General features: G+C 37.2%; 1 pseudogene; it reads left to right on the top strand.

The window, feature by feature from the left end:
* Nucleotides 1-28,603: 28,603 nt before the first annotated feature.
* LOC131508588 (tubulin alpha-1A chain-like) lies at nucleotides 28,604-114,911 on the top strand (annotated as a pseudogene).
* The last annotated feature ends 29,268 nt before the right edge of the window (nucleotides 114,912-144,179 follow it).

Raw genomic sequence — 144,179 nt, 5'->3', positions numbered from 1 at the left:
TGATATATTTTTTTGCCAGGTCTATTGAGCTTTTTACTTAATTGATGGGTTTTTATCTTAATTCCAAAAGAGCAGATTATTAATGTGCTTATTCAGTATGGAATCGAAATAAAATTTAAAGCACTCTTTTATTTAAGTGATGGTTTACCTTTTTATTAAACCTACCTGTGTCAGGCCTGGCCCTGGGATCTGTGTATTTAGAAGTGCATAACTGTGCCTCCCGGGAGTCTAGGTTCTAGAAGAGCCATCTGCCAAGGCCAGTTGTCGTGTAATGGGGTAGGTTCTCTTAAAGAGATATAGACAGAGTTCTGAGTAAGCAATTCCTTTTTACCTAGAATTAGAGAAGTTAGAAGATTTTTTTTGGCAGTGGGCAGCGAGCTTCAAAAATAAGTAGGTTTTTGCCATATGATGAAGTGTGAGGCAGGCATCTCAAGTAGCTATTAACAACCTATGGTTTATATCAGTCACCCAATATGTCTGTTGCCTGTATGTGCTATAACTTTTGCATGCCTTTCATTCATTTGGTCACTCATTTATCTATTAATTTATGGATCATCAGAATTATTGTATTTATTACATACCCTGTGTTAGCATTTTGCTAAGCAATGCTAGAAAGAGTAAGCAAGGCAGATGCTGTACTTACCTTCATTTTAGATGTCAGCATCAATGGCTAGACTTACACATAACTGTTTCAATCCAGAGGCTACTGAATTGCAAAATATTTGAGTTATTATATTTGAATGGGTAACATGACTTGGTTTGAACAAAAGTACTTAGTCCTATTTTAAAGTGTTATGCTAGGTGAAATAAGTCATACAGAGAAAGACAGATACCATATGTTTTCACTCTTATGTGGATCCTGAGAAACTTAACAGAAGACCATGGGGGAAGGGAAGGAAAAACAAAAAAAGGTTAGAGAGGGAGGGAGCCAAAACATAAGAGACTCTTAAAAACTGAGAACAAACTGAGGGTTGATGGGGGTGGGAGGGAGGGGAAGGTAGGTGATGGGTATTGAGGAAGGCACCTGTTGGGATGAGCACTGGGTGTTGTATGGAAACCAATTTGACAATAAATTTCATATTAAAAAAATAAAGTGATCGGGAGCACTTGGAGGTTATTTAAGTCATTGGATCATGATATATATAAAACCTGGTTAGAAAAATAAAGCAAAATTCTTTTGGAGCTTGATTTACATACTTGTTTCCACACCATCTAAATAATTCTCTTTAACTACAATTTTGGATGAGCATAACACTATAAAAAACACTTTTATATATGGTATCTTGTTTGATCCCAAGAGCATTCCTGTGAATCATGAATATACACTCCATGACTTTCCTAAACACAGCAATAGTATGTGGTAGAATCTCACATTCATTGCACCATGCCCTAATGCACCTTGAGAAAGCTCTGGAATTCCTGGATGCCTCCCAGACTTTTTTTTATTTTTTTATTTTTTTATTTTTAATTTTTTTGTTTTTCTGATAAATGTTTTTATTATTTTAAAACAACTTTTTCTTATTTGGCTTTTCTTTAACTAGAAGGCAAAGGTTTTCTTTCTTTTTTTTTCAGTAATATAAGTAAAACAGTGGAATAATGTCACTATCAAAATAAAACGGTTTATGCAGGGCACCTGGGTGGCTCGGTTGAGCATCTAACTCTTGATTTTGGCTCATGTCATGATCCCAGGGTCATGGGATCAAGTGCTGTGTTAGGCTCTGAGCTGAGCATGGAGCCTACTTTCAGATTCTCTTTCTTTGCCTGTCTTTAACTCTCCCCTGCTTGCACTTGCTCTCTCTCTCTCTCTCTCTCTCTCTCAAAAAAAAAAAATTATGCCTCCTAAATAAGTTAGATTTAGGCAACTCTAAGTGTAGCCTTTTTTTTTGGGGGGTGGTGGCCCTGGAGACATAGCTTCAATAAATAAGATGTAGTAACAAATGTAAAATTATATTTTTAAAAATTGATATTTCACTTCACCATATGATATGAACAGGTTTTGAAAATGAAAACAAACTTGGGATTTTAAAGACTTACAAAACTATAATCAATCAGTGGTGTGAATGAAGCTTTCTTCTTGATGAATCCCTCCCTTTTAGGATATTTGCTTTTGCTAAAATACCTGGACTTAAGACATATCAATGCAAAACATAAGTGAAGAATTTAGAGAAACTTACTGTCACCAGTGGAAGAGATGAGGAATGGAGATTAAGGAAGCAAAGAAGTCTTTGACAAAGTTAGGCAGAGCTAGGGAGGGGCTTAATGTAGGTTGAGGGTGATGGGCTTTTAAGAAAGGTCTGAGGTTTCCCTTTCTCCGCATCTTTGCCAACATCTCTTGTTTCCTGCGTTGTTAATGTCAGCTATTCTGACAGGTGTGAGGTGGTATCTCGTTGTGGTTTTGATTTGTATTTCCCTGATGATGAGCGATGTTGAGCATTTTTTTCATGTGTCTTTTAGCCATCTGTCTTCTTTAGAAAAATGTCTCCTCATGGCTGCTGCCCATTTCTTTGCTGGATTATTTGTTTTTTGGGTGTTGAGTTTGATAAGTTCTTTATAGATTTTGGATACTAACCCTTTATCAGATATGCTGTTTGCAAATATCTTCTCCCATCCCTTCAGCTGCTTTTGGTTTTGTTCATTATGTCCTTTGCCGTGCAGCAGCCTTTGATCTTGATGAACTTTGATGAGTGGAAACAAAACATTTTACAAGAACTGTGAGGAAGGGTCAGCCATTACTTATTAAACTGTGTTCTTGCAAGAACCAGTGCTTGGTCTCATTAACTAGTAGAGGGAGTTCTCAGGAATCTTGAGGTTTGGAAGAACATGATTGCATTGTATAGGGAGATATGATGAGCTAGGAGGTAGAAAAGAGACCCTGACAGGTGGGGTAGAAACTTGAGATTCAGAACTGTTACTGTTAATGTCGGATTATGGGAAAACTTGTGAGGCTTATTAGGGCGAAAATAAACTTTTTAGCTTTTTAATAAAAATTACTATAAAGGAAAAAATAACTGACCGTAAACTGAGACCCAAGCGTAACTCTTGGTGTGCTATCCTCTTATCAGAACGTAGATTGCAGAGAGGGGAGAGCAATGAAGCTACTCTTGTCAACTTCAAAATGCCACAGAGCTGGCAATCAGTGATAGTGCCATGTATCAATATTTTACGAAAACCATCTTAACTGTTTTACCAGTATAATCCCAGGATTTTCACTTTAAGGCAGCGTTAATTCTTTGCCCTAGCAGGAGATCACACAAAGCGTTTATTTCTTCTTGATTTAAAAACAGTTGGGGCGCCTGGGTGGCTCAGTCGGTTGAGCGGCCGACTTCAGCTCAGGTCACGATCTCGTGGTCCGTGAGTTCGAGCCCCGCGTCAGGCTCTGGGCTGATGGCTCAGAGCCTGGAGCTTGCTTCCGATTCTGTGTCTCCCTGTCTCTCTGCCCCTCCCCCGTTCATGCTCTGTCTTTCTCTGTCTCAAAAATAAATAAAATGTTAAAAAAACTTTTTTTAGTTGAACATGTACTAAGTGAAAAAACAATATCTGGTCTGTCAATCCTAGAATTCTCCACACCGTAACCACTAGAGGCTGCTGTTTCAGTGTACCAACTAAGGCAGTCAATCTTGAGTAGCAAAATAATCCAGGGCAAAATGAATTAGTAAAAGATTTCTGGGACTAAGTTATTTTTTTTTTTATTGCTGTATAATTTGTACCCAATGAAATGTACCATTGAGTACCCTCTTAATGAGTTTTTTTTTTTCCCTTGAATTCCATGAAACCATATGTTGCTGGTCTTCCTTCTACGTCTCTGATCTTCCTTCTACATCTCTGTTGTTACTCCTATGTCATCTGCCTGGTAATTTCTTCTCTTTTCAGGTTGCATGTTCTCTTTGTATTATGTTGGCCTTCAGTTAGCATTTGTATGCTCGTTTATCACTACTTCCACATATCTAGACTCTTTCTCCCATCTGCCTCATTCCTACATATCCAATAAGCAATGGGACATTTTCACTTAGTGCTCCTATAAGAACTTTACATTTATCACGTGTACAACTGAACTTAATTGTCTTTTGCTACAAATATGCTTTTAATTATGTTTTCATTATTTTCACTAGTACAAGCTATTCAAAACAATTCAAGCAATTGAGCACCTTCATGTGACTAGAGATGTGCCAAACATTACAGATTGGGTAACCCTGCTTTTAAGGAGCTAATAGATTAGCCATATATTCAAGACAAACATGCACATCATTCTGGAGTTTTGTTTTTTCCTCATTGCACCCATCCCAAATCTCCCCAAAATGCTACCTCCCTCCAAATCATCATGGACCCTTTATTCTTCCTCTGGAATTTCCTGATTCTGTGCTTTGCTTCAATCACTATGTTGTAAAAATCTTTTTCCTTTATTTCCAGGATTCCTGTGCAGAAAGTAGTGTTATAATAGATTCAGACTCTGTACTTTGGCCATAGAGGTAAGGAAAATATGAATTCTGATTGGAGGATCTTCGACTTTACTCATCAACCATGTATTGCTTTTTTACTAGGCATAAAGTAAATCTAATAAAGTAGCAGAACACAAATATAATTGAACAATAAAGTAGACAACTCATTATGGGAAAATCTTCTAAATAATGCCTATTTTTAATCCTTAGATTTTCCTTTTATCAGTTAATTCTCTGCTAATCTTCTAAATAGATTACTGTTTGAATACTCACTTCTGATTCACCTTGAATCCTGTCTCAGGCTTAGATTCTCCTGAGACTATTATTTTCTTGGTTTTAGGCTATTTTGGCAGAGACATTTTCTGGGCTGCCTTTTCCAGCTGCTATTGTCTTATCTCTGTCTTTCTGTCATGGTGTCTGCCTGCCCACAGGCCTAAATTGCTACACTTGAAAATCTGTTCACCCTATTTAGTTTAAATTAAAGGGATTGCTTTATTTATTGCTTTTCAAGCCCACTGCATCACAAAAATCTTAGTTAAAAGAAGGTTTGAGGACATCTAGTTAAATTTTCCAATCAGCACTGGAAATGCTCTGAGCTCTGAGTTGCTATCTTTCTGCTCACACGGCAAAAGAGGCAAAAATAGCTGAATGATACAGCTGAGAAACATGTGTACATCACCTAGCTATAAAAGGCACTCAGAATAAGCCTTATGCTTTCTCTGGCATTCTCTTTCCCTGTTTGTTCATTTCTGTTTCTCATCTCATATCACTGTGGGCAGTGATATGCCCAGAGCATCCATCCTTGCATTTTCATGGAAAGGATAGAATTTTCACTCTTTCCCATTGGAGAGAAGACATCTGTCTCATCCCTGAATTCTACTCCTCATAATTCTTTCCCTGTTGAAAGAGGAATGGATAATACTGCTACAGAACCATTCAGTGGTCTCTCTGAAGATACTTTCATTGGTTTCCTCTGTCTCTTGCCTTCACTCGTCTTGGTACCAAAGTACCTAAAGGTAGACTTGATTCAGCCTCATGTCTGTCTTCTAGCAGCCTTTAGATCCACTTCTCCACAAAGGAATACCAGGATTCTGGGTTTGAGGGTAAAGAAAAAGGATCAAGTTCAATTTAAATTCTCCAAGGATTCTCAAATCCAGCTTTACAAGTAATGAAGTTCCTGTTTTGGCAATGGGGCACTCTCTCTCCATAACTCATTGTTTCAGTAGTTTGGGATTTCATAAGCAAGTCAGCAAATGGGAGAGAAAGAGAGAAAGAGAGAAGCAATTAATCAAGGTAAACATCCCTACATGCAACATCCTATCAAACACATTAACCAATTCCCAGTTTGGAGGCATGGATGACCTGTCGTCAATGGTTTATATTGATTTAGTATGCATTTACCTGAGCCATAACTCTATGACAAGCATTGTGCTAGGCACCAGAGTTTCGACAGTGAACACAGGAATACATTCCTTAGTTTCATGGGACTTACACATTTACAAACTAAAAGGAAAGACAAATATAAAGCTTATTCCATATTACTTAAACATCCAGACCTGAAATCAAATTCTGATAGTATAAAGTATTAACTGTGGTAAAATACCTTTGGTTGGTTATTTTCTTAACTATTTATTATAATAGGTAGCCATGGGTATTTTGTAAGTATCACTTCCTATTAGAGAGTCAGACAAGAAGTCGTAAGAAGAGAACTGGATTAGGACTCAAAAGACATGAGTGTTGGTGCACTTGGCTAGCTCAGTTGGTAGAGTGTGGGACTCTTGATCTCAGGGTCATAAGGTTGAACCTCATGTTGGGTGTAGAAATCATTTAAAAATAAAATCTTTAAAAAATCCTTAAAAAAATATTTGAGTGCCAATTCAGGCCTATGAACTACTTGTCTTTGCCCCTGCAAAAGTCATTAATTTTTCTGAAGCTCTCTTCCTTTGTCTGCATTGTAGAGAAATTCACAGTATTCTGGTGAAAACTACAGGAGATTGTGAAGTTAAGAACGAAACCGTGGTATACCCTAGGTGTGTAGTAATTGTCAGCTCCAGCTTGTACTGTTTAGGCATCTCCATTCTTACACAACTAGCCCTGGGACTTTTCAGGAGGTAGGAGTCAGCATAGAGATGTGATGCTTTGAAGTTTTATTATTTATTTTATTTTATTGTATTGTATTGTATTTAAAAAATTTAACATTTATTTATTTTTGAGAGACAGAGAGAGACAGAGCTTAAAGAGGAGAGGGAGGTACAGAATCCAAAGCAGGCTCTAGGCTCCAAGCTGTCAGCAGAGAGCCTGACGGAGGGCTTGAACTTAGAAATTGTGAGGTCATGACCTGAACCAAAATTGGTCACCCAACTGACTGAGCCACCTGGGCACCCCTGATGTTTTTTTAATTTTTAAATTTTTAATGTCTTTTATATAAGTTGCCACTAGAGAGGAAAATGAAACCATTCTTCCAGAGGGAAATGGATCTCATGACATCTTCTACTTGTATCCATATGCCTGACCATGTTTTCACATACACAGCTTCTACGGTTGAAAATATAAGCTTTCCCTAGATTATTTGGGTACTTTGCAAACTGTAATTTATATTTAAACTAAATATACCAAGTCTTTATAGAATGTGGGGACTATAATTTCATAACCAAACTATTTGATATTCTAAATAAGAGAAGATATTTCTAACATGCAAATTGCTGGCATTTGCCAATATATTTGCAAAATACCAGGGTAGCCAGAGGGAATTTGTCTATAAATGTTCCACACGCTGTTCAAGTAATGGATTCCTTGTTTTAAGCAAGTCTAAAACATAGTTAGTTCCTAGTTCTAGGATCCCAAAGTTTTGCCTATCTGTTTTAACAAATACTTCTTGATCCCCAATGTGGAAAGAGGAAAGAATCTATTTCAGTTGGAATTATTCATGATGCTTACCCAATTCATAATTCCAAAAACCTATTGAGAAGCCTAAACTTTTGGATATAATAGAACATTATCCTAAGGTGTTTCATAGATTAAGTTATAAAGATATATATATTTGTTCAGATCATCCCTAGCACTCTTAAAATCATACTTACTGAGAATATATTCCAGACCTTGTTGTAGGGTCTGTAAAATAATTTAGTCCTTCCAAAAATCATATGTGTATAAAATAGCAAGCTCTTTCGGCCCACCATATCTTGTTGTTAGGTATTTACGGTAGTGGACCCCTGAGGTAAGTCAGTCCTAGAGGGCGGTTTAAGTGTAAAATTTCAATTTACCGAAACTATATATTATTATAATGGTCTCTTCTCTCCACTTTCCAGATGCTCACTGATATATTCTGAGAATTCTGTCAGTGCCCACTATGTGCCAGGGAGACAAAGAGTCCACTTGAGACAGAGGTAAGTAATACTCTGTGTGACCTTCAGCATTCATCATTCTTGTTCAAATTATTGGATGAACAAATATTCCAACAACACATCATATAGTATTAGTAAAAATAAGGAGACTATCTTTTCTTGTTTTAAATCACATTTTTGTTGATTTCAGAGGGTTATTTTAGGAAAATTTCTTATAGTGAAGAATATTTACAATGCAGTAATTACTTCCTCCTTTCTTCAACATCCTCTTCATCTGTCAAATGCAAGCAATAGTAAATTTATTCTGAAACCTCCAAAATCATGTGGAATGACCCCATTTTTTTCTGATTATCTGTTTTTGTCTTCCTTTTCTTCATCTGTCCATCACACATTTATCCACTTACCACTTATCCATACATAAATACATGTAATACATACATTGGTTTATTTACAAATGTCCCTGACTTAAAATAGTTAAACTTGGGATTTTTCAACTTTATGGTGGTGTGAAAGTAAATGTATTTAGTAGAACCAGAATTTGAATTTTTGACCTTTTCCTAGCCTAGTGATATACAACAGGATCCTCTGTCCTAATGCTGGACAGTGGCAATGAGCCACAGTTCCATCAGCCCTGCAGTCACTAGGGTAAACAACTGATGTACTTAGAACTATTATATATCCCCAGAACATTATTTTCACTTTCAGTACAAGCAGTAAATAAATTACATGAGATATTCAACACTTTATTATAATATAGGTTTGTTAGATGATTTTTCCCAACTGTAGGCTAAAAAGAACATGTTTAAGGTAGCATAGGCTAAGCTATGGTGTTTCATAAGTTAAGTGTATTAAATGCATTTCCACCTTAGGGCATTTTCATCTTACGATGGGTTTATTGAGATGTAACCCCATTGTAAGATAAAGGAAGATCTGTATTTTCTTATATGCATAAGCAAGGTCTGAAATGTATGAACAATATTAGTAATTTTTTAAATAGAGGGTTTTTTTTTACTTTTTTGTATTTTTGTGATTATGATTTTTTCCTTTAGTATTTTTACAAAATAAAGGTTTTTTAAAAAATACATAAAAATAAAGCTATATTTAAAAAAAGTAATGGTTCCAAAGTATATAGATGAACACTTCAAAGATAAAAAAAAATCAATTTAAGGGCTCCATGCTAAAAATTAACTTAAGAGCCCACGCTGATAGCACGGAGCCTGCTTGTGGTCCTCTCTCTCCCTCCCTCTCTCCCCTTCCCCACTCATTCTCTCTCTTTCTCTTTCTCAGAATAAATAAATAATCTTAAAAAATCAACTTAAAATGATTTCGAATCATTTAAAACTTTTAAAATTTAAAACTTTTTTGAATTAATGAAATGTATAGAATATGCATTTCAGATATAAGAAAAAATAATTCTCAAGACCTGAATGGATTACAAACCAGACTACATATAGATAGCATGTGTAAAATAAGAACAAATAAATGCAAAATATACAGTATAACTCATCCCAAGTAACACTACAGGCTTAGAATTTCTGTGTTGAGACACTATATGTTATAATGAGAAAGTTTGTACCTAGTGGATCAAAATGAGGTTTTAATAAGTTAACAAAACTAAGCCAGTACTCTATTAATGAGCAAGGCTTTTGCTTAAGAAAGAAATCCTAAATAATTCCAGACGACATTTTCCTCACTCAGAGCAACACATTATATAGATGTCAAAATGGTTATTATCAAGTAGAAAGATGTCTACATATTTGTTCTTAATAATTTCTACTATTTATTGAGCATTTACTATTAGGCACAATGCCTCACTCTTTCATAAGAACTTTTTTCAGGTAATCTGTTCATCAACTGTTGCCATTTTCACTGGAGGAAAACAAGTTTTAAAAGTTGCAAGAGGGGCGCCTGGGTGGCGCAGTCGGTTAAGCGTCCGACTTCAGCCAGGTCACGATCTCGCGGTCCGTGAGTTCGAGCCCCGCGTCAGGCTCTGGGCTGATGGCTCAGAGCCTGGAGCCTGTTTCGGATTCTGTGTCTCCCTCTCTCTCTGCCCCTCCCCCGTTCATGCTCTGTCTCTCTCTGTCCCAAAAATAAATAAAAAACGTTGAAAAAAAAAAAAATTAAAAAAAAAAATAAATAAAAGTTGCAAGAAATTTATTCAAGTTTATACAAATTTGAAAATTGAAGAAGAGTGGTCTGAAGCCAGTGTTTGTCCTCTCTCTAATCTATTCCTGTTTCAAAAAATTATAATACCATCCTAAGGATATGTGTTGGTTACATTTTATGTGTCAACTTGCCTAGGCTATAGTGCTCAGTTGTTTGGTCAAGCAAGAGTCTAGATGTTGTCAAGATATTTTGTAGATTTGATTGACATCTACAGTCATTTGTCTTTAAGTAAACAGATTACCTTTTAGAATGTGAGTGGGCCTCATTCAATCAGTCAAAGGCCGTAGGAACAAAAACTGAGGTTTCCAGAGAAAAAATTGTGTTTTAAGATTGTAACAGAAATCCTCACTGAATATCTTGCCAGCCAGCCCTACAGCCTTCAAACTCAAGACTATAATAGCAACTTCTCTCTGAGTATCTAGCCTGTTGGCTTGCTCTATGTATTTTAGACTTGCCAGCTCCCACAATTGAATGAGCCAATTCCTTAAAATTTATAGTGTACACACACACACACACACACACACACACACACACACACCCTATTTGTTCTGTTTCTCTGGGAACCCCTAACTGTCATAGAGTGTATACATATCTTTTTATTAAGATAGCTTACTTTAACTTCCTCAAGGTATTATTTTACTAATTATTATTTATTTATTGATTTATTACAAAATTAATTATAACGTTACTTTTACTTTATGTTATAATGTTATAACATATGTTATAATTAAATGTTATAATTACTTTTGTAATAAGTACATACAATCACTTGTAATTAACAAATAGAAGTATAAGAAACCTTACTCTCCCTCATCCAAAATATAAATATTCTGTTTATTTTGGGTGTATAGTTGAAGCTAGCTTCTGAACAGTTTTTCACTTCTATTTTGTTGCTAACTGACTTGTGTTACGTATTATTTACATTGGAAATTGTTAAGACTGGGGCCAATATAAATGTTTCTTACCCGCCCCCAAAACCTGTAGAATACTATACTACACTTGGAGCTATTTGATTTCAGAATAAGCTAATCTACTTATAATCTACTTCAACATTTTCCAAACTTCACTATTTGAATACTACTTTATATTTTTTCTATAACTGTTGCCACTGTACTCTCATTTACTTAATATTTTTAAGTCATTTCACATTTTATGCACATAAACTTATTTAAACAGTAAACTTTATATCCTATCATAAATGAAAATTTAAAATGATTTCCATAAATAAAAGGTAACAATGAAAATGAATATGAAGGTAACAAAACAACAAACAGGTACACCTTGTTTTGTTGTGCTTTGTAGAATATAGTGTTTTTTACAAATGGAAGCTTTGTGGCAACCCTGTATCAAGCAAGTATATTGGTGCCATTTTTCTAACAGCATTTACTCACTTCATATCTCTGTGTCACATTTTGGTAATTCTTGCAATATTTCAAACTGTTTTCATTATTATTATGTTCTGTTCTGTGTTCATTGATATGACTTGCTGAAAGCTCAGATGATTATCAGCATTTTTAGCAGTATTTTTAAATTAAGGTATGTACATTGCTTTTTAGACCTAATGCTTTGGCACACTTAACGGATGACCATATAGAGTAAACATAAGTTTTATATGCACTAAGAAATCAAAATATTTATTTGTCTCACTTTATTGCCACATTTGCTTTCTTGCAGTACTCTAGAACCGAACCATAGTAACTCTGAAGTATGCCTGTAATTATGTCCTAGTGAATTATAATTATCCCTTAAATACTCTGAGTCTGAGGCCTGCATTCTTCCAGTTAAAAATATTATGAATTGTTGGAGTCATACTAGCCCTAAATGGAATTTTTCTCTCCTTGGGACCTAGGAAGAGTGAAAAATAATTTTGTTATATAGTTAAAGTTCTTAATGCTACCAACTAAAATTATCTCATATTGTCTTCCCCATTGCTGACTTTCACTTGAACATACTTGATAAGTGGCTACCTATTCTAAGAACTTGATATTTCCAGAGTCAAAGGTTTCGTGAGACATCACATTCCCTTTTACTAAATTAGTTTAGTTGTGAGAACACTTCTGCTCGCGAACTAACATCTTTTCCTTTATCTATCAGTCTTAGATCAGCCATCTGTATCCAGAGCAAAGAGACTAATCTCTTATTCATAAAAGATTTTTTTCTTCATTATCACCTCCATTTTCTACCTTATAATTTCTCACATGCCGTGATGTCCCTCTTACTGAACTCATATGCACATGTACCACAGCATTCAAAATGGTTAAGAGGGCAGCTTCCTTGGCAAAGAGAAATTCTTTCAGGAGGTAAAAGTTAAAGAAGTTTCGTTGTTGTTGTTGTTGTTGTTGTTGTTACTTTCCCCTAGAAGAGATACCATGTTTACTGTTTCATAGCATTATTTTTAAGGTTTTAATTTTAAGAAGATGCAAAATAATAAACACAAAAAGGTAAAAAATACATATTTATGCTACAAGTAAAGGTAAGATAGGCCAGCAGGTGATATGATGGTATTTGTTATTCTGGAGTAGACATATCTTTGCTGTGGTGAGTAAAGTAGGCAAGATTTAGTGTTTAATCCTTGCCACATTGCTTAGTATAGAAAACATGCTCAGTAAATTATGCTCCAAAACACTCATCAAATGAGTTTTCTTTTAATTTTTTTTAACGTTTATTTATTTTTGAGACAGAGAGAGACAGAGCATGAACAGGGAGGGGCAGAGAGAAAGGGAGACACAGAATCTGAAACAGGCTCCAGGCTCTGAGTGGTCAGCACAGAGCCCGACGCGGGGCTCGAACTCACGGACTGTGAGATGATGACCCGAGCCGAAGTTGGACACTTAACCGACCGAGCCACCCAGGCGCCCCTAAATGAGTTTTGTTTTATTTAATGAAGAATTTTACAATTTCCTTGTGTGAAATACTCTTAAATTTATCCTGTTAAACCCAAAGTCTAAGGTAAGTCATATATAGTTTTTTACTGTAGAAAACATGGCAACAGTGGACAGGTTTTCTCATGGATATAAGAAAAAAAAATTCACTGTGGAATCATTAGTCAAGAATTCTTGTAGTCTTATTAAGAGAGGAAGGAAAGAATGAAGGAACGGCCTTAATATTAGTGGACACTAGGGAGTTGATACAGACGAACTTGAATATCTATTTGAAGATAATTTCTGAAACAAATCTCTAAGGTACAATTTGTTTATGTTTTCAAATGCCCTTGTCAAAATATGTAACTAATATAATTAGAATTATGGTGATGATTTTTAGATACAACACCAAAGGTGCAGTACAAAAAAGAAATAATTGATGAGCTAGACTTCATTAAAAAACAAAAACAAGGACACCTTGGTGGCTCAGTGGGTTAAGCTTCTGACTTTGGCTCAGGTCATGATGTGGTTTGTGGGTTCAGCCCCATGTTGGGCTCTGTGCTGACAGCTCAGAGCCTGGAGTCTGCTTTGGATTCTGTGTTTCTCTCTCTCTCTGCCCCTCCCTCACTCATGCTCTGTCTCTTCTCTCTCTCTCTCTCTCTCAAAAATAAACTTAAAAGAAACAAAAACAATAACACCAAACTTCTGCTCTGCAAAAGACAATGTCAAGGAAGGAGAAGCCACTTATTAACAGGAGAGAATGTTTGCAAAAGACACAAAAAGGTGCTCCTATCATATGTCATCAGGGAAATGCAAATTAAAACAATAGTGAGATACTACTATACATCTGTTACAATGGCCAAAATCCAGAACACTGAAAACACAAAATGCTGATTAAGATGTGGAGCAATAAGAATTTTCATTCAGTGCTGGTGGGAATGCAAAATATCCTTCAGTAGGTGAATATGTAAGCTGTGATACATCTAGACAATGGAATATAATTCAGTGCTAAAAAGAAATAAACTATCAAGCCATGAAAAGACATGGAAGAACCTAAAATGCATATTACTAAATTACTAAATGAAAGAAGCCAATCTGAAAGGCTACAAATTTTATGATATTCTGGAAAGTTTAAAACAGTCAAAAGAGACACTGAAATGATCAGTGGGTGCCAAGGGTGAGGGTGGGGAGAGGGATGAACAATTGGAGCACAGAGAATTTTTAGGGCAGTGGATATACTCTTTATGACCCTATAATGATGATGCATGTCAATGTATATTTCTCCAAACCCAAAGAAATTACAACACCCAAGTGAACTGTAATGTGGACGTGGAGGTGACAATGATATGTCAATATAGGTTCATCAGTTCCAACAATTGTACTACCCTATGAGAGGTTATTAATGGAGGATGCTGTGCCTTTGTGGAGGCAGATGTCAAAAGGATAATAAATTTTTCTCTCAATTTTTCTGTGAACCTAAGAATGCTCTAAATTTTTTTTCTTTAAAAAAATATAAGGGACCCTTACAATTTGAGTTACAACCTAATAGTGTTGTCTTGGTTTCAAGCTAATTATTTGGGTCAAATAAAAACTTGGTTTGTTGATCTATTTGTACCTAGTGAATACAGCAGTACTGACTTGAAGCAAAGTGTTTTGTCCTGGAATAGAGGATGTTAATCACTTACTCTGTGATCCCTTTGGGTCCTACAAGTGTGAAATCAACAAAAGGAGTCTTGAAAAGTGCAGTTGGTAGATGTAGCTTAAACAAGGCCTCTTACAACTCTTTTTGAGTTGGAGATGTCCAGGGCCCCAGGGAGCTCTCTGTACCACTCTATACAGGCACAAATAGTGACTAGCTGTGCTTTAAGACAGTCTCTAACACAGACCACTTTACTTCCCATTGGACAGGGGGCTCTTTCAATTGGACATGAGACCTCTTGTCTTAGTTTTTGTTAGTCACATTTCTAATGTCATGAAACCCCTCTTGTTTAATACCTATGCTCATGCACTATCACCCTGTCTTTGATGTGAAATACAAACCCTGACCATAATAATTTACATAGTGTTTGTGATGTAGACATACAGGGAAAAAGTAGTGTTCTTAATAGCAAGGCTGGTTTCTTTCAAGGATACAAATTTTCCTTGATCAATGCCAAAGATTTTTCTAAAGGGTTTCTTATTTCTGTGACACCTTTAAAGAATCTTAGTAGGGCTTCACACGGGGAAGGTCAGCAGCAAATTTTGAAGGTTTTGATGTCTAGGTGCAAATAGTATAACACAAGTGTTTTAACGTGGGAAACTAATTAGGACAGGACAAAGTTCCTAATATAGTAGTTTATCATGGGTGATCACAGCAAAGTGAGAGCCTTGAAGTGAATTTGACAAATGAGCTGTTTGCCCACATGAACAGTCTAATGTCCCAATAGGAAGTCTATTTGCCCAGGTGAGCAAAGTGTTTGTTCAAGTATATTGGTTTATATGAATTTACAGAAGCAAACAAGGAAGGTATCTCTTGATTTACAGTCTTATCTTTCTGGGCAACATTGCCCTGGAACAAATAGTTATGCTGATGGAGGTCTCCTCATTTCTCAGGTTTGTTTGGTTAAACTATGTAGATGCAGGTGGCCCCAGTTCTGTTACCTCTGCAATTTCTTCTCTGTCACTGCTCCCCATTCCAACAAAACATTTCTGCTGTTGGGCAGTGACTTTTTTTTTTTTTAGTAACAAGTTTCTTATCTTCTCTTACAGTTTGCTTATGTGTCAAGCATTAGGTACACTTAGATTGTGTCTTCTTAGAGGATAGGGATAACGATTATTATTATTTTTTTGATCTCCACCTTTTAGATCAAAGTTCAACCTAATTCACAGAAGATTCTTCAAAAATTTCCTATTGTATTTAAACTTGGTTACTTTTTTACTTCCTTATCAGTCCTTATCTTATGGTTGTCTCATATTCTTTTTTTTTTTTTCCTTTTTATATACAGCAGTTTATTATTTTTTTTTAATTTATTTTTTAATATATGAGATTTACTGTCAAATTGGTTTCCATACAACACCCAGTGCTCATCCCAAAAGGTGCCCTCCTCAATACCCATCACCCACCCTGCCCTCCCTCCCACCCCCCATCAACTCTCAGTTTGTTCTCAGTTTTTAACAGTCTCTTATGCTTTGGCTCTCTCCCACTCTAACCTCTTTTCTTTTTTTTTTTTTTTTTTTTCCCTTCCCCTCCCCCATGGGTTTCTGTTACGTTTCTCAGGATCCACATAAGAGTGAAACCATATGGTATCTGTCTTTCTCTGTATGGCTTATTTCACTTAGCATCACACTCTCCAGTTCCATCAACGTTGCTACAAAAGGCCATATTTCATTTTTTCTCATTGCCACGTAGTATTCCATTGTGTATATAAACCACAATTTCTTTATCCATTCATCAGTTGATGGACATTTAGGCTCTTTCCATAATTTGGCTATTGTTGAGAGTGCTGCTATAAACATTGGGGTACAAGTGCCCCTATGCATCAGTACTCCTGTATCCCTTGGATAAATTCCTAGCAGTGCTATTGCTGGGTCATAGGGTAGGTCTATTTTTAATTTTCTGAGGAACCTCCACACTGCTTTCCAGAGCGGCTGCACCAGTTTGCATTCCCACCAACAGTGCAAGAGGGTTCCCGTCTCTCCACATCCTCTCCAGCATCTATAGTCTCCTGATTTCTTCATTTTGGCCACTCTGACTGGCGTGAGGTGGTATCTGAGTGTGGTTTTGATTTGTATTTCCCTGATGAGGAGCGACGTTGAACATCTTTTCATGTGCCTGTTGGCCATCCGGATGTCTTCTTTAGAGAAGTGTCTATTCATGTTTTCTGCCCATTTCTTCACTGGGTTATTTGTTTTTCGGGTGTGGAGTTTGATGAGCTCTTTATAGATTTTGGATACTAGCCCTTTGTCCGATGTGTCATTTGCAAATATCTTTTCCCATTCCGTTGGTTGCCTTTTAGTTTTGTTGGTTGTTTCCTTTGCTGTGCAGAAGCTTTTTATCTTCATAAGGTCCCAGTAATTCACTTTTGCTTTTAATTCCCTTGCCTTTGGGGATGTGCCGAGTAAGAGATTGCTACGGCTGAGGTCAGAGAGGTCTTTTCCTGCTTTCTCCTCTAAGGTTTTGATGGTTTCCTGTCTCACATTCAGGTCCTTTATCCATTTTGAGTTTATTTTTGTGAATGGTGTGAGAAAGTGGTCTAGTTTCAACCTTCTGCATGTTACTGTCCAGTTCTCCCAGCACCATTTGTTAAAGAGACTGTCTTTTTTCCATTGGATGTTCTATCCTGCTTTGTCAAAAATGAGTTGGCCATACGTTTGTGGGTCTAGTTCTGGGGTTTCTATTCGATTCCATTGGTCTATGTGTCTGTTTTTATGCCAATACCATGCTGTCTTGATGATGACAGCTTTGTAGTAGAGGCTAAAGTCTGGGATTGTGATGCCTCCTGCTTTGGTCTTCTTCTTCAAAATTACTTTGGCTATTCGGGGCCTTTTGTGGTTCCATATGAATTTTAGGATTGCTTGTTCTAGTTTTGGGAAGAATGCTGGTGCAATTTTGATTGGGATTGCATTGAATGTGTAGATAGCTTTGGGTAGTATTGACATTTTGACAATATTTATTCTTCCAATCCATGAGCAGGGAATGTCTTTCCATTTCTTTATATCTTCTTCAATTACCTGCATAAGCTTTCTATAGTTTTCAGCATACAGATCTTTTACATCTTTGGTTAGATTTATTCCTAGGTATTTTATGCTTCTTGGTGCAATTGTGAATGGGATCAGTTTCTTTATTTGTCTTTCTGTTGCTTCATTGTTAGTGTATAAGAATGCAACTGATTTCTGTACATTGATTTTGTATCCTGCAACTTTGCTGAATTCATGTATCAGTTCTAGCAGACTTTTGGTGGAGTCTATCGGATTTTCCATGTATAATATCATGTCATCTGCAAAAAGCGAAAGCTTGACTTCATCTTTGCCAATTTGGATGCCTTTGATTTCCTTTTGTTGTCTGATTGCTGATGCTAGAACTTCCAGCACTATATTAAACAACAGCGGTGAGAGTGGGCATCCCTGTCGTGTTCCTGACCTCAGGGAAAAAGCTCTCAGTTTTTCCCCATTGAGGATGATGTTAGCTGTGGGCTTTTCATAAATGGCTTTTATGATCTTTAAGTATGTTCCTTCTATCCCGACTTTCTCAAGGGTTTTTATTAAGAAAGGGTGCTGGATTTTGTCAAAGGCCTTTTCTGCATCGATTGACAGGATCATATGGTTCTTCTCTTTTTTTTTGTTAATGTGATGTATCACGTTGATCGATTTGCGAATGTTGAACCAGCCCTGCATCCCAGGAATGAATCCCACTTGATCATGGTGAATAATTCTTTTTATATGCTGTTGAATTCGATTTGCTAGTATCTTATTGAGAATTTTTGCATCCATATTCATCAGGGATATTGGCCTGTAGTTCTCTTTTTTTACTGGGTCTCTGTCTGGTTTAGGAATCAAAGTAATACTGGCTTCATAGAATGAGTCTGGAAGTTTTCCTTCCCTTTCTATTTCTTGGAATAGCTTGAGAAGGATAGGTATTATCTCTGCTTTAAACGTCTGGTAGTGCACTCGAGAAGAAAGTATATTCTGTTGCTTTGGGATGCAGAGTTCTAAATAGATCTGTCAAGTCCATCTGATCCAATGTATCATTCAGGGCCCTTGTTTCTTTATTGACTGTGTGTCTAGATGATCTATCCATTTCTGTAAGTGGGGTGTTAAAGTCCCCTGCAATGACCACATTCTTATCAATAAGGTTGCTTATGTTTATGAGTAATTGTTTTATATATCTGGGGGCTCCGGTATTTGGCGCATAGACATTTATAATTGTTAGCTCTTCCTGATGGATAGACCCTGTAATTATTATATAATGCCCTTCTTCATCTCTTGTTACAGCCTTTAATTTAAAGTCTAGTTTGTCTGATATAAGTATGGCTACTCCAGCTTTCTTTTGGCTTCCAGTAACATGATAAATAGTTCTCCATCCCCTCACTCTCAATCTAAAGGTGTCCTCAGATCTCAAATGAGTCTCTTGTATACAGCAAATAGATGGGTCTTGTTTTTTTATCCATTCTGATACCCTATGTCTTTTGGTTGGCGCATTTAATCCATTTACATTCAGTGTTATTATAGAAAGATACGGGTTTAGAGTCATTGTGATGTCTGTATGTTTTATGCTTGTAGTGATGTCTCTGGTACTTTGTCTCACAGGATCCCCCTTAGGATCTCCTGTAGGGCTGGTTTCGTGGTGACAAATTCCTTCAGTTTTTGTTTGTTTGGGAAGACCTTTATCTCTCCTTCTATTCTAAATGACAGACTTGCTGGATAAAGGATTCTCGGCTGCATATTTTTTCTGTTTAGCACACTGAAGATATCGTGCCAAGCCTTTCTGGCCTGCCAAGTTTCAAAGGAGAGATCAGTCACGAGTCTTATAGGTCTCCCTTTATATGTGAGGGCACGTTTATCCCTTGCTGCTTTCAGAATTTTCTCTTTATCCTTGTATTTTGCCAGTTTCACTATGATATGTCGTGCAGAAGATCGATTCAAGGTACGTCTGAAGGGAGTTCTCTGTGCCTCTTGGATTTCAATGCCTTTTTCCTTCCCCAGTTCAGGGATGTTCTCAGCTATAATTTCTTCAAGTACCCCTTCAGCACCTTTCCCTCTCTCTTCCTCCTCTGGGATACCAATTATGCGTATATTATTTCTTTTTAGTGTATTACTTAGTTCTCTAATTTTCCCCTCATACTCCTGGATTTTTTTTATCTCTCTTTCTTTCAGCTTCCTCTTTCTCCATAACTTTATCTTCTAGTTCACCTATTCTCTCCTCTGCCTCTTCAATCCGAGCCGTCGTGGTTTCCATTTTGTTTTGCATTTCCTTTAAAGCGTTTTTCAGCTCCTCGTGACTGTTCCTTAGTCCCTTGATCTCTGTAGCAAGAGATTCTCTGCTGTCCTGTATACTGTTTTCAAGCCCAGCGATTAATTTTATGACTATTATTCTAAATTCACTTTCTGTTATATTATTTAAATCCTTTTTGATCAGTTCATTAGCTGTTGTTATTTCCTGGAGATTCTTCTGAGGGGAATTCTTCCGTTTGGTCATTTTGGATAGTCCCTGGAGTGGTGAGGACCCGCAGGGCACTTCCCCCGTGCTGTGGTGTATAACTGGAGTTGGTGGGCGGGGCCGCAGTCCGACCTGATGTCTGCCCCCAGCCCACCGCTGGGGCCACAGTCAGACTGGTGTGTGCCTTCTCTTCCCCTCTCCTAGGGGCGGGATTCACTGTGGGGTGGTGTGGCCCGTCTGGTCTACTTGCACACTGCCAGGCTTGTGGTGCTGGGGAGCTGGCGTATTAGCTGGGGTGGGTAGGCAAGGTGCATGGGGGCGGGAGGGGCAGGCTTAGCTCGCTTCTCCTTAGGTGATCCACTTCAGGAGGGGCCCTGTGGCAGCGGGAGGGAGTCAGATCCACTGCCGGAGGTTTGGCTCCGCAGAAGCACAGAGTTGGGTGTTTGCGCGGAGCGAGCAAGTTCCCTGGCAGGAACTGGTTCTCTTTGGGATTTTGGCTGGGGGATGGGCGGGGGAGATGGCGCTGGCGAGCGCCTTTGTTCCCCGCCAAGCTGAGCTCTGCCGTCCGTCCGGGGGCTCAGCAGCTCTCCCTCCCTTTGTCCTCCAGCCTTCCCGCGTTCTGAGCAGAGCTGTTAACTTATGACCTCCCAGACGCTAAGTCGCGCTTGCTGTCGGAACACAGTCCGTCCGGCCCCTCCACTTTTGCCAGCCGGACTCGGAGGCTCTGCTTGGCCGGCGAGCCGCCCCTCCGCCCCGGCTCCCTCCCGCCAGTCCGTGGAGCGCGCACCGCCTCGCCGCCCTTCCTACCCTCTTCCGTGGGCCTCTCGTCTGCGCTTGGCTCCGGAGACTCCGTTCTGCTAATCCTCTGGCGGTTTTCTGGGTTCTTTAGGCAGGTGTAGGTGGAATCTAAGTGATCAGCAGGACGCGCGGTGAGCCCAGCGTCCTCCTACGCCGCCATCTTCCGGAACTCGTTGTCTCATATTCTTAAGCTAGGCTTTCATTCATACAACAAATGCTTCTTGAGCATCTGTTTTATGCCAAATATTAGGTGAAGTCAGATTTTTTTCAACCTTGAATTCCATTTGAAATGTGCTAAAAGCTTTACAAATAAAATAGTAAGAAACTTTAAGTAAACGCAAAAACAAAAACAACCGATAGCCAGATCAGCACTCCGGGTTTCTGATTTATTTCATCCTGGGGCATGGCCCAGACACCAGGATTTTAAAAGTCTCTCCAGGTTATTTTAATTAGTAGCCAAGAGTAAGTACCATGTGATGAAAAACACACATGTGGGTTCAGGGAACTTGATGGAGGAAGAAACACATCACACAGATATTCACAGTTATAACTTTGAATAAAATTGTGGTAAGTGAGACGAAAGAAAACTTCAGAGTGCTATGAGAGCTTATAACATGGCTACCTGACTTGTTAGGGAAGTCAGAAGAGGATGCCCTGGAATAGAGACGTGTAGGGTAGACTTGAGGATGAGCTGGAATTAACTGGAAGACAAAGAAAAGGAAGGAACAACATGCTTTGAGACTGAAAAGGTCTTATGAGTTAAAGGATCACTATGAGTGAATACGGAGCTGGTTGTAGTATAATGATCATGATAAGACAAATCTTTCAGGGGATTGCAGTGCGGTGAATGGCTTTTGGTTTTATTCTAAGAGTAATGGGCAGCTGAAGGTGGATAGTTGATTCAGAATATACTTTATAAAACTCCCATAATCAATGAACGATGTAAGTGGTAGGTTTCAGTGAGGGGAGATGGAACAGGAGGGGCTATGGAGCTAGAATTTGAAGATTGGAGGCTATTACGGACCGTGTGGAAACTGCCAGATTTGGGTAGGAGTGGTAGAAGTGGTTATTGAGACAAATGGAAAGATTTGAGCTATTCTTTGGTGATGTAATCATTAGGACTTTTCAATGTCTTGAATATGGCTTTTGTTAATAATTGTGTTGATAATGTGAACACCACTAATTCTAGCACTCCTTTCTATAATTACATCATTTTAATTTAGTCAAAAAAAATTTGAGTCCAACATACTAAGGCATGTTGAGGTAGGTATTTAGAAGTTCTTGAGGGGTGCCTGGGTGTCTCAGTCCGTTAAGCCTCCATCTCTTGATTTCAGCTCAGGTCATGATCTTGCGCTTTGTGAGTTCAAGCCCTGTACTGGGCTCTGTATTGACAGTATGGAGCCTGCTTAGGATTCTTTATCTCTCTTTCTCTGTCTCTGTCTCAAAATAAATAAATGAACTTAAAAAAATTAAAAAGTTCTTGAGCATTCCATATATTCCAAGCACTGGGTGAGTAAGTCAGTACAATTTTTTAGATGTATTAGGGGAAAAAAAGGAGCTTGAGAAATTAAAACTCCTTATAAATATCTGATAAAATTCTAAACTGTTCTTTTTAAAGCAAGCCAGTATCAAGAAAGTTGTCTCTTTTGGTACATTCATATATTCAAAGTGAGCTCACCAGTGTGAGCTAGATTGCTTAGGTGCGTAAGTGGCATAGCACAAGAGATTTTAAAATAATAAAGATCATTTTGCTACAAATTAATCTCCTTAGTTGAATAATAAGAATGAAAAGGTCATTCTTCCATTTGGAATAAATACAAAATTTGATCTTTACCTTGCTACATTAATGTTCATAGGTCTGTAGTAAACAAGGTAATAATTACAAAAAAAATTAAAACTTAGCATAGAAACAATAGAAACAATTTAGACTCACTCTGGACTCCCATGAAAAATTCATTATTTATATGTTTAAGTATGTGTACTTAATACTGGAACATCATATACATTTCCTGAAGCAGATTTTAAGACAGTATTTAGAAATGTTGTGAAGGTTGTCAAAGCTACACTGTTGCCTTGTACCTACTGCTTTTATGCCTTTTTATGAATTCCTACTCAAACATTTCATTAACTGTATGGTGGCCCAAGATTTCTATAGCATGTGAAGATGCTTTGTTTTCTAAAACAAACTCTAGTTTGATTTGCAATTGCTATCAAAATCTGACTCCGAGTCAGATTTGCAATTGCTAACTCAGAATCTAGATGCAGGCAGTAACTATAATGATAGATATGTGCCATTATATATTTGTGAAAAGTCACAAAAATATATAATAACAGTGAGCTCTAATGAAAACTATGGACTTTGGGTGATAATGATGCGTCACTGTTGGCCCATCAGTCATAACATATGTACCATTCTGGTGGGGGATAGTAGGGGAGGCCGTGGGGGTGATAGGTTGAGTATACAGAAAATCTCTATACTCTCTGCTCAGTTTTGTCATGAACCTAAAACTTCTCTAAAAAGTAAAATCTATTAAAAATGCAGGAAATATTCAAATTCAAGTGCTCTATTGAAAAGAACAAACTGTATACAATGTATGTTACCTAACTTGATAATAAATTATATTAACAAAAAAAAAAAGAAAAGAAAAATTTGCTTAATGAAGCAGAAGTCAAGACTAGAAAACACGTAACAGAATGCATGTATCCCAGTCAAGAAGTTACAGGCTAACCTTGGTGTTATTTTATGGTATTGAAGCCTCATATAAATCTGTGTGAGAATGGTGCTCCTAGCCTATCCCTAGTTGTTTATTTTTTGTCTTTGCACTGGATTTGTATTTAAAACTCTGCAAATTAATAAAAAAGATGAATCTTGCCATTTGCAACATGGATGGGCTAGAGAGTATAACAGTAAGCGAAATAAGCTAGTCACAAAAAGACAAATACCATATGATTTAAATGTAGAACTTAAGAAACAAAACAAATGAGGAGAAAAGAGTGAAACAAATAAACAGACTCTTAACTATAGAGAACAAACTGATGGTTACCAGAAGGGAGATGAGTGGTGGGAATGTGTGAAATAGGTGAAGGAGATTAAGAGCACACTTATGATCAGAACTGAGTAATGTATAGAATTGTTGAATCACTGTATTGGACACCTTTCATACTGTTACAGAACGAGGCTGGAACGCTGGCAGAAAAACCAAGCGGCACTCGGAGATCTTGGTGGATTGGAGATTTATTTAACATCTGTGGGCTCAGAGGAGACCATTTCTCCAAATATCTGGGCCCCGAATGAAGCAGGGGGAGGGTAATTTATAGTTGTCAGCTTCCATATCTGTGGCAGGTTTTCGTGCGTGCGGCAAACAGGGCAAGAAGAACCTGGAGGAGGGGTCTCTAAGCTAGAGACCAGAGCTTGTTTTAGTCCTGTTGGCCATCTTTGGCACAGTACTTTGATGCCTTTTTTTTTTTAATTTTTTTTCAACGTTTTTTATTTATTTTTGGGACAGAGAGAGACAGAGCATGAATGGGGGAGGGGCAGAGAGAGAGGGAGACACAGAATCGGAAACAGGCTCCAGGCTCCGAGCCATCAGCCCAGAGCCTGACGCAGGGCTCGAACTCACAGACCGCGAGATCGTGACTTGGCTGAAGTCGGACGCTTAACCGACGGCGCCACCCAGGCGCCCCCCCTTTGATGCCTTTTAAAAAAACTTTTAGTAGGCATCACCTTTCAATTTTACAGGTTGGTACTCTCGGAGGGCTAATATATGTGCTCTAGTTTGGTGAGAAACAGTGTTTTCAATACAACGTACCAGGGTATTTAGTATACAGGGGCCAATGGTCACAAGTAAAATTATGGAAAGGAGGGCCCTGCCAGGTCAGGGAGCCAGGATGCCCAGTCTGTGAGATCCCATCCTCTCCATTGACTGATATTTTCCTGTTGTCTACGTTGAATTCTTTCCTTGAGTTCCTTAACCTTAGTCCTGACTATTCCTGATTGGTTTACAAAATAGTAACATTCCTCCCCCAGAAAGATACAAGTCCCTCCTTTTTCTGAAGTGAGGAGCTTGAGAGCTTGCCTATTTTGGAGGAACACTGCTGCCAGGGAGTTTATTTGGCTTTGTCAGGTTCCCAGGGAGTCTGCCATCCATTCCATGTCCTAGTTTGTTGGTGCAGTCTCTATTAGCCCAACAGCAAGAAGTGAGATCAGGGCTATGACACCAGTGAGGGGTAAGGGCTGGCAGAGTTGCATCTGAACCTCTAACTGAAGTTGATTCTTCATGTTGATTTCTCAAGCTTCTGCCATGCACAGGCCAGCCAACTTCCAGGTTCTGGCTGGAGCAGGTCTGGAGATCTCAGGGGCTACTGTCTTTTTGAGGGTCAGTTTAAGTGGGTTGACTGGATCTGGGTCACTTCGCCAGGTTGAGGGTTCCTCTGAGTTGGCCTTCTTAACTCTGGAGTGATGGACCCATAGGGTGATACCTGAAACTGAGTCCTCTATTTGGTTGTATATCTGTAAAGTCCACCTCCAAGTCTTCGAAAGGGGTGGGTTTCTGGTAACTGTCAGATTAGGTTTAGGGAAGACATGGTTTGCATATATGGAGATCCATCCTATTTTCCAGTTGTTTAAATAACCATATGCCCATGGGGTCTTAATATTATCCCCACAGAATAACAAGCACAGAAGATAGTCTATACATGAAATACTGTGACAATTTTTCTGAAGTTTACCTCAAGTTGTCTAGTTGAGGTAAACAAGAAACATTTAAAGACAATCATAACTAGAATTTAATATCCATCATGTTGGATTGTTGAAACATAGTTTTTTTTTTCCCTCTAAAAACCCTCCTTTCTTGAGATAGCCAAATTGAGACCAGTGCATTTGTAGAACAAGTCCAGGGTTAATAAACCTTGCCTAATTTACATAAGCTCAGCAAGAATCGTGATTGATCATGAGGATCTTTTAAAGTTTGCTTCGCTGGAACCTTTTATAAGGAATCTCCAGGTTGAACTTATAGTAGCCTTTCCAGGCCAGAAGCCAAGCCAAATACTTGCCATCAGACAGGCCTGCAATACCTGTAGAATTGGGCGAATTCCTCTTCATGAGGTCCCCAAGATATCCTGAGGTTCCTGCACCTGCCAGGAAGTGACCTTGTTTACTCACCTGGTGAGGCTGCTGGGAACTCTGTAAGCAAGACATCAGGCCAACATTTACCAGGGGCTTTATGGCTCCACATTTTATAAAGCCAACCCTAGTTCCTTAAAGCTGTCTGGTCATATCTGAGTCTATGAATATCACTCTCACATATGACATTCCAGTCAAAGCATTGGTAACATAACCAGTATTTCCAACAGGTGACCTGTTACAAGATGAACAGATTCTTATTGAACTTATGCAAACAATTATAATTGCCATGAAAGAAAGAATACTCACTGAGAGTTTTGGAATTTCAAGGGAGTTGTGTAGAGAAAAAAGATAAGTGCTTCAGTTTACAAATGAATACTTTGTGACATTTCTGTATATCATAGATGTCTTAAGAGAAAGTTTCCTTAATTTGGAAGAGCAAACATTAGAGAGCCAGCAATAGTTTCAATAAGAATCACAAAACTGTAATCTTCCTCGGTTCATTTAATCCCATGTTCCTAATTCTTGTTCAATTTGAATGCAGCTTTTTAGTACCAGAAATTCTTACCCATTTTAGTATTAATTTTAAAGATGTCGAATACCTGTATTTGTCCCCAAAGTCCTTTTTATAAATCTTCTTGAAGAAGAAACATGTTTTGTGAGAGAATAAGAACAATTATAAATGACAAAATCTCACAAATAGACATTGTTAAAGATCTGATGAGAGTTCATTATGATGCAATTGACAAAGAAATTCAGTTATTTCTGTGACACATAACACTTCAAGTAATCAGAATACTAAGTGATGACCTTATCCCAAAACATTAAAACTTCAGGAATTGCATATATATTTGGGCAGTTACAGCATTTACCTTTGCAGTACAACCTAAGGTTTACCACTGTACAACAATGCTTTTCTAAGTAACTTAGCATCCCAAATAAAAGGGCCTAATTGGTCAAAAAGACTTCATTTACCATTTAAATCCTGGGAAGTTTGTTAAAACCTGAGGAAGTTATAAGTACATCCTAAATAGGATTACAGATCATTACAAATCTTAAAACTTTATTTATTCAACCAAGGTGGCAATGAAAAATCCTAAAGGTGATTGTATAGGATTATATAGTTGTTACCAAAACCTAGCTCCTTTAACATTGAGAAGTTTTAACTAAGTAATCAAAGACCTGATAAACATGAAACCTAAGACTTTGGTTTTCCCGGAAGACAAAGCTTTGTTTGCATTGTTTTATCAAGAGCAGATCAACAGTCCAAGAAAACTTTGTCATTTGAGGGAGAAAAGCAGAATTTCAACCTTATACCAGTGTACTTTAAAATTCCATTCATCTCAACCTTAGTCCGTCCTGAGCACACATAAAATTCCTTTCCAAAGATTTCCCTTCATGAACCTTTTACAACTTTACTTTGCCTTCAAACTTTGTCCCCAAACCATTTCTCTCTAAATAACCAGTCTTGTTTAGTATAAAATTACTTTCTTCTACCCTCAACAAAAATGTATTTCCATTCCTTCTATCTTTCTTACATACCTCCTATTTTCCTACATACAGGGTTGCTTTCCTTATTTCCATCAGTCTTAAGTACACTTAACAGAATTTTAACTCTTAGGAAACCTTAGTCTCCAATTGAGGACCTAGTAACCAACTGAGAGGTGTTTACACCAGAATTTTTTAGATGGTAAATTCATGAACCAATTAAGTACAAATCATGTTTTCCAATAGGTCCATATTGCCTTAATTTATCTGCAATAAGAAGTTAAAAACACAAACTTATGTTCAGTAATCAAAGCTTTAGCAATTTATTCTATTTGGAAAAGACTTAGATGTCCAAGGGGGTGCACTTTACTCCTTGACCTTGAGGATGGGAGGAGGAGCCAATGGTGCCTGAGGCACTGAGGAAGGTAGAGGAACCAGTTATATAGACCACACCCAAGTTGGTGCAGAAACAGTAGGGGGAAGGGAAGGCAGAAGAGGCAAGGTGCCAGTAGAAGGCAGAGAAGGAAAACCTAATTCAAAACCTTAACTCAGACAGAAGAACAGACACCATGTTTTTTTCCTGCAAAGTGGAAATATGGAGTCCACATTATGCCAGAGAAGACCGGGAATTTCCCCAAAACAAATGAGTTTCAGCAACTGCTTGGGAGCATACCTTAAAATCCCCATCCTGAGGTAGACTAACCGCAGTTGGCTCCAATTATAGCTGTTAACCTGGGAAATGAGGGAGAATCCCTCACATCTATTAGGCAGAGGAACAGGGAGAGATAGTCAGTGTCCCCTTCAGTCTGATTCTATCTCGGCCAGACCAATAAGGTCCCCTTCTCGAGGTTCCTCCTGATATCAGCTGGGTTTCTGGGACTTTCCCTGGTTGGGATATTTATTCTTTTAATGTCCTTTTTCCTTGCAGTAGGCTCATTGACCCCTTGCTAAGGAGGTTCTGGGCCTCCTCCCTTTTGGTGGCTAGACCTTCCCTGTCCTTTTGTCATGGCTCTCTTATACCTCTGGAGCAAGTAGGGTGTAAGCCTTGCATCTCATAATAATCATCGGGGGTATCCCTTGCTGCTGGTCATATTCATGGGCTTCTCAGTCCCTGCTCTGATCCCCTGGAGGAGAGCCTCTTGGTATGGGCGGATGTGGACTGGCATCTGGAGAGTACCTGTGCCTGGCGAGGGTGCAATCTGGCTGCTGGTTCTTGTGGGGGAGGGTTCTCCGGGTCCAAGAGGGGAGGAGAGATGGCGGTGGTGGTGGCAGTAGTGGTGGAGGAGAAACAGACGGGGGAGGAGTTTCAAGCTCAGGGGCAGGGGTGAGGGAGCTCCGTGAGTCATAAAGTGGTAGAAAGAAGGGATCTTCCTCCGGGTCTGCTGCAAACACTAGGGGAGTGGTGGGTTGCTTCTTTGGCTCCCTGGGTGAGTCTCTGGATAAAGTGGCTAAATCCTTTGCCTAGCTCTGCTTGCTATGGATGAATTGCACCCAAGTCAGTGGGTTTCGGGCAATTTCAAGCCAGGAGTCGATGTATGAAAATTGATCAGGGTGACCTGGGTCTCTGGAGACAACATGCCAGATGCAGCAGACCATTGGGACATCCACGGTTCCCTCAGAGAGCTCTCCTACACCAAAAGTGGGTCATTCTGACTCACATAGGGTCCTTAACGTGCTGGGGGTTATCTTAATTCCATAGTCTCCCCCAAAACCCTTCTTTGCTCTGTCTTGACCCCATAATGTTCCCATGAGGCAGAGTTGCAAAGACAGACAGAAGGATAGGGATGCCCCCTCTCACGAGGAGACCAGTCAGATGCCCATCTGGCCGTGTCCTAAAGGAATATTGGTGATGCTTAGCCGTAGCAGTCTCAGCTTTGTGACTTACGATTGGAAACTATTCCAATGCCACCATAGACTGTGTGCCATTCACCTTGGAATCACAGATGGGCCCACTCAGACTCTGTAGGCTTTTGGGGACCTTAAGGGTGCCTGCCTGTGGAGCCACAGAACCGAACTTGGCAGGCAAGCTAGACCGAGTGGCACATTCACACTCACATACACACCAGAGGTTATTACATTCCCTCCCACAGAATTCCTATCTCTGAGACCTCTGAGGTCTCCAGGGAGTGATCAGGTCCATCTTCCACTTTTGCTAGTAGGCCTGACTAGATTGTGCCCTAGCCTTACTGGTTCCGATGTCAGGTCCAGGTCCTCACCTGCCAAGTCTTCTCGATTCCAGCAGGAACAGTGGAGCAGGGCTGGCCCAACGTAACTGCGAGAGATACTGCCAAAATTCAGTCAGGGCACACCTTCTCCCTTGCGATTCTTTGTTCTGTCACTGCTTTGCAATTCTCCCAAGCTGGTGGCAACAATGGGCCAGCGTAGTTGGGTTTCCCAGTCAGGGAACCAAATATGTTACAGAACTAGGCTGGAATGCTGGTGGAAAAATCAAGTGCTCGGAGATCTTGGTGAGTCTGAGATTTATTTAACACTGGGGGGCTCAGAGGAGACCATTTCTCCAAAGATCTGAGCCCCGAATGAAGGGTGGGAGGGTAATTTATAGTTGTCAGCTTCCATATCTGTGGCGGGTTTTCGCGTTTGTGAAACAGGGCAAGAAGAACCCGGAGAAGGGGTCTCCAAGCTAGAGACCAGAGCTTGTTTTAGTCCCATCAGCCATCTTTGGCACAGTACTTTATTCATTTCTCCAACAATACTGGAATTAAAATTTAAAAGCTTAAAAAAAATAATGCTCAACTGAAAAGAAATCCATAGTTCTTTTAACCCCTTCAGTGATACATTATGTAGTAGAACTATTTTATGTTCATGGAGAGTTTGATATCGGGTGTGTGTGTGGCGTATGCATGTGTACATGCATTACATGTGTGCATATGTTTCTGTGTGTATGGTATGTGTATGCATGTATGTGTGTGTATGTGTAAGACAGAGAGATTTTGAAAAAATTAAGAGATAATGGACTCAGAATTCAGAGAGTTTCATTTCAAATCATACCTGTGCTATTTTCTACTCTGCTTCCTCAAGCAAAATTAGTTCACTTCACTTAGACACTTCTCTTACATATAAGATTGTGATAATAACATGACCTACCGGGGTTATGTTGAGGAATTAGTGATAAGTGCTTTTATTTGACTAAGCACAGTGGGTGGTGCAGAATCAGTGTCATTCACTGTGTGACCTTTGATAAGCCCCCTAACTACTTGGGGTCTCCATTTCTACATCTGAAAAGAAGGTCATTGTATGAAATTATGGTTTGATCCCTTTCAGATGTAAAATGTCATGATTCTTTTCATTGCTAACTGGACCTTCAGGGAAACAATCCCGTGACCTACTTTCTCATTAATATCATTTGGTGAACAACAGGACTAAATATTCTACTAGGCTGGAAAAATCAAAACATCATTATTTTACGGGTAGGTTTTCATTCTCCTTCTGAAAGTCTGGCAGATATTGGAATACTGGGAATATAGAGAAGGCAATTTCTGTTACATTTCCTGTGTGGTAGTAGGAGAGCTTATTTTACTCTCAGATAATTGTGCAGGTATAGCTTCCCAAATCCCAAAACCAGACATGGTCCAAGACTTGGGCTTCTGGATTAAATTCAGTATGCTCAGTTAAATTTGAATTTCAGATAAACAACACATCATTTTTTAGTATAAATACTTTCCACATAGTGCATGGGATATAAGTTAAATTTATAATTTGCTTATCTGAAATGAAAATATAACTAGGAATTCTTATTTTTATTTGCTAAATCTGACAGCCTTATAACAAGAAAATTCACATGACTATTTTATTAAACTTCTGCCAGAAGTAAAAAATTTACAACTACCCTCAAATCTGTCCCCTTCTCAGTATCTCTACTATGCCTCCTGGTTGAGACTTTTTGGATTGAATGTTTGTACTCCATTCCCATTCATATGTTGAAGCAATACCTGCCCCCACAGTTGTGATGGTATTTAGAGATGGGGCCTTTTAGAGATAATTAGGGTTAGATTAGGTCACGAAGTTGGGCTCTTCAGATGAAATTAGTACTTTAGAAAAAGAGTCCAAAGAGCTAGCTCTCTCTCTTTCCTGTTTGTGAAGCTCCAAGAAAGGAGGTTACTGCAAAACAGAAGGAGGGTACTCACCAGGAACTTAATCAACTGGCATACTGATCTTGGACTTCCAGCTTTCAGAACCATGAAAAATAAATGTCTGTTGTCGAAGCCACACAGTTATGGTATTTTGTTATAGCAGCCTGAGCAGACTAAAGCTCACAGTATCATCTCTGAGGCTAAAATAGCCAGTGGCTTCCTAATCTCTTTACTTTCATTTTGTCTTCTGTTTGCTTTGATGGAAGTTTCTAATAAAAAAATGCTAAGAGGATGAATTTTTTCACACCTCAGTAAAGTCATATGTTTTTGCAGTTTGGTATCCTCCAGTTCTTCATTGTCCTCCGAATTCATTAACATAGCCTAAAGGTAGTAAATGGTTATGGGAGACAATCACATTTTGCGGTTTTATAAGACAGTCTCTGAAATGACAAGGTTTTTTTCCAGGGTCTGCCACTTCCTACCTCTGGGGACTCTTTAATTTTTCTGAGCCTCAGTTTCCTTATTTGTAAAATAAAAACAACTGATACTGTCTGACATATATTCCTGTTACAGTGGTTGAATACATGAAATACATTGGTAGGTTGGAAATACTGAACACAGGGCTTGATAGAGAGTGAAGTGTTAGAAAATATTAGCTGTGATGTCATTTTCTTGATGCCCCTTCCTTTTCTCCCACCACATGACTGTACTCTCCAAGTTTATCTGTCATCTTATCTCCACTCCTGGAACAATTATACCTCTGCTATTCCTCTCATCCTTTTCACATGTTCTTCTTTCTGTCTGACATGCTCCTTCTTGTAGAATTCACTTTTCTAGGCTGGTAAAATATAATTTATTTGGGAGATCTTTCCTTGATCTTAATGAATATTAGTCTCTGTCTAGAAGTACACTACTCAAAATGTCTTATTGATCTCTAAAATCATACATGAGAGGAATAATTTGTTAAGTCTTTCCTCTAAAATGCTCATTCTGGCAAATCATCAGCAAGGTATAGCATCCTCATTTGAGTTCCTTAGGAGCAGAGCTAGAAGCAGCCAGAGGCTGAGATTTGGGTGCATTATTACTATTGAGGAAGTGCTTTCCAGGAAGTGAGGAGTGAAGGAAGCAGGACAGGGAAGAAGTAAATCCAAAAAATTATGTGGACTCAAAGTGTGGGTTTAGTGTGATACTGTGGGAGTGAGGGGGTATACTGGGACATAATTTGTACCACAGTTGTCCCTCCATCTGGTAAGAGGCTAGCTTGTTGTGTGCGACCATCACAGGCTGCCTCAATAGGTGAGGATCAGGACTTGTATACAATGGGACTTGTATAACCTCTCAAGGAGTGTCTCCCTTTCTTGGCCAAGGGTGATTTTCCAAAGAAGGTCACAGAATTACCTGCAGGTCATCTGGAGAATGAGTACATTGGTCTGAAAAGAGGATCTGGGCAAGGCACCAGACATCTACTAGAGTCTCTTAACTGGAGAGAACTTAAGACCCTCCAATTTAATACCTTTATTTTACTACCAAAGAAGTGAAAAACTAGAAAATGATTTGTCCAGGTCCATTGTATATTAAATCTGATCTGGGACTAGAATTTGGGTCCTCTGTTTTCTAAATTAGAGTTCTTTCCACTACAAAAAAGAACATTTATTTCTACAGTATTTTCTATTAATGAACGGGACTTCATATCCACTTACTTATTGCCATACATTTACCCAGACTCTAGGTCCCCAAGGCATGCTAGCTGACCTATTTGAAAGGTACAACCTTTGATCAAGGCAAGGAAACTAACCTGCCTGCCTTGAATGAGTCAAGTTCACAATGCTCATGGAGGATAGTTTCAACTTGTTGTTATTCCAAGGTTAATACCAACCAGGTTAATGAGGTCAAAATTGCATTTGTTGGGCCAGAGAATGAAGTGGTGTTTAGATGAAAAGAAAATTGTTAAAACTGACAAAGAGAGCTAGTGATAATGAGATGCTTAATGGTGTGATGGAGGAGGGAGACAGCTGTAACGCTCTCCTAATGGAAGTTCAACTGATTTTTGCTGAACTTTCTCTTAATTCCTTTGCTCTTGCATAATGTATGATTTATCACAACTAAAACTGAGCAAGTGGATAAGTCAGGATTTTGAGATATGCCTTCAGACAGTCTTTAATCAGTTTCAAGGTTTTGTGATGTATAAGCTCCCTTTCCTCTTGAAAGTACACTTAGGTAGTACTTATAAGCAAGTACTGAGGAAACGTATTTGTGGAAGATATAGTGGAAAATGACCAATCCTGATTGTGATTATTAGATTCGTTGAAAAAAATTACTTTTCTAAATTATTGCATTGGTGGGCAGAAGTATCCAAAACCAAACAATATAATATTTATTGGGAATTAATTTGTCTTACAGTGTCTCCTTTCTTCATAAAATGGCACAAACTGTCACTTATTTCCATTCATTACCACCTCAGTCTTATAAATTTATTCTTCTGTGTGCTTTCTAGGAAGCCAGCATCTTAATGCATTTAAGTACTCCAGAATTAAAGGTAGGCTATGTTCATGGCTCTGCCCCATTGCTGCTTAATAGCTCTTTGACCTTATAGCAGTTACTTACCTTCTCTGACCCTCAATTTCCATTTTTACAATGAACATATATATAATCTGCACCTTGGTATTGTACTGAGGACTAAATGGGTTGTTCACATACAGTTCTTTGTACATAGTAAATTTGCATTATCATGCAAGAACATAATTGTTAGTATTGGTTTAAATGTGAAATATAAAATAATACTAGTATTAGGAAAAATGGGTAAATTCTACTATAATCTTGGAGGGGGAAAATTGTCTAACTGTGATCCAAAATCAAAAATAAGAAAAAGAAGGGGCACCTGGGTCGCTTAGTTGGTTAGGCATCTAACTCTTCATCTCAGCCCAGGTCTTGGTCTCAGGTTGTGAGTTCAAGTTCTGTGTAGGATTCTGTGCTGAGCCTGTAGCCCACTTAAACAAAACAACACCACCACCAACAACAACAAAACAAAAACAGCAAGAAGAGATAAGTTGAACTTAAAAAAAACAAACAAACTGGGGTGCCTGGGTGACTCAGTCAGTTAAGCATATGACTGGGTCTGATGATCTGGCTTGGTCAGATGAAAGCATCTGATAATTTCAGCTGTGGTCATGGTCTCACACTTCGAGAGTTCGAGCCCCTTGTAAGGCTCTTTGCTGACAGTGCAGAGCCTGCTTGGGATTCTTTCTCTTTCCCTCTCTCTCTCCTTCTCTCTCTGCCCCTCTCTTCCTTATACTCTCTTTCTCTCTCTCTCTCTAAAAATAAATAAATAAGCTCAAAAACAAACAAAACAAGCCAGCCTTTGCTTTGCTTAGCAATAATCAGCATAACTAAAGTTAAAACAAACAAACACCAATATCCCTGATGAGTATGGATGCAAAAATTCTCAATAAGATACTAGCAAATCAAGGGGCGCCTGGGTGGCGCAGTCGGTTAAGCGTCCGACTTCAGCCAGGTCACGATCTCGCGGTCCGTGAGTTCGAGCCCCGCGTCAGGCTCTGGGCTGATGGCTCGGAGCCTGGAGCCTGTTTCCGATTCTGTGTCTCCCTCTCTCTCTGCCCCTCCCCCGTTCATGCTCTGTCTCTCTCTGTCCCAAAAATAAATAAAAAATGTTGAAAAAAAAAAAAAAAAAAAAGATACTAGCAAATCAAATTCAACAGCATATAAAAAGAACTATTCACCATGATCAAGTGGGATTCATTCCTGGGCTGCAGGGCTGGTTCAACATTCACATATCAATCAATGTGATACATCACATTAATAAAAGAAAAGATAAGAACCTGATATGATCCTGTCAATTGATGCAGAAAAAGCATTTGACAAAATTCAGCATCCTTAATAAAAACCCTCGAGAAAGTTGGGATAGAAGGAACATACTTAAACATCCTAAAAGCCATTTATGAAAAGCCCACAGCTAACATCATCCTCAATGGGGAAAAACAGAGCTTTTTCCCTGAGATCAGGAACACGACAGGGATGTCCACTCTTACCGCTGTTGTTTAACATAGTGCTGGAAGTTCTAGCATCAGCAATCAGACAGCAAAAGGAAATCAAAGGCATCCAAATTGGCAAAGATGAAGTCAAGCTTTCACTTTTTGCAGATGACATGATATTATACATGGAAAACCCAACAGACTCCACTAAAAGTCTGCTAGAACTGATACATGAATTCAGCAAAGTCGCAGGATACAAAATCAATGTACAGAAATCAGTTGCATTCTTATACACTAACAATGAAGCAACAGAAAGACAAAGAAACTGATCCCATTCACAATTGCACCAAGAAGCATAAAATACCTAGGGATAAATCTAACCAAAGATGTACAAGATCTGTATGCTGAAAACTATAGAAAGCTTATGAAGGTAATTGAAGGAGATACAAAGAAATGGAAAAACATTCCATGCCCATGGATTGGAAGAATAAATATTGTTAAAATGTCAGTACTACCCAAACCAATCTACACATTCAATGCAATCCCAATCAAAATTGCACCAACATTCTTCTCGAAGACGAAGCTTTAGAACAAGCAATCCTAAAATTTGTATGGAACCACAAGAGACCCCGAATAGTCAAAGTAATTTTGAAGAAGAAGACCAAAGCAGGAGGCATCACTGTCCCAGACTTTAGCCTCTACTACAAAGCTGTACTCATCAAGACAGCATGGTATTGGCACAAAAAGAGACACATAGACCAATGGAATAGAATAGAAACCCCAGAATTAGACCCACAAACGTATGGCCAACTAATCCTTGACAAAGCAGCAAAGAATATCCAATGGGAAAAAGACAGTCTCTTTAACAAATGGTGCTGGGAGAGCTGGACCACAACATGCAGAAGAATGAAACTAGACCACTTTCTTATACCATTCACAAAAATAAACTGAAAATGGATAAAGGACCTGAATGTGAGACAGGAAACCATCAAAACCCTAGAGGAGAAAGCAGGAAAAAACCTCTCTGACCTCAGCCGCAGCAGTTTCTTACTTGACACATCCTCAAAGGCAAGGGAGTTAAAAGCAAAAATGAACTATTGGGACCTCATGGAGGTAAAAAGCTTCTGCACTGTAAAGGAAACAGTCAACAAAACTAAAAGGCAATCAATGGAAAGGGAAAAAGATATTTGCAAATGACATATTGGAACAAGGGCTAGTATCCAAAATCTATAAAGAACTCACCAAACTCCACACCCAAAAAACAAATAATGCAGTGAAGAAATGGGCAGAAGACATGAATAGACACTTTTCCAAAGAAGACATCCACATGACCAACAGACACATGAAAAGATGCTCAGTGTCACTCGTCATCAGGGACATGCAAATCAAAACCACACTGAGATATTCCCTCACATCAGTCAGAGTGGCTAAAATGAACAAATTAGGAGACTATAGATGCTGGCGAGGATGTGGAGAAATAGGAACCCTCTTGCACTGTTGGTGGGAATGCAAATTGGTGCAACCACTCTGGAAAACAGTGTGGAGGTTCCTCAAAAAATTAAAAATAGATCTACCCTATGACCCAGCAATAGCACTGCTAGGAATTGACCAAAGAGATACAGGAGTGCTGATGCATAGGGGCACTTGTACCCCAATGTTTATAGCAGCACTTTCAACAATAGCCAAATTGTGGAAACAGCCTAAATGTCCATCAACTGATGAATGGATAAAGAAATTGTGGTTTAGATACACAATGGAATAGTACATGGCAATGAGAATGAAATATGGCCTTTTGTAGCAACGTGGATGGAACTGGAGAGTGTTGTGCTAAGTGAAATAAGTCATACAGAGAAAGACAGATACCATATGTTTTCACTCCTGTGTGGATTCTGAGAAACTTAACAGAAGACCATGGGGGAGGGGAAGGAGAAAAAAAAAAGTTAGAGGGAGGAAGCCAAACCATAAGAGACTCTTAAAAACTGAAAACAAACTGAGGGTTGTTAGGGAGTGGGAGGGAGGGGAGGGTGGGTGATGGGTATTGAGGAGGGTACGTGTTGGGATGAGCACTGGGTGTTGTATGGAAACCAATTTGACAATCAATTTCATATTAAAAAACAAACAAACAGGGGCGCCTGGGTGGCGCAGTCGGTTAAGCGTCCGACTTCAGCCAGGTCACGATCTCGCGCTCCGTGAGTTCGAGCCCCGCGTCAGGCTCTGGGCTGATGGCTCGGAGCCTGGAGCCTGCTTCCGATTCTGTGTCTCCCTCTCTCTCTGCCCCTCCTCTGTTCATGCTCTGTCTCTCTCTGTCCCAAAAATAAATAAAAAATGTTGAAAAAAAATTTTAAAAAACAAACAAACAAACAAACAAACAAACAAACAAATGAAAAACTGTCAAACTAGAAAAAATTTGAGTTCTGCTGAGGAAATACCTCTAGGTAGGCACATGCTTCACTTCCCTCTACTTCAGGCTTCTTCCTAACATCCGCATGATTCCCTCTTTCTTGTTCTGTCTACCTAGAACAGTCCTGTACATTATATCCTTCTCTTTCTAGAAGATACTTGTATCCACCCCTGCTTTTTCTCTTTCTAAACCCCACCAGAATGCCTCCCCCAGCTCCCCAAAAAAGAAAAACCTAAATGGGAGGTATGTATTTTATAAATAGCATACCCTTTGTCCTTGGCTCAGTAAATTTCCAAGAATATGACCACTCTGTGTCAGAACCTATTATCAGGGGTTGTGTGTCTTTCTTCTCATCCTGAGCATATTTACAGAGAAGTAAGAAAATGGTTAGAGGAAACGGGAGACAGACCCTAAGAATCCTCCTCCTTCCAGAAGTGGAATTTCCTGAAATGAAAGAGTAGTGAGCTCCCTGGGTGGATTCTAGCAACTATCTCCTTAATCTCAGTTGCTCATGGGTTGTCTTTCTGACTCACAGGATAATAAAAATTGGGGGCTCAGCTTAAATACTGATCAGATAGCATTTGTAGCTATCCCATTTTAACTTTTTGTAAGTTGACCTCCCCATTTAACACTTGGATTTACATTCATATTCCAGCATGACTATCCTGTGAAGTAATCGTGCTATTTCCAAGAACTAGTACCTACCTTTCACCCAGTCATGTGGGATTTTGTTTGCCCAAACATCAAAGATGGACAATGGTTTTAAATCATTTAGGTACATTCTCCATGTCACATGGCAAGAAAATAGAAAGATTGGAATTTAAATAAAAATTTCTTGACTCCCTAAAGGAAGCTCTTTCTACAAAGTTGAATCCTAAATATAATGTTACTCTTTTGTGTCAAGGAATTTGTTGATTCTAGGTTTGTGTTTGAGTGGGAAAAAGATGGAAATACTCTCACCAGACTGAACCTACCTTCAGATTCCTTGTATCTTGCTGCCACCCTCTCCTTTTCTCTGGCTTGATTCAAAGACAGGGCCATTGATATCTCTGGAGTTGCTTCTAAATGGATATAAAATTACACTGTAAGTGAGATCTTGAGTTCAATTATCTTAGTCTTTTCCATTTCAGTCTGTGCTTTGGATGGCTATCAAAAACTTCCCAACCTGGCTGTATGTAATTACAATTTATATTCAAGTATTGAACTTTCTATCAATTCAATTGATTTTGTGGAGCCAAATCTATAGATCATTCCCAATGAGAGAAAAGTGGTCTGACTGGTATCAAGGTCACTTCCTTTGTTGTTATCCTTAGTGTTATGAAAGAATTTAAAGAGAAATGTAAATGAAGCTCAGAGGAAAACATGGAACGTTTCAGCAGAACATCTCTAATTAAAGCATTAATTGTAATGAAGCTTTGACTCAATTCTACTATAGCTTAGATGTGGGAGTTTGCTAATAGGATATATTCAGTAGAAGAATTCACAGAACTCACAGGTGGATAACATAGTATATGGTTCTTAACCTCCTTGGTGACTCATGGGCCCATGGACCACAAATTAAGAACCAGTTCTAGGAGATCAGTCATGGAGAGATCATAAATGTCCTGTGAAGTTTGTTTATTACCTCCTTGAAATTATGTGAAAATTGCATACATGTGTATAGTCAGTATTTGGGGGGATAAGGTCCAAGGATTTTATCAGTTTCTTGACCTCGAAGCAAGTATCACAGATCAAATAGTTTCCTTAAACTCACAGTTTTATGAAAAATAGTATTTTAGATTTTGCAGTTTACAGTTTATTTAGAAAATAAATAAAGAGATATATTTATTTACCTCAGTGTTCAAAGAACCCTTTTCAGACACCATATGCATATTGTTTTGGAGTGGGATAAATTATGAGTAGTAGAGGAAAGCCATGCAATACATGGCTACTTAGAGGTTTTCTTGAGACTGAAATGTTTGTTACTATGCTTAGGCTTCCCAAAATAGAAAACCAGACTCAAAGTAGTTTTAAAAATGTAGAGAATTCGTTCATACAACTGAAAAGTACAGGGATAAGGTTTAACTGAGGTATAACGTTATCCAAAAGTTTATTTTGTGATTAGGGCTTTAGCTCAGCTACAATTAGTGGATCAGCTTTGTCCTCAAGCTGGCTTCTGTGTATGGACACAAATGGACATGGCAGGTCTATATATCATGTTGTGTCAGCACAGTGAAGAGAAAGAGACCTCTTGATTGTAGCATTCCCTGGATAGTCCCAAGACTGTCTCTTTTGGGCTAGCTCATTAGTTCACATCCCAACCACAGAACTCACTCATTATGGACAGAGGTACCAAATATGCTCATTGTTTTAGCTTAGTCTGGAGGAGCTGAGAGTAGAGTCATCCTCCCTGGGGCCTCCTGGACATCAAAATGGAAAACTGGTGGTCTTAGAAGAGGAAGGGAAATGTATGAATGGTAGAGAAGCAGGAAGGTGATCATGACACTGAGACCATAGGCACATGGAAGAGACAAAGGCGTTGACAACAAGAACAAGGAAAAAAATCTGGTGACATAAGTGGTAACAAGGCTATTTAAAATGAAGATGCAGAGGCTGAGAGTATTGGAATAGTAGCCAAAATGCATGCATCTGGTCAGTGGAGGATCTGGGGCTCAAACCCAGAACTTCTAACTCCAAATCTATTGTACTCTCTACCATATACTGTTACTTTTACAGAGAACCTTTGAGTAATAATTTGCAAAGCCACTTTGGCTGTACCACTGGCAATAAGGTGTGGAGTAATGTATTGTATAGACAAATGGCAGCTGCTAATTTTAGTTTCAGTTCCAAATCCAGAGAGTTCGGGGAGTGGCATGATTTTCACTTGCAGGGCACAGTAATGCTTTGCACTTCTCAGAGGCTTTTCAGCTGAGACTGTCAAAGGTCTCTGTAGAGATGAATCATCTCCTACTCGGTAATTGAGGAGCCAGAGGCAAAGGGTGGTGAATTAGCCAAGCCACCCCTCGAGCTACCCAGATGGCCTTGGTCTCCAATGAACGGTTTATGGTTGTTTTCTACTATAAATAAGTACACGCACTCAGGAGCCTTGAGAGTCCAAAGACCAAGGGTGACCCAGAGAACCTGTGATTAACTTTTCCCTGGCTGGAGAGAGAAAATGGAAAAATTAAGTAGGAAAGTATATCTTTGCTAACATGAAAGTGCCATGACTCAAGGCAGCAGATTGAATTCTGCTCCTGGCTCAGGAAGAACATAACCTTGGGCATTATTACTATTCCCCTCACTTTAAGTTGAGGTGGCTGGGCTAGACCACCAGGGAGGCCCATTTTAGCTTTAATAACCTCTGTTCTTCATTTTGGATCTCTTTTCCTATCTCAGCAGCTGGGGTATGGAACAAAGTATCATTCAAAGCAAAGCAGACAGTGCTTAGATCAGTGCTGCTCATACCTAATGTGAAAATGGATCACTCAGAAATCTTGTAAAAATGCAGACTCTGATTGATCAGGGTGCATAGGGAGCCCAAGAGTCTGCATTCCTAAGAAACTTCTGGTTGATACCACTGTGGCCCATTCCCAGCCCATATTTTGCACACTAGGAATAAAAAGACTTTAGAGTTTAGTATGCTTACAGCATATCCATCCAGAGAAAAAAACAGAAGATGAGAAAGGGGATAGAAGAAGTGGTGACTATCAACACAAAATTAAAGCATGTATAAGTCAAATAAGAGTTTGAGACCTATAGATGAAAAAACAAAACTATACTTTGATAAAAGTATTAATCCAAACCAAAAAACTCCATCGGAAGAAGTTAAATGAATTACTGTCTTCAGGGTTGCTTGTAGTGATAGCTGATGAGGAGAACTTCATTTAGTTCTCTCTTCTTTAATTGGCATGTCACTGAGAAATATGAAATAGGTTTTATTTTTTTTTATTTAAAAAAAAAATTTTTAATGTTTATTTTTGAGACAGAGACAGAGCATGAATGGGGGAGGGTCAGAGAGAGAGGGAGACACAGAATCCAAAGAAGGCTCCAGGCTCCGAGCTGTCAGCAAAGAGCCTGACGCGGGGCTCGAACTTACAGACCATGAGATCATGACCTGAGCCGAAGTCGGAAGCTCAACCGACTGAGCCACCCAGGTGCCCCTGAAATAGGTTTTAAAGGCTGCCTGCACTGAGCAGATGAGGGCATTCCCCATTATAGAGGTTTTATTTTATTTCTTAAGTGGCCTGGGGTTGTACTGCCAGGTAGACATGTATGGAAACTCCTACCAGGATCTCTAATTCCTGGTCCAGGATGATTCCTATTACATGGCACTGTTCCACAAGCCGAGTCATTTCCTCTATGCCCTACATTCTTTTTTTCTTTTTGTGTTAATGGAATTATTATATCCCTGCAATGAAATGCAAATCATTTTTTTTTAAGTAATGACCGTGGTGATCTTGAAGCTTTTTGTGTGGACACTCTTCATTTATCTTTCACTGTAATTTCACTAATGAGCAGAAAAGGATCTGGACAAAAATTTGTGTGAAAATACCCAACATAAGATCTCGCAGTGACTCATTTCACAAGCTATCTTTTATTTCTCCTATTCTTGCTCCCTGGGTCATTGATGATCTCACAATGAGCCTAGTTGCAGGCCTTGCTTCATATGCTCCCTCTTGCATGTCTTTCAATAATAATAATTAGAGCTTCAAATAAATGCATATCCTAGAATGAATGGACTGTCCTTTATTCACCAAACCAAATGTAATTCAAGATTCTCAATTTTTTCATCACCATTTTTATTCTGCACATCCTCTTTGTTCTCTGCAGTGCTTTATCGACCCCTGTCAGGTTGAAAAGAAGCAGATAAGACAGGCAGCCAATCAGGATTTGGGAAGCATGTGCTGTGTGAATGCCACCTGGCTCTGAAGGAGCAGTAGGCTGCAAGCCTGGGCATTGCTTTCTCCCTGGTTTCAGTAGATTGCACAAGTACATTAGGTTATGTATTTACTGATAATAATATCACACTCACACCCTTAATTTAGAAGGGCACTGGGAAGAACATCATTCTGTTGGCCATTTTCAGGTATCCTGGTTGCCTATTTCAAGTAAGTTTGATTCCAGGAGAATATTTTTGGTTATTAAAACCATAACATTTATAAGTCATAGGAAGATGGTTGGTAGTTCTCAAATACAACTCAACTCCTTAAGCATACACATGTTATTAAATCCAGTCCCTAACAATAAAAGTATTACCTCATTTAGTATTCTTGGTGAAAGTATAAAGCAGTTACTAATCATTCATCATCATATAATAATAGCAATAATAATTATTATTATTGTTATTATTATCAGCAGCAACAACAGCATCCCTTGTCTATAGGTGAAAAATTTATAGCCTGAGGAAGAGTAAGTAACTCATCAAAAAGTCAGGCACTTATTGGTTCTAAAGCCAGTACTGAAACTCAGCTCCAGAAATTTTGCTCTTAACTCCTATAGTTGGGCTTCCCTGGCTAAAGCCTAGTATTGCTTTTTCTGTTAAACGTTCTTCCTCATTAGAGGGACTCCCTGAGAACAGAGGTCCTGACTATCCTATTCCTGTAGTGATACCAGCAGTTAGAATTGTGCTTACCACATAGCAAGGACTTAATGACTAACTGGAGAGACTGAGTTAAGAGGGTGAGATGAAGAGGAGGAGAAGGAAGGGGAAGAAGAAGAAACCAAACAAGAAAACATGTGAAGCCTTGAAAGACTTCACTGTTTTCTGTTTAATCTGCATCTCTCAGGAAGCCACTGAAGGAAGGGCAGAAAGAGGACATGATAATGATGTTTGAGGAAAATTAAATCAACCTGGCAATACTGTAGGTAAAACTTTCTGCAATATTAGGTTTAATGCAAAATAGTATTTTATAAAATATTCATTTAAAATCTGTCACACAGGGGCACCTGAGTGTCTCAGTCAGTTGAGCGTCTGACTTGGGCTCAGGTCATGATCTCGCGGTCCATGAGTTTGAGCCCTGCATGGGGCTCTGTGCTGACAGCTCAGAGCCTGGAGCCTGCTTCAGATTCTGTCTCCTTCTCTCTGTGCCCCTCCCTGCTTGCCTTTCTCTCTCTCTCTCTCTCTCTCTCTCTCTCTCTCTCTCTCTTTCTCTAACATAAACCTCAAAAAAAAAATCTGTCACAAAAATTGGGAAGATACTTCAAAATGCTTTATGTGGTATAAATATATTTATAAGTAGTATAAATATATTTGCAGATATATGTATATACACACACACAGATATATATTATATACATATATATACAGATATATATGTATATACAGATATATATATAATATATATATATAATATATATATATATAATATATATATATATGTATCTCACCAAGAAATTTTGATTAATTGATATTTTAGAAGGGCAGATGAGTCAGTTTATGTCATCAGTAGTTGCAGTTGTTCTTTTAAAAATATAATTAAGGGGCACCTGGGTGGCTCAGTTGGTTAAGCATCCTATTTCAGCTCAGGTCATGAGCTCACTGGTTGTTAGCTCGAGCATCGCGTCGGGCTCTGTGCTGACAGCTCAGAGCCTGGAGCCTGCTTCGGGTTCTGTGTCTCCCTCTCTGTCCCCTCTCCCCTGCTCATGCTCTGTCTCTCTTTCTCTCAAAACTAAAATAAACATTAAAAAATTTTAAAAATAAAGATGGTAACTAAGTAAAGTTATTTTATGTGACATAAAAGTACTTTTATTATTTGATTATAATGGTTTATACAAATGTTTTTTTTTAACTTATTTTCTCTCACTCTCTCTTCGTAAATTTTAGTGTCAATATAAAAGATGCTGAAGAAAATATACCATTTGACAATACATATTGTATTTCATTAAGTTATAATTGCTTCTTACCTCCCTGTTCCTCTTCCCCTTTACCTCCAAAATTCCAATAACCAGTGTTGGCATAAAGATTTGGATTTATCATCACCTAAAGCAAAGTGCAGTGAGATTGCCTACAATGATCCAGGAGCTTAGAAAAAGGAAAGGGGGAGAAGCATGCATATTTATATATTAAACCCTTCCCTTCTTTATGCCATTAAAATGTAATCTTTTATGTTTGTAAATTCACCAGAGAGGGTGATATTAACTTAGCTCCTCTCCCTGGGAATGTGATATCCAGCTGTGTTTTCATGATGAACTTCCATCACAGTAAACACTCCAGATGCCCTAAAGGTTTAGATGTAATGGGATTTGATCCATATCAATTTTTCATAATGTATTCCATGTTGAATTTTTAATCCTTCCCTCTTCAAAAACATTGGGATGTACTCCACCCTATATGGCTCCCTTCTGAGCCACTCTTTTGATAATTATAGAAAAAATTACTCATCATGTTTTCATTAACATAAATCTATCTCTGTTTTCATTACCACAACCAAGTGAAATTTGTCAGCAGTAAGAATATAGGTAAATAGAAACTTTTAAAGTCCTCCCAAAACCATATGCATTGTAATTTTGAGTTAAAGCCACATACAAAGTCAGTTTGAGATAATTCGATATAAAAAATAAAGAACTAGATTTAGCTGGAGAGCTTGAACTCAAAAGACACCTAGTCCTGCTAACTCAGAATGAATATATTATAATAGTCTGTATTTTTATTCAATTTAACCTTTCATTGTTCAACAAATATTCATTGTTCCAAGTGCTGGGAACCTAGGAGTGAACAAGAAAAAAAAAACAAAAAACAAAAAACAAAAACAAAAGACAACTTGTTCCTGCATAGAACTTATATTAATATTTGATATTATCTAAGAAGGGTGTGTGTGCATATAGATGGTCAGTAATGTTTGCACTCACTCTGCCCATGCACACACACACAAATCCATTTGATGTAAAAATCTCCTTTGTATCTTCAGAGGATATTTAAAGTATAATTCATAGTAGAAATATGGTTTCCAAAATTAACTCCAGAAAATATATTTTTTTCCCTCATATTTGTCAGGCAGAAAAGCAATAGGGTTATAAGAAAGGGAATGAAAAGGAAGTTTTGATAAAATTGTATCAGTGAACATAATTTGAGGAAAACTTATTTGGAGGCTTTATTAGTTTTTTTATTAGTGCTACAACAAATTACCACAAATTTAGGGCTTGAAACAAGATAAATCTAGTAACTTAACATTTCTGGAGGTCAGATGTTTTAAAATCAAGGTGTTGGCAAGGCTGTGTTCCTCCTAGGGACTGTAGGGGAAAATCTATTTCTTTGCCTTTCCAGCTTCTAGAGGCTGCCTGCTTTCTTCGCTTGTGATCTCTCCCTCATATAACTCCAGTCCTACTTCTGTCATTATCTTTTGTGACCCTGCCTGAGAAGCTAGGCTAATTTCTATATTTTAAGATCTTTAACATAATAATGTGTACAAAGTCCCTTTTGCCATAAAATAATATACAGATTTGTGGGTGAGGATACAGACATCTTTTGGGACCCATCATTCAACCTGGTACAGAATCTGATGCATTCTATGAAATATTCAGGTTCTGGCTTGAATATTTGTTCCTATGGTGCAAGTTTCTGGGGTCATAGATGCTACCTCTGAATCCTCAGGCTCCCTGGTTGTTATATATCATCTTTTAAACCACCTTCTGTTTGCATTGCTGCAGATAACATGACAATCAGAATTTCCTTGTTTCATCATTAGCAGGAATGCCATGACATTCATCAGTTAAAATCAACAGATGCCTGCTATTCCTTTAAATTTACCATTGGAAGTTGTATCTCTATAAACACACACATGCACATGCACACATTTTATTTTCTTAAATTTTTTTTCTATATAGTCCTTTCTGGTAGTGCTCTCAAATGAAATTTCTTAGGTTGCTTAGCTATGGCTATCTTTTAGAGTTAGTTAGAATTGTCAGTAATATAGGAATTAGTTGCATTTTATTTTGTATGTCACATTAACTTGTTACACACATTCATGTGTTTTCTTTTATCTGAATTATTCTTTTAGCATCACTCATCTGAGACAATGCAATGCATATAGAGTTACATAATGACAGCGTTAAGTGCTTTTTGTAAAGAACTTAAAGATTCTGAATTGTGAAGTTAATTAAATAAATGGCCCTTTCTCTTGACAGCCCTAAATTATGATGGAAATGACTGAGAAAAATGATGCTATATAGTTTTTCCTATCCAACTTACATATCATGTATATTGACATTCAATTTTAAATACTGAGAACAGTTTTCAGACTGGAAAAAGTAGTTTTGAAAAACATATTATAGATTTGTTAAGGTCAGGACAAGATGGTATAGAACCATGTCTTTCTGCTCATCCCCTAAATTAAAGAAAAAATAGGTGCAACTAAATATAATTATCAACTCTCAATGTAGCACAAGGGACAACCATCAAAGACCTCTGAAATGTGGTAAGAAGGTAAACTAAAATTAGGGACCTTAGGACTAGAGAATAAACACAGCTGCAGAGTATTTTATGACCCCCATTCAACAGAAGAAGGGTACTTAGATTGAATGTTTCCTGACACCCAAACCAGGAACAGAAAGTAGCCCAGATAGCCCTATCCCCCATTCAAACTGAGCCAGAACCCCATGGAAAATACAGAACTTGCAGGATTGGAAAGAGGATCAATTTGGAGGTCCACTAACAATAAGCCAGAGAAACACTCTCCCTTTCATCAGACCCGAGGTGAGACTCACTCTTCCAAAGAGAGATGCTAAAGCTGCTGTTGGCATTTGAAAGAGAAACATAAGAGATTTTACTCGGAGAGGGACCAACATGGCAGAGAAGTAGGGGTATCTGTACTTCCTGCATCTCTCAAACAAAGAAGGGCTAAAGCCAAAGGACTTTGAACCCCAAGAGTCTGGGAGGAAAAGAGACTGAGTCTATCAGGGAGAAACTGGGACAACCTTAAGGGGCGTAGGGTTATTTCAAGGAACAAATCAAAGCACACCTGGTGGAGGGTCCAAAACATCACTAGGAGTAGGGAAATAAAATAACCAAAGTCACAACAAGAGAGAGCAAGTAACACTCTCCAAAAAAACACCTCCTGAAGGTGCAGGCCTTAGACAGTGTACGATCCCTCCTTTAATATAGCAGTGCTAGCAGGTTCAGAGTATACAACAAGTTTTTAAAACTCATAAAGGACAGAAAACTAGCCAAAATGACAAACGGAAGAATTCTCCTCAAAAGAAATTCCAGGAAAAAGTGACAGCTAAAATATTGATCAAAACAGATATAAGCAACATAACTGAACAAGAATTTAGAATAATAGTCACAAAATTAATCACTGGGCTTGAAAAAAGCATAGAAGACAGCAGATAATCAATTGCTACAGAGATCAAGGGGCTAAAAAATAGTCATGATGAATTAAAAAATGCTATAAATGACGTGCAACATAAAATGGAGGTGGCCACAGTGCAGATTGAAGAAGCAGAAGGGAGAGTAGGTGAATTAGAAGATAAAATAATGGAAACAGAGGAAGCTGAGAAAAATAAAGATAAAAAAATTCCAGGATCACGAGGGGAGAATTAGCGAACTAAGTAATTCAATCAAATGGAACAATTTCTGTATCATAGAAATTCCAGAAGAAGAGAGAGAGAAACGGGCTGAAGGTGTACTTGAACAAATCATAGCTGAGAACTTCCTCAATGTGGGGAAGGAAACAGGCATTGAAATCGAAGAGGCAGAGAGAACTCCTGCAGACATAACTTGAATTGATCTTATGCACAACATATCATAGTGAAACTGGCAAATACAAGGATAAGGAGAGAATTCTGAAAGCAACTAGGGATAAACAAGCATTAACACACAAAGGTAGACACATAAGGGTACTACAGACCTATCTATGGAAACTTGGCAGACCAGAAAGGAATGGCAGGAAATCTTTGATGTGATGAACAGGAAAAGTATGCAGCCAAGAGTCCTTCATCCAACAAGCCTGTCATTCAGAATAGAAGGAGAGATAAAGGTTTTCCCAAACAGAAAAACCGAAGGAATTCATCACCACTAAACCACCCCTACAAGACATCCTAAGGGGGAGTCTGTGAGTGAAACGTTGCAAGGACCACAAAGGACCAGAGACATCACTATAAGCATGAAACCTACAGACATCTCAATGACTCTAAACCCATATCTTTCAGTAATAACACTGAATGTAATGGACTAAACGCTCCAATCAGAGGACGTAGGGTATCAGAATGGATTAAAAAAAACAAGACCCATCTATTTGCTGTCTATGAGAGACTCATTTTAGACCTGAGGACATCTTCAGATTGAAAGTGAGGGGATGGAGAACTATCTATCATGCTACTGGAAGTTAAAAGAAAGCTGGAGTAGACATACTTATATCAGACAAACTAGACTTTAAAAACTGTAACAAGAAATGATTACAGGGTCTATTCATCATGAAGAGCTAACAATTATAAATGTCTATGCACCGAATTCGGAGCACCCAAATATATAAAACAATCACAAACATAAGCAGTCTTATTGATAAGAATGTGGTGATTGCAGGGGACTTTAATACTCCACGTACAACAATGGACAGATCATCTAGACAGAGAATCTGCAAAGAAAAAATGGCCCTGAACTATACATTGGACCAGATGAACTTGACAGATATATTTAGAACTCTACATCCCAAAGCAGCAGAATATACCTTCTTCTTGAGTACACACAGAACATTCTTCAAGATAGACCACATACGGGGCCACAAAACAGCCCTCAATAAATATAAAAGAATTGAGATCATACCATGCACACTTTCAGATCACAGTGCTATGAAACTTGAAATCAACCACAGAAAAAGTCTGGAAAACCTCAAAAAGCATGGAGGTTAAAGAAAATCCTGCTAAGGAGTGAACAGGTCAACCAAGCAATTAGAGAAGAAATTAAAAAAAAAATACGGAAACATACAGAAATGAAAATACAACAATTCAGACCCTTTGAGATGCAGCAAAGGCAGTCTTAAGTGGAAAATACATTGCAATCCAAGCCTATCTCAAAAAACAAGAAAAATCCGGGGCGCCTGGGTGGCGCAGTCGGTTAAGCGTCCGACTTCAGCCAGGTCACGATCTCGCGGTCCGTGAGTTCGAGCCCCGCGTCAGGCTCTGGGCTGATGGCTCAGAGCCTGGAGCCTGTTTCCGCTTCTGTGTCTCCCTCTCTCTCTGCCCCTCCCCCGTTCATGCTCTGTCTCTCTCTGTCCCAAAAATAAATAAAAACGTTGAAAAAAAAAAAATTTAAAAAAAAAAAATAAAAAAAAAAACAAGAAAAATCCAAAATGCAAAATCTAACAGTACATGTAAAGGAACTAGAAGCAGAACAGCAGAGACACCCCAAACCCAGCAGAAGAAGAGACATAATAATGATCAGAGCACTAATAAACAACATAGAATCCGAAAACAAAACAAAACAAAACAGAACGGATCAATGAGACCAAGAATTGGTTTTTTTTTTGAAAAAATAAACAAAATTGATAAACCTCTAGCCAGGCTTCTTGAAAATAAAAGAGAGAGAGGACCCACACAGATAAAATCATGAATTAAAATTGATTTATTACAACAAATCCCTCAGAAATACAAGCAATTATCAGGGAATCCTATGAAAAATTATATGCCAGCAAACTGGACAACCTCAAAGAAATGGACATATTCCTAAACCCACACAGTACCAAAACTCAAATGGGAAGAAATAGAAAAATTGAACATTCAGACCCATAACTAATGAAGAAATTGAATCAGTTATCAAAAATTTCCCCAAAAATAAGAGTCTTGGACCAGACCACATGGCTTCCCTGGGGAATTCTACCAGACATTTAAAGCAGAGTTAATACCTATCCTTCTCATGCTGTTCCAAGAAATAGAAATGGAAGGAAAACTCCTGGACTTATTCTTTGAATCCAGCATTACTTTGATTCCCAAACCAGACAGAGGCCCAGCAAAAAAAGAGAGCTACAGGCTAATATCCTGGATGAATATGCATGTAAAAATTCTGAACAAGATACTAGCAAATCGAATTCAACATCATATAAAAAGAATTACTCACCATGATCAAGTGGGATTCATTCCTGGGCTGCAGGGCTGGTTCAGTATTCACAAAGAAATCAATGTGATTCATCACATTAATAAAAGAAAAGATAAAAACCATATGATTCTGTCAATAGATACAGGAAAAGCATTTGACAAAATACAGCATCTTTCTTAATAAAAACCCCCAAGAAAGTCAGTATAGAAGGAACATACTTAAACATCATGAAAGCCATTTATGAAAAGCCCACAGCTGATATCATCCTCAATGGGGAAAAACTGAGAGCGTTTCCTGTGAGATCAGGAACACAACAGGGATGTCCACTCTCACTTCTGTTGCTTAACATAGTGTTGGAAGTCCTAGCATCAGTAATCAGACAAGAAAAGGAAATCGAAAGCATCAAAATTGGCAAAGATGAAGTCAAACTTTCACTTTTTGCAGACGACCTGATACTCTACATGGAAAACCTGACAGACTCCACCAAAAGTCTGCCAGAATTGATACATGATTTCAACAAAGTCACAGGGTACAAAATCAATGTACAGAAATCTGTTGCATTTGTGTGCACCAATACTGAAGCAACAGAAAGAGAAATAAAGAAACTGATCCCCTTCACAATTGCACCAAGAACCATAAAATACCTAGGAATAAACCTAGCCAAAGATGTAAAAAATCTGTATGCTATAGAAAGCTTATGAAGGAAATGGAAGAAGACACAAAGAAATGGAAAACATTCCATGCTCATGGATTGGAAGAATAATTATTGTTGAAATGTCAATACTACCCAAAGTAATCTACACATTCAATGCAATCCCAATCAAAATTGCACGAACATTCTTCTCGAAGCTAGAACAGACAATCCTAAAATTTGTATGGAACCACAAAAGACCCCAAATAGCCAAGGTAATATTGAAGAAGAAAACCAAAGCAGGAGACATCACAATCCCAGACTTTAGCCTCTACTTCAAAGCTTTCATCATCAAGACAGTATGGTATTGGCACAAAAACAGACACTTAGACCAATGGAATAGAATAGAGAACCCAGAATTGGACTTGCAAATGTATGGCCAAGTAATCTTTGACAAAGCAGGAAAGAATATCCAGTGGAAAAAAGACAGTCTCTTTAACAAATGGTGCTGTGAGAGCCAGACTGCAACATGCAGAAGAATGAAACTAGACCACTTTCTTACACTATTCACAAATATAAACTTAAAATGGATGAAGGACCTGAATGTGAGATAGGAAACCATCATAACCCTAGAGGAGAAATCAGAAAAAAACCTCTCTGACCGCAACCACAGCAATTTCTTACTTGACACATCTGCAAAGGCAAGGGAATTAAAAGCAAAAATGGACTATTGGGACCTCATGAAGATAAAAAGCTTCTGCACTGCAAAGGAAACAATCAACAAAACTAAAAGGCAACCGATGGAATGGGAAAAGATATTTACAAATGACATATCAGACAAAGGGCTAGTATCCAAAATCTATAAAGAACTCACCAAACTCCACACCTGAAAAATAATGCGGTGAAGAAATGGGTAGAAGACATGAATAGACACTTTTCCAAAGAAGACATCCACATGGCCAACAGACACACGAAAAGATGCTAAACGTCACTCATCATCAGGGAAATAAAAATCAAAACCACACTCAGATACCACCTCACGCCGGTAAGAGTGACTAAAATGAACATATCAGGAGACTGATATGGAGGATGTGGAGAAATAGGCACCCTCTTGCACTGTTGGTGGGAATGCAAATGGTGCAGCCGCTCTGGAAAACAGTGTGGAGGTTCCTCAAAAAATTAAAAATAGATCTACCCTATGACCCAGCAATAGCACTGCTAGGAATTGACCCAAGAGATACAGGAGTGCTGATGCATAGGGGCACTTGTACCCTAATGTTTATAGCAGCACTTTCAACAATAGCCAAATTATGGAAACAGCCTAAATGTCCTCAACTGACAAATGGATAAAGAAATTGTGGTTTATATATACAATGGAATATAACTTGGCAATAAGAAAGAATGAAGTCTGGCCATTTTGCAGCAACATGGATGGAACTGGAGGGTATTATGCTAAGTGAAATAAGTCAGTCAGAGAATGACAGATACCATATGTTTTCATTCATATGTGGATCTTGAGAAACTTAACAGAAGACCATGGGGGAGAGGAAGGGGGAAAAAAGCTACAGAGAAGGATGGAGGCAAACCCTGAGACTCTTGGATATTGAGAGCAAACTGAGAGTTGATGGGGGGTGGAGGAGAGCAGAAAGTGGGTGATGGGCATTGGAGGAGGGCACCTGTTGGGATGAGCACTGGGTGTTGCATGGAAACCAATTTGACAATAAATTATATTAAAGAAAATAGAAATATTGAGAGACATAACCAGCTCACTAGTTAGAAGAGCCTTCTTGTTACCATGGGCCTGAGATACCTTCTTCCAGTGACATCAGAGCATCACACCACCTGTTCTAGGAAGCTCTCTCCAGATCCCTGCAGGCAGGGGGTCCTTGCTATATAGCAAATCCCAAAAGAATGCCCCCTGCAGGCCTAAGAATGCCTACCTGTCCTGGGAAACACCAGTGCAGGCAGATAGACTGAGAGGAGAGACCTAGCCATGGAAGGTGTCCTGACCTACCAGGTCTTCTTTTCTATCCACAACAGAGACACTGGAGCATTTGGAGGTAGAAAAGCACAGATAGAGTGATCCAATCACAAATGGGCATCTGGCCACGGAACATCTCCCTGCTAGATCTGGCAATTCTTTCTTCACTAAGGGGATACCCAGTTCTCCCACCTGAGTAATTATCCTAAATTCCTCCTGAGGCAGCACCATTAAGAGCCAGTGGGACCCCTAGGGGCATCAGACCAAAACAACAATAAAAGTAAAATAGTAACACCACAATGGCTATGAAAATTAAACTATTAAGGAACTCCAGTCCTCAAAATAGACTAGGATTAACATGTTACAGTGAGACAGGGTGACTGCCTGCTCAAATGAACACTTAAATAGGCTCCAGCATCTCCTAACCCAATAGACATTATGTCTAGGATACAACTGAAAATTACCCATCATACTAGGAACCAAGAAAATGAAAACTTGAATGAGAAAAATACAGTCAAATGACAGATGTCATCATTGAGATGAATCAGATGTTAAAATTATCTGATGAGAACTTTAAAGTAGCTGTCATAAAAATCCTCAGCAATCAATTACAAAGTCTCTGGAAACAAATGAAAAAAAGAAAACAAAAATTTCATGTAAAATATAGAAGTTGTTTAAAAAAAAAGGAAAAAAAATACAATGCTAGAAATAAATAATTCAGTGGGCAGGTTCAATAGTAGAGTGGATATAATAAGGGTTAGAATCAGTGAACCTGAAGATAAATCAATATAGTTCACCCCTTGAAAAATAGAAAGAGATGAAGAAGCAAAAGCAGAGAAGAAGGAAGAGGAAGAAGAATAAAAGGAGGAGGAGAAGAGTTAATCAGTATAACCCACCATATTGACACACCATATTGAAGAAGAAAAATTACATGATCCTATTTGTTGGCACAGAAAAAAGAAATTGACAAAATTCTACACCCCATTCATGTTAAGGAGACAAGCAAGTCAAAGGTAGAGGGGAATTACCTCAACTAATTCCCTATAACAAATTACTTACAGCTCATGTCATATTTAATGGTAAAAGGCTGAATGTTTTCCCCTTAAGATTGGGAATGAGGCTAGCATGTTCACTATCACCATTCTTACTCAATATAGTACTGGAGTCTTTAGGTATTATAGAGAGGCATACAGATAAAAAAGGAATACATAAAAACGTCCCTGGTTGTAAATGACATAACTGTTTACATAGAAGATCCCAAATAATCTACGAAAAAAAAAACCCATCCCACACCTCCTATAATTAATATGTGAGTTCAGCAAGGTTTCAGGATATAAGATCAACACATTAAAGGAATCATTGCTGTATACTAACAGTGAATGTGCAGAAACTGAAATAAAAGGAAATACCATTTACAGCCACTCAAAGATAAGAAAATAGGTATACCCTAAAACAGGTTCAGGTTCTGTTTGTTGGTTTTTACAAAATGTTGCTAAAAGAAATTAAAGAAGACCTAAACAAATGGAGAAACACTCTCTGTTTAAGGATTGGAAGATTCAACATAGTAAAGACAACAGTTATTCCCAAATTTAGGTACAGGCTTAATGCAATCCCAACAAGTTTTGTTTTGTTTTGTTTTGTTTTGTTTTGTTTTGTTTTGTTTTGTTTTGTGTTGTGTTGTGTTGTGTTGTGTTGTTTTGTTTTGTGTTGTTTTGTTTTGTTTTGTTTTTACAGGCATAGAGAAGTTTGTTCTAAAACGTATATGAAAAGGTAAAATTCCTAGAATACCTAAAACAGTCTTAGCAAAGAAGAAAGTGGGAGAAATCACTTTACCTGATATGTAGGGTTATTACATAACTACAATATTCAAGGCAGTTTGCTACTGGCAGAGGGATTGATGTATAGATCAATATAAGAGAATAGAGAATCCAGAAATAGCTCCTCACAAATATGCCCAACTGATTTTTTACACAAGTGCAAAAGCAAATCAATGGAGGATAGATGAGTTTTTAAACAAATGGTGTTAGTGTAATTAGACATCCATAGACAAAATAATAATCCTCAACTTAAGTGTCACATCTTATACAAAAGTTAAAAAATGGATTGTGTACTTAAATATAAAACATAAAATACAAACCTTTTTAGAAAAAATATAGGAGAAAATATTCAGGATTTGAATTCAGGCAAAAAGTTCATGGTCTCGGTAATAAAATTATAATCCATCAAAGGAAAAATTCACACATATGACTCGATAAAAATTAAAAGCTTTTGTGCTATGAAGATTCATATGAAAAGGATGAAAAAACAAGCTACAGACAAGGGGAATATATTTGTAAAACTCATATTTGAAAGAGAACTAGTATCTAGAATGTGTAAAAAACCCTTAAAACTCAACATAAGACACAACAAAACCACTACAACAGAACAGTCTAATTAAAAAAAAAATATACTGAGACATTTCACTGAAGAGAACATATAGGGGCCAAATAAGAACATAAAAAAATTGTCAACACCACTAGCCATCAAATAAATGCATACTGAAACATTAATGAGATATCAGTACAGACCTAAGGAAATAGCTAATTTTTTATTTTATTTTTTTTAGATGACAGTAATGTTGGCAAGAATGCAAGGAAACTGGATCACTCTATATTGCTAGTGGGAAAGCAAAATGGTACAGCCATTTTGGAAAACAGTTTCTAAGTTTGTTACAAAAATAAACATATAACCATACAATCCAATAATTGTACTCTTGGCATTTATTATAGAGAAGTAAAAACTTGCCTTCACACCAAAGCTTATACACAAATATTCACAGCAGTTTAATTTTTAATAGCCTCAAACTGGAAACAGCCCCGATGTCCTTCAGCATGTGAGTGGTTTAAAACAATATGGTACAGGGGCGCCTGGGTGGCTCAGTCGGTTAGGCGTCCGACTTCGGCTCAGGTCATGATCTCACAGTCTGTGAGTTCGAGCCTCACGTCGGGCTCTGTACTGACAGCTCAGAGCCTGGAGACTACTTCACATTCTGTGTCTCCCTCTCTCTCTGCCCCTTCCCTGCTCATGCTCTCTCTCTGTCTCAAAAATAAATAAACATTAAAAAAAAATGTATGGTACATACATTCCATGCAGTACTACTCAGCAGTGAGCAAGTGAGTTGTTTAACAACGTAGATGATTCTCCAGGGAATTACACTGAATGGAAAAGGCCAATCCCAGAAGATTGGAAAAGTATGGTTTTATTTATATAAGATTTTTGAAATGACAAAAATTTTTTTAAATGGATAGAAAATGAGTAGTTTCCAGGAGTTGAAAATATTGGGGGGAGGGTGAATAAGGAGGGTAGTATTATACATACAAGATATTTGGTGGTGATGGAACTCTTCATTGTCTTGACGTTGGTTGTGGATAGACCTTCATTAGTGATGAAGTTGTATAGAATTAAACATATACATGACAATAAGTAGAACTGTGGAAATCTGAATAAGATTGGTGAGTTATATTAATGCCGATAATCTGGTTGTAATATTATAGTATGGTTTTGCAAAATGTTATCATTGGGGAACATCAGGTTTAGTAGGCATAAAAATGTCCCCTGCCCATATCTGTGTCCTAATCCTGGAAACTGAATATGTCCCCTGAATGACAAAAAGGACTTTGCTTATGTGATTAAGGCTGTAGGAGAGGGATATTTTACTGAATTAATTACCTAGGCCCAATGTAATCACAGTGTCCCTTATAAGGGAAAGAAGGAGATGGAAGAAGCAGAGATTAGAGTGATGTAATTACTGTCTGGGGGTCCCTAAGCTAAGGAACGTGTACAGTCTCTAGAAGCTAGAAAAAGCAAACAGATTGTGCCCCAGAGTCTTCAGGAGGAATGCAGTTATACCATTATTTTGTTTTTTATCCCAATGAATCTTCTTTTAGACTTCTGACCCCCAGAATGATCAGGTAATGTTTGTGCTGTCTTTAAGCCACTAAGTATGTGGTCATTTGTTACAAGAGCAATAGGAAATTCATATACTGAGTGCAGTGCATATATTCTCATGTTATTCCTCTGTACTATTCCTTATAACTTCATGTTAATCTATAATTATCTGAGTACAATTTTCAGTGAAGATAGTATGAATCAGATCCCTCTATTTTGAGCAATGCCACTTTGAGTTGTCTTCAACTTATGAAGGTTGGTTGTCATAAAACCAGGACAAAAAGATAATGAAGAGGCAGAAAAGAAATTTCTCCTGTTGTTTGATAAGATTTATAATATTTAAGCTTTTTTGGGGGGGGGGGATATGTATTATTGGCAGTTGAATAGCTCCCTTTCTATAACACTTCCTGCCTTCTTCCGTCCAGTACAATAATTATGTTGATAAAATAAGGGTTTTGGGGTTCAAATGCCTCTGTTCATATTTCAGCATCACCCAAAGGCTGTGACTTCTTGGACAAATTCCAGGTTTGTTCATTGTAAATTGGAAATGATAGGAGTATCTCTTTCAAAGGACAGTTTTAAGCAAATATTTCTCGGAATGTGATTGTGGTATGTTGGTGGCCAGTTCTGTGTATTTTCCTAAATTCTCCACCAAGACTCCACAACCATTCTTCTCCCTCTAGGTCCATATCCTGCAAAAGGTAACCATTTCTGTAGTAGAAGGCTCTGAAATGGCTTTCAGTGATACTCTCTCCTAATATCCATGCCTTTTTTGTAGTCCACTCCACTAGAGTGTATGTCAGAGTTACTAAATTTTGTTGAATAGAATATAGCAAAATAGCAGGATGTCACTTGAAATATTAAGTTACAAAACAAACAAATAACAACAAAAAAAAACCCTGGTGGCTTAAAACTTTGGTGCCCTCTCTCTGGATCTTCTCACCTGCTTGGTCTGGTAATTCAGGCTGCCATGATATGAGCTGCTGAGACATGCATCTAAGAGCAGTCTTCAGCCAGAAGCCAGCATGCACCTGAAGCCCTCAGTCCAAAAGTCCATAGGGAACTGAATCCTGCCAAAAATGACATAAGTGAGCTTGGAAGGAGACCTTTTGCAGTGGAACATTAGGATGAGGTGATTGCCATGGCCACCTCCTTGACTGCAGCCTTGCAAATGATCCTGAGCCAAAAGACCCAGCTGAACCACATCAAGATTGCTGATGTACACAAACTATAAGATAATACCTATTGTTGTTTTAGGTTTCAACAGTTTGGGGTACTTGGTTATGCAGCAATAGATAGCTAATACAATCTCCATCTCTGTATTATTCACAGGCATTAAAAAAACAAATAATGACAAAACCAGTTATTTTCCTCATGGAGTAGAGAGAAGAGTAGCAGTCTGAATGAGTCACTTCTTGTCCTGTGTAGAAGCTGGAGGTTTCAGAAGTCTACATAAGCGTTTATGTTAAGTAGCATGAATATGTGAACAAATGCCTGACAAAACTGCTGAAAGTGTTGTTTTTATTTTAAGAGACTCTTATTAACCCTTATTAAGTCTATTTTTGGTGGGTGTTTATTAAGAGTAACACAATAAAATATTTGAGGCAAGTTTGATGATTGGGAAGGATTGAAGGATAACTAAGAACTGGCACATATTTACAGATCTGCCCAGAATAAGCCTCTTTATTCCAGCTTTCTTCACATTCTCAACTCTTTTTTTAAACTTAATAAATTATAGATATTTTCAAAAGGATAAGTTACTTTTCCTTGTGTATGGTAGTGGTATCTGTATTGGGTGTGGGGTATGGTATGTTCCTGAAGCAAGAACATTGGCTGCCTTGTGTGTAAAATGCATGCTGAAGTTAAATATGAGAGAGATTAAAATGTGCATGTTTTCATCTCCTTTGCTGTGTAACAAGATTTGCCACTGAAATACATAATGGCATTTGCTATAGGTATGTTCTCCTTTATCATGGGGGGAGAAAACAAGGTGATGTTTTTAGATATCTAAACTATGGTAATTCTGATAGACCATTATTTTCTACCTAGGATCCCACAGACCTAAGTCTGAGAGCTAGACAGGAACTCACTTCATTCACAGTTCATAGTGGTATCTACCTCCTTCAGGGAAAAAAAAAAAAGTTACAAAAAGAAAAAGAAGGTTATTCACCCAAGATCCTTCTTTCTTTAATTGTTTTCTTTATGTTGTTAATATATCACTGATACCACTCAACAAGATGTCTTCTGAAAATAATAATGCCTACCAGTGCAGCAAACACTGATTGCCCTGACTACAAATACAAAGATGAAGATTTTGAAATAGGCTTAAATGTTAACCATAATTTGAGTTAACATCCAAATGTGGCTCTCTGCCAGTGGCAAGAAATATACAATCAAAGACATCCATTGGATGGAAAATAAGCTGATTTCGTCCTTCATCTGTTCTTAGTATTTTTTTCCTGATAGCCCAGTCAGGTCCCCAGCCTCTCACTGATTCCATGCTTGGGGTAGTGCATCTGTAGCCTTATGTTAGTGGATGCCATCATGAAATTTTGTGGCTGAAAGAAGAGTGTCTGAGGGGAGACAGGCTATTCCTTAGTATTCGTAAGACTGTCCCAAAGACCTCCATATGAACAATGTGAATCAGCAAACTGGGCAATTGCTAAGTGAATTTAGTAATAAAAGATCTCTGTAAAATACCTCCTATGGCTGAGGCTTGGAATTGACATTCTATCTTTTCTGGCACCATTGGCCAAACCAGATCCATAGGTAGAAGACAGTCTGAGCAATGATCTGGAGAATAGAAGCTGAAACCTCTTTCCTTCCTATTTGATGGTTGGGTTTATAGGAATTTGAAATAGTTCTACAGCTATCAGCTATTCACCACTTACTTACAGGAACCATAGGGAAAGAAAAAGAAAATTAACAGTAGTAGCCAAAATGACATTTGAAATTATCTACCAGTTTTATTTACACCGTGTCACAAATAAGTGAGAGTGCTTCTTCAAGTTCCCAAATTTGATAGCAGCCTAATAGGGTAGAGAACATTTTTTAAATTGCCTAATTAATTTACTTTCATTGCATAGTCTGTATACAGGAGAATCTGAGGCCTTGTTTGAACAACATTCTTATTAAATGTGTTACATCACACAAATAAAATGGTGTGCTGATGATATAAAATATACTGCAACCTAAAGCTAAACTTTGTGTAGACATTTTGTCAGTAAAGTTAAGCTAATGAAAATGAAAACAGATCCAATGTAAGTTAATTGAAAATTATAAAAACAATTTCAGTTTCTTCTAATTTACTGTTACTATTATCAGATTTACCTTAATGATGAAATTGTATATAAAGTGTTTAGAGAATAAAGTGAACTTAGTGACATGTATTATGAGGCAGTAAAAGATTTTTTTCCATTTACACCAAAGGACTGGTGAATGGTATCCAATTTTATAGCCCCTACAAAATATTTTATAAATTGACTTTTGTCACCATCTTAATACCATATTAACATGATGTAATTATGTTAATCCCCTAATACCACATTAGTATATAATGTATGAGACACTTCCTGTCATTATCACAGATCTACATGTTAATCTTAGAACCATCCATTTCTCCCTTTCCAGCCAGCCAGGACACAGTGTAGGCCCCATTGAAATGAATGAATGGACATTCATTATCATGACCATTCTAGATCATCAGAGCGGGAGAAAAGAGAGGGAAATGTTATTCCATTTCCTTCTCAATTCTCTTCTTTAAATCTCATTTTATAAATTTGAATAAGCATGCCTCTGAAGGCCAGGCAGTAATGCTGAAACATGTTATTCCCAGATTACTTTCTGTGTGTGCAAAGGCATAGATATTCTATTTCCTATGTGTTTTCTTACGTACTCCTCTTTAAATATGAAGCACCCATCTTCAACATTCTCAGATGGCCAGGTTCTATCTGCCCATCATTTAAAGCAAAAACACCTGCAATACCCTCCCAAGGTGGGTGTAACTGTTTTCTAAATTTTCTAATTTTTTTGTGTATTGTATTGGTTAAATTTTGTAAAAATAATACTACATAACAAACTTCTCCAATACTCAGTAAATTAAAACAATAATCATGTATTATTGCTAATGTGTTTATGAGTAGGTTGGGCTTCAGATGGTGTAGGTAGCATTTCTTTTACTGCAAGTCTACAGGTCAGCACATGTGGCTGTCCTCTTTCCCCTTCTGGGACTATAGGATTAACTATTGTGTGTATTCCTTGTGATGATGACTGAGTTGCCACCCAAATGTGGTTCTAAATGTGGCATAAAAGGCCAAGTAGAAACATAAAAGACCTCTTAAAGCCTTTTCTCAGAAATGTCACACTGTCATTTCTGCCCATATATCTTTGGCCAAAGCTGGTCATAGACCAAGTGCAAAGTGAAAAGCCCAAAGTCACATGGCTCCAAGGCTATGATGAGGTAATGGCAAGGCTGTGGATTCAGGAACAAGTGACATTTTAATATATAATATAACCTATCACTTGCCTCTCTTAAGCAATATCACTGATTATATGTTATGATAGTTATCTGAATGCCTGTTTTTCTCTGCTATGTTAGTACCTAATTTCATTGATTATTTTATTTGCATGGTGTGTGCTCTCCATACCAAAGAAATATAAAAGAAAGAATGACTTTATTCTCTCTACACATAAACTCATATAACCTGTTGTTTCTACAAAGACAGTAATGGGAGAGCTTAAACTTTTTGCACAGAGTTGCTGTTCAGTCTCACTTCATGGAATCATTGTGTACAACTCAGTAGAATTAAAATGTAAGCAATTGTAATAAATGTAATAAATATTTATTTTCTTTCTTTTAAGTTTATTTATTTTGAGAATGAGAGAGCGAGACAGACAAACGGACAGAGTAAGCATGAGTGAGGAGGGGCAGAGGGGGAGGAAAAGAGAGAATCCCAAGCAGACTTCGCATTGCCAGTGTAGAGCTGGATGCAGGGCTTGAACCCACGAACCATGAGATCATGACTTAAGCCAAAATCAAGAGTCAGAGGCTTAACTGACTGAGCCACCCAGGCAATCCTAAATATGTATTTTCTGAGTTAATAAAGTTACACCATAAAGCTTGTTAAAATTTTTTAATTTAGTTATGACTAATGTCTACCTCGTATGGATATTTTAGCTCAGTTACTGTATACTTATGAATTTTGGTGGTGGACAGTGGAAGAACAACTATAAACACTGAACTCGTGTAGAGTAAATGGTTCATGGCCATACTCTGGACTTTATTCTCATTAACATTTACCTATCTGTTTCCATTTACATACCTCTTACTTTTAGCTCTCTTTTTCCCTTAATAGGTTGGTCATGGCTCCACGTAAAAATTGATTTATAATTTCATATATATATATATGAAATATATATATATTGAAACATATATATATATATATATTGAAACATATATATGAAATATATATATATATGAAATATATATATATATACACGTTATGTGTATACGTATATATATGATACGTATGTGTGTATATATATGTATCGTATATATATGTACATATATATGTGTGTATATATATATATATATATATATATATAATTTTTGTTTAATTTATTGTCAAGTTAGGTAACATACAGTGTAGTCTTGGCTTCAGGAGAAGATTCCCGTGATTCATCACTTACATACAATGCCCGGTGCTCATCTCAACAAGGGCCCCCCTCAATGTCCATCACCCTCCACCCTCCTCCCCTCCACCCCCCATTCCCATTAACCCTGATTTGCTCCGTGTATTTAACTCTCTTATGGTTTTCCTCCCTCTCTGTTTGTAACTTATTTTTCCCTCCCTTCCCCTATAGTCTTCTGTTAAGTTTCTCAAATTCCACATATGAGTGAAATTATATGATATCTGTCTTTCTCTGACTGACCTATTTCACTTAGCATAATACCCTCCAGTTCTGTTCACATTGTTGCAAATGTCAAGATTTCATTCTTTTTCATTGCTGAGTAGTATTTCATTATATATATACCACATCTTCTTATCCACTCATCAGTTGATGAATGTTTGGGCTCTTTCCGTAATTTGGCTCTTGTTGATATTGCTGCTATAAACATTGGGGTACATGTGCCCTTACAAATCAGCACTCCAGTGTCCTTTGGATAAATTCCCAGTAGTGACATTGTTGGGTCATAGGGTAATTCTATTTTTAATTTTTTGAGGAAGCTCCAGACTGTTTTCCAGAGTGGCTGCACCTGTTTGCATTCCTACCAACTATGCAAGAGGGTTCCCCTTTCTACACATCCTTGCCAACATCTGTTGTTTCCTGAATTGTTACTTTTAACCACTTTGACCTGTGGTATCTCAAAGTGGTTTTGATTTGTATTTCCCTGATGATGAGCTATGTTGAGCATTTTTCCATGTGTCTGTTTGCCATCTAGGTGTCATTTTGGAAGAGTGTCTATTCATGTCTTCTGCCCATTTCTTCACCTCATTATTTGTTTTCCAGGTGTCTAGTTTGGTAAGTTATTTATAGATGTTTTATACTAATACTTTATCTGATATATATTTGCAAGTATCTTCTCCCATTCTGTCAGTTGCCTTTTAGTTTTGTTGATTGTTTCCTTTGCTGTGCAGAAACTTTTTATCTTGATGAGGTCTCAGTAGTTCATTTTTTGCTTTTATTTCCATTGCCTTCAGAGACCTGTCAAGTAAAAAGTTGCTGCAGTCAAGGTCAAAGAGGTAGTTGCCTGTTTTCTCCTATAGGATTTTGATGGTTTCCTGTCTCACATTTAGGTCTTGCATCCATTTTGAATTTATTGTTGTGTATGATGTAAGAAAGTAGTCCAGTTTCATTTTTCTGCATGTTGCTGTCCAGTTCTCCTAGCACCATTTGTTGAAGAGACTATCTTTTTTTCATCAAATTCTCTTCCCTGCTTTGTCAAAGATTAGTTGGCCATATATTTGTGGATCAATTTTTAAAAATATATTTCTTTATTTTGAGAGAAAAAGAGAGAGAAAGACAGTGCAAGCACAAGCAGGAAAGGGTCAGAGAGGGAGAGAAAGAATCCCAAGCATCCTCCATGCTGTCAGCACAGAGCCCAACATGGGCTCAGTCCCATAAACCATGATCATGACCTGAGCTGAAATCGGGAGTTGGACGTTTAACTTGCTGAGCCACCCACATGCCCCATGATTTATAATTTCTTTACTGGACTCATAGAGATGTATCTGAGTGAAATCTCCAATTAGAGAATCTACAGCTAATCTTCTATGTACTCATCCAACAATAGGAGAAAAATTAAAAAAAAAAAAAACATTATGAATGTTGAGGTCAGGATTTTTTTACTTCATTTTTTTCCAAAAGAAGTCTACATTACCTTTCATTTGTCTAATATTTTATCTTTGGCACACTTATAAAAGTTGACAAATTTGAGTGGCTATGCTAATGTATTGGAAAGCTTTAAGATGAAAAAAAATAAGTAGATAGAATGTTAAATTTAGAGAAAAAAACAGGCCATTTGTTCTTTGTACTGGGTGGTTTGCAGTAATGGGAATATTTTTTTTAAATATTTTTAATGTTTATTTATTTTTGAGAGAGAGTGAGCGAGCATGAGTGGGTGAGGGATAGAGAGATACACAGAATCCCAAACAGGCTCCAGGCTTTGAGCTGTTAGTACAGAGCCCGATGCAGGGCTTTAACCCACGAACCATGAGATCATGACCTGAGCTGAAGTAGGACGCTTAACTGACTGAGCCACCCAGGTGCCCGTTATTTTTTAAGTTAATAGGAGGAGATTAAAAATGAAGTTTTGTCCATAAAGTATTTGTTAGTTTAATGAACAAACAATGAATATTATGAGGCCAAATAAAACTTTAACAACACAGAATATCCTAAGCTGTGAATTTTGATTCTTTTTTCAATTTTAGTGTCATAGTGGTGTATACTTATAAGCATAGATGTAGATGTGTAAGTGCTTAAGAACTGCATAGTGCCTCGATCTTCAAATTCTTTCCTTTTTCTCTCCTGTAAACCTATGTCCCTATTACCCTACTTGCCATAAGATCAGACTCAATATGATATTCATTAATAAAAACTGATTATTAAACTAAAATAAACTTTGTAGCATTTACAGGTATAAATCCTCAAATTAAGTTGCACTGTCTACAAATAGTATACCTGGCCAGTAATGTGATCAAAGAGAAAGTTCCACCTGATTTTACTTTCTCCCAAATCAAAAATATAAAAGTTTGTCTTGCTGGATAAGATAATGTTCTCAAATCGTATTTGAGCAAATTCATTTTTGTGGAAATTGGTTTGTGGTATAATATCCTTGATAAAATAAACAGGTTGGGCTTCTACTACTTGGTCCTCAGTCTCATCATTGTCCTGCACACTTCTCTATCAACCATAGGCACCTAAATGGCAAGGACTCTGCCTTACTTATCTTTATATTCCACACATTCAACAGTGCCTGGTTTATAAAAGAAATGCCAAATAATGCCTGTTTAAGGAATATATTCAGTGGTCTCTTGTTACTTTCTAATTCTTTTGACTCTTGTGTATCATTTTAATCCTTCTAAGCATTTTAGCAGGCACTCTTAGTTCTTACCTAAAACCTTCCTTTGCTCCCACCTTACTTTTGGCAGAATCTAATTTATGGTTCATTTCTGCCAGACTGTGTGACCAGGGAAGGATCTTTATCAAGTTTAAGTGAATCATAGGTGAAATCTGTTCTCCTTACCATTGATTCGTTTGGGAATAAGCATAGCCTATGAACATGAACAATGAGCAGTGAAACAAGGTGAGCCATTGAACCTGGGCAGTTGTCAGGGGATGATTGTGTGGGGAAGATTTTCTGTGAATAAAAGGAGGTATAAATGAAACATGCCTGTTGTTCCACTGGGCTTCATGATGTACACATGTTATATCTGGAACTGAGGCATCTCAAAGGCACTCACATACTAAAGATGGTGGAGCAGAAATTTTGCAGAACTTCAATCTTTGCCACTTTTTTTTTTTTTTTTAATTTTTGGGACAGAGAGAGACAGAGCATGAACGGGGGAGGGGCAGAGAGAGGGAGACACAGAATCGGAAACAGGCTCCAGGCTCCGAGCCATCAGCCCAGAGCCTGACGCGGGGCTCGAACTCACGGACCACGAGATCGTGACCTGGCTGAAGTCGGACGCTTAACCGACTGCGCCACCCAGGCGCCCCCAATCTTTGCCACTTTTAAGCTATTTATTAAATGCAATCTATTGAAGAACTGACCTATGTGAAATTTTGTAAAATTCCCTATGATTAAACTAATTTAAAGTTGAATTTCCATTTTCTTACAGTCTGATATATAACCATCACTTGCCCAAACTCTTTATTCTTCAGGTTTATATGATACTGAGATTGACTGCTCTTTCTAATTCTTTAATTGAAGATTTCCTCTGTGTGTTTAATATTTTGTTTGTAGTCTTATTCCAAGATTTTCTTCTTGGTCCCCTTCTCTGCTGGGTGTTTTTGGTGACTTCATCCCACAGCTTTATTTATCAACTGTATTTTGATAACTACTAAATCTTTTCTAAAGTTTGACCTCTAAGCTTCAGGGCAAATTTGCTTGAGGTTTTATAGATTTCCTCATATTCCTGAGTTCATTTAAGAACTCAAGAACTTAAGATCTTCCCAATCTCATGCTGGTTCTGCTCTTGTCTTAGAGAACAGCTTCCTGAGTATATTTGCTTAAAATTTGGCAGTCATTTTTGGTACCGTGTTATCTCTGTCTTCACTCTCTTTTAGGTAATGAACCTCTAAACCTTGGTATTTCATCTGAATTGTTTTCTGAATCACTCTCTTCATTTTCATTGCTACTGGTACCATCCAGTAGGTGTTTCAGACTTACCTTGTCTGGGATAGATGTATGAAATAATCTAAGATGAGTTTAGTTTTCTTGCCTTTCAAATTCAACTCTTATTTTCTCTGTACAATCCACAAGGTATTCTGAAGTCTCTCTATAATACAGAGCCTAGATTTGAATTACATTTTATTTTTCCTGCTTGGAATGTGTTTTACATCTGAATCATAAAATACATATTTTCACATCCATATGACTTTAATATTTGCTCTTCAGATTCTGCTTACCCTTCATTCTTTCTATTATCTTCTTTTTGAACAAGATAGTACTTGACAGTTTTTCATTTCTACATACCACTCTGAGTGTCCTTTTAACATTTTTCTCACAATAATTGTATTTCACTTAACTGAAGTAACTTTATAAAAGACTACCACAAATGGAAATGCAGTGTCAGGAGCCAAAAAAACCATTAACTGTACCAGGTACTGCTCTAAGTATTTATGTAAGTTAACACATTTTATTGTCACAACAGCCCTTGTAACACTGTTATTATAATCCCTGTTTTATAAATTAAGGAAATACGGCACAGAGGAGTGAAATGACTTTAATTTGGTCATAAACCTCATAAGTAGTAGAATTTGCATTTGGGAATAGGCTTCAGAATTTACTGTTTTAAATATTACATTCATTAGTGGCATGTTTCACTATCCCAGTGTGTTTCTCCTTCAGGGTTCTAAGATATTTCATTGTGAACTAAAAGAAATAATTTAGTAACCAGAATTCAGTGTCACTTAATTAAAAAAATATAAATTGAATGCATAGCAATGAACTAATGAAGAGTTTTAAGATAAATTGTATCAGTATAAATAAATAAAAATAACATCTAAAGTGAGGAAAAGAGATACATGCAGGTAATATATAGTTTTAGGAAGTGTTTTAGGAAATTTTAACAGTGTCTCAGGAAGTTTCATACTATGGTGTCACTAGCACCCAGGCACTTAGAACAATAAGTTATTTCCTGCCCCTCTCAGCTGCATGATACAACTCAGTCAAGTAAGAAATATATTTTAGCATCTTTATATCTAAATTTTAAACATCACTGTGAAGTACAAATGAAGTGTTCTTTTAAGCTTATAAAAAGTAATGATCATTACTGAATCTGTTATGTGATGTTAACATGCTGCATCTACTGTAAAAATACAAAATTATTTTCCTCCTTGGAGAAGATGCATTCAGAGCCCTGGGTTGTCTTTTATGTAATTTTTAGAAGATTGGGCACTTCTGCTTCTCCCATTCATGATAAGAGAGGTGGTAAGCTGACAGAAACAATTTCTTTTTATTTACTGGCCATTAAAGTTATAAAATACTGCAGACATGAGCCTACCATAAATCAGTTCCCCGCAGATGAATGTGCCTTTGGAGAGTCTTTCTGCCAAGGTTTCTCACCTTGGCCATATCTCTCTGGAGTACTCTTGGTCTGTCTTTGGCAGCCCTTTTGAATTTATTTTGCTTTTAATTCTGAATAATCCTCAATCAGGAGACAAATAAACAGAGGCTCAGGACTTGAGAGTTGAAAGGGACTTTTGAGGTTATACCAGTTAGATCATCTCTATCAGGACTCTTTCCCCTCAAGCAACTGAATACATGACTTAAACTCACTTAAGGAAAAAGGAAGTAATGGTCTCTGTAAATTAGTAGTCTGAATATAAGTCAAGCTTCAAGAAAGGCTTGATCTAGTGGCTCAAAATTTCATAAGAACTGTATCACTTCCCATTACTCCACTCTTCATTTACAAAATATATTTCCTTCTCAGTTTTCATATGGTTCCCATCACAAGGAGATGGAATGCATTGCTTTACCTTAGTGATTCAGAGCCCACCCCTTCATTTGGAAGTACAGCCAATACAACCCAAATGAGAACCCAAATGGCTTCTCTACAAATGGAAATTCACAATGCTAAAAGAAGAGGGGAAGATGGATGCTGGGGAGGAAGTCAAAAGATATCTATGTTATCAACCCCATTATCTTGCAGATGAGAAAGAGAGGTCTCCGAGCTACCAAATGGGAAAAGAAAAGTATCTGTTCTATAAACTAAAGTCACATGACCAGAAATAAATATTGATTTTATTAAGCTAGTGAGATGTCGAGGTTATCCCCTAATAGTAAGGAAATGCAGATTTTGTCCATTTAGTTATCTTTTCAGCATTCATTTTGAGTTTCAGTCATTGAGCTAGGTACTGAGGTTGAACATGCTCTCCAGCTGTTACTCATCCAGAACATATACTTTGAATCTTAATCACTTTAGACTCCTGAGTGATTGAGTTTTCTCACTTAGCAAAACAGGGACAATGAGCAATGTATGTAGTGATGAAATAAAACATTCAGTGATTAGTTGGATAGCACATAAAGACAGTTCCAGCTGCATTTCCTCCTGTGTTGGGCACATAACTTGGCACCTACTCCTTGAGGTAGTACAAAGAAGGCTTTTTGTTTGTTTCTACAGATGAGCAGTAGACTGATACGCCTTTTCAAATGTTAGGTCACCCTCCCAGGAGATGTTGATCTAGTGTCTGACACTGCCAGATCTTTTGTATGGGACTCATTTACTCCATAATATTTATTGAGGGTCTTTTATATGTCAGGCAGTCCTCTGGATAATTGTAGATATGTATGAACAAAATGGAGATAAATTCCTGCTCTCATTGTATTCATGTTACATTATCATGGCACAGAAAGAAAATAAGCAAATAAGTAAAGTACATTTACATTAAATGGTATGAGTGCTGTGGAAATAAGTAAAGTCAGAGGGGGATAAGATGGGTGGTATGTGATTGATTTTGCCATGGTTAAAAAGCTAACTGATAGACGTTTTCAGATTAATGCCTGGTTTTATTGTATGGTTCTATAATCGTAGGACATTGTCTCCATTGTTATAGGAATTGAGTACAACGAATTAAGACCTTAAGTATTGGTATGTCTCTAGATAGCGCTGGTTTTTAAGAAGATGTATTCATGACCTCTCTCCCTCTTCAAGTCTTTTTAAGATGTCATTATTTCAATATGTGTATGCTGACCAATTATTGAAAATGGTATTACCTGCTTTCATACTCCTCATTCCCCTCCCCTTCTCCAAATTTATTCCATAGTGATTATTACCTCCTAACATACTATATAACATATATACCTGTTATGTTTCATGGGTATTTTCTGTCTTTTCACATAAGAATTTAAGTTCCACTGGGGCACATGGGTGGCGCAGTCAGTTAAGCCTCCGACTTTTGATCTCAGCTCAGGTCATGATATCACAGTTTGTGAGTTCAAGTCCCACATCAAGCTCTGCACTGATGGTGCAGAACCTGCTTAGGATTCTGTCTCTCCTTCTCTCTGCCCCTCCCCTACTTGTGCTTGCTTGCTCTCTCAAAATAAATGAATAAACTTAAAAAAATAAAAAAAAAAAAAAGAATTTAAGTTCCACAAGATAGGGATAGTATGTCCCTTTTTATTGCTGTATCCCTGTACCTAGAACAGGTACAGTAACAATAAATACTTGTGGAAGGAAGACCAGGAGAAACAGAGGCCATGGAGTATAATAGTTAGAGTGCATGTTTTGGAGATTCACATTCTTGGTTCAAGCATGCCCCGAGTCAATACAACCTCTTTAAGCCTTAGTTTATTGACACTATGAAATGAAAGTCAGTAATATTATTGTCTTGAAAAAAAAATCTTTGTAGGAATGACACAAAATAAATATGTAAAGCTTTAAACCTGTTTCTTACCCAAAATAAATAATACATGTGGCTGTTGCTCTTGATCATATTGTGCTAATGTTATTGTTTCATGATTTGACAGATATCTGTTGGATACCTAATAATGTTCTAGGCACAGTGCTAGGCAAATGCTGAGATCAGAAAATTGTGAGATTCTCTCCTCTGGCCCTGTAGTGCTGGAGCTCACCCCATTCCAGAGTTCTGTTTCCAGTCATGGAATCTTCTGGTTATGAATTTCATCTGGTTATGAATCTCAAGACTTCAAAGGATTTGCTAAATACACAGGTCCATGGGGATGGAGAGGCTCACTTGGGTATTATAGCTCAGGTTCAGAATAGAGAAGGCTCAAAGTGTGTTTTCAACAGTTTTGAGATGATCTGTTTAAAAAAAAAAAACAGTTGCTCTTTAAAATGAAGTTTTAGGAAACCAAAACCTACCCTGCAATATACCTACTAATTGTTTTAAAAATTATTTCAGAAAGATATATTTTTACTGTGACCAAGAACTTCTAGATCTTGATGCTAATTATTAGAAGCAGGGAATCAGTCTTTAAGAAGATAAGTAGTAGTAATAGGGTGAGGTTTATAAGAAGGTTTGGAGTAGGGAGAAGTTTGGAGTAGGGAAATATTTCAAGTAATATTTGATAAAAGATCATCTCATGGGTAGCTAAGAGTTTCCAATGTTGGGGATTTTTGAGCAAAGGGGAAAAGGAGAAAGAGGGAGGCAAACCAAGAAACAGACTCTAAACTATAGACAACATACTGATGGTTACCAGAGAAGTGGGTGAGGGTATGGTGAAATAGGTGATGGGGAATGTGCTTGTTGTGATGAGCACTGGGTGTTGTATGGAAGTATTGAATCACTATACAGCATACCTGCAACTAATATTATACTGTGTTAAGTAATTAAATTTAAATAAAAGCTTATAAAAATCTCTGGTTCATTTGAAAATTTGCAAATAATTTGAAAAAAGTAAACCTTCGTGTTATGCCAAATGGGAATCTTTTCATGCTTAAGCACTTTGGCTCTAGGTCTGCAGAACATTCTGGGTCTTTCTAGAAACTGCTAAGATCCAGAGAAATGAGCGGTATAGTCTTTACTTTTCATATCTTGGACCTGGCACAATGCAGCCTTGGGGCAAAATACACCACAGTCAAGTTAGACGTTTTGGCCTTAACTTGGGCATCTTCTGAAATTCTGTATCAAAAGAGACTCAACTGGATATTTCTACTTAATTAAAGCTTTTATCTAGGAAAACTATTTGGAAGGAAATGTCAGCTCATAATTCTTTTTTTAAAATTATTTTAAGAATAAGTTACCTTTGCATCTTTGTATCTGTGTGTGTATGTATGTGTATATTATGTATATACCTATAGATATAGATATGAGGATGAGTTATTACATAATGAGGGAAGGTAGAAATTGGGCCGTTAACTTTTTCAGAGGCAGGAAAGAGTTAATTTATTGATAGGGCAGGTACCTATGAACAGACAAAAAAATGAATATGGGAATTCTTTCTCCACACAAAAAGAATCGCAGCTTTACAAAGAAAGAAGATGATGCAGGTGATGAAGAAATTAAGGAAGTTGACTTCTAATGCAGTTACAGAACCAAGAGAAATCCCATAATTGAGATAAAGAAGAATCTATGGAACAAAAATCTGGCTAACATTTAGAAGATTAAAAAAATTCCAGGAAGATAACGAAAAATCTAATTATCATCATTGTGTTAGAAGGATTTAATAATGATAAAGAAACTTGATGCCAGTTTGGAAAATGCCACTTACTCTGGGAGATTATTATGCTGTGGAGATCCAGCTATAATGTTGTGCTGTATATCCAGAGATGAAATTAAAGACCCACCATCTGTTTTACTGGTGATGGGGATTCATTTGGACATTTTAGTTTGTACCAATGCTACACATTTGCAAGGCAAGAGCCACTGGCTTCTGTCTGTTTCCATGGCCCATGCCAAGTTATACTTGAGAACAGAACTCATTTGCACTAGCTGGTTTTACCAGTAAGAGATAATGCATCATGTGATAAAGATGATGGCTTCTTAGCAAGGGGTTAGCAATTAATGATAAGTGATAGGTCTTGAGCTATAAAGGCATTGAATTTGAGAAGCAGCTAAGTGTCTAGACAGAAAATTGAAAATACTGACTTCTGGCGTTTCATTTGCTATGTGGGTTTCAACCAATGGTTTTCAACTAACAGGGCACTTTCATCCCATTTAGAATATTTGGCAATGTGTGTAGATATTTTGATTTTCACAGCTTGGGGGAGATACATGCTACTGTGATATAGTATGTAGAGGCCATGGGTGCTGCTTAACATCTTAGAAAACACAAATTAGCCCTTCATACAGCAAAGAATTATCTGGCCAAAAAATATCGGTAGTGTCAAGGTCAAGAACCCTAGTTCAGACTAATATTTTACTTTTTCTGAGTCTTTCCCCTGCTGCTTTCCTGGTAATAGGATAATTTCTTACAGGTTAATGTAAAGAATTAATGAGATGACATATATACAAATGCTTGAAAAGTGGTAGATGTTTACTGAATTTTGAATATGAACATTTAAGATTGTCTAATTTTTTTAAATGTTTATTTTTGAGAGAGAGAGAGAGAGAGCACAAGCATGGGGTGGGGCAGAGAGAGAGAGTGACAGAGGATCCAAAGAGGCCTTCGCAATGATAGCAGTGAACCCGATGCGGGGCTCGAACCCATGAACTATGAGATCATGACCTGAGCCGAAGTCAGATGCTCAATCAACTGAACCACCCAGGTGCCCCCAAAACTGTCTAATATAAATTCATTCTAAAACTTATAAAGTAGGTTAGGCTAGGATTTTGAGTGTAGAAAATGGGTTTCACATTGTAAGTGACCCTGAACTGCACCATTTGGGACAGGAGAAGTACATAAGATATTTATTTTATGTGTCTTATATAATTATAATTATGTAATTATTTCCTATCCTGTACAGGATTTTTTATAAGAACTGTGCATCCCTCTCCTATCATACTCCAAAATATTTTTTATCATATGTGAATGGACAATTTAATATGAATAGAATTATATAGTTTGAGAATATCATGTTTTTTTTTTAATAAGCTAACTTGTTTTGCAAATGTTCGCAGGAGGATATGATATTTCCTAAAAGACCAAGGCAACACTATTTTTTAAAATCTTTTAACATCTCACATTAAAGTAAGCTATTTAAAAATAGTTTGGGAAACGCTGAAGTGAAGGAAAGAAGAAGAGAAAGAAGAAGGGAGTGGTAGAAGGGGAGAGGGAGGGCAAGAGAGAAATTGAGAGGATAGAAAATGTATATATTTGTGTCACTAGACAAACGATCAGTATTAAATAAAACCCTGGAACAGAAATTATTGAGGTATAAACACACGTCATCAAGATGTCAATAGCCTCCCTTTGGAATAGGAAATAATGACAAGGTTAGAGAGTCAGTCATTTGATCTGGAAGAACTGATGGGACAGATACTGAAGTTGTCCTCACCTTAACTATGTTGTGCTATTGGAATTAAACACAGTCCTGAGAATTGGATTTGGAAACATGTTTATAGTCAGGGAAAGTTACTCATCACAGCTATAATATTCATTTTCTGTGACTCATGTGCACATTCAGCCAAGCTGTTCTTTTTGGTCATAATGTGACGTCTTAAAGTCTTTTCTCAAGTGTGAGTCAGAGAAATATGAAGGAGTTGGAATAGAGAAGAAACCCTCACACTCTGTTTAGTGGTTCTTCAACTTTGCTCCACATTGAACTCACCTGGGGATAATTACACAGTACGGAAGCCAGTTTCTCTGCCCCACCACCACCATCAGAGATTCTAATTTAGTGACTCTGGCTGCCTACTAGGCATCAGAGGTTTTCTATCACCCCAAGTGATTCTGGGAGCAGTGACCTAGTCAGTGTCTAACCTAGAATGCATTAAAATTAAAAAGCAAAAACAGAAGACTTTGTCTTTGTAAAGCATGTTAAGAAGCTATAGGGACATCATTGACAAACTGGATTGGAATACCTCCTGAATAAAGGGAGCAATAATGAAAACAATGCAATAATGGCTGATATTTACTAAATACCTACTCCTTTTCAACTTTGTCATTGTCCTTTACTTCCATTAATCCATTTAAGACCTCAAACCACTCTGAAGCAGGTGTTGAAATGCTCAGTGAGGGGATACTTCTGGACAGAGAAGTTAGCTGACTTGGCAGTGTCATTCAGTAAGAAACACAGTATTCTTCTAGATTCTGAGCTAAAAAGCAAGCAAACACAAAACACTAAAACTAAGCTCTTGGATTCACCAGAACCTGACCTTGACAGAAAAGTCTAGTTCTTGATTCTGGGTGCACACTAGAATCTCCTGGTGAGCTTTAAAAAACTTCATTCTAATTTTTAAAGTGGTAGAAATATTCTATATGGTATTTTAATGGTGGATACTTCACACTGTGCATTTGTCAAAACCCACAAAATTATACAGCTCAAACACTGAAACTTACTATATGAAAACTTAAAGTGTCGATTAAGAGATCAGAGAATCCCAAGATAGAATGCTGACTGTAAACAAAGAATCTAACTATGTAATAAATACATAACCTTACTGAATAAGGTGGAGGGAAAAGGTGTTGCACTAAGTAACTTTAGAATTGAGTAGAGACTAAGGACTAAAGGTAATATAAACTCTCCAGAAACACTGTACTCTAGTTGGTAAAGTTAGTGTCTACAGAGGCACAGGTTAATAATCCTGAAGCTGCTATACACATATAGATAGACTTGAATTGAACCATTAAGTAAATAGATGGTGAATAATTGAAGCTAGGTTTCTCATTACTGGAGGGAAAGTTTTAGATAAGGAGGGGGAGAATCATCAATGGGGTAATGGGTTAGAGCTGGTGACATCAGCATGAACTCATATTTAGTTTATTATAGATACATGCTTATTTATGGGTTAGTAATGCACACATGTAATTTCTAACTCTATTCTTTGACAGAGTTAGAAGCAACAGTACCTCAGAAGCAGTGGGCACACCATACTCCCAGATATTGGCTTCTAATATCATGCTCCAATAAAAGGAACCAAGCAGGGCTTCTTGGAGAAATGGTTTACTGTAAGGCAGGGGCAGGGAATATGCAGATAAGTCTAGAGCTCAGAAAACATAATGATAGGGGTATGTAAAGGGGATAGAGAAGCCACATAAAAGAGCTCTCAATAGTCTATTTTGCAACAATTGGAATTACAAAATAAATAATATAATATTGGAATATAACCTAAAGTATAAACTAAATACCCATGAGTCAATACTAATGTAAATAATATATAATATAATATAAATAATGAAATAAATGACTACATGAATAAATGAATAAGTAAGTATGTACATAAATAAAAACACTCAAGTCTCCTGAGCAGAAGAATTCCAAGTAATTTATGTAATCATTCCACTTTCCAGAAGGATATAATATAACTACCTTCTCTGTAAGTGTATATAATGACTTCCTTCTGAAGAATGTAGTAACAAAGGTGGAAGAAGTTGTACTTTTACAATGAGAAGCCTGATAAATAGCTATTTTAGCCAGATTATCAAGGTTGTTTTCAACAGTAATATCGTGTTGATGACATGTACTCTTAATGTGATATGATGAGAATGGTACTTTATCTCTGTTTTTTTTTTTTCCTCAAAAGCCCCTAACTTCAGTTCATTCTTGAAAAAAAAAAAATCAGGCAGATCTCAGTTGTTAGATGTTCTACAAAATTCCTGATCAATATTCCTCAAAACTGTCAAAGTCATAAAACCCAAGAAAGTCTGAGAAATTGTCATGGCCAAGAGAAGCCTAAGGAAACATGAGGACTAAATGTAATGTGCCCTGGCTGGGATCCTGGAACAGAAAAACGGGCATTAGGTAAAAACTAAAACATGCTGACTCAAGTATGGGCTTTATTTTTTTCTCTTAATGTTTATTTGTTTGTTTGTTTATTTTTGGGAGGGAGCGCATACCTGAGAGAGACAGCCCATGCATGCACAAGACGGGGAGAGCCAGAAAGAGAGGGAGAGAGAATGCCAAGCAGGCTCTGGAACTGTTAGTGTGGAGCCCAACACAGGGCTCCTTCCCCTCAAACTGTGAGATCATGACCTGAGCTGAAATCAGGATCCAGATGCTTAACTGATTGAGCCACCCAGGTGCCCCTCAAGTATGGCCTTTAATTAATAACCACGCATCACTTTTGGTATAATCATTATAACAAATGTATCATATTAGTGTGAAATGATAATAATAGGGAAAATTGGGTGTGGGGTATAGGGTAACTCTAAATTATCTCTGAAATTTTTCAGTTATCTTTTGCAAATGTGCAACTATTCCATAGGTAAAAGTTATGTAAACAAAACAAAATATGTCTTAGGACACCTCTAGAGACTCAGATTTAATTTGCCGGGATGGAGTTTGAACACATGTATGTTTTAAAAGAGCCTCAGGTGATTCTAATAAGCATCAAATGAGGATTAAAATCCATCAAACATTTAAAAATCCATCAAATTAGACAGTAACATGGCACAACTTTTCCTTTCCAACAGGTCCTAAAATTAGCCTTTTCAGTTCAGGGATCTGCCCTCTTCCCTACAGATTTTTTCACAAGTGATCAGTAAAATCATCTCTTTTGAGTGCTTTGAGAAAACTCCAATATTTCTAAATTTAGTAGTATGTCTTGATGTCACTTAACAAAAAAATCATGTAGCCTTTTAAATTAGAAAAAAAAAAAGACTTAAAATTTATTAACTGAGGTCATGGTCCAGAAAGATGATGCATTCCCAGAATTATGGTGCCTCAAAAGTGGCAAAAGAATGACCAGCTGTTTTAGTATATATGTTACATGTGGCAGATTTATTTTTTTCTGTGCACAAGTTTGGTTTTGAAATCACAGCAGATCAGTATAATAAACATCACTTAAAGGGACACAATCATAAACCTTTGAGATTATCCAGTCTAGTGGTTTTCCTCTGTGCCACATATTTCTTTGGAAGCTTCCTTGGTGTTTAGGTAGGGTGAGTTCCAACCTCTGCTCTGTCTCGGTCAGACCAGCTCTAATGTAACTGGTGTTTTCTACATAGTGTCCCATTTAAAAAAAAGACTTCTGATGCCAAAAAAAAAATTAATTCACCAAACTAGTCCAGGTACTTGCAGGTAAGTTATGTAAGACCCAAAACTGTCAAGGGCACATAGTTCTGATGCCCAGTTATGTCTCCAGTATACATGAAATTATGTGTAACCTTAATCTCAACTTGAACATCAATGATGGCAACAAACCAGACTTTGTAAGGTCTTGTATGTATGTATTTCTGATAACCAGGTGAGCTCAGTTCGTGAGCTCAAAAATAGTCAAGCATTAGGGGCACTTGGGTGGCCCAGTCAGTTGAGTATCTGACTCTTGATTTCAGCTCAGGTCATGGTCCCCTGGTTGTGATATTGAGCCCTGAATCTGGACCCATGCACAGCGTGGAACCTGCTTGAGATATTCTCTCTCTCTCTCTCTCTCTCTCTCTCTTTCTGGCCCTCACCCCAACTCATGTTCTCTCTCCCCCCTCTCTAAAATAAAAAAACAAAATTAAAAAAAATCAAGCAGTAATAATAAATAATGTTATTTATGACCTTTTATCTTCCTTCTAAGGTATCAGGTGATGTAGGTGTTCCTTTTAAAGGGCAGGTTACATCATATTTATTTGTTTGTTTTTAATTTTTTATTTGAGAGAGAGAAAGAGAGAGGGAACATGAGTGGGAGAGAGGGGAAGAAGGAGAGAGAGAGAGAGAGAGAGAGAGAGAGAGAGAGAGAGAGAGAGACAGAATCCCACGCAGGCTCCACGTTCAGTGTGGAACCCAATGTGGGGCTTGATACCACAATGCCAAGATCATAACCTGAGCCAAAATCAAGAGTTGGACACTCAACTAACTCAGCTACCCAGGTGCCCCACCTTCCATTATTATTTGTTCAGCTGTAGATACCTGTTTCAATTGGATCTTGAGTCCAGATGAAGTAAGACATACCTGTCTATGTGTGACTCCTGCATATCTGACTTTGCTGATTCCCCCAGTAAAACATGGCTTAAAGTCTTCCCAGGCACTACTGGGAACTCCCAGGCCACTATTGGTGAGGAGTGCTGAGCTCAGGTTCTGTTCTAAGGGAAAGTCTTTGTAGCACCAATGGTTTTTAAGACACTTAGACTAGACCTAGGCCAGTTGGCTCCAAAACTGTCAGAATACATTGCAGGAAACTCTGGGCAAATGGCATCCTAGTAATATTACCTATTCAGCACAATAAAGTTTGAAGCTAATCAGCTCCAACAAGATGATTCAACAGTTTACACTTAAGTGTCACCTTGGCTTAACTTTCAACAAACATACCATTGCACAAAGAGCTTTGGCCTCTCTAGTGGGTACACTTCAAAAAGCTTTAGTGCTTGGGAAACTCAACTGCACAAACACAGGCATGCTTTTTATTAATACTAGTTTCTGAATATGGCTCAAGAAAGCAAATACCACTGTTATTTTCTCTTAAAAGCCTGTAATAAGGTAGAACTAGCAGATAGGATATGGCCCCTAGGTGACTTAACTGTATAACTCTTTTGAAAGTTCTCAAGACTAAATTATCCTTAGTGTTTGACTCAGCATTTTACAAGCTAATACAAGAACATCTATTTAGCCTTTATTAAACACCCTGGAGAGAACTGTTATCCTGTTGCTGAAAATTTTTAAAAGAATTTAAAGTGTTTTGAAAGAAAAATACTGTGTTCTGTAAGTACACTTTGTTGAAAATCTTATTTAATTTTATTCAAAGTGAATTGTGTTTTAACTTAGAAGTAAAAATTAGTGAATGGAGAGAAACACCAGCGTTTCATTGATTAGAAAACGTGTACCCATGTGTGTAGGTTTTCTGGATAACTGAACCTTATGTCCTTATGCATTACTTCTTTTTAACACAAGTCATTTTGTAAGGATCATTGCATACTTTATTACACAAAGTATATTAATCACAGTTATACCATTAATATGTGGAAGGAGTGGATGTTTTGGTTTGACTTCTACTTCTGTAACTTGCTAGCTCTGTGACTTTGGACACGTTACCTCCTCCCAGCCTTAGAGTCATCATGTAAAAAAGGGTAATAATTATTATACATATCTTACAGAGTTGTTTTGAGAACCAGAATAAAATAATCCATGCAAATCCTTAGTGACTTGCATATAGTGAAAAGGTATATAGTATAAAAGAAAAATGTAGTAAATATTGGATATTGTTGTTGTTGCTATTTTTTATGGTGATGATATAATACACAGCTCATTTCTGTTTTTACCTGTCTGCCAGACTGTCAGCTATTGCTTTTATTGCATTTTCACCATTTCCCTCCTCCACCTCATATTCCTTCCCCAAATCCTTCTTTTATCTATTTTTAATCTGCCATGGGCTGGAAAACTAGGTAAGAAAGTTTATACAGTATAGTAAGCTACCAAAGAGTTAATAGGCTGTAAAGTAATAGAGTTAAACCTTTGGCTTTAGCATGGGAATTCAGAGCAAGATTTGGATGTTAGTCAGTTTTTTATTTCAGAGTGTGAGGATCTGTTATATGGAAGTTTCTAGAAATCTGATAAATTGTTAAATATGGTTAAATTATACACATATGACTTAATTCTACATGCTTTCTAATATACATAGCTCACATATTTTATTTTAGTAATATAAAACAGCTTGTCATTTTCTTCTAGTATATAATAATTACTTAATTACAGTTTTTAAAAATGTTTATTTATTTTTGAGAGAGAGAGAGAGATGGTGCTAGCAGGCGGGGGGCGGCAGAAAGAGGGAGACACAGAATCTGAAACAGGCTCTAGGCTCTGAGCTGTCAGCATAGAACCTGATGCAGGGCTGAAACCCATGAGATCATGACCTGAGCCGAAGTTGGATGCTTAACCAACTTAGCCACCCAGGCACCCCACTTAATTATATTTTTAAGACAATTGTATTATAAATTTACATAAAATTACATCTAAGTGTTCAGCATTGAACATTTTTAGATATTTGAGTAATTACAAATAGTTTATTTTTCGTATCAATCAATATTCCAACAACTTTTAAAATGACTTGACAAAAGAGAAGGAAGACCTCTCACTAATTTCACCATTCAGACACATGTATTATTTCTAATTTTGTGCATTCTCCTTTAGCTCTTAATCATAAACACATAAATTCATATCATTCTGATAAAAGAACATAAATTTATAAGGACTAAGAATATCATGTTTTAATTATCAGGTCTGCAAAATTTTAACCTGGGCATAATAGATCTGAAAGTACAGGATTCTCATCAATCATGAACATTTAACCAGCAAAGAAACCAAGATATTCCCTTCACAGTAGATGTGTTAGTCAATTTCAGAGAACAAAGTAAGAAAGATATATATTAATTTACAGATGATTATGATGACGGTAAGTATTTCAAATGAAAGCATGTTCAGAGTCTTTTTCTCTCCAATCATCTCGTCTATGCTTATGCATATTTTAATCACATACTGACACCCATTTTTGATAAAAGACCAGGAAATCATTTTTCTTGAAGGTTATCAGCATCAAACAGTGTTTAACCAGATGATGAAATAAATTAAGATTCTGGAAAGTGATTATAGTCAGCACATATACACACATGGAGTGGAACAGTAAAATTTTAAATTATATAAAGATTTTATTTTTTATTAAAAATTAAAAAAAATCTTTATTTTTGAGAGAGAGACAGAGACAGAGACAGACAGAATGTGAGTTGGAGAGGAACAGAGAGAGAGAGAGAGAATCGGAAGCAGGCTCCAGGTTCCAAGCTAGCAGCACAAAGCCCTATGTGGGGCTTGAACTCATGTAACTGTGAGGTTATGACCTGCTGAGCAACCCAGGTGCCCCAAGATTTTTTTTAATCTAATGGAATTTTTCCATGGCTTGCTGAAAACTTTCCCCCCCAGTAGTCATAGTTTATTGTCACTGAGTTGGGAATGGGTTTGGCTTGAGTGATCATGTTAATAATATCCTTTCTGAAATACTAAATATTCTAGAAGGACAAGATCCTAAGCTAGAAATTCTCATATATGTATAAAGTGGAAAGAGATTGGGGCATACTGCTATCTTAGTGTTACAAATATGTGTTTGTGAGAACAGGCAATGGAGGAAGTCTCATTTCTCTTCAGATCTTGAAGCTTTCTTAGATAGTTTGTGGTTATTAAATGAAAAAAGAGTATGATAACTTTATATAAAAACTATGAAGGATTTAGAAGAGTTGTTAGGTAAAGATTGCATCATATTACAGTTGGCTGTGTTTAAAATAAATACTCAACATTTTTACACATTATATTATCTATACTTGGAATATCATTTGATCTTGATTTAAATATATCTGTACGTTTAACAGTTGATATTTAGGTGGTAAGTATGGATCACCAGTGAGATCTGTAATTATATAAATTGTGAATGTCCCCACCATTAGTGTTAAAAGTTTCAGGGTAGCACTTTGTATACCCTCTTAGTGACCACAGAGGGTTTGGGACTGAGAAGTGCTTGTTTGTACTAGAAGTCTTAATGACACTTTTCCCCTGGCCTCTCCTTCCAGTTTCTGCCTTCTGCCCTTTTCCCACTTGTCCTCCATCTGTCTGACTCTGGCTAGACTGCATTGTCTTGACCATCTTGATTCCTGACTGGGTCTTCAGTTAGTAGTTTTACTTTTCTGTTTCTGACTCTGAATTATTACCAAGTTACCCAGTCATCACCATTCAAAGAGAACAACTGCAGCCCCTGTCTTTAGCAAATTTCTTCTTTAAATTGTTGACATCAATCTATTTTCTTCTTTGGATAATAAATGCCATAACATTCACTTGTATCCCTGAAGGTCACATCAGTGATTTGTTAGTCCAGTTGAAAACGACTCTCTAGTTCACCATGATAAATCCATTAAGCAGGCCAATTTCAGGTCACAAGTTTCTGGTAAAGTGAGTTCATGCTGAACATATAATTAGTTCTAAATTGTTCAGACTCCTGAGCCATGCACAAATATAAAACAGCTGCTTTTCACAGCTCCCAGTCCTCTACCTTTCTATATTGGAATTGATGGCCTCCATACAATCTACAAATGAAATGTCCAGTTCTTGGTAACATGTGTTATTTGAATCTTGTCCTAAGAAAGACTCCATTAAGCATTATCATTGGCTTGGCACTTACAACGGCTAATTTGATTCCTTTTTCCAGGTTATTTTCAGAATAACCAGGTATTTGCAGAATAATCATCTCGTCTCATCTTTGACTTGGGGTTTACTAAAGGGAGCCAACTACAAGATTCCTTCCCCCTTACATTTTATTTTAGAAATTGTGGTTGGCAGTGGTGCCATCAGCACACCTATCTCATGATTTCTTTCCATCCTCTGGACTTAATGCAGATTCTACTGGATTTTACTCTGTTGTCACTATTGAGCCATTAGTTTTATTTTCTGTCTGACTTCTCTGCCTACCACTTCCCTGCATTCTTCATATTAAGAGCCATTTTAGAATCATTTATTGTATATATGATTTAGTGAGTGTCAAGATAGAGGCTCATCCAGTTATAGAAAGGGCAATGCAAGACATGACTGAAATGGAGAATAATGAGAAGGTCATTTGACCTGGCTCATTCAGGCTTAGAGACCAGTAAGTGTGTGGAGCACAGTTAGAGGAGAATGCAGGAGTGTAAAATAATCAGGTGAAAATCTGACATCAAAAAGGTCTGGGGGCACCTGGATGGCCCAGTTGGTTAAGCATCTGACTCTTGATCTCAGCTCAGGTCATGATTTCTTGGTTCGTGAGATCAAGCCCCAAGTTGGATTCTACGCTGACAGTGCAGAGCCGACTTGGGATTCCCCCCATCCTTCCCTCTCTCAAAATAAATAAATAAACCTGGGGGAAAAAAAGGTCTGACATAAGTTATTAAAAGCAGAACATGGAGATTGTATTTGGAGGGTAGACTTTTGTATTTCGATTGAGCAACAAAACTTTGAAGGAGAAAATAGTCTCTCAGAATACAGTGTCAAGAAAGGATCTTAGGCATGAAGTAAAATAAGGAAGTGTCATGTGGGAATTGGTTGAAAAAATGACCACAATTGTTTCTGTCTCTCGGTATATATGCTTGTCTCCTCAAGAAGTAGAGTTCTATCTCTGTCTTTTGTAGCTGGTCTGGCTTTGTGGGTTGGGACCTGCTTTGGGCAATAGAATATGTCTGATGTGACAGGGGGAGTTTTAAGCCTAAGCATCGGAAGACCTTGCATGTTTCCTCTTAATTTCTTGGATCTCTGCATGCTGTCAGGTGAATAAACTAGAGGGTGAGACACCATGTGGAACAAGGGAAGCTGTGCCTATTGATGTCATAGACCAGCCAATCTTCGGCTGACCTGTAAGCTGATAATATACCCATCAGTGAATATAACCAAGAGTAGAAGAACCACCTATTCCAAATTGCCAACCTGCAAAATTATATGCTTAATTAATAAATGGTGCTTTTTCATATACTTAATAAGTGGCCAGTAAATCACTTAATATAAGGATGGCTTGATAATACACAGGTAACTAACCACTGAAACTACATTTACTAAAATGGGTTTTACAGAGTTTGGATTTCATGTAAGAAGAAAAGATACATTCAACATCACTATGTGACAAAATTAGTATTGACCAACAACGATACTAGTCCAGAAGTTTGTTTATTTTTGCATAGCATGGGAGTTGTTCTAAATTTAGAATGGGATTAAGTAAGAGCCATAGATCTAAATTCTAAAGTGTGGAAGCAAATATAGAGATTGTTACTGGAGGAAATATTTTGAAAATATCAAGTCAAACTACCTTCATTTATTAAACACTATTAAAAAGGAAGGTGGCCTGAAAGAAGTTAAATAGTGAAATTTTTTCCCCAAAATTTTAAAATTAATTAAAGATCTTGCTGATCAAAAATTCTTAGAAAACAAAAGAGTGAGTTTTGGCAAGGATGTGGAGAAATTGGAATACTTGTACACTGTTGTTGGGAGTTTAAGTGGTGCATCCAGTATGGAAAACAGTATGGAGATTCATCAGAAAAGTAGAAATGGAATTACCACATGATTTAGCAATTCCACTTCTGGGTATATAACCAAAAGAATTGATACCAGCATCTTAAAGAGATATCTGCCCTCCCAGTTCATTGCATTATTATTGACAATAGCCAAGATATGGAAATGACCTAAATGTCCATTGACAGATGAATGGATAAATAAAATGGGACATAAACATATAGTGGAATATTATTTAGCCTTAAAAGAAGGGAATTCTGCTATACACAATAACATGGATGAACCAGGAGAACATTGTGCTGAAGTAAATAAGCCAGTCACAGAAAGACAAATATAGCATGATTCTGCTTATATTAGATATCTGAGATAGTCAAGCTTATAGAAACAGAACAGGATGGTGGTTGTCAGAGATTGAGGAGAGGGGGAAATGGGAGTTGCTCTTCAATGGATATATAGTTTCATTTATGCAAGATGAATAAGGTCTAGAGATCTCCTGTACAACATTATGATACTTAACAGTACTGCATTGTGCACTTAAAAATTTGTCAAGAGGATAAAGCTCATATTAAATGTTCTTACTACAATAAAAAAATTACAGAAGATCAATAGGAACTAATATGATTTGCAGATTATTTTTTCCATATAAGCATAGATACATGAGATTTAACAGTTGGAACTACTTCATTAAATTTAGAAGAGAAAGGAGTCATAGAGATTATATAGTGCAGTTCTGTCATTTTTTAATTGTTATCAAGGGTCCTTGTTAGGTCCCATAAATAGTAAATGACAGAATATACTGTAACATTCATTGATTTCTTCTCATCTGGTGCTTTGCCTATATAATCTAATGAATTCTTTCAAAAGTTATATTGTATAAAATATTTATCTCCAGGGCCAAACTAAAAACAGATGTGAGTTTAATTTTATAAAAACTGTCTACCTTGACTTTTTGTTTTCATTCTTCCTTAAGCACTATTATTATTGCTATTCTGGTAGCATATTCCATTGCTAAGACACTGTTTCCCTGCAATAAATTTAAGAGCCAAAGGATCTAATAACTACTAGTGTGGTAGGAAAGCCACACTTAGATTGATCTTGGGTAGAAAAAAATTAGGTAGAAATGCCATCAGACTTTTTGTTTTCAACCTAAAGAAGAGAAAGCTGATGGAATCATTTAATAATGTTCCTCCAAATCACAAAGAGTTTCTGCATAAGCATTGGTGACCAAGTTTTGCTCTTTTTTGTGTGGACATAAACACAGTCTTAAGCACAAAGAGCCTAGAAAAGAACAGAAGTGTGAGACTTATTCACTGTTCTCTGGTAGCTTGTAAGTCAGTTACTGGCAGCATGAAGACATACACACAGGAAAAATGTGCTATTGTCATCAGTTCAGGCTGTTATAAAAGAATATCATAGACAATAAACATTTATTTCTCACTGTTGCAGGGGCTGTGATGTCAAAGCTCAAAGTGCCCGCAGATTTGGTGTCTGGTGAAGGCCTGCCTCCTGATTTCAGGTGGCCACAAACAATGGAGAGCAGAGAGGAAGCAACCTCTCTTGCCTCCTTTTTAGGGTGCTAATCCCGTTCATAGAGGTTCCACTCAAGACCTAATCATATCCCAATGAGCCCACCTCCTAAATGGGGGAGGAGGGTTGCTATTTCAACGTGTGAATTTTGAGGGAGACTCCTATAACAGCTACGCCATACAGCTTTATGTATGGTACATCTAAAATACTTTATACAGACAAAAAATGCCATAGACAACATGAGATTGATGTAGTCTAGAGGCGCTTAGGAAATGCTTTTTAAAAATGTGAGATTTGAGCTTGAAGGAAGGATGGAGAGGAACTCTAAGGAAGAACCAGAATGAAATTCCAGGAGAAGGGAAAAATAAATGCAAAAATTTTAGTTTGTCACTGCTGAAAATTTAGTGAGGTAATCTGGAGATCTATGTGATTAGAGCAGTATAAAAAGAAATAAAGTCAAATTAGCTAGAATAGCCAAGATTAATGGGACTATTTCTATGCTAGCATGAAGAAATTAGAATATTATTCTGTAAGCAAATCTAATTGGACCAAATGGGCCCTGTAAACCAAATGAATCCAGTCCTTGGCAGGCTACCATCGTCTCACCACCTCTTTTCATCAATAACTGTGGAAGACTATAGCAGCTGATTTTTCCATTCTCATCAAATCTTATCAGTCGAAATATATTGACTCAGTCAGAGGGTCAGGGCTCCAAGGATAACTGGCATTTTGACTAGCTTCCCATTTCCCACAGTGGACCATGATACTTGCTGAGAAGGAGACTATTCCCCGATTTCTAACAGGTCCCTGGTGAAATTCCCTTAACTTGGATAGGCTCTTAGCTTTGTCAGCCTAGGGAAGCAGAAATCTCACTTTCGACTTTCCAGGTATTTCATTGGCTCTTCCAGATATTTCACTGACCTGTCATTTCTTTTTTAAACTCTAGTTTTGCTTTAAACTGTAGCATTGCATTTGGTACAAAGGAGATGCGTACTGTTAAATGAATGAGTAAATGAATGGACTTTGGTGATGATGCTTTACTAAGAGTAGCTGTTAGTAGTAACAGTGTTCTAATATGAGCTTCTTGAGGCAGGCATGGTGTCTGATTTTACTCCTGCATTTTTCCTGGACACTTAGCATACCGCTGCATAAATGGTGGGATTTTAATCTGATACTTGTTGAACTGAATTGGTTCAGTGACCATAGGATGTTAAAATTGGAAACCAAATAAAATTCTGACCTTTCCCTTATTGAGCTTTTTTTTTTTTTTAACGTTTATTTATTTTTGAGATAGAGAGAGACAGAGCATGAACGGGGGAGGGTCACAGAGAGAGGGAGACACAGAATCTGAAACAGGCTCCAGGCTCTGAGCTGTCAGCACAGAGCCCTACGCGGGGCTCGAACTCACGGACCGTGAGATCATGACCTGAGCCGAAGTCGGAAGCTTAACCAACCGAGCCACCCAGGCGCCCCTCCCTTATTGAGCTTTAAGAATAATGTGACACACAGGGGCGCCTGGGTGGCGCAGTCGGTTAAGCGTCCGACTTCAGCCAGGTCACGATCTCGCGGTCCGTGAGTTCGAGCCCCTCGTCAGGCTCTGGGCTGATGGCTCGGAGCCTGGAGCCTGTTTCCGATTCTGTGTCTCCCTCTCTCTCTGCCCCTTCCCCGTTCATGCTCTGTCTCTCTCTGTCCCAAAAATAAATAAAAAACGTTGAAAAAAAATTTAAAAAAGAATAATGTGACACACAGCAGCATCATTATATATTTAAATTAAGTAAACACTTATTAAATAAGTGCTGATGAAATTTGGTTTATGATGTATATTTATTTCCTGACCTTCTTTATCTTAGCTCTTTGGAACTCTTGATTAATTCATAAAGCTACAGGAACAACTTACTGGGGGGAAAATGCAGGTTTTATTGTGGTAAAGACAAAGAAGTGTTCTGTGGATTGTTGGTTTTCCTTGAACGTCTCTTCCCTTTGTGCTCTGCACCTCTTATTGCTCTCTCTAGACTCATGATTCAAATGTTCTAGATGATTTAGGCTACCTAGTGACTCTCAGTTTCTGAGACTGCTTAGGGGCAGCTGAGCCACCTTGTCACATTATGTCTTAGCATTATGTCCCATAAACTATAGGTGCCAGCCTACAAGTAACAACTCAAAGCTAGGTTCACTGTGCACTTGGCAGTTAATGCTCACTCTTGATCTCAGAAGAGCAGTCAAATTATACAAACAAAGCTTTCCCTGATAGTGCTGTGTGGCTACTGCAATGATATACAGTTATTACATTGCTCGTTTTGTGTTAGACTTTCTTGGAAGCCACATCATAAGTAATATCTTCTAGTGGGGGCAGTATCATGTCACAGTTAAAAATGGCAGCTCAAGAGTTAGACCATCATTAAAAATTGCTTCCAAAATATATTGGTTGTGTGACCTTGAGCCAGTTGTTCAAATTTTCAGTTTCTTCATCTCTAGGATGGGTACAGTAATAATTGTTGTAAACACTAAATGAAGTGATTGGCATATATTACAGCTACTCCATAAATGACAGCTAGTCCTGTTTTTTAATCTAATCTTTAATTAGAATTAATATGACTTAGAAATCAAAGAGGCCCAGATTGGAATCCTGCTGCTACTTTCAAACTTTATGATCATTTTTGCACTGATGGCAAAGGCAAAGGTGAACAGAGGATGATTTGTATAATGTTACCAGCTCTGATTTAGACATATATATATATTACATGGAGCTATCAGGGTGAATATTTTAGGCCACTGGATGTATGAGTAAACGTATTTACATTTAGCATACATTCATTCGGGTTGCTAACTGATTATTTAATAGTTTGAATATTACACCAAGACATGAAGTATCAAATTATTTGTTATTGTTTCTGTTGATGTATGGATTTAAACAGACATTCAAGAAACTTCAGAAGAAGAATAAGGTTACTGTGAGATACCCATAGATGAAAAGCTTTAGAAACTGCCAATTCTGTGAATCAGCTATTCTCATTTTTCTCTTGGAACACATGTGGATCGTTTCCATGGAGTTTCTCTATCATCTTGACACACTACCTTTGTGTCACAGCTTCCTTATAATTTTTCTTTCTTTTCTGTTTTTTTTTTTTTCTTAGTTTTCAGGAGTTTATTTTCTGTTCTCCCTTCTCCTTTTATGCATTTATGTTACTATTAATTGTTCCTATTACTTTGTGTTTCCTAGTTCAAATTCCTAAGGAATGATCAGATTACCCTACCTCATTTCTTTTAGGTACTGACTGATTTATAGATAGCAGGTCTTTTGTTAACTACTCACCTGAGCTCTATAGCTGAGGCCAAGGAGTGGACTATGACACAAGGTATAAAACATGGCTCAGATATGACAAGGGTAAGCAGAACAGTTTCCCTTAAAATCTGTGTGGCTCAAGCAAGCATGATGACTCCTGTAGATTGGTAATAACATCAAGGCATGCCATGATTTACTTTTGTTTGACATCTAAGTCAAACTGCTTATTGGAGCAGTTCTGTTGAAGACAATGACTTCTGATTCTTTTTAAGGCTTGGATATTAGAATCTAAAATAAAATGAATCAGGCATAGTATAAATGGTGCAAAGGAAACATCTAAAGAGGATTTTGGGGGCGCCTGGGTGGCTCATTCAGTTGAATGCCAACTTCGGCTCAGGTCATGGTCTCATGGTTCGTGGGTTCAAGCCCTGCATTGGGCTCTGTGCTGACAGCTCAGAGCCTGGAGCCTGCTTTGGATCCTGTGTCTCCCTCTCTCTCTGCCCCTCCCCACTCGTGCTCTGTCTCTTTATCTCTCAAAAATAAAATAAACATTAAATTAAAAATAAATAAATAAATAAATAAATAAATAAATAAATAAATAAATAAAATAAAGAGGATTTTGGCCACTTTAGAAAAACTGTTATATTTAATTAAAAGGAAACATTAGTCTAAGAATGGGCCTTTTAAGCCAAAATGGTATAATGTCAGTATTGTTCATGGTACGGTAAATAAAACAAAATAGAATGAACATACAAAAGATTATTAGGATACACCATCAGATACTACAATTTTTACCGCACATATTTATTTACTGATCATTAAAGAACATTTTCAGCTGTCCAGAAAGATTTAGCTGTATTTTATTTTAGCATGTCTGGAGGATTACTTTTCTTTAACCATGGGCAAGAAATGCTGCTAGAGTCATATGCTAATGTACCACAGGATAATCAGTAGTTAGAAATATTTAATAATGAATACTAATAAAAGAAATTTTGTTTGAGCTGTGGAAGAATGAGAATCAATTATTTCATTTCTGTATAATTCCTTGGGCAAGGCATGCTAATTTGTTAACAAATTTACCCCTATCTTTTTTAGCTTTAAATAAACATTAGTCACCAAAGTAGGTTTTGGGGAATCATCAGAATACTAAACATCCCTGCTTAACTTCTCCAAATTCAGCAAAGCCCCCAAGAAAGGCTCATATTTTTTTGTTAATAAATGAATAAATAGTTGGGGTGCCTGGGTTTTCAGTAGGTAAAGCATCTGACTTTGGCTCAGGTCATGATCTCATGGTTTGTGACTTTGAGTCCCACACTGGGCTGTATGCTGACAGCTCAGAGCCTGGAGCCTGCTTTGGATTCTGTGTCTCCCTCTCTGCCCCTCCCCCGCTCATGCTCTGTCTCTCAAAAATAAACACATGGTAAAAAAAATAATAATAAATGAATAAATAGCTCCATGGTTTTCAAATCTGAACTTAACCATGTATCGATTTCTTGCATGTTTAAAAACTACAGCTAAAGCCTAATGCTCCTAAAGCAGATTGAAGAAAACAGTCGGTTCTGTTCGCTTTGTCAAATTGTATAGGTCTTGGCCATCAATGATCCTGTTTTAAAGGTTTTTTTTTCCTTCTTAGAATTTAATTTTCACTTATTCTAATTACAGTACTAATTACTTCATAACATCAGTATTTATGATGAGCTTCCTTAGTGTGAGGGACTGACGTGAGTTTTGTCAGACTCAGCAGACAGCCTTGGAAAACAGCACACTTGAGTAGAATCGCTTTTCCCATTTAGATCGTAGCTGACTGTAGGTAACACTCGATTGGTTAGTAATTTTTGTGCTCCCCACACTGATCTACAGAAACGTAGGTTTTCTTATACATGTTAATTTTAAGAAAAATTAAAATTAAAAACAAAATGCCTTCAGCTAGTCTTGTTTGTACATCTTAAAAACAAAGCTTTATGTACTTTTATTTCACCATAAGTCACTTGCCTTCATTCATATGCACTTGACACTTTGCGTGTTTAACTTTTTGAAAACATTATTTTGATACTGTTTTTGTTACCCAAACAAAAAAATAATATATAAATCATTCTTACTCTTTATATATCTGCTGTTGAAATAGGAGATATTTAAGTGCTTTCAAATGTTTTAAGCAAAGAAAGCATCTGGCCTGTGCCATAAGGATCACATGAGATTGTTGTGTGTTAATAGTCTAGGGCATAGCATGGGTATCGTTCAGTGGAGTTATGGAAGACTGGAAGCATGAAATACAACCAAGAGGCTTTTTCAGACATGATTTATTTGCGGTTTGGAATAGAGTGAAGACACATGAATCGGGAAGAAATGAATCCTTTTAGAATCCTCTAAGTCTCTCTGTAGAAAATTTAGCATCATTTGCTGATGGGTAGCATGACCAAAGGATGTGTAAAGACTGCTGTATTTCCAAGATTCCAGGGTAGGAAAAATCTCAACCAGTACCCACTTACCACTTAGCGGTAAATGCGTGGTGTGTGTGTGTCTGTGTGTTTTTGTCTGTGTGTGTGTTTTATAAGATGTGATAACTGATGAAAAATAGCACCCTAGATATATCTTAGTTCTGTCCTATTTAGATTCTGGTGTTTGGCAATCAAAAGAGAGTCATGCTCCTGTGAGATCCTTTCCCTTGAGTGTGAGCAGACCTGTGACTCACTTGCTTCTAACCCCACACATATATGTGTATGCTGCATCTGAGCACAGCAGAGTGAGGTAAGTAAGTGTCCTCCCTTGCTGATTCTGAAGAAGTGAGTTGCTGTGTTGTGAAAGGAACTGTGAGTGCCCTCGAGGAATGGAGAGCGGCCTCCAGCCCATACACAGCAAGAACACAGAGCCCTCAGTTCCATACCTGCAAGGAACTGAATTCCACCACCAACCACATGAGCCTGGAAGAAGACCCAGAGAAGGAGTGCAGCCCAACTGACACTCTATTTGTTGCCTTGTGAAACCCTGAGCAGAGGATTCAGCTCAGCTATGCTTGGACTTCTGGCTCATGGAAACTGAGATAATGCCTGAGTGTTGCTTTAAGCCTCTAAATTTGTGAAATGTGTTAAGTAGCAACGGAAAGGAATATGGATGGGTAAGAAAAAAGATGAGTATGTTCTAGATGTGTAGAGCCACACGCACTAAGATGCAGAGATCAAAATAAGATTGGTATATCCTTCATCTACTCGTAGACTGAACGAGCATTTCCTCAGTGCTCACTGCGTGCTACAGCCCTATCAGGAAATGAATAGGGGAACTGAAGTTAAGAGATTCAGTGACTTGCCCAAGGTGACAAGGAGAAATGTGTAAGAATATAAGAATTCTGTGGGGGAAAATGAAAGCATGTTCATGTAGCATCACGACTAGTAGGGTCTCTGAGCACTTACTTTCCATCTTTGGGTATATCTTGTTTTGAGTTATTTCCTTTGCACTGTAGTTGAAATTTTGCATGCAATCAGCCTCAAAGCACTCATTTTCCCTAGTGTCCAGGGAAGCATTAGGATAATTAAACAATAAATAACTGGGATTATCTCTGTGAAATATTTAGAGTTTTCTAAAACAAACTTACATTATTTGTTTACTAAGTTTCCCAGATGGTAGAATAGAATGCTGACAATTGAAAAAATAAATAGATCCTGAAGAAAAAGTAGAAACAGGAGCTACTGTTTCAAAACAGTAGAAACTGTTTTGATCTTAGAACTGGAAAGCTTAAGTCCATGAAATATTAAGAACTTTGAACTTTGGTCTGACTAAATTTGAAGCTGTTAAATTGTTTGCCTTTCTGGGAATTCTTAGAAACCTCCCTAAATTAGAACTGCTGCTTCTGCTGCTTTGTTAATTGGTAGTTTTTGAAAAAAAAATTTTTTTTTTGGCCTGTTGTGCAATAACAGGAAAAAAGTCTTTTGTTTAACTCGATATTTTGGACAAATGAAGTATTTTTACATAAAATAAAATTCTTTCTGAAATGGGTACCCCTGTGCTCTGCCCAGATGTCCTTGGATCTCTTTCTCTCTTTAGGTGCATCCCTCTCCTGCCTTAGGGCTTTGGAATCCTTTACCCACATGCTGCCTAGTTTATTTCCCACCTACCCCCAGCTTCAGCAGTGGCCCTTAGTCAACTAATAACTGAAACCCAACCACTTTGTCTGGAGCTGGATAACTGAATTTAGTTAAAGCTCCTAAGATCTCTTGCTGGAATAGACTTAGAAACTCCAGAGAGACATTGTCTGAAACCCCCTCTTTATTGGGCTTTCTTCCCTTTCCTGTTCCTCTTCTCCCCACAGTCCCTTACTGATATCCTGTGGGAGCACTTAATAAATAAATCACTTTCACCCAAATCAAACCCTGATCTCAGGGTCTCCTAGGGGACTCGGCCTAAGACAGGTAACTTCTTAAGTGTTTGCTGAAGTAACAAATTAAGTCATCAATTCAAAATTGCCTAAGGATTAGGTACAAAAAGAGATATTTTAAAATAGGTAGTTGACTTGAATTTTTGTCATTTTAATAGCATTTTTTTTCTGGATAATAAAAGTAGTCACATCAGTGTTGAGTTAGAAGTAAGATTAAGTAAACTAAATTATCCATAGCAGTTATTCGTATGTTGGTCAATTCCCCCCCTCCCAACTGCAATCAAGACTAAATCTTTGAGTGTGTTTACTAATTTTCTTAAACAAAATTGTGATTCTAATCAGCATACAGGATTACACCCTGCTTTGTTATACAAAGATGGTTTAGTCATTTAACATGTTATAAAATAAATAGCAGCCCTTTTCATGTTTTAAATTATGAAGAAAAGGAAGGGAAAGAAAAGGAAAGGAGTATGGAAGGAAGGGAAGGAAGAAAAATAAAAAAAGTAAACTGAAAAGAATGAAGAAGGCATAATTAAAATAGCAATTTCTCCTTTCCATTTTTACTTCCTAAATGTAAACACCGTTAAAAGTTTGGTGAAGATCATTCTAGATTTTATATGCATATACAAAACACAATCACAAATATATATATATATATATATATATATATATATATATATATATATATATAATGGGTTTTTGTATTGTCACTTTTTATGAAACTTTTATACTACATGTACATTTCTACAGTTTACTTCCTTTAATCTGGGAACATGTTACTGAACTTTGTCCACATTAGACCATGGAAATCTACGTCAGTTTTACTCAGTAATAGGTAACTGCTATTTTTCCTGTTAAACAGTACTTCACTTCTTATCCTTGTGCATATCTGTATGCATTTGTAGAGACATTTATTCCATGTGACAAAAACCTAATAATGTACCTACTGATTACTAGTAGGAAATATTTATTCATTTATATTAGTTTTGTTTTGTTTTGTTTTGTTTATATTCATGTTAGTGAACATATACTGTAGTCTTGGCTTCAACGGTAGAACCCAGTGATTCATCTCTTACATGTAATACCCAGTACTCATCCTGAAAAGTGCCCTCCTTAATGCCCATCACCCACTTAACCCATCCCTCCCCCCATTTCCCCTCCAGCAATCCTCAGTTTTTTCTCTATTTAGGAGTCTCTTACAGTTTGCCTCCCCCTCTGTTTTTGTCTTATTTTTCCTTCCCTTCCCCTATGTTTGTGTTGAGTTTCTTAATTTCCACATGAGTGAAATTGTACAATATCTGTCTTGCTCTGACTGACTTATTTTGCTTAGCATAACACCCTCTAGTTCCGTCCGTTGTTGCAAATGGCAAGATTTCATTATTTTTCATTGCCGACTAGTATTCAAGTGTGTGTGTGTGTGTGTGTGTGTGTGTGTGTGTGTGTGTACATGTGCCACATCTTCTTTATCCATTCATCAGTTGATGGACATTTGGACTCTTTCCATAATTTGGCTATTGTTGATAGTGCTGCTATAAACATTGGGATACATGTGCCCTTAAGAAACAGCATTATTATATTCTTTGGATAAATTCTCAGTAGTGTAATTACTGGGTCATATGGTAGCTGTATTTTTAATTTTTTGAAGAACCTGCATACTGTTTTCCAGAGTGATTGCAGTGGTTTGCATTCCCACCAACAGTGCAAAAGTGTTCCCCATCACAAAACACAAAAGTGTTCTCCACATCCTCGCCAACATGTGTTGTTTCCTGAGTTGTTAATTTTAGCCATTCTGACAGTTGTGAGGTGGTATCTCATTGTGGTTTTGATTTGTATTTCCCTGATGATGAGTGATATTGAGCATCTTTTCATGTGTCTCTTAGCCATTTGGATTAACAAAACCAAAAGGCAACCAATGGAATGGGAGAAGATATTTGCAAATGACATATCAGATAAAGGGTTAGTATCCAAAATCTATAAACAACTTACCAAACTCAACACCCAAAAACCAATAATCTAAGGAATAAATGAGCAGAAGACATGAAGAGATAGTTTTCCAAAGAAGACATCCAGATGGCTAACAGTAAGAAATATTTAAATCAGCATGTAATTCAGTGCATTTAGGAAAAATGTCTCTTTTGAGTGTAAATCCCTAGTTTCTCACAAATACCTCCCTCCCTAACATCGTCCCTTCTTTCTCAAAGTATTGTCTTGGTGTAAGTGAATGGGGCAGTTTATGTATCCTCAATTAAAATGTTAACTATTATAACCAAATTGTCCTACAACAAATTACACTAATAAATACTCTATCTAATAGTTTTTATCTGAGTACATCAGTCTTTATATTTGTAAATAATTTGCTGATTCATCTGTGAGTTTAAAGTTATTTATAGTGTTATTTTCCATATAGGAATTTAGTTTTTGTTTCTTAAAAATTATGTTTTAATTAAATTGAATATTAATTGTTCAATTAAAATGAAAATTATTTAATTCTTTTATAGCTTGTGGCTTTTATTTTATTCTTGAGGAAGTATGCTTTCTCCAAATATGTGTATGTGTGTGTGTGTGTTTGTATATATATTTTTTTCAGTATTTTTTAAATTTTTTTTACTGTTTTTATTTATTTTTGAGGCAGAGAGAGACAGAGCATGAGCGGGGGAGGGGCAGAGACAGAGGGAGACACAGAATTGGAAGCAGGCTCCCGTCTCTGACCTGTCAGCACAGAGCCCGATGCGGGGCTCGAACTCACGGAGTGTGAGATCATGACCTGAGATGAAGTTGGACGCTCAACAGACTGAGCCACCCAGGCACCCCTTTTTTCAGTATTTTAAAATGTATTTTCTGTCATAAATTCCATTTGGAAGGTGTGTCTGTGGGGGAGGGGGATGCCAGGTAGTTATCTAACATTTTTTTCCACACAAGATGATAACCTATTATAGATACTCCTACTACTGAATGGTTCATCCTCCACTTACTAATTTGGAATTCTATATTTTCGTATAAGAATTTGTATATATGTGGAAATTCATATATATGTATGTCTATTCCAGACTCTACTCTGTTGTCCTGATGTCTCATGTCTACTTCAGCACTGTACTGATGTAATTGTTGCAGCTTTATAGTGTGTTCCCATATGTGGCAGAGCAAGATCTCAGTCTTATTCTTTCATTTCAAGATTATTATAACTAACCTCCCCCATTTATCTTTCTTTCCTGCTTCTCTTGTTTTATGTAGCCTCAGACCTCTTGGCAAAATCCACATTTTCTAGCTTGATAATCTGATTCTAAAGTCAATGTATTCGGAGGTGTTTTGTAAATTCTAGGAGACATGCAGATGTAAACTGCACAGCTCATGGGTAGTAGCATTTCTCAGATAATTCTTATTCATCTTAGCTATGGAGAGAAAAATGCAACTTTTGTCTGTGTTCTGTAACTATTTGTATTTGCCTCCTCCAACCTGATCTACAAGTTATTAATACAAATTTATTCAAGGTATTTGGAAATTGTTTAGATTATTTGAACATAATCCCTTACTCTGTCTCAAAGACTGCTCTACCCCAAATATCCCTGCTTCCTTCCTAAAGAAGATGTCTGGGTACAGGAGAGGGATTGCTTATGCTTCCTCTTGCCACTGTCCTGTTGCCCTGGCCTCCAGAGTGATGTCCTTTGTCCATTTTGGAACTGTTAGCCCTGTTGGCATTTAGGACTATAGCCATCATCCTTTCTCTGGGTATAGACAGGGCCCTGTGATACTTTCTGGCTACCTCAGAAACATGTGAGCTCTTGCTGGTGCTATCCATGCCCTTATTGTCTAACTGTCAATCCCAGTTGGTCTGCAGTCCTGGGAACAGAACCCCTAATCTGCTCAACATCCCACCTGTTCACCTGCTCTAGATATACCTTTCCCATATCAGATCTGAGGGCCATCCGGGAACCTAACTCTCTACAGCATTCTGTTTTTATGTGCCTGTCCTCCACATGGTTGTGGGAGCACTCTACAAGGCAGTCCCCTTCCAGATTAATAGGGCAATCATTCCTATCATTCATGATTTCCTGAACTATCAGATGCATTTTCCCATCTGGGACACCTGACCTATTCCCTTCATGAACAACTCTGCCCTGACCTTCTCCTTTGCATCACCTAAGTGGACGGCAGAAGTTGTTTTCCCTTCATTTCCCGTCCATCTTCTTGACTCTGGTCTAAATCCATCTGACTTTATGTGGGATAGAAGTATCTCCTTGCATTTTATGTTTTCTATGTAATGGCATTCTTTGGAGAAAACCATTGACTACTGTGAGGATGGTACCTTTTGTAGTTCAGCAACTAAGAGGTCTTGATCTCTACACAACGAATACAGTGAGGATGGTACCTTCTGTAGTCAAGCAATTTGGAAGGTCTTGGTCTCTACACAGTGGGTGAATTTTGCAGTGAGTCTGACTAGGTCAGTCACGTGAAATGAAAAGACGGAAAATAATGTAGCAGATCTGTTATGAGGACGGTAACATATTTTTCAAGGCTGTTGTCCTACTGAATTTTGACTGTCAGCGATAGTGTCTCCTTTTGGCATTTCTTCTATAGTAAATTCTATCAGGCAGATAGATACCTAGAAATTCTGGCAATAAGATGAAAACCAGGTACTGTAAAAAGTGTAAGAAAAATTAAACAATTTTTAAACATGACCCTCATTCATAACAGAGCATGTAAGACAGTATTAGTATGAGAAGGAGAACATTAGTCTCAAAGTCATTGTCACCTACAGCCTCAGGTTTTGTGTATAGAAGATGGTATAATATTACGTTTTCTAACTGTTCATGAGATTTTGAGATGGGCCTGAAAAGCACCATGTAAACTATAGTCTGTACCATTAATCCATGTTTCTCATCACCTCCCCCTCCCTTTACATTTCATCTCAGAAACTGATTTTATCCTCAAATTAAAGACAACAGTTAAATTAAAATCAATTCATATTTTTGCAGCTTCTAGAGGTTTAAGTGTGGCAGGAAAAAAGAGAAATTAACAGTTTGGGGAAGTAAACAGACATTGTGCTTATATTTTAGCTTGGTTAACATTCAGAAGACTTATCTCCATTTTACAGATAAGGAAACTGAGGCACAGGGGAGTCTGTAAATTGTTCCAGCTTACAAACCAGCAAGTAGCAAAGACAGAGCTGAAATCCAGCCATGACAAACTGCAAAGGTATTCTTCCTTCCAAGGCACTTTTTACTACCAAGGGAGTATGTTTCAAAAAAACTTTAAAAAATGCCTTTGTGCTTGTTAAAGAGTTATGTGAGTAAGTCAGAGGTCTTTGTAGGACAAATGTCATGCTGCTATGTGATTCATTGTCAGTAGTTTTTTGGCAATTTGAATTCCTCTGGGTTTTGCCATAATAATTTCAAGGTTAGGTGTAAGAGTAAGCCAGTAAGTCAGACGGTGTTTTATAAGAATAAATATCTGTTGTTCTCTTAACCTTGTTTTACTGCTGCCAGTCACCCCATCTTGTCATCTCTTTCCCCTCAAATATACACAATGCCATCATTTAAATTTCATCATATCCATGTTCTCACTTTAGTTTTTATTTAACTTTGGCTTAGATCTTAGTTATTTCCAGGGAAAAAGTGGCACACATTTTAGGAATACCTAGATAGATTTAGGAATGATGTATGGTGTGTTCAACCTCATTTAATATTCCACTTTACTTGGTATTTAATTCCCCTGTCACTTCCAAATACTTTGGGTGACTAGGACTATGCAATTTGTGTGTTCATTTCACATTTTATATTGATCCTTCTGACCTTATGTATCATGCTTCATGTTTTTATTGCATCTTATCAGACTGGATCTTATCATCAGATGTTTCACTTTCTCCCATAACTAAGATTTACTGTGTCCAAAGGCTCTCAAATTTTAGAAGCTATTTCATTTTAATTTTGTGTCATTGTTTTGAAATTAGCTCCATAATGTATATGTACCTTTGACTTGCCTCAAATTGAAATTTATTATTAATTTCCTTTTGAAATTGGGGACAGTTTATGTGACACCAGGTAAATGGTTACTTGAACAGTGAATTGGAACATCTTATTTGTGTCCTAAAAGCAAAACCATTGCTATAAAAAAAAATTGTAGGTACCAAAGGTCATAATGTTTTGGTATTATCTGGGGTCATGTTCCTTATGTACAATAGAGATTCTATTTTTTTAAGGTTTTTTTTTTTTCTGTTTTTGAGAGAGTGAAAGAGAGAGAAAGAATCCCAAGCAGGCTCCACACTGTCAGTGCAGAGACTGAAGCAGGGCTTGAACTCACTAACCATGAGATCATGACCTGAAGCAAAATCAGAGTCATACACCTAGCAGACTGAGCCACCCACACACCCCATGAGATTCTATTTTTATCTGCATTAATTTTTAACAGCTCTTTCATTGGCCTCTGAACTACCCTGAACCAGATCATGGCTGTTCCAAAGTTAAGCAGCTGCTGAAATAAGACTACTTATAAATTTAATAGATATATTTATAGGTCTATTTTAAGGTCCTAGTGAAAATAATTTCCACTGAAGATTTTGCTTTTAGCGAGTCTCAGGAGCCCTAAGAGTCACCTGCTTTAAAAACAATGACAGGCTTTAAAAATAGATAAATCAAGAGGAGATATAGTCATGTTCAGAATGAACCTTTTGAGTTCAGAATGACCTCAGAATCTCATTTCTAGGAATTTAACTCAAGGGAATAATCAGACATTCAATGATGTATTAAGTATATTTCTTTGGTCTTTTTTATAGTAGCAAAAACATGAGAAACAAAGTATCCATTAATAAGAAATTGATAAATATGGATTTTCTATAGTAAGCTCCACAGTCCTTAAAAATTATGAGTTTGATGACAAGAAGTGACATGGGAAAAGTTGCACAAACTGACATTAAAAAATAAAACAACAAAGTAAAATATGGAAAGCTATTAACATTATGTACAGATATGATGTCAACAAAAACATCATTTTTATATACATATAAAAAGAGATTAAAGAGTTCACCTTAAAATTATAGTAGTGTGGTAGACAGATTGGAGAATTAGGAGCAACTTTTATTTACTTATTATAAATTTTGGCAGAAAGAATCTGTAATTTTTTTTAGCATTAGAAGCATACTGTACACTTTCCAAAAAACAAGGATGATTTTATCTTTCAGAATGAGCTCAATTCTTGGTTTAAAATATGTATTATTTTTGAGTATACATGGAACTTTCTCCAGAATAGATCACATACTGGGTCACAAATTGGGTGTTGACAAGTACAAAAGGATTGAGATCATACCATGCATATTTTCATAGCACGATGCTATGAAACTTGAAGTCAACCACAAGAAGAAATTTGGAAAGACCACAAATACATGGAGGTTGAAGAACGTTCTACTAAAGAATGAATGGGTTACCTGCTTTCTTAATGTAGTAGGCAGCACATCGGTCTCATCATAATCTGAAGAATGAATGGGTTAACCAGGAAATTAAAGAAGAAATTAAAAAAATATATGGAAGCAAATGAAAATGAAAACACAACAGTCCAAGCCATTTGGGATGCAGAAAAAGCAGTCCTAACAGGGAAGATATAGCAATACAGGCCTACATCAAGAAGCAAGAAAAGTCTCAAATATACAACCTAAGCTTACGCCTAGAGGAGCTAGAAAAGGAACAGAAAATAAAGCCTAAAGCCAACAGAAGAAGGGAATTAATAAATATTAGAGCAGAAATAAATGGTATGGAAACAAACAAAACAGTATAACAGATCAATGGATAGGAGGAAGAATTAATAAAATCGATAAACTTCTAGCCAGACTTATCAAAAAGAAAAGAGAAAGAACCCAAATAAATAAAATCATGAATGAAAGAAGAGAGATCACAACCAACACCACAGAAATACTAACAATTATAAGAGAATATTATGAAAAACTATATGCCAACAAACTGGGCTATCTGGAAGAAATAGATTAATTCCTAGAAATATGTAAACTACCAAAACTGAAACAGGAAGAAATTGAAAATTTTAACAGACCCATAACCAGAAAAAAACCTGAATCAATAATCAAAAATCTCCCAACAAACAAAAGTCCAGGGCCACATGGCTTCCCAGGGGAATTTTACCAAACATTTAAAGAAGAGTTAATACCTATTCTCAAACTGTTCCAAAAATAGAAATGAAAGGAAAATGTTCAAACTCCCTCTATGAGGCCAGCATTGCCTTGATTCCAAAACCAGACAAAGACCCCACTGGAAAAAAAATGCAGGCCAATATCCCTGATGAACATGGGTGCAAAAATTCTCAACAAGATACTGGCAAATTGAATCCAACAGTGCCTTAAAGGAATTATTCACCACTATCAAGTGGGTTTTATTCCTGGGCTATAGGGGATATTCGCAATCAATGTGATATACCACTTTAATAAAAGAAAGGATAAGAACCATATGATCCTGTCAATAGATGCAGAAAAAGCATTTGGCAAATTATAGCATACATTCTTGATAAAAACCCTCCACAAAGTAGGGCTAGATGGAACATACTTCAACATCATAAGGCTATATGTGAAAGACCCACAGCTAATATCATCCTCAATGGGGAAAAACTGAGAGCTTTTCCTCTAAGGGTCAGGAACCAGACCAGGATGTCCAATCCCACCATTGTTACTTAATACAGTACCAGAAGTCTTAGCCTCAGCAGTCAGACTATAAAGAGAAATAAAAGGCATCCAGACCAACAAGGAAAAGGTCAAACTTTAACTATTCATAGATGACATGATATCTATGTAGAAAACCTGAAAGACTACACCAAAAAATTGCTACAACTGATACACGAATTCAGCAAGCTTGCAGGATACAAAATCAACATACAGAAATCTGTTGCATTTCTATACACCCGTAATGAAACAGCAGAAAGAGAAATCAAGGAATAGATCCCATTTACAATTACACCAAAAACCATAAGATGCTAGGAATAAACCTAACCAAAGAGGTAAAAGATTTATACTCTGAAAACCATGGAACACTGATGAGAGAAATTGAAGATGACACAAAGAAATGGAAAAACATTTCATGCTCATGGATTGGAAGACCAAATATTGTTAAAATGTTTGTACTACCCAAAGCAGTTTACACTTTTATTGCAATCCCTGTCAAAGAATTTTTCATAGAGCCAGAGCAAACGATCCTAAAATTTGTTTGGAATGACAAAAGACCCCAAATAGCCAAAGCAATCTTGAAAAAGAAAAATAAAGCTGGAGACACCATGGTTCCAGACTTAAAGCTATATTACAAAGCTGTAGGCATCAAGACAATATGCTACTGGCACAAAAACAGACACTTAGATCAGTGAAACAGAATAGAAAACCCAGAAATGGACCCACAACTATATGGTCAACTAACCTTCAACAAAGCAGGAAAGAATATCCAATGGAAAAAAAGTCTCTTCAAAAAATGGTGTTGGGAGAACTGGACATTGACATGCAAAGAAAAACTGAACCACTTTTTTTAAAATCTTTATTTTTGAGAGAGAGACACACACAGAGTGTGAGCAGGGGAGGCACAGAGAGAAAGGGAGCACGCAGAATCTGAAGCAGACTCCAAGCTCTGAGCTGTCAGCACAGAGCCTAACGCAGGGCTCAAACTCACGGAACTGTGAGATCATGACCTGAGCCAAAGTCAGATGCTTAACCTACTGAGCCACCCAGTTGCCCCAAACTGGACCACTTTCTTGGACCATACACAAAAGTAAGTTCAAAATGGATGACATACCTAAATGTGAGACAGGAGTCCATTAAAATTCTAGAGGAGAGCACAGGCAGTAACCTTGTTGACCTTGGCTATAGCACATCTTACTAGCACATCTCTTTAGGCAAGGGAAACAAAAGCAAAAATGAACTATCAAGACTTCACCAAGATAAAAAGCTTCTGCATCACTAAGGAAACAATCAACAAAACCGAAAGGCAACAGATGGAATGGGAAAAGATATTTGCAAATGGCATATCTGATAAAGGGTTAGTATCCAAAATCTATACAGAACTTACAAAATTCAACCCCCCCCAAAAAAAATAATAAATAATCCATTGCAGAAATGGGCAGAAGTTGTGGATAGACATTTTTCCAAAGAAGACATCCAGATGGCTAACAGACACTTGAAAAGATGCTCAACATCGCTCCTCATCAGGGAAATACAGATCAAAACCACAATAAGATACCACCTCACATCTGTCTGAATGGCTAAAATTGAGACTACAAGAAACAACAGATGTTAGCAAGGATGTGGAGAAAGGGAAACCTTGCACTTTTGGTGGGAATGCAAACTGGTGTAGCCATTCTGGAAAACAGTATGGAGATTCCTCAGAAAAACTAAAAATAGAACTATCCTATGACTCAGCAATTGTATTACTCAGTATTTACCCAAAGGATACAAAAATACAGATTCAAAATGTAGATGTTTATAGCAGAATTATCAACAATAGCCAAACTATGGAAAGAGCCCAAATGTCCATCGACTGATGAATGGATAAAGAATGGATAAAGTATATATCCATATACTTATGTAAATGTATACACACACACACAATGTAATATTGCTCAGCCATCAAAAAGAATGAAATCTTGCCTTTTACAATGATGTGGATGGAGCTAAAATATATTATGCTAAGTGAAATAAGTCAGCCAGAGAAAGACAAATACCATATGATTTCACTTATACGTGGAATTTAAGAAACAAAACAGATGAACATAGAGGAAGGGGGAAAAAAGAGAGGGAGGGAAACCATGAGAGACTCTTAACTAGAGAACAAACTGCAGTTGATGCAGGGGAGTGGGTTTGAGACGGGCTAAATGGGCAATGGTATATTAGGAGGGCACTTGTTGGGAGGTGCACCGGGTTATATGTAAGTTATGAATCACTAAATTCTACTCCTGAAACCAGTGTTACATTGTATGTTAACTAACTAGAATTTAAACAAAAACTTTAAAATAAAGGCAGGAAACAAAGGCTAAGAGAATACCAAAAGGTTGTTACATTATACCTTTGTTGTTTACTCAAAGTAATGCTTGTTTCATCCTCTGTGAGATTCCTTTACCACACACACATATCCTTTCTCTCCCTGCCCCCAACTCTGTCTCTGTCTCTGTCTCTGTCTCTCTCTCTCTCTCTGGTCTGAATCTCTCTTTGCCTAAGTAGAATCATATTTTGCTCACCATAATAGTCATTTGTGTCTGGGAGGGAATTTGGGACTTTTTAAAAATCATTCTGTGGGTTCATAGATAAGTGGTCATGACATTCAACATTAGTCCATTTAAGGCGGCTCCACTAGGCAGGTTCTTCTCTGTTCCTTGGTACCATTATTTAAACTGTAAAGTGACAGTGTTTGTGAACCCAGAATTCTCCCAGAAGCCTGGAAAGGTTTATTCCTCATTGCATTTGTTGCATAAAGGGGAATTTATGTGTGTAAGAGAAGTATGCACCATTCCTGATGCAACTTCCTTGAGTAAATTCGTAAGTTGTAAGCTGTTAATACTGTTTTTCAGATCCAATCTTCCACACCTCTATAGCCCCATGGTCCTTCCCCTGTGCCCATTGGCACTCACTATCTGCCATTGACAAACTTGCCTGTTTTGCCAGTCACATTTACTCCAACTGAAATTTGCTGTCCCTGGGTCTCTCTCCTTTCTCCGTAGTCCTCTAAGTGGAGCCTGTTTGTCCCCCTTGATGTTTCACAGCACAGGATCTAGAAGTGGGATGAATATCCAACTTGCTTCCAACTGATGGCTGGACCATGTCTCACCCTCTCAAAGCCATTGCTGGTTCTTTTTTGTTTTTTGTTTTTCTGTTGTTGTTTTGTTGTTGCTGTTGTTGGTTAAGGGCAGTAATCTGTCTATGGTACCTGCTCCACCAGCAAAATGTTTCATCAGAGGTTTTATCAGTTGCTTCTCATACTTTTCTTGCCCCTTTCCTTTCCAGTACAGATTTCATGGTCTTTCAGATAAACATTTGTTTGTACACACCCACAGTTCCCTTGTACCCCTCTTTCTCTGTTGTATTCACTCAGCAAGATTTCAACCCTCACTGCTTCTAGATTTCTGCTTGCGCTGCTAAACATCTGAGGGAGCGAATGACTTGGCTGATTGATGCCATTTACATTTCTACCCACAGATCTCAACTGGGTCTTTAGCTAACATTTTTCTGATGATCTCCTGCTCTCTCAGAGGACAATTTTGTATCTTCTTTCTCCTTCTCTGACTCATTTTTATAGAAAAATAGTCATTTTATTCCATCTTCTTTGTCCCTTCCTCCACTTCTTCCTCGCCATCCCTTTCCCAGATCTGCTCCTGAACCTGTCTCCCCTCCTGTTATAATGAATGGATTTTGCTTTGTCCCCAAGTACAGCCAACATTAATACATTGCTCCAGTCCATTGTGCTTATTCACAGAAAGCTTTAGACTCTCATTCTTTATTCCTTTTTCACTCCCATCAACATAGAATCATACAAAACTACCTCTCATATTTAAAAATAAATCCCATCTTAAACCCTGAAACTTCTTTCAACTGTTACCCCTTTTCTTTGTTTTGATGTGTAATAAAAATGTTTGAAAATGTTTTCTATACCTGCTATGTATGCTCATCTCTCCCTTTTATTTTTCAGCGCCCTCCAGCTGAAACTACTTTTGACAAGGCTAATAAATTAGTTTTTTAAAGGGAAGTCTTTCAGATGGTCTTCAGGAACAATGTTTCTTTTCCCCCTCATTATTGAAAAGAGAGATTCAAGGTATTAAAAATTAATATTTTCCTTGACCTACTGAAGGCAAAATAAATATGGGTACCTGGTGCTGATTCATTGTATGCTTTGAGTTTGGTGGTAGCAATCCAGAGAGGACCACAGTGTTACAATGTAAAAGTCACTAGAATTTAAAGTTTTCTATCAATTACAATTTGTAGGCCACAATTTTTTTTTGTCATTGTTTTTGTTTTTTGAGAGAGAGAGACAGAAAGAGAGCATGCACAAGCAAGGGAGGGTCAGAGGGAAAGGGCAGAGAGAGAATCTTAAGAAGCAAATCTCCATGTTGGGCCCCATGGAGCCCGACCAGGGGCTCCATCTCAAGACCATGAGATCATGACTTGAGCTGAAATCAACAGTCCAAGAGTCAGACGCTCAAGATAATGAGCCACCTAGGTGCCCCTTGTAGGCAGGAATTTCTAAGTTTCAGTTTTATTTATAAGTTGTAAAATCTATTTCCTGATTTCTGGATTGTTCCATTTTTAATTTTAGTGATATTCCATTTTTTAGACATTATATATTGGCAAATAAGATGCTTTACTTAAATTTTATCCAGATTAGAAGATTTTATAAGCTGAGAGATGTTTCTTGAATCATGAAATTATAAGCGTACACAACCTTTAGACATAACATTATGATTTTTAGTCTTTTTAGTTTTCACTAAATCTTACAAATATAATTTTAATATTTTGATGAGTATTAATATATAATTTATTATTTCAGTTCTTTTGGTATGAGCTCCTCATCCCCCAACCCCCTCGTGGTCAGGTTCAGTGCACCCACTGGATTTGGGCAGTTTGACTATTTTCAGTGGATGATGTAATCCAGTATGACCCTTATCCATCTTTAAATAACTGTCTGTTTTAAAAAGTTTGTAGGAATTAGTAGTGCTGAAGAAATATCCTGAAGCAATGTGTGTGTGTACACACATTTGTATAAATAACCTATTTCCCAGTTGATTTTAGTGTTTTGTTGTGTATTTTTCTATTGATGGTTGTTCAGCAATTTTTAATCTTCATGTTAAGATTACTTATTTGTGAATGACATCTATGAGTTTTTATTTAAAATATCAAATGCTATTGGGGTACCTGAGTGGCTCAGTTGATTAACCATCCAATTTCGAATCAGGTCATGATCTCACTGTTTGTGAGTTCGAGGCCTGTGTTGGGCTCTGTGCTGACAGCTCGGAGCCTGGAGCCTCCTTCAGATTCTTTTTTTTTCCTTCTCTCTCTGCCCCTCCCCCGTTCATGTTCTCTCTCTCTCTCTCTCTCTCTCTGAAAAATAAACATTAAAATTTTTTTTAAATACCAACTGCTGTGGTATTTCAGTACACTTTTATTTCATCATTTATAACTTCTTTATTTATATTTTGAATTCTATGATTTTGAAACTAAGCCATCTTTAACTGCCAACTTAAGTTTTGACAAAACAACCTGGGTGTAGAACTCATGTAATTTAGTTGCAATTTAAGTGTGTGTGAAAATTCTTGGAAACTCGTGTGTGAGTTACATTTGAAACTATTTTCTCTTGTGCATTATCATAGAAGCTTTATACAGCTTTGATTGATTTTCAGTTGATTATAATAATTAAATACTTAATGTTTTTCATTGCTAACATTTGGAGAATGAAAGCTTTTTTGAAGTCAGTTCTTTTGTTCCTCTACCACGATTTCCACATGTATTTTAATTTGCTTTTGTTTACTGCACTAGGTCTATCTTGAATTTTCCTATATCCCCCAAATTTCCCACAGCCCTACTTACTTTGACTGGTTATTAATACACAGATATTGATCTACGTGTTAGATATGTATATTACATAATTTCCTATGAGCACTATATGTAAGTTAGGTAACACAGACTCCTAACAAATTTATGGCAGAACAGAAAAATTACATTTTTGTTGTTTGTTTTTGACAGTGTGAGCATCTGTTGATATTTTTAATTTATCTGAATTTTACCAAGTGCCTTTATATTCTTATATCTTTTTTTTTCTAGCAGACTCATCTCTTTTTTGTGTGGTCATCTTTGTCTGTGTTGTATACATTGTCACATATGACACAAAGTCATACTGTAACATAAAACATACTACAAGATAAATAACACAAAATACTTAAAATTTGAGAAACAATTTTCTACTACACAATTGAACTTTGCTTAAGCTAGATGAAATAATGTCACTAATGAATAATTCATATACCTTTAGTTTTTAAATTTCAGGAAAAATAATCATGTATGTAAAAATCCATAAACAAAATACACATGGGAATCATCTAATAACTAAACTTCATAGTCTTTTAAATATTTTGTCTGCCCTAATGACTAGAAATTATTTTTGTAGTACATATACCCAGATGATTTACATTAAGCTGTTAATGTAATTACCATGTATATGGTAAACATGGTGCTTTTAAGCAGTGATTGTAGCAATGTAAATTAGTAAAGTATTTGCCGTAAGCAATTAAGAAAACTATATCAAATCCTTAAACTTTGGTTTATCAATTTTATTTCTGGCAACATATATATATTTTCCATGTGGAAAAAGTTAAACAGTAAGTTGACCTCCATTTTGTGGTTATGTTGTAGAACATTATCTCCCAGCTTCAAAAGTAGGCATGGGACCAAGTTACATGAATCATAAAACTTTACTTTTACTGATTATGCCAGCTGGCCTAAGAGATGGACACCTGACCCAAGACAAAGGCCAAAATAGGTTTCCATATCAAAATAAGCACAGGAAATTTCTGTTTTGAGCATTGAGCTCTTAAGATGGGAGCCTGTAGTTCTGACCACATGGAAATCATGGGAATAGGAAGTCTGAGAGGCAAATTCAAAACATAGCAAGAAGCAGTGTGAGAAAAATTCAGGGGGAAGAGAAAATAACGAAAAACAAAGACAGCAAATCTGATGGTGTTTTGTCACTGAATCAGTTTCACTCTGTTCTTTCTGTGGTACAGTACATTAACCAATAAATTCTCACTTTTATAAAAACCAATTCCAATTGGATTCATGTTTTCTTAACAACTAGAAAACCCTGACGCAAGCTTTATAAGGACCATAGTTATCATACAACTACTTATACTACAACATTAAATACAGAAATCAAAAATGTCTTATCTAGAACGTTATTGTAGATGGCATAAAAGAAACAATAAAAAATATATACTTATACCTAAAAAGAAGAAAACATATCAAAATATGAAAAATAGCTGTCTTTGAGTGGTGAGGTTAAAGGGAATATTTTTTTTGAGATTTTTAAAATTTGTCTTGTCTTATATTTTAAAGACTATTTTAAACTTAGTTGAAAAATGAACTCATGTGTAGAAACAATATGAAACTTTTTAAATTATAGTGTTTAGTTCAATAAAGATATTTCCTAAAGCAGTGATACAGAAGAGAATTACGTGGAGGTCACAGACAAATGGGCTCCCTCCCCATCCTGCCAAGTCAGAAATGCTAGAAATGGGGCCCAAGCATTCATATGCCTCCCCAGTTTCCAGAGTGACAATGTCTGGGACTAGAACAGAGGTGGTATAAGGTAAAGGTTGGGAGTGTGGGGTTGGGTATTTGACAAACCTGGATTTGGACTTTGGTTCTGCCATTACTAACTGTAACTGTACAATTTTGAATAAGTTATTTGTTTCCTGTAAGCTGTGACTTTTTTTAATCTCTAAAATGAGGTTATTTTCATTGTGAGACTGGATGAAACAATGTTTGTATGGCATGTAATATGATAATTAGTGTTAGCACTGAAAATAATAAAATCTTATTTAAAAACATGAAATAACATAAATAAAAATTTTAAATGAAATAAAAAAATAAACCCCACCACCATTATTATTAGCCTCCTGTTAGCCTAGCATGATGATAATGCAAGTCAACAGAAAAAAAAATTAAATTGCCTGAAGTTAATTTATGTAAAAATTTCAGGTTTAGTGTGGGGGAAATTTTCTATCATCTTCTCTCCAGGGCATACTTCCAAATAGCTTCATTCTCTGTCAAAAATAACTTCCATGCGTTTTTCTTTTTTTTAATTTTATTAGAAAAGGAATTGAATTTTAAGAATCACTAGTGCTGTACTAGTTTCAAAAATAAAAGCAAACAAACAAAAGTCACCTCCAGTGTTCTTTAAAAGGAGAAAAGCAGAGGGACATTACTAAGGTTGAATTACCAGAGACATTTACTTGCATCCCAGGTGGTTGGTTCAGGCTTGATCCCCATGAAAGCCAATGGCAAAACCGAGTTCATGGAACTACAAGGAAATTTCTAGATGAGGCCAGGTAGTTCAACTCACAATCTGAATTCCAGCCAGCCCTTTAACTGGCAGTAAAATTAAAATAATAGGCAAACAAACATTTGTGAAGTTATCATAGGGAAATCTAAACTAGGGTTTTGTATCCTGGAGCTTTTACAGGTGACACATCAATAAAGTCCATTAATACATGGTATGAAAAAAACTAGAAGATACATATTACAACCATTTAAATATAAGATGCTTGAATATATTTCTTTTTAAAAAAAACATTATTTACTCCTCAACTTCTATTTTATTATTCTTCCTCAGGAAGAAATAACGCAGTTTTGATAATTATTTTAAATGTATTTCACACAGATAAACAAGCTGTATGATAATATATTTCTGGCTGTTATTTCAACGATGGATTGGGGGGGATGAAATTAGACTCAAGGACATTAATTTGAAAGTTATTAATGTATTTTTGATAGAATAGTCATTGTATGGGTGTGTTTGCAAATCTTTCTCCACTGAAATTATATTTTATGCAAGCCAAATGAAATACATGCAGGGCAGAGGGCACTATGTAATTAAATGATTGATTTATTTGTATTAATTAGTTATTCTTAGTTCATTGGGGCAGGGATAAGGGATATGTGTCAGTTGTGTTCATTTGTTGGTTTTGTTTTTTTCCTACTGCTCTGCTATCAGCAGCAAAGGTACTCAGTAATATGTGTTGGGCATTTGACATAGAACATCAATAAGATAATGTATAGGGTGGCAGAATGAGGATACCTCTATTCTTTTTTATCTGGAACAACTCTGAAAACAAAAGACACTAACAAAAAACAAACTAATAGATACCTGAACACTTCAAATCACAAAAATCATAAATGGTTAGGAAGGAGTGCCATGGGAAGAAAGGATCTGATGGGGTGCCAGGAGAGGGTCACTCTTGGAGCAGAATGCAGCAAAAGTTAAGAAGATACAGAGGGGCCCAAATAGCAATACTTTGTAACAAATGACTGAAATGCACAGGTTGCTACTAAGACTCATCTAATTAAAAGTAAGCAATATTGTAAAAGGAATATCTGTATAAAGATATTATAAGGAGCAGGTGTAGGTTGTGGGGGAGGTTAGAGAAAAGGAGGAATGGATCTAGAAAAGCAAAAGGCAAAAAGAGAACATACTTCAGAAAAATGTTGCCATTGGGATGGCAAAATCCCATGAGTTGCAAAATATTGCAACCAAAGTTATTGCTATGAACCCAGAAAAATTTAAAGAAACAATCCTAGATTAAAAGTAAGTTGATGCATAGATGATTTCTAGGAAGAAATTATAATTATGCCCAACAGAAACAGGTGAAAACTGAGTTGGCAGAGCTCAGGAAATAAGTGAAAAATAAAACTATCTCAGAAATTAAGACACTATCTGAAAGCAAAACAAAATCAAACTAATGAGACTTCAGGGACTTTTTAAAACACAATACAAATATAGAAGACAAGACATGCTAAAGAAAGTAAACACATAGAGTAGAAACTGATAATGGATTTAATAAGGAAAAAAAAAAGGATACCAAAAACAGATAAAGGAGTGTCAGTATACATTTTGTATCCTTGAATAAAAACCTCCTATCAAGGTGGAAACTGAAAACCTATTCTAAAATACCATTTAAGAATCAGTCTAGAAGTAAAGATTGGAAAGCACATGATGACTAAAGAAAAACGAGTTTAAGGTATGTTTAAAATTGAAATACAACCTAGTAAAGTTATGACTTTTAAAGATAAGTATATAATTCTTTGAGCATTCTGGCAAAAGTCAGATAATTTATAAGGGAAAAATATCAGGCTATCCTTAAAGTTCCCAACAATATACATCATTAAAAAACAGTGTTTGGATAAATGCACAATCATCCAGGAAATAAAGTTGAGAAAAACGTTATATCTAGACAAATTGTTTCAATAGAAAGGCAAGAGTAGATACTTACAGGTACTATGAGAATTTATTTCCTATAAATCTACCCTGAAAAGACTGTTAAAGGATTAAACCTCAGCTGGACATCAACTGAATAGAGATATGTAGCAAAAATAAACAAAAGAAAACAAAAAACCAGAAGTGAGCATAAAAATGCAATTAACTTTAAAACTAAGTAAAGAATAATCCTTTGAATCAGTTTCAGTATATAATGTGAATAGAATGACAACAAAGAAACAACGTGACTGGTAAAAGTTCGGACGGAAATTAGACAGTTATGTAAGAATATTGATTTTTTCATCTTTTGTAAACAGAAGTTTAAAAATATCATTTAGCAGATTCTCTTCTATTGACCACCTGAGTCTTGCTGTAAGAAGCAACCACCTCTCCTCTTTCTGTCCACCATCTGCTTGGCAGCTCCAAAGCAGCAACCAGATTGGCAACGCCTCCTGGGAGCTCTGTTGCCTGGAACATGGATGGCATCCAGCCCAATGGTCAGTTGCCAAGTGACAAGACCATTGGGGGAGATGACTCCTTCAACACCTTATTCAGTGAGACAGGTGCTAGCAATCATGTGCTCAGTGCAGTGTTTGTAGACCTGGAACCCACAGCTATTGATGAAGTTTGCACTGCCACTTACTGCCAGCTTTTCCACCCTGAGCAGCTCATCACAGGTGAGGAAGATGCTGCCGGCAACTATGTCCAAGGGTGCTACACCATCGGCAAGGAGATCACTGACCTTGTCTGGGAGTAAATTTGGAAACTAGCTGACCAGTGCACAGGTCTTCAGGGCTTCTTGGTTTTCCACAGCTTTAGAGGGGGCGCTGATTCAAGGTTCACCTCCTTGCTGATGGAATTTTTCTTTGTTGATTATGGCAAGAAGTCCAAGCTGGAGTTCTCCATTTACCCAGCGCTCCCCCACCCCCAGATTTCCACAGCTGTTGTTGAGCCCTATTACTCTGTCCTCACTACCCACACCACCCTGAAGCACTCTGTAGCTTCATGGTAGACAACAAGGTCATCTAGGACATCTGTGATAGAAACCTCAGTATTGAATGCCTAACCTATACTAACCGAATTAGGTTGATAGGTCAAATTGTGTTCTTCATCACTGCTTCCCTCAGATTTGATGGAGCCCTGAATGCTGATCAGACAGGATTCCAGATTACCCTGGTACCCTATCACTGTATCCATTCCCTCTGGCCACATATGCTCCTGTCATCTCTGCTGAGAAAGCCTACCATGAACAGTTTTCTGTACCATGAAAAGCCTACCAGTACATGCTTTGACTCAGCCAACCAGATGGCAAAATTTGACTCTTGCCATGGTAAATACATGGCTTGCTGCCTGTTGTACCATGGCAGTGTGGTTCCCAGAGGTGTCAGTGCTGCCACTGTCACCATCAAGACCATGCATACCATCCAGTTTGTAGGCTTGTGCTCCACTGGCTTCAAAGTCAGCATTAAATAACAGCCTCCCACTGTGGTACATAGAGACCTGAAGGTCTGGAGAGTGAGCTGTGTGCATGCTGGGCAAAGCCATAGCCATTGCTGAGGCCTGGGCTCACCTAGACCACAGATTTGGCCTGATGTATGCTAAATGTGCCTTTGTTCATTGGTATGTGGTTGAGAGCATGGAGGAAGGAGTTTTTTGAGGCTCGTGAAGACATGGCTGCCATTGACAAAGGATTCTGAAGAGTTTGATGTGGATTCTGTTGAAAGAGGGAAGAGGAATACTAAGGTTGAGAATGTCAGCAAGGTACTGCTTTTGCTGGGAAGTTTATTCTGTTTTGAACGTTGAAAAGTTGTACTTTGATCATTTAATTTGTGTATAGCAGTGTATACTCTCATATACAATTACTGACATGTGCTTTAAAACACAGCACTTTGTTACAGACCCAAATTGTCCATTTCTCTAATGGGTTTATAGCTGGTAACACTTGGTATTTGAGTATAGTTTAAGGCATAGAGTAAGCATTAGAAGAACTAATGATTATAGCAATACCTACTAAACTGGTGTTGGAAAAAAGGAATTAGATATATCAATCCATCATTGTTTCTAATGTCTACAAAATAGGAGATCAAGTGTACAAAATAATGTTTTAGATATAAAATAAAACATTAAAATGACCCAAAAGAGAAAAGAAAATTTCCAAAACATAGTATGCTACCCAAGTCACGCACAACAAAGCAAAGAAATATACAGAACACAGAAAAAATAAAGCAATAAAAGAGGAAACATATCATAAAATATGATGCTGGAGTGAATATAAATAATATAATATAAATGGGATACACTTATTGAAAGGAAAGAGTCTCAGTCTGTATTACAAAGCACAAGCAAAACAGTACTGTATGTGTATGATAAATCCAAAGCAGAAAGATTAAAAATAAAAGGACTGTAACAGCATACTGAGCCCACACATATAATACAATATTTATGCTCTTAATACAGACAAATATAAATCACAACTTTGAAAAGCATTGCATAATAAAGATGATGTAGGTTGAACTGTGTTCCTATGGAAGACGTTAAAGTCCTAATCCCTGTACCTGTGAATGTGACCTTACTCATGGGAAATAAGGTCTTTTAAATGTAATCAAGTTAGGATGAGGTCCTACTGGATTAGGATGAGCTCTAATCCCATGACTGGGTTCTTAAAAGAGAGAAGTTTGGACAGAGCTATACAGAGGGAAGATGGATATGTGAAGATGGAGGGCAGAGGTTGGAGTTAAACTGTCACAAACCAAACCACAAACAAAAATTACCAGCAACCGTGAGAAGTTGGAAAGAATCAAGGAAGCACCCTCTCCTAGAGTCTTCAGAGAAAGAGTGGCTCTGTTGACACCTTGATTTTGGACTTCTAAACTCCCAAACTGAAAGGCAATACAGTCATTTTGTTCTAAATGACCACATTGTGGTCCTTTGTTACGGCAGCCCTAGGAATACACCGGGGAAACAAAATTCTGATTAATACAATTCATAAAAAGTACAGCAGTTCAGTGGAAAATTAGGAAAAAAACACATTGGTCATAGGAAACAATCAATTATTTATCTCAGGCCAAGTAAGATCAAGTATACCAAAGGTGAGTTCACAGAAAAATAAATGACAAATTTAAGTAGATGAAGTAGATGTAATTTAAATATATCAACATCTATACCCTGAAAGAGATAGTACCTAGTATCCTAGTGCCAATTAAATTACTTACTAAAAGAATAAATGACAAAATATTACAGACAACTGTAATTCCAATGCAACAAAACTAGAAATTAAGATCAAAATTGTAAATCATGCCTGACAACCTGGTAAAATAAATGAAAGAGCGAGGGGGAGAGAGAGAAAAAAAAATCAAGGATAACTGGCAAGAATATGATAGAGATGAATGAAGAGAAAGAGATCAGGTGAGCATATTACCTTAATGTTGGTTTAGCAAAGAAATCAAAGTAAAAAATTCAGTATATATAAAAAATGATAAGGAAAGTAATACATATAGAATGTATGAGATGCAACTAAAAGAGTGCTCAGAGAAAAATATATAATCTTAAACATTTACATTGTATACAGGTGGAATGAAAATCAAAATGCTTTGAATATGCAAGTCAAAAGATAGAATTAGTATTTGCAACTGTATATTCCCCCAAAGTCTATATTTAGCCTAATTGGAAAATACTGTAACTTTTTCTGGAACTTAAGATATAAACAAGGATGGTTCTGTTTAGAAGTATCATTGTGGCATTAAAAATTGGAAAGAAGAGGACAAGAAATACAGCATGCCTGAAAAACATAAGAAAATCAGCTGGGAACTTATACCAAATGAGAGAATACAGAAAATTACAAAATTGATATTAAAAAATCAGTAGACTTGCTCTATGCAAACAGCTGTATTTTAAAGTGGCAGAAGAGATCCTACTTCTAATAGAAATTGAAAGATGAAATAACTATGGATAAACCAAAAACTATTGAAGGTATATTTTTTGAAGAAACTATAAATGTTAGTGATACCTAAAAGGAAACTTGAGTGAAGGGAAAAGCATACTGATCCTGAGTAGGTGGACTCTATGCAGTGAGGATTTCAATTTGCCCTAAATTAATCTATACATTTAATGCAAATCCAGTAAAAATAACAACAGGGTGTTTTTCCCTTTGGAATTAAACAGATTCTGTAGATCATATTGGAAAATAGTCATTAGATAATAGAAAAGTTCTAAAAAAAAAAAAAAGACTAGAAAGATATGAGAACCAACTCTCCAAATCATACTATAGACATTATCCACCTGAAGTAATGTCAGATGAATTATTGGAACAGAATAGAGTTCACATATAAACCCATATAAATAGGGATTTTTTTGTATTTCAAAAATGGAGCATATATCAAGGAAGAAAAGATAGATCATTTGATAAATACCATGGAGAATACTGGGTGAAATATAAAAAAGATATAAATGAAAACGTGGTTATACTTGATGCAAACACGGAAGCGTTATTGTTTTGGAGTGAGGCAGACTTTTCTTAGAATGGCTTAAGTGGTAAAAACCATACCCCAAAATTGATACATTCAACTATATCAACATTTTGCCTAGAAAAACAGAAGAAACTCCATTAGCAGTGTTAAAAGGCAAGAGTACAAACTAGGAAAAGATATTTCCAACAAATAGCATAAATACAGATAACATTCATTTTTACTACATAAAGATTTTTTTATGTATTGGGAAACAAACCAATGGGAAAAAAATAGGTGTAGGATGAAAAAATGTTTACAGAAAAATAAATTATGGCTTTTGAATACTTGAAAAGATGCCAAGCTCTACTTACAACATAGAAACATAGAAAGCTGCATTGACCGCCTTTTTCCATTCATCCATGAGAGGCATAGAAAAAGAAACATTCTCTTTCATTGTTACAATAGTAAATTGTGAAACTTCTGGGGCACCTGGGTGGCTCAGTCAGTTGAGCTTCCAACTTCAGCTCAGGTCATGACCTCATGGTTTGTGAGTTCGAGCCTTGTGTCAGCTTGCTGCTGTCAGCACAGTCTATTTCAGATCTTCTTTCCCTTTCTCTCTCTGCTCCTCCCCAGTTCATGCTGTGTCTCTCAAAAATAAATAAATAAATAAATAAATATATATATATATATATATATATATATATATATATATATATATATATACATATACATATATATGTGTATATATATGTATATATATATACACATATATATAAAATTAAAAATAAATTGTAAAACTTCTGCAAGAGGTCAGCTTGATAATAAATTTAATAATAGTTACCAACATTTAAAATGTACCTATGTTTTGATTTAATAAATTCTATTTTTTCTTCAAGCACTCTAAAATTTAAAACTTAATAGGTAATACAGAAAGACATATGTATGAGAATCGTTACTCAAACATTTGTTGCAATAGTTAGAACTACTTTCAATGTTGAGTAAGATCCTGGATTCAGTCTTGTGGTATAGCTTGATTATATCACTATTTGTGGTGGTACAGGCTTAGATTATATCTGGAAGAATTCACACAAAAAGGGTAATAGTGCTTATATATAAGAAGGCTAACAGGAGAACAAAGAAAAAAGGCATCTTACTTTTCCTGGATGTTACGTTTGTAAGTTTACTTTTTATTTTTAAACATTTATTCATTTATGAGAGACAGCACGAGCAGGGTAGGGGCAGTGAGACACAGAATTTGAAGGAGGCTCTAGGCCCTGAGCTATCAGCATAGAGCCCCACGTGGGGCTTGAGCGCACAAGCTGTGAGATCATGACCTGAGCTGAAGTGGGACGCTTAACTGACGGAGCCACCCAGATGCCTCGTGTTTGTAAGTTTTGATGGTATACTATGTGCATGTGTTAGTCATTCAAAAAAGAAATGGAAGAAAACATAAAGGAAGTGCAAGGGCTGTAGGAGGCCCTTCATAAGTAGTGTTTATACTGACTTACTTACAGTATGAGATTTTCCTTTAAAACTTTAATGTTATATGATTTTGTTTATTGGAATAGTTCTATTTAATTTTTGGAGGCTAATATACATATTCAATTGTTTGACTACACACAAACTTCCAAAATAGTTAACAAATCAAAAAGGTATCAGTTTTTCCAGCATTGATTTGGTGGCCTATTTATACTTAGTAAGATAGGAAAAAATTGAAGATGATTTTTTCCCCCAAACTACAGTTATCAAATCACCATTTGCTGCAGGCTTACCTGTTTATATTTGACTCAGAATTGTTGAATGCAGCCCATTTGCATGGGCCAGTTAATAAATTCTCCAAATATTTAATTTGTATGCAAGATATATCTAACCCACAGGCTCTCATCTATCTGGATTTAATTTGATACTCTATTTCTTTATTTTAGAATAGTCTGAATATTTACTACAAAGATTTTAGTTTCCACGAAAATTCTATCATGAACCTTTTCATTCACTTCACAAATATTTACTTAAGCTCTGGGTGTATGCACTATAGAAGATAGTGGAACAGAGAATTACAGGTAAATATCATATTCTGAAGTGCCTTACAAGCCTTTGATTTTTTTGCTGTAATGTGAAATATTTATTTACATTGACATTCAACTTACATTTATTAGGTGGCACACACTGGGTTATAAAAATAAATGAGCCATGGTCTCTGATAATCTAGAAGTATAGAGAGATACATGAATAATTAGTTATAATACAGTGTGGCAAATGCAGTATAGAAAGCAAAAGAATATATATATGGCAAAGAAAAAGACTATTTACCCCCACGTGGAGAGTGAAAAAGGGGAAATCTTGCTGGAGTTGGTGACTCTGAGTCTGAAGAGATGGGTTGTGCTTAAGGGAAAATAGAAAGAATATTGCCTAGTGGTGAAGCACTAGTTTTGAATCTCGGTTTCTAAAACTAACTACCTGCATGACCATGGGCAAGTTATTTAACTTGTTTAAAATAGTAATTATAATAGCCCATACCTGTCATTGTTGATTGAGAATTAAGTGAAATAATTAGAATAATACCTGGAGTGTAGTGAGTACACTATAAATATAAGCTAATATCTTATTATTCATTGGGGTAGAGTGATAGGAAGAAGAAAAGAACCTCGTAGGTAAACAAGTTTACTGAGGCAGGAAAAGAAAAAGAGTTCTGTTACTGGGTGAAGTTCAAGGGAAGAATGACAAGTGATGATCTGGCAGGGACCAGATCACTGTGACCTTGAATGTCATCTTTAGGCACCTGGCAATCATGCTGATGTGGGGATATTCTTTGCAGGGGAATATTGCAGAGATGTGATCCATGGGTCATGTGGATTCCAGCTTGAGACCAGGTTATCAGCAAAGAAGAGAGCGTCCGAGGTAGGGAGATGGTAAGTGAGCAAACAAGTCATTATTCACGACGCTTTTACCCATTTTTTGAAATCCAGAACCTCTCCTTAAACAGTTAAGCCTTTCAATTTGCTAAAATGTCAGTTCACTTGAACATTATGGAGAATAAGGAAGTAAGTAAGAGTCTCCCCTGACAAATTATGCCCTCTCTCTGTCGATGTAAATGCTCCTTTAAATCACCCTTAAATTTCTCCTGTATTCCTGAGGAACTGGTTGGGAACCGAAGCAGGCTGTAATAATTTAATCTCCACATAAATTCATAAAATGGAAGTGACAGGACAGAGTTTCCCCCTACTATATTCTGAATGTTCACATCTCATTTCTGGATGCCATTGAATCTTTGCCCATTAAAGGAACATCAGATTCTTACAAATCTGGTAACTTTCTTCTTATTTGATTTGATGTGGCATTCTGAAGAAATTCAGGACATTTTCCTTCTTTGCTTTTACACATTTGAATTCCATATAGATGCTTTCAAGGTCTTAGTTGCTGAATCTGCATTGTTGGGATGAAATCATGAGCCTTTTGATTTAATGTAAGAGCTTCATTATTCTCAGCTGTGTCATTTGGTGCCTGAAAATGCCATTAGGATTCATCTAAATAAACAAAACTCTCCTAAAATTTACTTTCTGTCTGAGAACAATAGGAAAAGTAGTGGGAAGGGTAAAGGAAGTTTAAAGAGGATGCACAGTGTAAGTGGGGGATATGAATGAGAATAAAATATGTACATATTTTCTTGCCTGAAAACTTTGTCTCATGCCAACATTTTGAAAATTTCTGATAAGTTCAGAGAGAAACCCCCCTTTCCTTCCCAAAAAGGAAAAGTTAATATTAAAGATGTTAAGATATTTTCTCTTTTAGCTTGTGTTTACCTTGTATTTCATAAAGTTGAAATGGATGCTGATTCCTGTGATATTCATATTTTTATTTATTATGTACTCTTTATGGATCAAATTTAATGTATCAGAGAAGGTGGAACAAGTATCACGTACAGTCTTACCTGTGAAATCAGGCTTTGAGATAAAAAAACAATTACCTTTCCCAAAGAAAGATCTTACTATTAAAGTGCCTCAATGTAAATAAATAAATAAATGAATAAATAAATAAATAAATAAATAAAATAATTGAGAAGTAGAGCCTGGGAAGTTACCTAAGACTTCTGTTTTCTAAAGCGGTGATATATAGCAGAGCACTAAATATGATCTTGGGTATAATACTACAATGGAATTCAATTAAATGGAAACAAATAATCAGGAAAATGTTACTGTTTTAATTCTCTTTTTGGTTCTTCTGATTATTTGAGGGCAGCGTTGTGTTAAAGCTGCCTTGTTGATGTCTTGAGAGCTGATGCTTTGCTTCTCTCCTTCAGTTCAGTGATGTCACCTTGAGACCTTAAAATTATCCATAGTAGGAGTATTTACACCACAGAAATCATAAAATACTGTAAGTCACCCTCCTTCCTCCAGTTGTTGTTAAGCATTGACCCCTACATCTCTGGTGAAAGGGGATGGTTAATCCTTTAAAGACCCAGACCTGAGGCTCAGAGCCTTCTGTCCACATGTAGACTCTCTGAGCACCATTTTCCTTTCTTTGCCTTTAATTTTAGAGGTGTATTCAATTTATACCAGAATGATGGTGGTTTTTCCTTTAAAGTAATGAAATGTATGAAGATATGAAGTATCTTTCTATAAATATATTTATTTAAATCAATCTAGTAAGAAGGCTCAGCCCAGATTTTAGAAATGGTAATAATATAGGGGCACCTGGATGGCTCAGTCGGTTAAGTGTCTGACTCTGGCTCAGGTCATGATCTCTTGGTTTGTGAGTTCAAGCCCCATGTCAGGCTCTGTGCTGACAGCTCAAAGCCTGGAGTCTGCTTTGGATTCTGTGTCTCCCTCTCTCTCTGCACTTCCCCTGCTCGTGCTCTATTCTATCTTTCTCTAAAAGATATAATCATTAAAAAAATTTAAAAATTAAAAAAATGGTTATAATATAAATTGTATGTAAGTAAAGCCAAATCAAGAAAGTAGTTCTGGTAAATCTAAATTTGGAGGCACACTGGTCTGGAAAGATTTCCAGTATTTATTACTATACAGCCAATGAGTCTTAGTCACAATTTTTACCCTGATAAACTAGCTTGGAGGAGTAAGGCCCAAGTATCAAAGAAGTATGCTTGCTTTCTCTCTCTCTTTCATTTTCTCTTTTTCTTCACCCAGTTCATGTTTCTGTGAAAACTAAAATGAGAATTTCTCTTTGTCTGAGCTTCGCCCTCTCTTGAATGGTTAGTCCTGTTTTAACGTTTGTAGTGGTCCTGTAGTTTTCTGCCTTATACATAAAACTTTCTCCTCCTGGTTCTTCTGTTAGGTCTCAGATGTCTTCCCAGGGCTCATGATGTGAATGTTGGGAAAAGAATTGATGGCTGGGGCAGGGAGCAGAGCAGGGCTGAGACTCATGTTGGAAACTTTGTAGTTTCAGAGGCTTTATTTGTGGCTTGTTTTCCTCTGTGTTTGTGAGGAAAGGGGAACAGATAACATAGGTGCTGGAACAAACTGTGGCAAGTATATTATCACTGTAATGTTGACTTTGATTGCCTCCTTTTGACCGTTTTATTGATATCTAAGATATATAAACAAGACCAACTCCTTCCCATAACTCAAACCAACAGCTGATTTATACAGCACTATATAGTCTCTTCCTGACATGAGCATCAGCATTCGGAAAGAAATGTGCTATTTAATCCCTTTTCTGACTGTCATTCTCTTCAAAGACAGTATTTCTGGGAATATATAAAGGTGAAAATATAAAGTGATGTGGAAAATAGTTTTAAAATTTGCCAATGTCCAATATTTAGAAATCAGGAATTAGTTACTTCTCCTTGCTGGAGATTTTCCCCCCTTCAGTGTTTAGTCTTCTAGACAAGCCCAGGATGGAGACAAAATATTTTAGAAGATTTGAAATAGAGGATAAGATTAGACCATCGTTCAAGTGATTTTTCAGTATGGTTTGCTCAAACATTTCATCTTGATTTCCATTTGCTCTTTATATAAAAATAAATCTAGGTAGATAGAAGCTGAGTCACCACTCAGGCATAAGACATTTTACATTGTCTTTCAAATACAAATGCTATTGTAACGACAATTGTGCACATAGAAAATGTCCACGTTTCCTTTTGTTCTCACACAACAGCTGCTATGTGCGTGTATTTGGATGTGTGTGTCTCTGCTCATGTTTGTATGGCACAGAATTATAGCATCCATTTGCTTTTCTGTTATATGACCTTCTATGATCCTCTGTCTTCAAACAGAGCAACTTCTATTTCAAAATAAATATTTTGTTGAAGGAAACTTCGTGGACTGGAGAGCCTGTGGGGTTTCTCTGGAGAAACTTGTACAGGAGGCTGCCATGGTAAATCTATACTGTAGGTTCATTTACCAGCAAAATAATATGCCAGTCTCAGTGAGAGAAACATCTGGGCCTGTTGGAAAAGGAGGTTGACAGGTGGCAGGAGGCAGGCTCAGACCTGTGAGTACAAGACTGTTATTTGATGCTGAGGACAACTATGGGTGAGAGAGACCAGGCTTGCTGGGAGAAAGACCTATGCCCCTTATGAGGCAGGCCCTTCTTCACATACTGACACAGGTAGCATATATACAGGTAAAAAGACATAATTGAAAGGCCCTTGGCTTTGTCAACAGCATAGCCTCAGAGACTCACTGCTATATGAGTGAATGAATGAATGAATGAAATATATATATATATATATATATATATATATATATATATATATACACAAAATATGTTATAAATGAATGTGCAGAAGTTCTGAGTGGGCATAATTTTCAGACACCCAATATTTTTTTCTAAAGCATTATCTAAAAATTCATACGCTGGGATGAAAATGTTATTTAGGAAAGGGGGAATGGAGACTGAACAAGAGGGAAGAAAAGAGGAATTAACTCTCTGTTTCTAGGATCATTACATGTTGCATCTGACTCCATGCATAATAACATGTTGCTAAAGAATATCAAGTCATAGGTTCCTCTTTTTATAGAAGAAAACATCGGAACCCAGAGCAGGACACCCAGTTTTGATTGGCCTTAGACTGGAATCCAGTTTCCCCATATGCTCTCCCTGTGGACATTTTGCTATTCCTATATGTAAAACAAAAATGTGACCATAGCAAACATTAGTTATATATATTATGTAGTCATCACCAAAATATATTCACTGTATTTATCTAAGGCAAAAATTTACTCGATTTTGTTTTATAAACCTTTGCACAAAGGAGTATCAGTTGGAACATGAATTCAAAGCTTTCTCTCATGCATAAACTATTAGATGGTTAAAAGAATTCACACATTAGGGTGGCCTTTCTGCTCTTTTCTTTCTGGAGATTGTGGTAAGTGTGAACTTGAAGGGGCATTTCCAAACTGTGCAAGTTTGGGCCCATATTCTCCTTCTGTACATCTTGGAGAAGTGGAGAGAAAAGCACTGAAGATAAGGTGAGGCTAAACAGAATCTGTCTCCAGCCAAACACACTTCATCCTGTAACTACCTCTTTCCCAGCTTCAACTGTAACTCCCTTGGAACACTGTTTCTTGCCAGATCAACACTTTCAGGCAGGTTAGATGACCCCTCCCTGTTCCCACAGCATCTTGTGCCAGACTCTGTGTTGAACGAGACTCCAAATTCTTTGAGTATGGACCAGTAGCCACTGTAGTTCCAGACACAAGGTGAAGCTCAGGTAGTGTTGGTAAAATAATTGTATCTAAACAATTTCCCCCAATATGAAATTCCCCATTCTCTGCCATCGTTTGTCATTGCCTTAGAGAGAGCCACTTGCATTTTCTAGCTTGATTGCCCAATATCCATTCTTTAATTACATGAGTTACTTGAGATTGAAATCTTCATTTGAATAATTATGGTGAATATTTGTTTGAGCCTGACAACTTAGACTAGAAGTCAAAGCCTTGAGGTTACCAACCCCCAGCGTCTAGAGCCACAAAAGCCTGTTTTGTTATCCAGGATCAGCTGCTTATTCTCTCAGAGCTTTGGTTTCTTTGCATGTGTAAAAGAAAAATCCATTATTTCCTCATAGCATTGGGGTGAAATATATCCACACAAGTGTTTCATTAAAAATACTTAGGATGTATTTAGCTGTTACTGTGACTTACCAGTCACAAGTTAGTTTCTTTACACCTATTATCTTCTTACAACAACTCATATTCCCAAGTTACATAGAACCGTGATTCAAACTGGGCATTTTGATTCTCATTCTCACTCTCCTCAACTAATGTCCAATACTCTTTGCCATCAATTGAGATAAAATATCTAAGTATTTTGAAATATAGCAAGATTACTTATAAGGCTACAATAGTACAGACACTTAGTGTTCCTAAAATAGATGCGTAGCCTGAATCTTTAATTAATAAGCAAGACAAGAGTGACATGGGGAAATCCAAAGGTATATTCTCCCCATGGAAGAAGGAAGAAAAGTGGCCCAGAGACATATGTCAAAGGGATGGGGAGAGAAGTTGGGATTGGCTAACAGTTAGAATTACACCCTTTCCTACTTACCTGGCTTTACTTCAGGTGGTTTTCTCAACCTAGAATTCCCATTCCAACCTCCCATTCTTCCACTCTCCCCACATTCACCTCCCACTACATTCTCTTAGCTGGTAGAAATCTGCTCCTTTAAGGTTCTGTATTAAGATCCACCTTCCCCTGATTTATCCTTGGGTTTCTCAATTACTGCCTAACAAATTAATCATTTCTTCTTCTCTGCTCCCACAACTCTCTTGTACTTCTATTTCAGGGTTTCTTAGTTTGACATTCTTGATATTTTGGACTAGATAATTACTTTTTTAGGGCTGCTCTGCATTAAAAGATGTTTAGCAGCATCTCTGGCCTTTACTCCTTGGATGCGGTAGCACTCCTTCCCCAGTAGTGACAATCAGAAATGTCTGCAAACATAGTCAAACATCCCCTAACGACCAAAACCACCTCTGGTTGGAAGTTACTGGTCTTTTATCTATTGTAACCCAGTTTTATGGTAGTCTTATACCTGAGCACATGGTTCCAGTTTTTACTTTGGAAAATATTCTTCTGTATCTCAGTGTTTCTTAGGTTTTATGAGCATTGTAGTCATCTGTATGTTGGGGGGGGGTGCTTATTAAAACCCCAGTCACTGGCCCCCTCCCACTTTTCCTCAAGTTTCTAACTCAGTTAGTCTGGGTTAGATCCCAATGCATCACCTTTCTAACACATTTCGTAACGTGCCACCAGTGATGTGTCTACTGCTGTTCTGGCGACCACACTTTGAGAATAATTGTCAATATCACGGCTCAGCACTTCTGCTTCAGCTTTTGCTAGTTAGATCCCTGTTAAGCAGGACCATAATTTCTTTGTTGTTTCTCTCTGCGCCCAGCCCTGTGCTTTGCACATAGTAAGCCTACGTTGAATTGAACAAATAAATCAATGAATCTGAAAGTACTTTGCTAAAGATTAAAGGGATTTACAGATATAAAGTGTCATTAGTAAGGTACTGGGATATGTGAGAATTTGGGGTCAGGTGAAGACAGTTCTGTTTCCAGAAGTGTTTTGACAGAGTGTTAAATCAAATGCCTCCACTGAATTTGAATTCATTGTGAGTCAGACAAAGGATTGCTGTAAATTATTCTGTTGTCATGGCATATCAAGGAAGTTGATGGATAAAGGGACATGCTAATGAGACTCTAAGTGACAATGCGAAATGAAATCAATGGTCTCTGAGAGACTTCTTTTCAACAGCATTGGGAAAGCATCTATTCTCATCATTGCCAATTATCAGGATCACTAAGCTTTTTAAAGATGTGCATTAACTTGCAAAGATCTTGTTCTTCTGGACCATATCTGCCCAGATATTGGGAGGAAAAGTGGTGAGGGACCATCTTGGGAGTGTAAAAAGGGAGAACGTTTTCACTTCTATGCATGCTATAGCCATGCTTATATTTTCTAAAAGAATTCACACCTAATACCTTCTGCAATCCCTGTATAACCCCTTGAAGGTAAGTAAGACAATATTTTTTTACATGTTTAGAAAGAGAAATGGAGGCACACAATCTTTACTGACACAGAAACTCTTCTAGATGAAAAAGAGAAACAGAGGCGTAGAATCTCTAATGAAGACCAAAAGTAAACCTTTAAATGAAATACAGTGTTTAAAATAGAGCTAATGTGAGAAGATAAGTACAGTAAGACCTTGGTTTGTGAGCATAATTTATTCTGAAAATGCTTGTAATCCAAAGCATTTGTATATCAAAGCGAATAAGAAATAATGGAAACTCAGATGATTCGTTCCACAACCCAAAAATATTCCTATAAAAATGATTACAATACTGAAATAAAATAAAAAATAATAAAGAAAATACAAAATATAGTAAGAAGAAAAATAAACAAATTAACCTGCACTTACCTTTGACTTGTTTTATTTTTATTTTTTTAAATTTACATCCAAATTAGTTAGCATATAGTGCAACAATGATTTCAGGAGTAGATTCCTTAGTGCCCCTTACCCATTTACCCCATCCCCCCTCCCACAACCCCTCCAGTACCCTCAGTTTGTTCTCCATGTTTATGAGTCTCTTTTGTTTTGTCCCCCTCCCTGTTTTTATATTATTTTTGTTTCCCTTCCCTTATGTTCATCTGTTTTGTCTCTTAAAGTCCTCATATGAGTGAAGTCATATGATTTTTGTCTTTCTCTGACTAATTTCACTTAATACCCTCCAGTTCCATCCACATAGTTGCAAATGGCAAGATTTCATTCTTTTTGATTGCTGAGTAATACTCCATTGTGTGTGTGTGTGTGTGTGTGTGTGTGTGTGTGTGTGTGTATACACATTCATACATACTGGAAGTCTTAGCCTCTGCAAGACTTGCATATATATATATATATATATATATATATATATATATGTATATATATATATATATGTGTGTGTGTATATATATATATATACACACACACCGCATGTTCTTTATCCATTCTCCATCAGATGGACATTTGGGCTCTTTCCATACTTTGGCTACATATAGTGCTGCTATAAACATGGGGGTGCATGTGTCCCTTTGAAACAGGACACCTGTATCCTGTGGATAAATGCCTAGTAGTGCAATTGCTGCATCTTAGGGTAGTTCTGTTTTTAGTTTTTTGAGGAACATCCATACTGTTTTCCAGAGTGGCTAAACCAACATTCCCACCAACAATGCAAAAGAGATCCTCTTTCTCCGCATCCTCACCAACATCTGTTGTTGCCTGAGTTGTTAATGTTAGCCATTCTGACAGGTATAAGGTGGTATCTCATTGTGGCTTTGATTTGTATTTCCCTGATGATGAGTGATGTGGAGCATTTTCTCATGTGTCAGTTGGCCATCTGGATATCTTCTTTGGGGAAGTGTCTATTCATTTCTTTTACCCATTTCTTCACTGGATTATTTGTTTTTTGGGTGTTGAGTTTGATAAGTTCTTTATAGATTTTAGATACTAAACCTTTTATCTTCTCCCATTCTGTCAGTCGCCTTTTAGTTTTGCTGATTGTTTCCTTCGCTGGTAAGAAGTTGCTGTGGACAAGATCAAAGAGGTTTTTGTCTGCTTTCTCCTCTAAGATTTTGATGGCTTCCTGTCTTACATTGAGGTCTTTCATCCATTTTGAGTTTATTTTTGTGTATGCTGTAAGAAAGTGGTCCAGGTTCATTCTTCTGTATGTCGCTGTCCAGTTTTCCCAGCACGACTTGCTGAAGAGACTGCCTTTATTCCATTGGATATTCTTTCCTGCTTTGTCAAAGGTTAGTTGGCCATACGTTTGTGGGTCCATTTCTGGGTTCTCTATTCTGTTCCGTTGATCTGAGTGTCTGTTCTTGTGCCAGTACCATACTATCTTGATGATTACAGCTTTGTAGTATAGCTTGAAGTCTGGGATTGTGATGCCTCCTGCTTTGGTTTTCTTTTTCAAGATCGCTTTGGCTATTCCAGGTCTTTTCTGGTTCCATATAAATTTTAGGATTATTTGTTCTAGCCCTATGAAGAATGCTGGTGTTACTTTGATAGGGATTGCATTGTATATGTGGATTGCTTTGGGTATTACCGACATTTTAACAATATTTGTTCTTCCTATCCGGGACCATGGAATCTTTTTCCATTTTTTTGTGTCTTTTTCAATTTCTTTCATAAGCTTTCTGTAGCTTTCAGTGTATAGATTTTTCACCTGTTTGGTTAGATTTATTCCTAGGTATTTTATGGTTTTTTGTGCAACTGTAAAGGGATCAATTCCTTGATTTCTCTTTCTGTTGCTTCATTGTTGGTGTATAGGAATGCAACCAATTTCTGTGCATTGATTTTATATCCTGCAACTTTGCTGAATTCATGAATCAATTCTAGCAGTTTTTTGGTGGAATCTTTTGGGTTTTCCATATAGAGTATCATATCATCTGCAAAGAGTGAAAATTTGACCTCCTGGCTGATTGGATGCCTTTTATTTCTTTGTGTTGTCTGATTGCAGAGGCTAAGACTTCCAGTACTATGTTGAATAACAGTGGCGAGAGTGGACATCCCTGTCTTGTTCCTGACCTTAGGGGGAAAGCTGTCAGTTTTTCCCCATTCAGGATGATATTAGCATTGTTCTTATACGGCTTTTATGATCTCGAGGTATGCTCCTTCCATCCCTATTTTCTTGAGGGTTTTTATCAAGAAAGGATGCTGTATTTTGTCAAATGCTTTCTCTGCATTTATTGAGAGGATCATATGGTTCTTGTCCTTTCTTTTATTGATGTGATGAATCACATTAATTGTTTTATAGATATTGAACCAGCCCTGCATTCCAGGTATAAATCCCAATTGGTCATGGTGAATAATTTTTTTATGTATTGTTGGATCTGGTTGGCTAATATCTTATTGAGGATTTTTGCATCCATGTTCATCAGGGAAACTGGTCTATAGTTCTCCTTTTTAGTGGGGTCTCTGTCTGATTTTGGAATCAAGGTAATGCTGGCTTCATAGAAAGAGTTTGGAAGTTTTCCTTCCATTTCTGTTTTTTTGGAACACCTTCAAGAGAATAGGTGTTAACTCTTCCTTAAATGTTTGGTAGAATTCCCCTGGACAGCCATCTGGCCCTGGACTCTTAATTTTTGGCAGATTTTTTATTACTATTTCGATTTCTTTACTGGTTATGGGTCTGTTCAAATTTTCTATTTCTTTCTCTTTCAGTTTTGGTAGTATATATGTTTCTAGGAATTTGTCCATTTCTTCCAAATTACCCATTTTATTGGCATATAATTGCTCATAATATTCTCTGATTATTGTTTTTATTTCTGTTGTGTTATGATATCTCCTCTTTCATTCTTGATTTTATTTATTTGAGTTCTTTCCTTTTTCTTTTTGATCAAACTGGCTAGTGGTTTATCAATTTGTTAATTCTTTCAAAGAACCAGCTTCTGGTTTCATTGATCTGTTCTACTGTTTTTGTTTTTGGTTTTGGTTTTGATAGCATTAATTTCTGCCCTAATCTTTATTATTTCTTGTCTTCTGCTGGTTTGGGGTTTTATTTGCTGTTCTTTTCCCAGTTCCTTAAGGAATAAGGTTAGGTTGTGTATCTGAGATTTTTCTTCCATCTTTATGAAGGCCTGGATTGCTATATACTTTCTTCCTATGACCACCTTTGCTGCGTCCCAGAGGTTTTGGGTTGTGGTGTTATCATTTTCATAGACTTCCATATACTTTTTAATTTCCTCTTTAACTGCTTTGTTAGCCCATTCATTCTTTAGTAGGATGTTCTTCAGTCTCCAAGTATTTGTTACCTTTCCAATTTTTTTCTTGTGGTTGATTTCGAGTTTCATAGCGTTGTGGTCTGAAAATATGCACGGTATAATCTCCATCTTTTTGTACTTACTTAGGGATGATTTGCGTCCCAGTATATTCTGGAGAATGTTCCATGTGCACTGGAGAAGAGTGTGTATTCCACTGCTTTAGGATGAAATGTTTTGAATATATCTGTTAAGTCCATCTGGTCCAATGTGTCATTCAAAGTCATTGTTTTCTTGTTGATTTTTTGATTAGGTGATCTGTCCCTTGCTGTGAATGGGGTGTTGAAGTCCCCTACTGTTATGGTATTACTATCGATGAGTTTATGTTTATGATTAATTGATTTATATATTTGGGTGTTGCCACATTTGGCGCATAAATGTTTACGATTGTTAGGGCTTCTTGATGGATAGACCCCTTGATTATGATATAATGCCCTTCTGCATCTCTTCATACAGTCTTTATTTTAAAGTCTAAATTTTCTGATATAAGTATGGCTACTCTGGCTTTCTTTGGTTGACTGTTAGCATGATAGATGGCTCTCTATCCCCTTGTTTTCAATCTGAAGGTGTCTTTAGGTCTAAAGTGGGTCTCTTGTAAACAGCATATAGATGGATCTTGTTTTCTTATCCATTCTTTTACCCTGTGTCTTTTGATTGGAGCATTTGATCCGTTGATGTTTAGAGTGAGTACTGAAAGATACAAATTTATTGCCATTACGATGCTTGTAGAGTTGGAGTTTCTGGTGGTGTTCTCTGGTCCTTTCTAATCTTTGTTGCTTTTGGTATGTATGTATGTGTGTGTGTATGTATGTATATATGTATTTCTCTCTCTCTCTCTCTCTCTCTCTCTCTCTATATATATATATATATATATATATATATATATATATATATTTGATCTTTTTTCCCCTCAGAGAGTCCCCCTTTAAATTTCTTACAGGGATGGTTTAGTGGTCACAGACTCCTTTAATTTTTGTTTGTCTGGGAAACTTTTTATCTCTCCTTTTATTTTGAATGACAGCATGGCTGGATAAAGAATTCTTGGCTGCATAGTTTTCTGATTCAGCACACTGAATATATCCCACCACTCCTTTCTGGCCTGCCAAGTTTCTGTGGATAGGTCTGCTGCAAACCTGATCTGTCTTTCCTTGTAGGTGAGGGACTTTTTTTCCTTGCTCGTTTCATTATTCTCTCCTTGTCTGAGTATTTTGTGAATTTGACAGATATGCCTTTTTGATAGTCGGTTTTTGTTGAATCTAATGGGGGTCCTCTGTGCTTCCTGGATTTTGATGTCTGTGTCTTTTCCCAGGTTAGGAAAGTTTTCTGCTATGATTTGCTCATATAACCCTTCTACACCTCTTTCTCTCTCTTCCTCTGTTGGGACCTCTATGATTCTGATCTTGTTCCTTTTTAATGAGTCACTGATTTCTCTAATTCTTAAATCATGCTCTTTTGCCTTAATCTCCTTCTTTTTTTCTGCTTTGCTATTGTCTATAAGTTTGTCCTCTGTATTGCTGATTCTTCGTTCTGCCTCATCCAACCTTGCCACCACTGCATCCATCCATGATTGCGGCTCAGTTATAGTATTTTTAATTTCATTCTGACTACTTTTTTACTTCTTTTATCTCTGCAGAAAGGGATTCTAATCTGTTTTCGACTCCAGCTAGTGTTCTTATTATAGTGATTCTAAATTCTGGTTCAGACATCTTGCTTGTATCTGTGTTGGTTAAATCCCAGGCTGTTGTTTCTTTGTGCTCTTTCTTTTGGGGTGAATTGCTTCGTTTTGTCATTTTGAATGGAGAAAAGGAATTAATGAAGTAGAAAAATTAAAATAAAAAATTTAAAAAATATTAAAATTAAAAAATTAAACACACACACACACACACACACACACACACAAATCAAATAAATGATTCAAGAGCCTAGGTGTGTTTTGGTCTGGATGTTGAAAGTGGTTTGACAGATTAGAGGGAAAAAAGGGGGAAAAAAGGAAATCGTTTGGGAATTTGAAAAAATGAATATACTGAAGTAGACTAAAATGAGATGATGAGAGTAAAATAGAATTTGAAAAAATCTACACAAAATAAAAAATATAGTAGGAAAAAAATAAAAATATTTTTAATAAAAATTAAAAATAAAAATGAATTTTTTTCTCTTATTGTATTCAAGAAAAAGAAAAAAATGAAAAAGAAAAGAAAAACACGAAATCGTTTGAAAATTTGAAAAAATGAATACACTGTAGTAGACTACAATAAAATCATGGAAGTAATATAGAATTTGAAAAACTTTACATAAAAGAAAAAATATAGTAAAAAAATTAAAGGAAAATATTTTTAATAGAAATTGAAACTAAAAATGAAGTTTTTCACTTTCTGCATTCAAGAAAAAGAAACAAAAAAGAGGAAAAAGGAAAAGCAAAAAGAAAAGAAGGAAATCATTTGAAAATTTGAAAAGGTGAATACACTGAAGTAGTCTAAAATAAAATGATGGGGGGCGCCTGGGTGGCGCAGTCGGTTAAGCGTCCGACTTCAGCCAGGTCACGATCTCGCGGTCCGTGAGTTCGAGCCCCGTGTCGGGCTCTGGGCTGATGGCTCGGAGCCTGGAGCCTGTTTCCGATTCTGTGTCTCCCTCTCTCTCTGCGCCTCCCCCGTTCATGCTCTGTCTCTCTCTGTCCCCAAAAAATAAATAAAAAACGTTTAAAATAAAATGATGGAATTAAGATAGAATTTGAAAAAATTTATACAAAAGTAAAAAATATAGTAAAAAAATTAAAGAAAAATATTTTTAATAAAAATTGAAAATAAAAATGCATTTTTTCTCTTTCTGTGTTCAAGAAAAAGAAAATAAGTGTAAAAGAGAAAAATTAAATAAAGAAAGAAAATTGAATAGATGAACCTGCTGACAGATTGAAGTAGGACTGAAATTACTTCATTTTCCTCTAGAAGTCTGTCTATGGTAGTGCTTTATAGTCCATAAACTCTAAGCCGGTGGTGAGACTTGTGTTCTTGAAGAGCAAAGTTGGCCCAGTTGGGCGGGGCTCAGTGTAACAGGTCCGCTCTCCACTAGGTGGCGCTGCTAGCATACTGGGGTGAATTGTTACAGTGCTGGTAGGTGCGTATGCACATGCGCAGGAGTGGCGAAAATGGTGTCGCTCGGCTATCCAGTCTCTAGTATGGGAACTCTGTTCTCTCCGATCAGCATTGAGGCACCCGTCCTCTGTCTTCAACTTTCGTCCACTCCCTGCTTCTTCCCTGTCTGTGACCAAGCCCCAGGCAGTAACTCTCTACCGAGTTTTGTCTCAGATGCGCCTGTTTTCCCCAGCCCCTTACTTCTGAAGGACTGTGGCTTTGACCCATTCTGCCCCTCTGTGGGAGGGTCTCACCAAGCAATGGCCGAATGCCGGCTGCACCCAGGAACACCTGCTGGACTCTGCTGCCGCCGGTGCCCCGAGACTGTGGCCAGGTGCCAGCCCGCCCCAGAAAAAGTTCGCGAGATAGTGTAGCAGCAGATTTTCAGGGATTATGGAAAATCACAACACACATCTGGCATCAGGCTTCACCCTTAACATCCTTGTTCCAGCACCAGGAAATGTGGCCATTTTCTGGGGTCTGCTGGGACCAGGTGGCTTCAACAGTCTCTACCAAATGTCCTTCCAGCAGTGGAACCGATTTTTCCCTGTGTGGCCTGAGAACCTCCCAGACCCTGCTCTGTTCCTGGGGATTCGCCCTTCCTACCAGAGCACCACCAGGTATGGAGCTGCAGAGTTGTAGCCTTTGTGCTCCCCTTGTTTACAGTCTTATTGGAATTTAAGCCCTCTCCTTTCTCCTTTCTCCCTTTTTAGTTTAGTCCCTGTGGCTGTTTCCAATTTTCCACTTTCTCTCCAGCTGCTTTCGGGGAGGGGTGCTTTTCCCGTATTCTCCCCCGCCCTAGTCTCCATCCTCTCTCTGCCTGCAAAGGCGGCTCCCTGCCCACCGCTGGCTTCTTTCTCCCTAAGTTTACCTCTCCATGCCATGTACCTGCTGAATTCTGTGGTTCAGGTTGTGCAGATTGTTGTGTTAATCCTCCAATCAGTTTTCTAGGTGTGTAGGATGGTTTAGTGTTGGTGTGGCTGTATTTCATGGACTCGAGACACACAAAAAACCTCCATGCTGTTCCGCCATCTTGGCTCCTCCCCAACCTGCACCTACCTTTGAAAACCTTTGTGGCTGGTGTGAGGGAGACAAGAGAGTGGAGGGTTATTGTGTAGGACGACTTTCACTACCACTAACGGAATCACTGCTGTCTCTTGGCTCAATGGCATCATTTTCTGCATGAGAGTCATTGTATATACTTGTGCACATCTTGACCAATGTGCAGTAATAATTAGCTCTTGTCATATAATGTTTTTAATGTAACTGGCAATAAGTTGGCAGAGGAAAGGGTCTATATATGCAGGCAGCCTGACAAAGAATGAAGCAAAACATTCCTAAGCTTACTCTTGTATGGAAAAGCAAAGGACTGTCCATAGGTGCTTGGAAGTGACAAAAAATACACTAGTGCCAGTTGTGGGCACCTTCCAATATTCTGAAAAATCACTGAGATCTGCCAGACACCATGGCCTGAGACTGAGCATCCAAGCACGGGAGACTATTACCCACAATCCCGCAGAGAGAGACAGAGACAGAGACAGAGAGAGAGAGAGAGAGAGAGAGAGAGAGAAGAACCATTGGCTCACCTGTGATTATGTGACATCTGGCATCACGTACTACTCGTATTGCAAGACATTGCTCTTTTATCAAGTTAAAACTGATACTCTTCAGGTCTGCTGAAATGTCATCTCTTCCAAGAGGCCATTTCTGAGTACATACTCTCTTTTAAGTTATACCCTATCCTCTCAGACCTGTCACCCTGCTGATTTCATTCATGGAGCTCATCACCATCTGATACTGGCTTGTGAATTTTTTTCTCTCTCATTGGGATGTAAATTCCTTAAGGGTACAGGCATCTGTTGACTTATCTATCCTAATATTGAGAGCACCTTAGCCAGTGCTTCAAAATAACAGGAATTTAGTGCGTATTTGTTGACTGAATGGATTCATCCTCCCTTTATTGAGTTCCTGCCATGGGCCATGTGCCAATAATAATATTAAACACAGCTGTTGCCTCAAATAAACTAATTCTTGATGCCTTGAGATCATACTAAGCAGGGCCAATCTCTGTTTTCCCCTTGTCACACATTATTAGTCTTTTACTGATCTTGCATTAATAATATTGCAGCTGCTAAAAGATGCCAATGATCAACAGATCATTTAATTTAATAAGAAGAATAGAGCATAATTATTAACAGAATGGGTGTTGGAGCCAGATTTCATGGTTCATTTCTCAGTTTTGCCATTTACTTCCAGTGTGGCTTTGGGTGAGTTACTTAACCTCTCTGAGGCTCACCTTCATTATCTGAAATAGAGATAATAATATTCCTCTTTGTTCTAAGGCCTTAATAAGTTTGTATGTGTAACGTTCTTAAAAGTAGTGTCTCATATATACTGAGTACATTATTAATATTAATTATAATTATTATATATAGCCACAGATGAGAGTGCCACTTAAAAATGAGATTCCATATAGATTAAGTTACTGAAATTCAGGAGATCACCCCAAAAGCCATGATCACCATTGAGAAATATTAAGAGATGCAGGGTGAGGATATCTTAGACTTATACATGTTAAGCTAATATATTTTGCCTTAACTTTACTCTCAAACCCATTTAGATTACATGTGGAGAACATATTTCAATTTCAAAGTAAACGGAATGAACTTAAGAAAATTGACAGCTCTCATAAGATGTCATGTAATAAAGCATAAAGCCACCTTTGATTGTGCTGAAAAGAGTGATGTATAGTTCCACACATTCTAAGCATGCTTTCATTTAAAGGGACTTATTCTTTCTCCCTCTTTCTGCCCCTCCCCCCCAGGTGCGCTCCCTCACATGCATGCTGTCTCTCAAAAAATAAATAAATAAACATTAAAAAATTATTATAAAAAAAAAAAAAGGGGGAGTGCCTGGGTGGCTCAGTGGGTTAAGCATCCAGTTGGTAATTTAGTCTCCGGTTATGATCTCAAGGTTCCTGAGATCTGTGCTGAGATCTGAATCTGTGGGATTCTCCCTCTTGCCCCTCCTCTTCTTACACATGCTCACTTGCTTTCACTCAAAAAATAAATTAACATTTAAAAAATCATTATAATGGGACTTAGAATGTTTCCACATGGCTCCAACAGCTGGGGGAGGAATAAATACAGAGAAGGGCTACATCTCAAGCAGGGGTTATGGGCATATCATAAGTACTGCCTTAGCAGCAATAGCTTTTGGCTCAAAGGATTAGTCTAGAATCACTGAACAGAGATGAAATCAAGGTAGAAACTCAACATCTGAGCAGAAAGCAATTGAAAAGTTTAAAGAAAACACCCAGCAAAAAGATTGGTCAATATAAACACTAATAACCCCATGCATGCCAAAAATGATTGCATGTAAACAACTCACTTTAAAAATGATAACAATTTTTTTTTACCTTTATTTTGTTAATGTATCACTTCTGCCGTGTGAAAATGTTTGACATCTCTAACTGAAAATTAAGGTTCCTGGAAAAAGATAACAGCAATAATAATTTAGGTTCTACAATGCAATAACAGACCATTTGAAATGTGTATGTTCATGTTAACCAGAAAATAGGTTTTCTGATCTTAATTTTGCAGATAAAGTGTGTGTCTTTGGTTAAATGTTTCCCAAACCTTTTCCAGATTGTTAAAGAAGTCATCATGCTATAACTTGATCTATTTAATCTTGTTTATATTCTCTCTATATAGCAGCCACTAGCAGTTCCCACTTACTCATTTCCATACTTTTCACAATTATTGCCAAAAAGCATATCCATTTGACTGTTCTGTTGCAGTTTTGCTACTTCTTTTATTATACTTCTCAATCTTATTCCTACTCCTGTAAAATTTAGACTGTTAATCTGTGTGTTTTAGATAATCTGTTAACCTGCAGATGACATGATGTCTACTTTATATCTAGACCTCACCATCTACCATTGACTTCCAAATGTCATCTTACTCACTAAAAATCCCATATTTGTCACTTCTGCAATAATTTCATCTATAAATTTCCTAATTAATAGGACAGTTACTTTCCTTGTTAATTTTTCAAAGGCAAAATCTCAAATTATAAATTCTTGTCATGGACATATATCAGAGACCTAGTGTTAACAACAATGACAACGAAAGGTCACCAAGAATTAAGGCATTATGGGGACTATGGTCCTGTTTTTAATACAGTAAAAATGATGTAATTTGTGCATAGAAAAACAATAAAGGGCTTGGTCAACTCATTTACTGATTATCTCTTAGAACTGAGAGTTTAGGGGAGTTTTAATTTGTATATATTTTGTTTCTGTACTTTTTCTTAATGGACAGTATGCACTACTTTTATTATCAGAAAAGAAAAACAATAAGTACTTGTTTTCCTAGTAACAAAACAAAGAAGCATATCTGTTTTAGTGAAAGAAAGGAGATAGCTGTGAGATATGCTTGATGGGTTTAATGGTGATAAACGTTTAGGACCAATTATGTGTAAGTAATAAGAGTAACAGAATAGAAATAAATGAAAGATGGGTCTCAAATCTTCAGGTGCTTTGCATTAACCTACATGATGCAATAAATGATTCAAAAGTCATATAACTCTATTTTTTATTAAAAAAATATTACAGCCTTTTTTATTCAGTGTCAGGAACTCTTCTCACATGGAGGTGTCTTCAAACTATCAAATCCTTGTATTTTTGTAGCTAACATGTTAGTGGAGGAGATATGCTACCAACAAATGAACATCCTACCTGGCAGTAGTGAGTGTGAAGAAATACAATGCAGGGTAAGAAGAGAGAGGGTGACAGAACAGTGACATTTTAGATATGGCATTAAGGAAAGACTTCTCTGAAAAATAAAGATTTTAGCAGAGACAAATGTGAGGTGGCTCTTTCAGAGGACAGCAGAAGAGAACACCAGTGCAAAGGCCCTGAGGCAGAGCATGCAAATAGCATTTGAAGTAACTCAAGAACCAGTGTGTCTGCAGGATGAAATTAAGAGGCAGTGTGATGGAGAATGAAATCAAAGAGATGAGGTGGGAGGTAAATCAATAAGCTCTTAAAGGTCAAAGTAAGGATTTTGAATTTTGTAACAATTGTTACAAGAAGCTGTTGAAAGGTTGAGGGAAATGGAGTTATATAATTTATTTTCATTATAAAAGACTCATCCTGCTATCTTGTAAAGAATAGTGTTTGTTGGAAGTCAAAAAGTTGGAAAGATGACCTATGTGCTGAGAGATGATAGTTTGGGCTGGTAGTTGGCAGACTACAACCCGTGACCAAATCTATTTCATTGACTGCTTTTGCCAGTTAGTCTGAGAGCTAAGAATAATTTCTGTGTTTTAAAATGGTTACATTTTAAATGATTCTATAAGACCTACATAAAATCCTTGATTTTGCCTCTTGTCCTGCTAAGTTTAAGATATTTACTATCTAGCCTTTTAAGAAAAAATTTGCCAGCTTCTGGCATAGGTAACAATGTTAGCAGTTGGGCCCAAGCATTTCTTGGTGCAAATTGTTACTCTGGAAAGATGGTAGGGGCGCCTGGGTGGCGCAGTCGGTTAAGCGTCCGACTTCAGCCAGGTCACGATCTCGCGGTCTGTGAGTTCGAGCCCCGCGTCAGGCTCTGGGCCGATGGCTCGGAGCCTGGAGCCTGTTTCCGATTCTGTGTCTCCCTCTCTCTCTGCCCCTCCCCCGTTCATGCTCTGTCTCTCTCTGTCCCAAAAATAAATAAAAAATGTTAAAAAATTAAAAAAAAAAAAAAAAAAAAAAAGATGGCAGATGTAATGAAGGGCAGAACACGGGGAAGAAATAAATAGTTGGATTCAGGAGGCCAAGTGACAAGATTTGCTTTTGAATCAGATGTGATGTGTGAGAGGAGTGAAAGATAATTCCAGAGGTTTGAGCAACTGGATTGGATGATGGTGCCCGTTTTTGAGATGGCAGTGACTGGGAAGGAAGATGTTGCCAGGTAGACAGAATTGAAGGTATTGTTTTGGACATGTTAATTTTGGGATTCCCATTAGATGTCCCTGTAGAGATGTCTGATGAATGCGAAGAAGGTGATGCAAACAGTATGTGCTATAGAATTTCAGAAGAGAGCAGCGCATGGGGGCGGCTGCATAGCGTAGCTGGCCTATGAATAAGACTAGTAATTATAATGAGGATGGTAATAATTAATAATAATAATAATAATAAGATCTTAATCTGTTTGAAGCATTATGCATAATACATGGCATCCATGAACATGAATCTGGCAGACCTCTAATTACGAGGAGCGTAACTGATCAAGGGCTCCAGCTGGTGAGCTCTGAAACCCTTCGCTGTGGGTGCACTGGAGCTGCATCTCCCATGGATGACTCCTGGTGAGGGACTAAGCATGGCAGAGATTCTAAGGCAGATGGGACTCCTTTAATGACTGAGGATAGCCCCAGGACACTCCCTCAGCCTGTTGAAACTTTGTTAGACTGTATGGCCGGTAAGGGCACTCCCACCCAACCTTCCTTCTAGAGTCAAACTTGCCTCATGGTCCTTTGGCTCCAGTTTTTCAAGTCTCATCCCTTTATCTCTCACATGACCATTTTCTCCAATCAAATATTTGCAAGTTTAATCCCACTTGATTTCTGCTCCAAACTAAACCCAGGAGCTGACATATACAGTTGAACCCTAAATGGTAGAAGGGTTAGGGGCACCGATCTCTGTGCAGTCAAAATTTTGCATACAGCTTTTGATTCCCTTGAAACTTAGATACTAATGCCTATTGTTGTGCAGAAGCCTAATCAATAACATAAACAGTTAACACATATTTTGTATGTTCTATGTACCATATACTATATTCTTACAATAAAGTAATCTAGAGAAGAAAAAATATTTTTTAAAAAATCATAAAAGAAAATATATATGCAGGACTCTGTTGTATTTATTTAAAAAATCCACATATTTGGGGTGCCTGAGTGTCTCAGTCGGTAATCGTCCGACTTCAGCTCAGGTCATGATCTCATGGTTCATGAGTTCGAGCCCCACATCGGGCTCTGTGCTGACAGCTCAGAGCCTGGAGCCTGCTTCAGATTCTGTGTCTCCCTCTCTCTCTGCTCCTCCCCCCACTTATACTGTCTCTCTCTCAAAAATAAATAAACAATAAAAAAATTTAAAAAAATTTGTTAAAAAACATCCACATATAAGTAGACCCATGCAGTTCAAATATGTGCCTTTGGGGTGCCTGGGTGGCTCAGTAGGTTAAGCGTCTGACTCTTGATTTTAGCTTAGGTCATGATCTTACAGTTTATGTGTTTGAGCCTGCATTGGGCTCTGTGCTGACAGCAGGGAGCCTGCTTGGGATCGTTTGTCTCCTTCTCTCTGTACCCTCCCCTATTCACACACGCTCCCTTTCTCTCTCAAATACACGTTAAAAAAATTACATGTTGTTTGAGGGTCAGTGTATTATCTCATTTAAATCCCATTAGGGGTCATTCAATAAACTCTTCAAAACAGATTCCTGTATTATTTAGAGACCAAGAAACTAAGGACTGGAAAGGCGAGGTGATTTTTTTTTTATACTTTTCAACCATTATTTTCACAAGTTATTATTGAATGCCTGCTATTGTCTAAAACAGGGAAAGGAGCTGACTTTCCTACTCTAAAGCATGTGGTTAACCAATGTTATAGTAGTGCTTCTCAGTTGGGGGTAGTTTTTACATGAGATATTTAACAATGTCTGCAGACATTGCTGATTGTCACAAGGAGGTGGGGTGCTGCTTAGCATCTCATTGGTGAAGGCCAGGAATGCTACTAACCGTCCTGTAATGCACAAGATTGCCTCATCAACAAAGGATTATCCAGCATCAAATAGCAATTGTACTGAGGGCAAGAATCCCTACGTGCTACCACTAGAATCAGACAGGGTTAGAAAAAGAGGCAGCTCCCTGACACTTAAGAGTATTAGGAGAAGCGGGAAAGTGAGGGTGGAAGAGTAAAAACAAGTAATTGAATAAATGAATAAGTTCAGTCTTCATGTCTAAGTAAAGAAGAAGTAGCAAAAATAACTGTAATTAATTAAATGTTAAATGTCTCCTGTGTGAAAAATCTCACACTCTGCATGGCCAAGTAGAATGGGAGCCAGGAAAAAATAATTGGTTTGGGCTAATTTTAAAATCATTTGACTTTTGCTGAGCAAGTAGCATTTGAACATTGCCTAGAAAAACAGAAAACAGTTTACTTGTAACATATGTATTTGCATACTTAACTATGTGCGAAGCATTTATGCTAAGCATTTTATAAGAAATACAGTATTATTGACCTCACTTTAAAGATGAGAAGACTGAGACTTTGACCTAGAAAGGAATTGAGCTAAAAGAGGAACTAGAGCCTGAACCCAGAACCGTGTGCTCTACAACTTTATTCTGAAGACCCGTGAGAGATGGAAAGAAGTGACATGGTTAGCAAGAACTTCTGCAAATTTTAAGAGAGCTGATAATAATTCACAAGCAAACAGTCATTGAACAGATAGCTATCCATTAATTTGATTTCTCTTTACACCACCATTTTCTTTCCCTTTTTTTCATAATCCTAGATAGCTCTTGTACTTGAATGCAGCGTTTTATCAAAAACAAACAAGCAAACAAAAAAGCAAAAGAAACAAACAGCCCCAGTAGTTTTTTTTTTTTAATATGAAATTTACTGTCAAACTGGTTTCCATACAACACCCAGTGCTCATCCCAACAGGTGCCGTCCTCAATGCCCAAAACCCGTCCTTCTCTCCCTCCCACCCCCCATCAACCCTTCTTATGGTTTGGCTTCCTCCCTCTCTAACTTTTTTTTTCCTCCCCCCACCCCCACCCCCAACTGTCATGATCTTCTGTTAAGTTTCTCAGGATCCACATAAGAGTGAAAACATGTATCTGTCTTTCTCCGTATGACTTATTTCACTTAGCATGACACTCTCCAGTTCCATCCACGTTCCTACAAAAGGCCATATTTCATTCTTGCTCATTGCCAAGGAGTATTCCATTGTGGAGAAAGAAATTGTGGTTTATATACCCAGTAGCTTTCTTTATTTTGACATGCATATCTGTTGTGTTGTATATACTAAATGTGAATAATAATATGCTCTGGGTTGAGATGTGATACTAAAGTATGATGAAGGTACATTATATCGATTAACTTGACTTTTTTGTACCACACGGAGAATACACATTGGCAGTTACTCTCATTTTCGTTTGCAGATATCACTTGGTTAACAGGAGCTTCACATTTAATTTATTACTTTTGTAGAGATAGGTATTTTATTGATCAAATCCTTACTTAAGTGTTTCAGGAAACCGTCACTTCGCAGGATATAGTTTCCCTAGAAGTTTCTAAAACTGTTTTTCAGAACGGTAAACAATTGCCTTATCATTTCTTGTTACAGTATTTATATAGTAATTCCATTGTGGAGAGAAGATTTTGCTAAGAGTTTCCTAGAGAACTTAGGAACTGTGGTGATCAATATAAAGTAGTGAGGAAAAGATTTTGGCCATTTTTTTGTTGGTGCGTTTTCCCCATTACATTGGTACTTAATTATCTTGCATGAGTTTTATTGGATGTTAGAAATGTTCCTTGGAAAA

This window comes from Neofelis nebulosa, chromosome 4 (genome assembly GCF_028018385.1).
Source record: "Neofelis nebulosa isolate mNeoNeb1 chromosome 4, mNeoNeb1.pri, whole genome shotgun sequence".
Taxonomy (NCBI): Eukaryota; Metazoa; Chordata; class Mammalia; order Carnivora; family Felidae; genus Neofelis; species Neofelis nebulosa.
This window is presented reverse-complemented; position numbering and strand designations above follow the sequence as displayed.